General features: G+C 43.2%; 3 protein-coding genes across 8 annotated transcripts in view; 1 reads left to right on the top strand and 2 right to left on the bottom strand.

Annotated features, from left to right (window-relative positions):
• The window catches only part of ADCY6 (adenylate cyclase 6), a 78,793-nt gene extending 72,487 nt beyond the window's left edge, over window positions 1-6,306 (bottom strand). For both annotated transcript variants that reach the window (XM_081956079.1, XM_081956080.1), the window contains exon 1: window positions 5,729-6,306. The gene's annotated coding sequence lies outside the window, so the exon portion shown is untranslated. The remainder of the gene's footprint in view (window positions 1-5,728) is intronic.
• A 67,641-nt stretch (window positions 6,307-73,947) lies between these two features.
• CACNB3 (calcium voltage-gated channel auxiliary subunit beta 3) lies at window positions 73,948-126,507 on the top strand. Of its 2 annotated transcripts, none has more exons than XM_081939735.1 (13): window positions 73,948-74,048; window positions 93,589-93,711; window positions 102,488-102,610; window positions 106,602-106,717; window positions 107,083-107,135; window positions 108,250-108,269; window positions 108,744-108,824; window positions 109,286-109,344; window positions 109,579-109,688; window positions 119,196-119,347; window positions 121,199-121,294; window positions 121,800-121,958; window positions 123,191-126,507. In XM_081939735.1, the coding sequence occupies exons 1-13, from the start codon at window positions 74,007-74,009 to the stop codon at window positions 123,503-123,505; spliced, it is 1,449 nt and encodes a 482-aa protein (XP_081795861.1). In that variant the 5' UTR covers window positions 73,948-74,006; the 3' UTR covers window positions 123,506-126,507. The 2 variants fall into 2 exon arrangements, with proteins under 2 accessions (XP_081795861.1, XP_081795860.1); XM_081939734.1 differs by lacking the exon at window positions 73,948-74,048 and adding an exon at window positions 75,503-75,771.
• Window positions 126,508-127,787: 1,280 nt separating this feature from the next.
• DDX23 (DEAD-box helicase 23) lies at window positions 127,788-143,205 on the bottom strand. 4 transcript variants are annotated; one of them, XM_081939732.1, is made up of 17 exons: window positions 143,066-143,205; window positions 141,648-141,856; window positions 141,079-141,189; window positions 139,725-139,821; window positions 139,054-139,119; window positions 138,620-138,758; window positions 138,370-138,503; window positions 137,485-137,597; window positions 136,241-136,384; window positions 135,049-135,274; window positions 134,601-134,746; window positions 133,311-133,488; window positions 132,475-132,717; window positions 131,915-132,066; window positions 130,233-130,341; window positions 129,608-129,782; window positions 127,788-128,709 (listed from the first exon to the last, which is right to left on the bottom strand). In XM_081939732.1, exons 2-17 carry the CDS (start codon window positions 141,854-141,856, stop codon window positions 128,486-128,488), a joined length of 2,466 nt encoding a protein of 821 aa, XP_081795858.1. In that variant the 5' UTR covers window positions 143,066-143,205; the 3' UTR covers window positions 127,788-128,485. The 4 variants fall into 4 exon arrangements, with proteins under 4 accessions (XP_081795858.1, XP_081795857.1, XP_081795856.1 ...); XM_081939731.1 differs by having other exon boundaries at window positions 143,033-143,166; XM_081939730.1 differs by lacking the exon at window positions 143,066-143,205 and adding an exon at window positions 142,887-143,026.
• Window positions 143,206-144,179: the final 974 nt, after the last annotated feature.

Genomic DNA, 144,179 nt, shown 5'->3' with positions numbered 1-144,179 from the left:
GGGAAACAAGGTAAACAGGGTCCTTGAATTATAACCATTCGTTTAATGACCATTCGAAGTTACAGCAGCACTGAAAAAAAGTGACTCATGGCCACTTTTCACATTTATGACCACTGCAGCATTCCCATGGCCATGCGATCAAAATTCAGATACTTGGCAACTGGCATGTACAGTGGGGCAAAAAAGTATTTAGTCAGCCACCAATTGTGCAAGTTCTCCCACTTAAAAAGATGAGAGAGGCCTATAATTGGCATCATAGGTAGACCTCAACTATGAGAGACAAAATGTAAAAAAAACCCCAAACAATCACATTGGTTGATTTGAAAAGAATTTATTTGCAAATTATGGTGGAAAATAAGTATTTGGTCAATATCAAAAGTTCCTCTCAATACTGTGTTATATATCCTTTGTTGGCAATGACGGAGGTCAAACGTTTCCTGTAAGTCTTCACAAGGTTGGCACACACTGTTGCTGGTATGTTGGCCCATTCTTCCATGCAGATCTCCTTTAGAGCAGTGATGTTTTGGGGCTGCCACTGGGCAACACGGACTTTCAACTCCCTCCAAAGGTTTTCTATGGGGTTGAGATCTGGAGACTGGCTAGGCCTCTCCAGGACCTTGAAATGCTTCTTACGAAGCCACTCCTTCATTGCCCGGATGGTATGTTTGGGACCATTGTCATGTTGAAAGACCCAGCCACGTTTCATCTTCAATGCCCTTGCTGATGGAAGGAGGTTTGCACCCAAAATCTCACGATACATGGCCCCATTCATTCTGTCCTGTACATGGATCAGTCGTCCTGGTCCCTTTGCAGAGAAACTGCCCCAAAGCATGATGTTGCCACCCCCATGCTTCACAGTAGGTATGGTGTTCTTTGGATGCAACTCAGCATTCTCTCTCCTCCAAACATGACGAGTTGTGTTTCTACCAAACAGTTGTATTTTGGTTTCATCTGACCATATGACATTCTCCCAATCCTCTTCTGGATCATCCAAATGCTCTCTAGCAAACTTCAGATGGGCCCGGACATGTACTGGCTTAAGCAGGGGGACATGTCTGGCACTGCAGGATCTGAGTCCCTGGCGGCGTAGTGTGTTACTGATGGTAGCCTTTGTTACGTTGGTCCCAGCTTTTTGCTGGTCATTCACTAGGTCCCCCCATGTGGTCCTGGGATTTTTGCTCACCATTCTTGTGATCATTTTGACCCCACGGGGTGAGATCTTGCATGGAGCCCCAGATCAAGGGAGATTATCAGTGGTCTTTTATGTGTTCCATTTTCTAATTACTGCTCCCACAGTTGATTTGTTCACACCAAGCTGCTTGCCTATTGCAGATTCAGTCTTCCCAGCCTGGTGCAGGTCTACAATTTTGTTTCTGGTGTCCTTCGACAGCTCTTTGGTCTTCACCATAGTGGAGTTTGGAGTGTGACTGTTTGAGGTTGTGGACAGGTGTCTTTTATACTGATAACAATTTCAAACAGTTGCCGTTGATACAGGTAATGAGTGCAGGACAGAGGAGCCTCTTAAAGAAGAAGGTACAGGTCTGTGAGAGCCAGAAATCTTGCTTGTTTGTAGGTGACCAAATACTTATTTTCCACCATAATTTGCAAATAAATTCTTTCCAAATCAGCCAATGTGATTGATTGGTTTTTTTTTTAACATTTTGTCTCTCATAGTTGAGGTCTACCTATGATGCCAATTACAGGCCTCTCTCATCTTTTTAAGTGGGAGAACTTGCACAATTGGCGGCTGACTAAATACTTTTTTGCCCCACTGTATTTACAGTTGTCCTGGGGTCATCTGATCATCATTCTCAAATGGCTTCCAACAAGCAAAGTCAACGTAGGAAGACAGTTTCCCTTAGCAACCACACAAAATGCACTTAAAACTGCAGTGATTTGCTTAACAACTGCTGCAAAAAACATGGTAAATTGGGCCATAACTCACTTAACAACTGCCTTGCTTATTAATGGAAACTTTGGGCTCCATTGTAGCTCTAAGTCAAGGACTGCCTGTAGTGCACACAACAGGTTTTTTTAATATCTAGGGTGATGCCATCTTAAATTTAAGGTCCCATTTCTTCTTAGGGACACAGTGGCTCAGTGGCTCAGACGCTGAGCTTGTTGGTCAGAAAGGTTGGCAGTTCGGCAGTTTGAATCCCTAGCGCCGCGTAACAGAGTGAGCTCCCGTTACTCGTCCCAGCTTCTGCCAACCTAGCAGTTCAAAAGCATGTAAAAAATGCAAGTAGAAAAATAGGAACCACCTTTGGTAGGAAGGTAACAGCGTTCCGTGCGCCTTCGGCGTTTAGTCCTGCCGGCCACGTGACCACAGATATGTCTTCAGACAGCACTGGCTCTTTGGCTTTGAAATGGAGATGAGCACTGCCCCCTAGAGTCAGGAACAACTAGCACATGTGTGTGAGGGAACCTTTACGTTTACCTTCTTCTAAAGCCATAACAGGCAAGAAGCTCTAAAAAAAAGGGGCTGTCCAACCTACATGCTTTCACTTTCTCTCACAGAAACTAATGATCATTTATTCCCATTGAAAAAGAGGAGGATGAGCGTGCAGCCAATTGTCAGCCCTGCCCAGTCAACAGATGAACTGGTCTTCAATGAATGTAATCACAGAGAAACAAATTTACTAATACCTGGAATAAATCTCCTGTTCCAAAAAGGCAAACTTTCTCCCCCTAACATATTGTGCTAGAAGATATCACTAAACCTATTGTAGCTTTCTTTAACCTGGCTACTGTGGGTGTCACCTCCTCAAATTTTCAACAAGGGCTGTTATCTGGGAATTCTGGGAATTGAGATCCGTAAAACGGAAATATTTCCTGGCTGGGAAGGTTAGTTGTGATATAAAAACAGTCTGTATAATCCAGAAGATACCAAGGCTCTTCCCTATCTCATCTCCTTCACTTGCTAGTTCATCTGATCTTTGCAACAGACAACAGCAACCAGAGGTGAAAGGATCCTTATAATTACAGCTCTACCAATATTCAAATCCTTATCCCCAGGGTTCTCAAGCTATAGATTGGGATGCCCAGGAAGACACAAGCAATGTTTCCAAGGCAGAACTGGAACACCAGACAAAGGTCACTCCAGCTTTGTCTCAAAAAGCTCAAGCAAGAATAAAACCCGATCATATTTTGATCCATCCAAACTGTCCCAAATCACAGCTGCTTTGTCCTTCTCAGGGTTATAAGGCAGGATTTCAGAAGGCCTGGATTAGCACCTTAACCCAATAACTCAAGTCTCCCTATGTTGTGCCCATGTTCTTCTCTAGCGTTTATCCCAGCGTGTGATCCAATGAATTTTGAACTTCTGCCTTCGTGTGAAGGGAAAAGCATCTCCCAACATTGTCCCTTTCGCCAGCCTAAACTTGCAATTCAGCATGAAACCAAACTGGGATAGTTTTCTCCTTTCAAACTCTATTTGTCTTGACTGTCAGCCAAAACCAGAGCTGGTTTTAGCTTTGGCTTCTTCAGAGAATGATTCCAATACCATTCAACAGAACTGTTGTCTCCATCTATTCTGGGAGATGGGGACAGTGTTATGATAGCACCCTTCTATCACAGGCACTTGGGAAACACATCAAAATACAGTCCCTCTTCCTGTCCCCTCTGAACTCAGGCAGAATAACCCCATCCTAGTCCATCAGGACTCTGGCCAAGTCATCTACACTGTGAGACACAGCAGCCGAGCGAGACACAAGTACAGCTTCGTGGCAGGCTAGAGATATAGGCCAGGGGGTGCTGTGCAGAATAAAGTGGCAGATGCAAGCTTTTGGGAGAGAGAGAAAAAGGCCACAACTAAAGAACACTAAAATAGCACATCTCAGAATTCAGTTTTCCCAGCAAGAGTATGTCACTCCCCCAAATGCAGGGGGAAAAAATCAAACGATACAATAAGAATACCAACAGTGATAGAACTGCAACAGTAGCTGGATGGGCCTAGTAGTGTTAGTGTTAGTGTTAGTGTTAGTGTTAGTGTTAGTGTGTGTGTGTGTGTGTGTGTGTGTGAGAGAGAGAGAGAGAGAGAGAGAGAGAGAGAGATATTTTGTTGATTGATTTAGCAATTATGTTGTCCTCAACTTACAACAGTTCGTTTAGTGACCGTTCAAAGATACAACGGCACTGAAAAAAGTGACTTATGACCATTTTTCACACTTATGACCATTCCCATGGTCATGTGATTTACACTCTGATATTTGACAACTGACTCACAATTGTTGACAGCTGCAGTGTCCCAGGATTTGTGATCCCCCTTTGTTACTAATTTAACAACTGCAGTGATTCAATTAACCAATATGGCAAGAAAAGTCATAAAATGAGGCGAAACTCATTTACACTTCTCACTCAGCAACATACATTTCGGGCTCAGGTGTGGCCATAGGTTTTGAGGTTACTGTAACCTGTACAGTATTGGATGATGGGCTTGGGTGGGTCGGCCCATTCTCCCCTGGACTGCCAAGCTAATTTTGGGCCCATCTATTTCACAGGGTTGTCCTTGTGGGGGAGACACACATATAGCTTCACTCTTTTGAGCTCTGAGAGAAAAGTCAGGATACATATAAACCACCCTAGACACTGTGTGTGTGTGTGTGTGTGTGTGTGTGTGTGTGAGAGAGAGAGAGAGAGAGAGAGAGAGAGAGAGAGAGTGAGTATATGCCAGGCCTGTGAGCAAGTTCCCCAAAGCCCAAGGAGTGCAGGTTACAGGTCAACATTCTTTCTCTCCTACCCCTCCGGTGGTGGTCCTCCTCCTCCTGTCTGGCTGCTTGCAATATTGCATAGGGGAGAAAGCTCCACATTGCAGGATCTTTTCCTTCACTCATCCCCCTCCCCCCTCTTTGTAGGAGGCATGTGCAGAACAGAAAAGAACACATGAGTAGGGTGAAAAAGGTCATGGAAAGCCCACCTGTTCCTCCTCACCCCTCTAGACCCAAGTTACATAGCTTACCCTCATTTTTTTTGGCCCCTTTACTGAGGCATCCCAGAAAAACCAATATGGGAGGCGGGGGAGGGGGGGACGAGACCAAAAAAGCGACGATCTCCGGTCTGACAGTCCAGGCCATACATTTCAGACACGTGCAGGACTCCCCCCCCCTCCGCCCCCCCTTCTAATGCAATGAATTCGAATTCTTAGGCCTTTTTCGCCTGTAAACATCCGAAGCAAAAGAGAACGGGGGCTTATTCCACGTCGGTATATTTGATACAACCCTGTCAAGCCCATTCAATCGGGGCGGGGTGCTTGCAAGCCAGGGAACTTTCCCGGCGCTGAGCAACTCCGGCGCCTTACAGAGGGGCCTGGAGCCCGTGTGTACCGGACAGGTGCGTCCTCACGCCCCTTTCCTCGCAATCTCCGCAGCTGCCGGCCTGCCGTGCGCCCCAACGGAGACGCTTCTCTCTAGCCAAGGCTCCCCCAACCAATTCGTACCCCGCCGCCGCCCCCCAGAGCCGAGGGAGAGACGGCCTAAGGACTGCCCGGCTCCTCTTCCCGTCCTTTCTCTCTCATCCTTCTCAAGATTAGGCTTTGGCCAAAAGGCCCGGCCTCTCCAAAGCCGCCTGTGTCCCGTCGTCCCCCGCCCCCCCCCCGCCCCCGATTCGGCTCCAAGGCTCCAGAGGCGTAAGGCGGGCGCCTCTCGGTCAACTCGTTCGGCTCCTCCTTGCGCGCTCGGCAGCCGCAGTTGCGCCCCGTTCCACCTCCCCGCCGTTCGTTCCCTCAATTCACCTCGCAACGCCCGAGCGGTTTCGGTGGAAAAGCTGGGCCGCCTTCCTCTCGGGCCAACAGGGATAAAAGCGGGAGCCGTTCTCCCCCTGCGCTCGGCAGCTCTCGTCTCCCAGCTCCTTCGCTCGGTGTTTTTTACGGCTTGTCCCCTGCTTGCCGCCGCCGTCTCTTCTCCATTCCTGCCTGCTCGCTCTGGGCCCGTCCCCTCCCTCCCGCGTTGTCCAGGGTAAACGCCCTCTAGCCCGGATCCACAAGGCTCGCCCCACTCTGTGTGCGCTCTCGACCGGGGATCGCCAAGCGGGAGGCCTTAAAGGCACAAGATCCCTTTTGCCTGCTTCTCTCCCCCCTCCCCTCCCCCGTCGCGTTGGGATGCGGGGGCAGTTGTGGAGGGAGGGAGGGGGGAGACGCCAAGGTGCAGAGGAGAACCGTGATTCTTGGCAGGGAACGCGCTTGGCAACGGAGTCAGAAGAGGCTGTCCAACGCAGGCAGGGGCACCTGCTGCAACCAGGCTGAAGGACGGAGGGGAAGCGGGCACCCGTTCGCCCGGTGGCTTTTTAGCTCGCTCCTCCGCGGTGGGTGATTGATATTCGTCGCCTTAGAAGCCTGCCCTCAACCTGGTTTTCCGGGGATATCAAACAACCTACCGCCCGGGTGAAAAAAATAACCTCGTGTCTGTTATAATTACAGATCAAGTGCTTCCCCAATGGGGCCTCTTTCCTGCGGTTGCATTTTTCCAGTATAAAGGAGGTATGCGCCCCAAATTAAGCGATTCCCCCCAAAAAATAATGTCAGTTAGTCACATGGGGAGGAGCTCAGCTTTGTGTTTTTGCTCTGTGGCCACTTGTTGATTTTTCTCCCCTTTCCTAAACTCTGAATAAGCTTGCTCTTCCCCCCACCCCATGTACCATAGGCTACACCAAAATAACAGGTAGCCCTAGTTCTAACTCTCTGATAAGGTATTGAGGAACAGTTGGCCAGTGGTGTATTAACTATTAAGCAGACTAAGCACTGCTTAGGGCACAGGGCACCAGGCCCAAGGAGACACCACAAAGTTGAGAAAGAAAAAAAACCCAATTAAGATTTGTATAGTACATACAAAGGAGGGGGGCACCAAGATTTGTCAGTGCTTAGGGCACCAGCGACCCTTCATCCTCCACTGCAGTTGACCTTGGGAAAGAGGCCAATGGATTAAGAAATGCCCTGCTGGCAAGCATTAGTATCGGCTGAGGAGACCCAAGTTAGGTTTATTGACAGTTTGTCCTCCTCCTGGAGGAAAAGGAGCTGCTTTCTCTCAGCTGTCACACAGAAAGCAGAGGGGTGGTGGTGGCTGAACACTAACTATTACTATTTAATCCCTCTCTTAATTTGTGCTTGTAAGGAAAAAGGGGAAGGTAAATCCTCTAGGCTTCCCAAGAGGGGAGGCTAGATGATTAACTTGAAGGAAGCCCCAATGGGGATTTGGGAAGAGGCCGCAGAGACTGGTGTAGTCTTTTAAAGGCATGTCTGAGAGAGCCTTCTGCTGTTGCAGCTGCAAACATGCCTTGCTGCATGGTGGCTAAGCATAGCCCACAGACCCATCACCCTTCTGGTTTCCAGACTGGCTGGCTATGGAATAATGCCAACAAATCTCCTTAACAGAGCAACTTACTAAAGCACTCTTTGGGAGTGATTATCCCAGATACAAAAGGTCTGTGCTCTTCCCCTGGGCCTTCTTGATTTGCTTCTCCCCAGGCAAGAAACATGGGGAAGGGGGTGCTAATGAATTAATTGATTCCAGTGTCTTTGTCCTTGGGTTCCATTGCATCATATTTGGTGTCCTGGGGATTTGGGGATATCATGTGGTAGTTTTAACCCTTCCTGAACTGGAAGCCAGAACGTTACTAAATCCTCAAAGAGCAGATTTCTTTTTCTTTCTTTCTTTGTGAAGGTTTCTACCAGTAAGAATGCCAAATTCTTCTTTTACCTGCCATGTTCCTTTCTAATCATTTCTGAAAAATAATGCCATAAATTATCAACTTGGCTTGGTACAGTATTTGCGAAAGGCAAATTCCTACTTGTTCTAGATTTGAGGAGTAAAAGGTAAAATATTTTAGTATTTCTAGAACCTTGGGACTTCTCAGAGGTGTTACAAAAATTTACTTTTATCCACTTCTTTCCTCTTGCTTTCCTCAGCTCATGGCTACAGGTAACAGATACACAGGTTGAAATTTACATATTTTGAAATTTTGAATCCCTTGGTGTTGAATATCCACAATCCATTTTTATTTAAAATGTTGTAATCACTAACAACTAAGTACATAATGTTGTCCTAAGTTTGGAAAAACTCCACTGGAGTAAGAGAGGTCTCTCTAGAATAAGAGTATGATTCTGCTGTGAGTTAATTTGTTTTTATGTGTGGGGATAGTGTGGTTTCTATATTATTATTTTGATTGGTGGCATAGTCAACTATCTGTTTAAATTGGATTTGGCATTTGTCATCTACGTATCTCAAGGCAGATATTGTCTGATGGAGTTAAAGGTATCATCATAAGATATACCTTTTTCCAAGGAAAGCAGCCTTTTGAAATTTATCATAGTAATTTGGTCAATGCTGATGGCATTCAAGTGGTGTTTCAGAGGTTTTGGAGTTGCATCTAAGAAGCCTATTAACTATTGGTAGATTTCTTTTGCCATTTTACTGCTACCCTAACCCCATCCAGACTTTTTGTCTTTCTTATCAATAATCTGGGTGTTATGTGACAAGTGATCATCTGTTTGAATTCTAAAGTCCCGCTAGCTTCTTTATTTCCTATTGTCTATTTTGTGGTCCCTCCAGTTCTTGCTTGCAGGCAAGTGGTATTCCTTACAAATATTCCAGTGCTCCTTTGTTGATACTTTGTCATATGCCATTGTTTGTCTGTGCGATCTTCTTGCAGCAGTTAACTAGGTGGCCCACTGTTTCTTCAGCTTCTTTGCAAAGGTGGCGTTTACTTTCAGTTGCTATCTTTCCAATTCTGGTTTTGTATGTTCTTAAAGTTTGGTCTTGTGCAGCCAGAGTTAGTCTGTCTTTCTCTTTCTTAACCATTGCCAGGTCTTTATTGTTATCTGCTTTGCCTGGGTTGTTTGTTTGTTTGTGTGTTTGTTTTTTTGGTAGTGGTCTTTAAATCATTGTTGACTCCTGGCAACCACTGTGTTTCCCCAAAAATAAGACAGGGACTTATTTTCTTTTGACCCCCGAAATAAGCGCTTGGCCTTATTTTTGCAGAAGTCTTATTATTTTTGAGGTGCAGGAGACGGCAAGTGTAGTCACCTCATGGTTGATGCTGTATTACAATATTTTCAGGGAGGGCTTATTTTCAGGGGGAGGGCTTATTTTTAGCCCAATTGGGCTTATTATCCAGGGAGGTCTTATTTTCGGGGAAACAGGGTACCTTGACAATTCCCTGCAGTTATCTTGGCAAGATTTTGCAGAAGTGGTTTGTCATTGCCTCCTTCCCAGGACTGAAAGGAGGGACTGTCCAAACTTACCCATCTGGCTTTACTGCCTAAGGTAGAATTAGAACTCACAGCTGGGTTTCTAGCCTTCAACCTGAACCACTCCCCAAAACTAGATTTCGTCACTATGTATAAGGGCTCTTAAACAAAATATTGCACAGAAGAAGAATGTGTCAAATACTTCATTCATTTTCAAGATGCATATCCTTTCTTTTCTAAGAATTCAAGACACCTTGGAATAAAATATAATGAAAGCCATTATGTAAAATCATTAGAAAAGAAACAATAGACCAGAACAAGGTGGGTAGGGGACACAAAGAATTGCAGTTTAAATAACTATTAATCATATTCATACTGGAATATAAGGAGCAAATAAGCAAACCAAAAGGAAATTAAAAATAGCCTGGAACACTCAGCCTTGTGTAATCTAAATGTTTTGGTATTAACAGAATTCCTCCAAAGTATGAACAAGGCTGGCTGGGAATTATGGATGTTATAGTCCAGTGATGGCTATCCTTTTTGTCGCCAACTGCTGAAAGTGCATGCGCACACACCCATAATGCAATGTGCATGCGATATGTCCCACGCGCCCTGCTCCTCCATGCATGCGTTCAACCCTCCATATGCCCCCTGTGCATGCATGCAGCCCCCAACCTCCGCACATGCATGCATGACCCCCTCGCATGCGCCCTGCCATGCATCCATGTGCGTCTCCTCACATGTGCAGCAGAGACCCCAAAACCAGCTGGCTGGTGGGAGGCATGTGCGCATGCACAGTGGAACTGAGGTGGGATGACGGCTCATGTGCTCGCAGGGAGGGCTCTTGTGTGCCACCTGTGCCATGCGTGCCATGGGTTCGCCATCACGATTATAGTCCAAAGATTCCTGGAAGGGTGCCTGTTAGGGCTAGCTGTTCCTGGGTATCAAAATAAGGAAAGACCAGGCCAAAGGCCATCCTCAGTAGCAAGGTTTCTAATAATCAGGAAAGGCTTGAGGAAAAGATTTCCTCAAAAGTAGAGTTCAGCCCCCAGGCACAGCCATTGAAAATATAATACGAGCACTACACACACGGTGCTTGATAACATGACATCAGTCCCGGTCTCTGAGTTTAACAATTAAACAATTTTAAGCAAAGGAGAAAATATCTGGAGGAGGAATGGAGATAAAAGTAGAGATAAGTTGGTAGCGATGTGCACATTTTATTTCATATTTAAACCGATTTGTCTTTTCCAAAAGGGCACCAAAGTTGCTTTTTAAATATATATTTTTAGTTCAGAAGCGTTGTAACTGCTATAAGGATACATGTATGGAATGAACAGCAGCAATAGAGATGCTACCCAGAACTATTTCATTGACTTTGACTTTTTCTTTTAAAAGATGTTTATATAAGAGGCAAATGGGTAAAGTGATTTGCCTCTTCCTACTCTTCTACCCCAGGATGTTCTCTTTCAGCCCAGCTTAACGCAGTCATTTCTGTGTGGGCAAGTGTTCTCATTCTTTTTGATGAGAAGAAATTGCTTTAAAAAGAAAAAGGAAAAAAAAAAGAAAAACAGCCAGCAGCATCTAACCAGCTGTGAATGTAGTGGTGTCTGTGGCAGGAATGTTATGGTGTCAAATGGTGAATGCAGCTGGGTAATCAAAGCACCAAATCTTTTTATTTTATGTTGCATGCCAGTTACATCTGCTATTTGATATTGCTGACCCCTCTCCTCCTCCCCATGCTTTTTTAGATCATCTTAGAGAAACTGAAGTTAGATTAGTGAATACTTTGATAAGCGGTCAAGACATCTCAGGGCTATAAGCTCAACTAACTGTAATAAGTTGAAAAAACATCCTCAAAAATAGAGCCACTTCATTAAGACTGTCATAAGATTGCATGGACTTGTCCACTCAAACACTTGTAATCGAGCTTGACTCAAGGGAATCTTTAACAGAGTTGTGTCTATGTATGAATAGAACATCCAAAAGAGACAAAACATTGCATTGTCTTGCAGTGATACAGTCACTAATAGTCTTTGCCCCATTTATGAAGTGATGTTGAAGATGTTGAGATCCCACCCCTGATCTGATTTATGTCTGGCTCAGCTATGGTGTATGTTGAAGGGCACTTGAAGTGATTCTCCCATCAAGATGCCACTGTTTTGGGAACCCTTTTGTCACCCCATCCCCCAGACTCCAAGTCCAATGTAGCAAACTGAACTACATCCTCTTTCTTCAGCAGATTCCAGCCCCATATTTGAAATGCTACCACGATACCAATTAGTGGTTTTAAGCAATGGTACCCTGCTCTGTAGCAACATTCAGTTGACAAATGGAGAAATTGCCAAAGAAATGCCAACAGCGTGTACTTCAAGTATGGACAGGAGGAGGGCACTAAATGAAAACCATTTATTAATTCACTGATTGGTCAGCTAGGGAGCATTAATTGACTTACGGTCTGCTCAGTAATTTGAGCTTGCAACAATTATGAGAACTTGGTGCAACCTTCAGATGGGCTTCTGAGGAACTGGGGAACTGAATAACATGATGTGAAAGTACCTTACAGATTTAAGGGGAGCATGCTGTAATTATCTGAGGAACTTCAACCCATCTGAAAGGAAAAAGGGAAATCATGGGAGTGAGAACCTTAAATTTCAAGAGAGGCTTATTACTAGGCAGAGCTCCAAGTTTGTTTCCTAGGGGTTAGTTTTCACTCACTGGTACTGTTGACTCATGGAAAAACAATCAGGACAATCTTCTATCAGTGAACTGGGAAGCTTATTACCTTAATCTGAATTTTTAAAAAAAACTTTTTCCAATACAACAGAGAGTAACGGGGAGTAATAGTTCTCAGCATGAGGAGAGAAGTCTTTTAAGATATAAGTAGAAAGGTTTGAAGATACAACACAGCAGATTTATACCCAGCTAATGTAGCTCTTGGGTGAAACTAATTTATGGAATATGTACACCATCATGCATCTTTTATGTAATGGCTATGCATTGATGTACTCTTACTCAGACACAACATCTGCCCTGGAGGCCAATGTGTTTGTTGTCCCAGTGTCTGCATGGTGGCAACTGTGCTGCTAATACTAGTTCACTGTACACTCCTAATTGTGCCGTTCATGCCACACTGGAACAAGCAGGGTGGCAGATTATTTATAAAAATGCAGACCAGCTACTAATAGTGTGAGAAACAACATAGTTTGCCTTATTCTGGGCCATTTTCTCACTGTTGGGCACAAGAGGGTTCTTGGACATCTTACAAGTCAGCAGTTAATTCCTACTCAAATAGGTGATATCCTGCTCTCTGACTTGAATACTTTTCTTCTTAATCCTAGCTGAATTATGGTAGATATCCTTAAAGCCATTTTTAGAAGCAAACTGGACAATATTATTTAATTTGAGCCATGTGCAGAAAGCTTAGAGCTTTCCACGAAGCTTAAATTGGGGTGACATCCGGTCAAGATATGGTAATATAGTTAGATATTGATATTCTCTTGCATTCCCTACCAATAATTTCATCTTGGTAACTAAGAGTACTTCATTACTATAAGAGCCAAAAAACCAGAGGTTCCTTTTTTTAAAATTTTGATTACTGTACTGGAGTGGCTCATTTTACTGCCACCCAAGAAAGTTCTACCATTACCTTTCGCCACTCATGCCACAGTGTCAGCAGCTACGAAGACATGTGTGATAGCTGTTCTACTCAGGAAGGTGATACATAAAAAATATTAAAGATTCTGTTGCGGTTGTAATACTAAAGAAAGATTTAGCAGTTGTTTTTTCTAGAAACCCTATTATGGGAAACAACAACTGGCTTTGCCAAAGCTAAATTTACTCAGGGCTCATCTTGTCCTAGATTTTTGTTTTGTTTTGGTTTTGGTAAAGCTGATAAATGTTGGTTGCTCATTCTGAAGTTCCTTAGATTTGCCGTTAAGGAGGAAATTTTATCGAAGGCCTGAGCTGCGAGAGGAATTTAATGAGAAGGTTAAAAGTCTCATATTATACTTTCCTCCAATTACTGCAAGTACATTCAACAGCACAGAAAAATGTTCAGTATTATGGCTGTGCCGTCGTTGGACATACACTTCCAGAAAGGTGTTTCAAAGCATGCAGAGGCAGGGAGGTAGCCCCCATCTGCAATCCTTCCCCCCAGAAATCTTCATCATGATGTGGATGATTGAAAACGGCTTCTCTTGATAAATTCCTGGTGAAGGAGGAGGATAAAAACATTCCTCATGTTTTGATATGATATTAACTTGGATCCAGGCTGCTAAAATTCATTATCTCTGGCTCTCAACTGGCTGTTACAGTGTATCTCTATGTCCTTCATTACAAACAAGATTACAAACAGCAGTTTTCTGTTCTGTATTCCCCTCCCCTCCCTTTTCCGTTCTTTCTTTTTTTTCCTTCGTAGGCCTGCGTATTTAAAATCTAAATAAATAAACTTAAAATCATAAAATTGATCTACATTTAAGATTTATGTATTTTAGTACATTATCACAACATTGGTTCACATCACTTTAAAGAATAATAATCACTCTTTGGTTCATATATTTTTGTAGGATGTAGCAAGGATACATTGCATAACATTTTAAACTTTTGTTAGGGTTTATGGAACAGACTTTTAATTTGATTATAGTATTTTAATCGTTATTTTTCACCTTTGAATATGGTCAGTTATTATATTAGCATTCCCATATGCAAACACTGCTTTAGCTATATTATTTTCTTTCGTTCTTTAATATCTATATACTGTATATTGTTTTGTAGTAACTGAACATCTAAAGTTACACAACACACAACATAGGCACAATTTCAATTTCATACTATAGTATGCTTCTGCTGCTTTAGGAGCTCCATGGAGTATTCCTTTTCAGCTTTATCCAATTAACAAATTAAAAACTTTAAATTGGTTCTTAAATACAGTATATCTTTTCTGCTATCTAGTAAGAAGATGAAATAAAAAGTAGTTGAGGTTTTTTAAAAAACAACAGGGACTTGGTTTATCTCTCACTGTTATAAGACACCATCAAAAGATTTATGCTCCTATAAAAAGAAGCAACAACTGGCTAAATTTAAATTCATAGAGGAAAATAATGAACTTGGGATTCAGAATTCAGCTTCTTTTTGACCTTGAATATTATTTTGCCCCACTGAATTCATAATAAGAGGTCCATGTTCGTGCTTAGAATAGTTTGACCACCTGCACCAAATAGTGTAAATAGAAAATGCTGAGTTCAGATACAAGTTTTGCACTTTTTCCCATAAGCAACTTACATTGTGGGGGCAATCTCATTTTAAAAAAAAAGAACACCTGCACTTAAGAGTAGAAAGTAGAAAATGCGGAGCCCCAGATACAACTTAGACTCTTTTTCTAATAATCAATTTGCTTTGTGGGATGAACTCACTTTGAAAATAGTAGATATGTTTATATTTGTACTTTATCTGTTGTTTATTGTGGACTGTACACCGCCCCGAGTCCCTTTTTGGGAGAGGGGGCGGTTTAGAAATGTGAATAAATAATAATAATAATAAATAATAATAATGTTTTGGAGTCAATTAATCTTCTCACAATATTATTAGTTTCTTCAGCTCTGGCATTTGTTCATTCAGCTCATTTAGACCAGATGATTTTTTCCTCTTCCTCCCTCCCTCCCTCTCTCCCTCCCTTCCTTCCTTCCTCATGAAAGAAGGATTTTCAAATAATATGCTCAATTTTGATGGGGAAATTCTATTTATAAGTTCTCACCGCTCTTTTAAATCTTACCATGGTGGTTAATACTATACTTAGTATTCTGATAACTAGTTTGCTGTTATAAAATAAAGAGAGCATGAAGTTTAATTTTCTGTATCTGCATATACAAATTGTCTGGATTCACAGCTCTTGCTCAGGTCCAGCAGCTGTGACCCAGAAAACCTTTGTACAACCCCACCAGGTGTGCCAATTAAGATCTAGAGGCCCTGCTCACAATCATTCCGGCATTCATCATCTCTCCTTAGGGCGATTGTAAAACATCCTATATGGGTCAGATCTTGGAGATTACATGTAGGCTATAGTTGGTCCAGAATGCAGCAGCCAGAGTAGTTAGGGAGGGGTGCATCTCATTTTGCCTGGAGAATCAAATTGCTACTGGAGCTCCACTGGCTTCTGGATGCAATTCAAGGTGCTGGTTGCCATTTTGAAAAGCCTCTATGGTTCATGTCCTATTGTCAGCAGTGTCTCTGCCCATCCAATAAGATCTGAAAGGGAGAGTTTTAAAGGAATTAATAGCCATTAAACAGGCCCTTTTGGTAACTGTCCCCCAGGATTTGATGACCACCAAGCTTGGTGGATGGTAGAAAGCCATCAAGACCTACCCATTCCAGGAAACCTTGAGGGACTGATATGAAATGAACACAATGTACTGTACTTGATGGTTTGCATGATTACTTCTTATGTTATTTCCCAGTGAAGTATGATTTGAATTTTACTGTCATTACATTTTGTTATTGTATTGGTTTAATATGTTAACTGGAGTTTTCACTGCTAATTCTCAGTAGAGTTTGAAACAGCATATATGCCTGGGTGAATAATAAATACCCTGTCCTTACTGTGTAGTAGCAAATATTGGGGTGGAGGAATGAAAGATTTGCAACGGAAAACTGATAGAGTTGGGTCCTGTCTTCTGCTGATTCTGAGCATATTTACTATGGAGATTCCACCACAATACTCCGTCATCATTTGTAGAAAAAATGGGATTAAAAACCTCAGGAATATAAGCTAAAAATGGAAAATCCAAAGCAAATATACTGGAAGAGAGTTATAGCAAGCAACTTCCACGTTACTAAGAAAACTACATGAATGTGCCCATGAATTTACCACTTCAGCAAAACTCAAAAGGAGAATTTGCCTTTTTCATGGAAACTTCACTCTTTAAGCAATCAGGATCTACTTTCCATACAATTTCCTCCCCTGATTTGGGACCTGTTCCACAGCTTCAGTTCTGACCGGTTGTCCAGCCCCATTGTACCCCATTATGGAGCTGCTATAGCAGCAGATCCTCCCTACGGAGTACTGCTTCTCACTATTAAGCAAGGAAATCACAGCCCTGCAGAGCTTGCTGGTTCAGAATTCAGACTTCTGCAGGGTTAATTATTACAATGGCTTTTTTTTTTTTTTTGCTGCAAGATTCCAGAACAGCGATAAGGAGAAGCTGCCAAAAGATCTTTGGGGACTTGATGTTTATTAACTGAGTGCCACCATTGGCCATGAAACAAGCTGAACCAACTCTATTGTGTTGTAGGGAGACCGAGGGTGGGAAAATAGGGTGGGAGACTTATCCAAGGTCAGAGTGATTTATCAGGCAAGACAGGAATGGAATGAGTGCCAGAAGTAGCATATTTTCAAAGATTGTACCTTTTTACCACCAGAACATCGCATTTAGTAGAACATTTCTGAATGTCACAATGCCTGAGCTGACACCATAAGTATGTTTTAATTGGTCTCTCCCTCACCCAGCCTCATAGCAGCCCATAATTTTTGGCTTCCAACTATTTGTACTTCTTAGTAGTTTAGATTCTTCTGACATGGAATTCTCCATGCTGAGATGGAGCCCTATTATCTGGAGTTAAATGACTGTGTCACATAAGCCGGGCAGCGTAGCTGTGGAGTCATTCCTCCCTTCTGCTTGCAGCTCTACAACGCAGTGGAGCTACAGAATAAGAAAACAAGCGTGAGCTGATGCAGTCTTTGAGGCTCATATCTGCGCCACAGCGACGTAAACTAGGAGCTTAGCAGCCCTTCATCCTTTCTGTGGAAACTTAGAAACTAGTTCTGTGATGGGGAACAATGCAGTTCATTTCAAATATAGATAAAGATCTGACAGGGGAAAAAAATTATCCATAGAAAAGAGAAGTTAGCCATTCTGATACACTTGACAAGTATGATCAGAGTGTGCAGTGAGATTGTGTGTGTGCACAAGAAGGGTTGGACCAAGTCCAAGAGAAGGCAATCCTAAACTTTCCTCTTCCTTCTGAATGAAACAAAGAGTGTTAAAGTCCTTACAATATACAAAGTTTTTAACATTTTAGGAAAGTGCAAATCTTCAGAAAAACAAAAGACTTGATCCACAGGTTCCGTAATCTGTGATTGATAATAATGTGCTATATGCATGAAAACTGGCGGTCTTTCCCTCAGAAATCACATTACAGAAGAAAAGTTAACTTGTGATGCTCAGACAGTGGTGGGATTCAGCCAGTTCGCACCACTTCAGGAGAACTGGTTGTTAGGTTTTTGAGCAGCTTGGTGAACTGGCTGTTGAAAGAAATCATTAGGGCAGAGTACCGGTTGTTAAAATTATTTGAATCCCACCACTGGATGCTCCCTACCACAAACATCAGCATGGCCAGCAAAGCCATTCTGCAATATTTAGAGATTCACAATTCCTCCACAGAGGAGCTTGCTACCGAGCTCAGGACTACCTCAAACTGAGGCTGAATCAAATGCTCAAATATGCCCTACCACTGCTCCACAGGTTGCTTTGATGTGGGGCTTTTCAAGCGGTCCTGCTTAATGTTGCTTCAGAAAACTCTGGAATATTAAAAGGGCAGCTCAGCCCCAGGAAGTGTGTGCATGTGTGTGCGTAATATCGGTAAGATTATGATGCTGCCCAGGGATTCAAAGAAAGTTCAGATCAAGGGCAAAACAACTGCTGGGATTAGGATTAGAGCATTTTCTCTAGAAGACAAAGGGAAAGAAACTTCTCCCCATCTAGTGCCCCCTAGAAGTGTCAGTACTGCAACTCCCAGAATAGCCCGGGGTGTGTGGTAATAGTTGAAAAGCACCTGGTGCTTTTAAACTATTTTTGGTGAATTAAACCTTAGTGACTTTTTGGAAAATAAAGGCTTCCTCCCAAAGGAAAATGGTTCAGGAAGGGCTGGTCCCAGGGAAGATAGGCTGTGCCCCTCACAAAAGGAACAAAGAGTGAATGTGCAGGCAAAACACAAGGAAAGACTGCTGGCCTTGTAAAAGTCCCAGGGGCAAATTGGCTAACAGCTGTAGGAAGAAAACACAAAAAATTGAACCAGATGGCTCTTCAGTCTGATCCAGCAAGAAACTTTTTATGTCCTTAAATTGTAAAGCCTGCTGTTTCAAGACGTTGGAAAGAATGGAAGAAGCTCCAATGGTTTATAATCTTCCCCAGCTTCCCTAACATTAATCCAGATTTATTTTTATTATAATGCAGATTTTATCCTAGCAGTTACCTCTAAGACTAACAACAACTATCCGATTTAAAGTTCCCTACCTATGCTGGTGCCTCCCAGGGAGTACTAGTCTCACCTATCGGTCTCTAAAGGAGCAGAGAAATGAGAGCCAATGTAGTGTAGTAGTGAAGGCATCAGGCTAGAAACTAGGTGAGTTCCAGTCCTGTTTTGGGCATGAACTCAGGCCAAACTTGGGCCAGTCACTTAGTCTCGGGGCCAAGGAACAATGATGCAAGGGCAAACTACTTCTGAAAAACCTTGCCAGGAAAACTGCAGGGACTTGTCCAGGCAATATCCAAAATTCCAACACGATTGAACAGAAGGAAAAGAAAGAATGGAGAAGTGAGAGGCAAAACGGCTGTCCTGAGAAAGTCTCCTATCTTTAATTATCCCAGAGACCCTGCTTTCTTGTTATGTACACTGGGGCTCCAAATGTATACAAAGATACTTGCTGCAGCTGCTTTCCTCAAGACATCTCCAAAGCCCCGGGAAGAAGCACCAAGAAAAACTGAAGAGTTTAATGAAACGAAAGATGTTTAAAATGGAGAAAAACATGTGGGTTGCTGCCGGCGTTACTGTCGGTTCGGTGTGCGCAAAAAAATTGTGCGCGCACGCTCACTTTGCTTGCACACCTGCCAGTCGCCGAGTGCACATTTGCACATACATAGGTCTGCACATGTGCAAAATGTTAAAAAATGAAAAAAAAATTGTGCAATGAAAATCGTCCTGTGCATGTGCAGAACCAAAAATCAAGATGGCGCCGCTGTAGGAGAAACGGTTCAGGGGCATGGCAGGCCTGGGTCGCTGCCAGTTCCAGGGACCGTGGTTGCCAAACTACTACCGGTTCAGCTGAACCGGTCCGGACTGGTAGGAACCCACCACGAGTAAAAGTGTCGGTCCCTGCTGATTTCTCTGCTCAGTTCTCCTGAGCCCTAAAAGCAAATCTTCGGCTCATCTTTCCAACCTAGAGCAGTAAAAGGATTGTTTCAAGGCCAGTAGTAAAAGTAAGCTGTGACTCCCTCTTTCCATGAAAAAGAGCAGAAGCCAGACAGAGTGACTACTTTCCCAATCCATCCACTCTGCTGTCTTCCAAGCTTCAAGTGGCAGCAGGAAATGGCTGCCTCAAACAAAGGCCCATTTACAAATCCCTGTCCCCAAAGGTTTCAGCCAGAGACCGTGCCACCCCAAACATTCCAGGCCTAGCCTCCCTGGGTGAATCGAGGAGGCATGGGAGGGGGAAGAGACCAAGAGGAAGAAAATCTCAGGCTACCAGGAGTTTCAGCATCCATCTCCTTTTTTGCCTTTAGAACTTCTTTTCTGTGAAAATATCTACAGACTCCTCACATCCTGGACATAAAATTGTTTCAATTTCTACCGTCAAAACGCTATAGGGCACTGCACACCAAGACAACTAGACACAAGGAGAGTTCCCCCCCACACACCAATGCCATCACTCTGCTAAACAACTAATCCCCACAACACTGTCAAATTATCTACTTAGACTGTATTACTATTATTCTTCTCTTCCTTCCTAGAACCTATCTCTTCCCACTTAAGACTATAACCATGTTGCTTGTATCTTCACAATTTATATTATTTCCTTTGTTTCCTAGTATAATTTGATTGCTTATTAGTAACCTATGACTATCACTAAGTATTGTATCTTATGATTCTTGATTAATGTATTCTGTTTTATTTTTCTTTATGTACACTGAGAGCATATGCACAAAGACAAATTCCTTGTGTGTCCAATCACACTTGGCCAATAAAGAATTCTTTTCTATTCTATTTGTTTCTATTCTATTCTATTCTATTCTATTCTATTCTATTCTAATATGCCTGACAGCTCTGGTGGAAAAGACTGATACTCGTCTCCCTCCCTTGTAGCTTAGGTCAGTTTGTGGAAATCAAGCCCCGAGCAAGAACAGAAAGAGCCAGTAAGAAACAAGAGGAACACACCAGCTGGTTCCAACGTAAGGAGGGGGGGGGGGCAAAGAGTTACTTGGAACCCACTGTCCCCTAACAAGTCTGATGAGCATTTGAGCCTGCTTTAATACATCTGCAATGCTATAATGGTAGTGGGGGTGGGGGTGGGGGTGGGGGAAAGAAGATAAAAGTAGGTTTATCGGAGCGGGAGCATTCAGCCAAATGTCTGCCATGCTTATGAATGGTTGCTTGTGCTGCCTGAACAGAAGCATGCCTGTTCAGAAGGGAGATGTGCTGTAGCATTTTGTTGCAGTTCCCTCGTTTGTTCGGAAAAGTTGGCATTTCAAATATATGGTTCCCAGATTGTTCCCCTGTCTTTGGAAGCGACATAATGAGTTCCCCCTTCAGAATAGGTTCAATTTTAGAAAGAGCCATCATCGTCCGGCTCCCTTTCAGAGAGCGAAGCCCGCTTTCGTTTCGGCCAGGTTCGTCTCTTAACCACAGCGCCTCCTATGGGCAAGAAATAAACCGGAGTCACGTGCAGTTCCCTACTAAGCGGCGTTTCCCACGCTACTTCTCTTTCTGGGAAAGTAGAGACCGAAATAGCTGCGGAACTTCTCTCCAGGGAAGATGTGTGACTCCTATGCGGACTCCGGCTGCAACCTCAAGCTCGCCCGAGGGAGTCACTCTATTTAGTCCCACCGAGACTTACTTGATGAGAGCGGGGGGTGGGGGAGGAGGGGTCGGGAAGAGAGAGGAAAGGAACGCTGGGAGTTGCAAGGTTCCAGGTTTCTCATTGCCTAGCAACCAGCCGCTTCCCTGCTCGGCCGAAGGTCCATTGATCCAAATTTGCCGTGGCAACCATTAGATGCAAAGTAGTGGATAAGACAATGGGTGTGGAGGAGAGAGGACAAGAAGTGCCCCAGGTGGGGAGAGGGAGAAAAATGGTGATGTAGTTCTTGTGAAATTTGGAGGCATCCATGGAGCACCCATTCAACTCTGCTAAATATTCCTGGGAGGCCAGAACAAAAATGTCAATAGGAAGTGACCGGGTTTTTTACACATTTAATAATATTTAGTAATATGTACAAGTATACATCCGGACTGTGTTGTTTCTCTCTCCCTCGTATATGTGGGTATATGCATGATTTTGTATTTATTTATTTTGTCATATTTATGTGGTGTATATTGGAGGTGGTGACCTTTTCAGAGCTGTGTGCAGCGAAATTTCATTTTAATGTATGCCAATTAGTATACATTCAAAGTGACAATAAAGTTATGCTATTCTATTTTATTCTGATATATCCCATCTTTTTTCCAGGGAGCAAAAGACAGCATGCAAAATTATTCACAGATGGCCACTATTTTATCTTCACAGCAATCCTGTGGAGTAGGTTCAGTTGTGGGGAGGTCCAAGACAATGCCATCCTGTGGATTATTATATCTGGTCTGTGAGATGAACTTAACTTCTCACAGTCATAATCGGATCCAGTTCTAATCCATAATTGCCAAGGGTGGGCTGCTGGGGGTTCGCAGGGGTTCGGGAGAACCTTTAGCTAAGATTCTGTGCAGTTTGGAGAACCCCCAAATCCCACTCCTGGCTGGCCCCGCCTACCCCTCCCCTCCCAGGAGTCTCCACGCGGCCCGTTTTGGATGCAGGTAAGTGCAGGGCACTCACAGAAGCTTGGGGAGGGGGAAAAACAGGCCTACCAGTAGTTTGGGATGCCCGGGTACCCGTTTCTGGCCTCCGGAGCCTGGGGAGGCCGTTTTCGCCCTCCTGGAGGCACAAGGAAAGCCTCCAGAGCCTGGGGAGGGCAACAACGCCCCCCCCACCGTGGTTCAGGAGACCAACTAAGCCATGCTCACCATGGCCATGCCCACCCAGCAACCAGGCAGAGAGCCCCTTGCTAAAAAATTTGAAGTCCACCCCTGTGAATTCTGTTGTGTGCGGGAAATGCTTGCAGGGACCAGATGAGGGGTCAGGGGGGAGATGGGGTGTTGCAGCATCTCCGTAGTTGGTCATAAAGACAAATAAATGAGGCAGTGCTGCAGTTATGACATTGGACCAGGTCGTGAGTAGCTTTTGGGGGGATCTGTTGTGACTTGAAATGGCCATTAAGCGACCAATTGTCAGTCGAGGGATACCTATATAAGGTTTTAACTGATGTTTGGGTTATTACCCTGCTTACTCTATCCCAGCAGCCCTTCATCAATGTGGCACAACCCATATCCATCGGATCTGCCACACTGGGGAAGCTTTCAACAAATGCCGAATTTTTTTTTAAGGATCATTCTTTACAAACCTATCCTCAAATATCCTTTCCCAGGTAACCTTTATGGTTAAGACATTCCTGAATGCCTCCTAGGAAAACCCAGGATATTTCAAAGCCTCTGGAATACATTAGAGCACATTCCCCATCTTTTTTTTGCAGGCATTTCCATCTGACCTTATATGTTGAGCTTCACTATTGGCTGTTGTGAATGTAAATGTATCCTAGCACATGTTCCAGTCTCTCCTGTGATATCACTTCTATGCAGTCATTTAAAATCCCCTCATGCTCCTGTTTCCTCATTTACATTTTGGATATACCTGGAGTCATTGCTGGAGAACAAACCTCCTCCTCATACTAACACAAACACACACACCAGACACACGGGCAGAACCCACTGCAGCAATCTGTGTCATTGCAGAGCTTCACTGCATATTGTTTCCAAAGGGCTGAAAGTCAAAAGCAGCCCTGCGACTGGGTTCCTCCTATATCCACCTCTGCTGATTTCCACTTTTTAAAGATGTCCACTGCATTCATAGTTGCTCCTGAAACTATTAAACACGGAGATAGCAGGCAGGACTTCTACTTCTCATATATCCTCTTATCAAAATGGGAAATCTGAAGGTTATGGAGGCCTGAGTGACCTTGCAGACAGTATTCCTGTAGAATGGAAGGTGTGAAAAGAAGAAAGTACATGAGTGCCTTAAGTGGGTGTATAGTACACGCCTCACATATATACACACATACGACCATGTTGTCGTGGCCTGCCAGCGGCCAGGGGAACTGGCAGCAGATTCGGACAGTGAGGAGGTTGGGGAGGAAGATGGGCCAGTCCTGGAATCTGGGGAAGGCTCTGAGGAGGGCTCTGTGTCGGAGGCAGAGAGGGGGCCAGGGCCGTATGCCAGTTATCAGCTGCCTTCAGAGTCAGACATCAGTGAGGCAGACAAACAGCTGGAGCCTGTTCCCAGTGTGCGTATGCGCAGAGTTGCCAAATGAACAGCTAAAGAACAGAGGTTGGCTTGGGAGTAAGGCCACAGGTGGACAATGAATGGCCCCTCCCAGAGAAAATAAAAGAAGAGCAAAAGGGGAGCGGAGTTTGCAGGAGGCAATTGGTTCGCTTAATTGGTTTGTGACTTTCTGAGACTCCTTGCCAAGTTTTGCAGATATCGGCCTGGCAGCTCTCCAAGCCAGATAAGGTCTGTGACTGTAAATCCTCCCTTGAAAGACTTTGCTGGATGTGAATGAGAAGAATTCACAGCAAATTAATAAAAGGAGTTTTTGTTTTTGACAAGGAGTTTGTTTCATGCTCTTGGGAAGCCTCGGTCAGAACACATATCATGCTCGACGTCCACATGGATGAAGGGGAATTATAGAAATAGGAGTCTAAGGCTTTAGCAGATACGCTGTGTTGGTGGCAAAAGCAGGCTTGGAAAATATCCCCGCGGCTGCAGCACAACAATGGCCAACCTCCTGGGAACCCCTGTGGCAGGGAGCAAGTGGGAATACCAAGAGCAGAGCAAGAGTTTGAGGGAAACATGAAGGAGTCCCAGCTCACCATTTTCGTTGCTTCCCTTCACACATTAAAACATTGCTTCCCTGTACTAAGAATAAGTTGAGAACAAGTAGAATATCAAACAGGTCAGGCAGGAAGGCGAGATTGGTGGGGCAGCAATGGACGGGCAGAAGGGGGTAGCAACTTCAGCAGGTACGCAGCAGTGCTGATCCCTGAGGCCAGCCCTGAACACGGCTTTGCTCAAATGTATAGTCAGGCTTGGCAGATTACATGGGAATTGGTCAGAGGAGAAGGGTAGAAGTGTAACGCTCTTCTCGTCATGAACCCTAACTACAATCCAGTGGTGGGTTTCCGCCGGTTCGCACCTGCTCGGGAGAACCGGATGGTGAAAGTTACCGATCCGGTGAGAGGAGGTTCGACCGGTGGACCCGGAAGTAACTTCCGGAACGCCTGCCCCGCCCTGTCGCTTGCTCGGTCCCGCCCCCCCGCCCGTCTCCCAAAGTTCTTTCCCCAACGTGTGATAGCTTTCTACTGGATTCCCCTCTGTCTTGCCTCCTCCGATCTCCCAGGGTTCTTTCCCCAGCGTGTGGTAGCTTTCTATTGGATTCCTCTCTGTCCTGCCTTCTCCGATCTCCCTAATTTCAGCTCTTAATCTTCCAATTGTCTATTTTTGGGAGGTTTTCCCCTCTCTCCCCCCCCCACCCTTCATAGGAGTCCCAAAAATTTTTGCCACATGGCTTGGGGGGGGTGGTGGTCATGTGACTGAGTATGCATGAGTGATGTCAAGCTGGCCATACCCACCCGGTCACATGACTGCCAAGCCATGGCCACAAAATAGGCCACACCCACAGAATAGGTTCTAAAAAAAATTGAAACCCACCACGGCTACAATCTATATACTGTCTGAATGGGAAACCAAATCCTGGCCATAGTTAGTGAAGGGTAGAACTTCATAACTCTTTCCACCTGAGTTTTATTCCTGGATAGATCTAGAAATCTAAGGCAGGGCAGAACCAGGATGAATTCTTCTGGCACCAGACAAAATAGTTGTGGAATTGAAAACCGGTGCTCTGGAAATCCTAGTCTTTGCTGCTCAGTTTGTCCATGCTCAGGAGCTACTGGGTGGTAAGCCTCCTGTCTTTCACCTCCATTCCTTTGCAGCGTTCGATTGCTGAATATGGTTTGCTTTACTATGATCTGCATACTCATTACGTGCCCTATCCAGAAATACACCTAAGGGAGATTCTGAATACACTGGTTAGATTACTAATTCTTTGTTTTAAAAACAGTGTACATTTCTGAGTGTTTGGATGTGTGGGTGCGGCTGTCTGTTTGCAAGCGGATTTGTGCATTTACAAATCACATACCAGAATGGATCACATGCAAGGCATAGCTTACAGGCCTCCTTTTTTTGACACTGCCCAGTCCAGATATTGGTTTGCAAATGTTGGATGGCATTTCTAGGACAATGTTGTATATGCCGTAGACATCTCTTTTCCTGTAACATTTTCAGCACGGGGGTCTACAACTTGTAATGTAGCAATCTGTGGCAAAGCCCATTTTGACCAAAACTGAGTGACCTTCAGCCAGCTACATCTCCTCTAAGGCAGGAGAATGTGAAGTATATACAGGTAGTCCTCAACTTATGATCACAATCAAGCCAAAAATTTATGCTGCTAAGCGAGACATTTGCTAAGTGACTTTTGCCCCATTTTACAACCTTTCTTGCCACAGTTGTTAAGTGAATCATGGCAGCTGTTAAATTAGTTACATGTTTGTTAAGTGAATCTTTTTTACCCATTTTCAGAAGGTCAAAAGGATATCACATGACCCTGGTACACTGCAACCGTCATAAATGTGGATCAGTGGCCAACTATCTGAATTTTGATCCCCTGACCACGGGGATGCTGCAATGACGGTAAGTGTGAAAAATGGTCATAAGTCACTTTTTCCAGTGATGATGTAACTTTGAATGGTTGCTAAATGAACTGTTGTAAGTCGAGGACTCTCAGTGTACAACTCTGAGCATTTTAAGCAAAAGGTAGAATAGATATCCCTTTCACTCTTATTTGCCAAGTAAGGATTCTGATATTTTACATTGGGCACCTCAGTTGTGTCTTTAAAGTTGCTCAATGTAGGTCTTTACAGATGTTCCATTTGCAACTTTCCATATGTTTAAGGTGGACTTGGAGACCCCCCCTTAGTGGGTCTGACCCAGAGGTGGATTGCTGCATGCACAGAAGTGTCACGAGCATGCACAAGAGCACACCCGAACTGGTAGTGTATTGGTCACCCAGTTGCCAGAAAACTTTTCACAGTTCACTTGAGTTGAAACAGTAACTTCATTCCTGAGGACCCCCCTCCCCCCGCTTAATTGCATGATGCTGTTTGTTGCCAAGTGAAATTCTTTCCATAGTGTGTATCATTGCACTGTGGAAACAATCAGCCCTAACCGATCTTGATCCCCCAAAGGACATGTGGTTGATTATGTACCACACAGTCCTTCGTTTATTCCTAGCAATGACATAAGATAGATTTTCTCTGTGGTGATCTACTTCTAACCTGGTCTTTCGAGGGACACAGTGGCTCAGTGGCTTAAGACGCTGAGAGTGACGATCAGAAAGGTCGGCAGTTCGGCGGTTCGAATCCCTAGCACTGCATAACGGAGTGAGCTCCCGTTACTTGTCCCAGCTTCTGCCAACCTAGCAGTTTGAAAGCACGTAAAAAATGCAGGTAGAAAAAATAGGAACCACCTTTGGTGGGAAAGTAACAACGTTCCGTGTGCCTTTGGCATTTAGTCATGCCGGAGACATGACCACGGAGACATCTTCAGACAGCACTGGCTCTTCGGCTTTGAAACGGAGATGAGCACCGCCCCCTAGAGTCGGGAATGACTAGCACATATGTGCAAGGGGAACCTTTACCTTTACTAACCTGGTCTTTGAGGTTCCCCCAATGATGCACCTATTGCCACTGTACAGTTTATTTAGCGCATGGCAAATACATGGACTTATAGTAGTTCAAATGTTAATATCCAGTCCACCCACTCATTCAAGGACAGGATGGTCTGTGTTGAAAACAATCAGATATTGGGCCGATGTAAGCTCTTGATGGACATTCGGACACAATGTGATGTATATTTTGTCGAAGAGCGCCACAGTCACACTGAAGGGTAGAGAGAAGACTCCACTTAAACAATGAGTCCTGGCAGATACCATGTTGGGTACAGAACCTGTTCAGAGCTGACCAATGCTGGAGAGGAATGTCAAAACCTGGCACCTTTTGTGTAGGGACACCTACATAACTGCCTATATCTGGGCATTCAGCAGCCCATTTGGCTTTCCACAGTGTGTTAATGTCAAAGTTGTTAGACAGCTGTTGAGCGAGTGCCAGAGAGGGCTTCCTGGATTTAAGCCTGCTAATTGATAGATGAGAAAGATTAGCGTGCACAGGAAGAAGTGGGTTTCTCGTAATTTTGTTGTACTCCTTCACTATACGGTTAATCCTCGACTTACAGTCATTCGTTTAGTGACTGTCTGGAGTTACAACGGCACTGAAAAAAAGTGACTTACGACTGGTTTTCACATTTTCCCTGAAGCATTCCCATGGCCACATGATTAAAATTTGGACACTTGGCAACTGGCATGTACTTAATGACAGTTCAGCTGTCTCGGGGTCATGTGTTCACCATTTGTGACCTTTCGCAACTGGCTTCCAACAAGCAAAGACAATGGGAGAGGCCAGGTATGTTTCACGACCGCATCATTCACTTTAACCACTGCAGTGATTCGCTTAACGGTTGCAAAAAAAAAAAGGTTGTAAAGTACGTCAAAACTTACTTAACGACGGCCTTGCTTAGCAACAGAAATGTTGGGCTCAATTGTGGTCATAAGTCAAGCACTACCTGCAGTTCATCCGAACTTCTACTGGCCATCCTATTCTGTTTCCTTCCACTTTCCCAACAACAGGGCCTTTTCATGAGAACTGTATCTTTGCATAACTTGTCCGAAGGACGATATCGTATTACAGGGATGCCATAAAACAGCTAAGGATTTCTACATTTTCTGTGGACTGGAAATTTGTTTTGGCAAATGCAAACATGACTGAAGTGGCTCTCCATTCCTCATCACTCTTGAAGCCTCACGAAGCTTCCGCATCATCATAACCATTATATGCTACCAGTAGACAAGGAGTTAGAGATGTTTACATTAGATTTGAAATACATTCATTATGTTTCTTATAAGCTAGCAGAGCTGTCAGATCTGAAACATTTCTCTGGTTTGAATGATGAACTCCCTGAATCATCAACTTGGGAGGCTCAGAGAAAACGCTGGGCAACAACCAGAGACAAACGTGTGCTTAAACATCTCTGTGGCTCTTGACAATCTGTGCTTTCAGCAGGGGACAACAATGCAGTACACTAGTGACTGATTCAAGTACAGGTAGTCCTTGACTTACGACCACAATTGAGCCCGAATTTTTTGGTTGCTGAGCGAGACAAGTGTTAAATGAGTTTTGCTCCATTTTACGACCTGTCTTGCCAGAGTTGTTGAGTGAATCATTGCAGTTGTAAAGTTAGTTACATGTTTGTTAAGTGGATGTGGGCTCCCCACTGACTTAGCTTGTCAGAAGGTCTCAAAAGGAGATCACATGACCCTGGGACACTGCAACTGTCACAAACAGGAGTCGGTTGCCAAGTGTCTGAATTTTGATCACATGACCATGGGGATGCTGCAATGGTTGTAAGTGTGAAAAATGGTCATAAGTCACTTTTTTCACTGCAGTTGTAATTTCAAACAATCACTACATGAATTGTTGTAAGTTGAGGAGTACCTGTAGAGGATGAGACAAAATGTAAGGGAAATTTCATACTGACCCCCCAAAAAAGTATTTTCTAAAAATTTAGCTTCATATGGTGGATAATAGAATAGAATAGAATAACAGAGTTGGGAGGGACCTTGGAGGTCTTCTAGTCCAACCCCCTGCCTAGGCAGGAAACCCTATACCATTCCAGACAAATGACTATCCAACATCTTCTTAAAGACTTCCAGTGTTGGGGCATTCACAACTTCCGGAGGCAAGCTGTTCCACTGATTAATTGTTCTCACTGTCAGGAAATTTCTCCTCAGTTCTAAGTTGCTTCTCTCCTTGATTAGTTTCCACCCATTGCTTCTTGTCCTGCCCTCAGGTGCTTTGGAGAATAGCTTGACTCCCTCTTCTTTGTGGCAACCCCTGAGATACTGGAACACTGCTATCATGTCACCCCTGATTGTTGGGAAAAATGACTGTTGGAGAAAAAATTATTATCGGCGAAAAAATAGATAGCTGTTTCGAAGGGCTAGCTGATTATAAGGCTAGTGTTTGCACAACAGAAGAAAAGAAAAGAAAAAAGAAAAGAAGAAAATCTAATGAGCCATCTTGCCAATTCATCCTTGTTATGCTTGGCTCGAAAATTTTGCCTCCTGATGTCATCCAAACTCAGCTGCCTCCGATTGGGGTTACTGTAAACCTGATCATACAGGAAATAACTTTTTTAGTCTGGGAAGAGGTGACTGGGTACTTATGTACTTTTCTTTATTAATTTATCTATTATATTTCTATGTTGCCACAATAATATGCCTCAGCAGTTCATGAAAGGAAATACAAACTATCCGCAGTAGGAGTATAGAACTGAGGGTCTCCAACCTTGGCAACTTTAAGCCTGGAGGACTTCAACTCCCAGAATTCCCCAGCCAGCTTTGCTTTGGAATTCTGGGAGTTGAAGTCCTCCACGCTCAAAGTTGCCAAGGTTGGAGACCCCTGGTATAGAAGGTCCACATTACAGTAAGTTTCTGTAGTAATTACAGATAATTTTATTGCTCTATTTTTTGCCATCTCTGTCTCCTGAGCAATAAGATGGTTTTCATTTCCACAAAACATATTACATTGCCTAAAAGGGCTCCCTGTGTAATCCATCCAGTTTAGGTTTGAAATGATCTGCACACCTGCCTGTTTTTGCAGGGTTTCTGCTGTGTAGCTGCCACCTAGAGTCAATAGTATCAACTCACCTGATACATTTAGTTAGGCCAGCCACAAAGTCTTTCTGAAAGCGAGGAAGTGAGACAAAGATGTGTTTCACGTGGGATGAAAGTTTACATGAGTAGCCAGCCGTCTTCCTGATTCAAATGTGTACCTGTGTGTTGTATGTTGTTTACTTGGCTCATCCCCTTTATTCAATTCTGGTACTGATCAAACTTCTTGAAAGTCTTCTCTGCAGAGAATGAGATAGCTGGATTCTGAAAAGTTCTCTTAGAAGAAAGGAAAGGAAATGTCCAAGCATACAACACATGTCTTCTCTGAAGGTGGAGGTTATAGAACCACAGTCAGCCATGCTGCTGACTAGGGAATTATGGGAGTTGAAGTCCACACGACTTAAAAGTTGCCAAGGTTGAGAAACACTAAACTAGTTTGCAATGGATCTCGGTGCTTTCCAAGAAAGGAATTCCTTCCATTATCACTATAGGCAAGCTGGATCTAACACCTGTACTTGAAAGCATGGTTGCTGACTGCCCAGAAAGAAAGAAAGAAATATGTTATTAGCTATTCTCCCATTGTGAACAGATTGCACAGAAGAAGTTGATAGGATGACCCTTTCTACTAATAATGTAAACTGATTGTTTTAAAAAATGGGGGGTCTCTGTACATATAATAAGTTGGCAGCCCCATAGTACGGTGCTAATATAAATATGGGCCCCCAGCAAAATATCGATTGGGACCTGTGTCACATTTTTATATTTACCCAGCATTTGCTTATCCTCCAGTACTGATACCTTTAGAGATTGCTGAAGAACTACATATTTCCATATGTGATTGTTAAAACTCATACTGTTTTCAGTATTTCATTTCAGGAAGCAGAAATGAGTTCAAAATTATGAGCAGATATTTCTGTGGAATGAAGCTTGTTGCCAAGCTACCCGGCTATTATACTTGATAGAACACCTACCTCCTGACAGTGCCTTAAGCAGGTATGTGAGGCAAGCAAGCAAGTCCAATGTGTATAGGCTGGTAGTTCAAAATGAAGCTGTGAAGAAATACAGGGAGGTATAAAGATACCTTGTGAGGGTAGAGATATGTCCGGTGCCATCCCACTTGATTTGCTTCACAAAACATACAGAGTCAAAAACAAACAAACTGCTACCATGTTTCCCCCAAAATAAGACAGGGCCCTATTTTCTTTTGACCCCCGAAATAAGCACTTGGCCTTATTTATGGGTGGTCTTATTATTTTTGAGGTGCAGGAGGCGGCAAGCGTGGTCACCTCACGGCTGCTGCTGTATTTTCAGGGAGGGTTTATTTTCGGGGGGAGGGCTTATTTTAGTGCATGAGCTCAAAAGCCCGATTGGGTTTATAATCCAGGAGGTCTTATGTTCGAGGAAACAGGGTATGACTTCCTACAATAGCAGAATATTGAGAATAGCTCCACCCGTTTGAGGCTTGGCAATGGTTCTAGTCAGTAGCTATTCTGGTGGATATCATCTTATTAATGTTTCCCCTGGGAATTCAAGCTGGCATGTGGGGAGATCCCAGGATAGCTTCCAGGATAGGAAGTTTGTGAGATAGATTGGACTGAGAGAGAATAACCAACTCCGTGATTGAGACAAATTTGGATCTCTCTAGTCCTAGGCCAGTACCTTAAACACTGTCCTACAGTAAATTATCACGGTCTCATCATCCACTATTATTTAGGACTAGTAGTATTTCCATAGTTTCTATGGAGATTCTGAGTCATCCAGGTCATAATTTTCTCAAAGGTGCTTTTTTTTTCTTTTTAAAAAGGCAATTGGGCTGTTTTTTCCTGGAGGAAGAAGAAAACATTTCACTTCTCATCCAAGAAGCTCCATCGGTTGTGATGGGGTGTGTGTAAAGTTAGGCACTGCATGGTAGGGGAATGGAAAGATTGGTTTTGAATGGAGGGTGATGGCGGGGTGTGTGGAATTGAAGTAATGTATTTCTTTGCAGTCATCTGGTTGTTAGCAATGTCCCTGAGAGCTCTTGAGGTGAGGCCACTCTCTATCCAACATGGGGACTTTCATTTCAGGGTCACCTGAATCAAGATGCAATTGGTTGTGGAATCTTCTTGGAAGTGCTGCAAGAGCTGCGTTGTAGACAGGAAATAAGTGATGTCTTATTCCTCCCCCTCTATTGAGTGAGGGTTGCTCATTGTTAACATAAGTGGCCTCTCTTACCTCTCTTTCAAACCAATGATCCTCTCTATCCAACATGGGGACTTTGCTCTCTTCAAAAAGAGTGACCTTTTGTCTTTCAAATGCAGATGGACTGCGGGGTCTTGTCCTGATGGCTTTGATTTCCTATGCTGTGCCATGCACTGGTGAAATGGTTGTTGGGTTTGTACCAACTTTGTTTTGTTTCACCATAGTAATACAGGATTGGAAGAGGGGAATTACATACTTGTCTAGATTTGTTAGTTTCCTAAATGCATTTGCCCGTTGTATAAAAGAAAATACTTTTGCAGAGCCCTTGGCCCTGGTCGAAATCAGCAGGATGATGGACAGGGTGTCATGATGCAAATCCCATTCTTTTCAAAAGAGAGGGGCTTATATAATGGCATTTCATTATTTTGGTAGACCCAGCAAAGCTGTTAAGTTTCTAATAGTTACCAAACTCAGCCTTCGTGGACCATAGCCTACGGGAGGGGTGTCAAACTTGCGAGCCAGATGCGTCACACACTGGCCATGCCCACCCCTGGTTTAGCCAAGGGGGTGGGAGTTGCAATACATTACATGATGAAAAACTTCCTGACAGTTAGAACAATTAATCAGTGGAACAGAAGTTGCCTCCAGAAGTTGTGAATGCCCCAACACTGGAAGTCTTTAAGAAGATGTTGGATAGCTATTTGTCTGAAACGGTATAGGGTTTCCTGCCTAGGCAGGGGGTTGGACTAGAAGACCTCCAAGGTCCCTTCCAACTCTACTATTGTATTGATGATGCCGTGATGACACAAATTTGACACCCCTGGCCTAGGACCATATGCTTTGTAAACTTCCAAAATCTGGAGATCCAAAGTTTAGGAAAAAACCCCTTTGTGCCTATAAAATGTAGATATTGGCCAATGCTGATGTTAATGTTCATGCCAAATTTTCCATCTAATGTTCCCCAAATTTGCTAGGTGACAACTCCAGCATGATTAGGTGATATAGCCTAATTCCAAGCGTTAGTAAATAAATGTCACCTTGGCTGCTCCAGTGCCTACTGTTGTTGCTGGCTTCTTTCCTTTCTTCTGATGGTTGTTAATTCCATGAAGTCATCACATGGCAGATAAGGTTACAGATTGCACAACTGGTGGTTCAAGGACACGCCTTTGTGCCAGTGAAGAAAGTCTCAGGAGCCAGGAGCTTAAAATCAACCCTTTAGAGGCCTTCCTTGTAAAATGATGCTGGCCATTCTCCTGTTCACAACAGCCATTTTATCCCCTGTAATCTTGTGACAAAAAGGATGGTAACTTGTTCAGAAATGCCTTTTGTGATCTTGTGGCTTTAATAATTATTAGCAAGTAAGGTTTTTTTTTGGCTGCTTTTATTTAACTGTTTAACCATCATCTTTACCCATAACTTTTTTTTTTGTTTAAACTCTTTGTATACCACTATTTTGGCTAAGTTACAAAGCCTATGGATTGTCATTAATTAAATAACACACAAACAATGACTTAACATGTCTGTAAACCATGCCACACATTTCCACCCATCTTGTACCTGCATAAAACTGCAATTTCAAAATCACAGCAGCAGACTCCTTTCCTTCCCATTGGTCTGCTCTACCAAAAGGTGAGGAAAAGAAATTCATGATTAATTGAATTTAGCCCAATTTTCTGGATTCCCAGAATATGCTAAACCATGAAACTCATCACACAGGCTGGTCTTCTCGGGTTAAAACAATGTTTCTCAACCACAACAACTTTTAAGACATATCAACTCCAATTCCCAGAATATATTTTTTAATTTTATTTTTTACCTCACCTGTTATTTTTTTATAAATAACTCAAGGTGGTTAACTCACCTAATACTCTTCTCCTATTTTCTCCACAACAACAGTCCTGTGAGGTAGGTTGGGTTGAGAAAGGGTGACTGGCCAAAAATCACCCAGCTGGCATGTTTATGTTCATACTTATACCCAGGACTGGGTTGCTATGGGTTTGCCTGGGTTCAGGAGAACCCGTAGCTAATGTTACGGGCGGTTTGAAGAACCTCCAAATCCCACCCCTGGCTGACTCCTCCCACCCCGCCCCTCCCAGGAGTCTCCACGCGGCTCATTTTGGATGCGACATAAGTGCAGGGCCTGTGCTGAGGCTCGGGGAGGGGGAAAATGGGCCTGCTGGAAGTTTCCAGCCTTTGGAGTGTCTCTGGAGCCTGGAGGAGGACGTTTTCGGCATCCCAGAGGCTCAAGGGAAGCCTCCGGAGCCTGGGGAAGGCAAAAACACCCTCTCCTGCCATGGTGCAGGAGGCTGACTAGGCCATGCCCACTATGGCCACGCCCACCCAGAGAACCCGTTGCTGAAATTTTTGAAGCCCACCCCTGCTTATCCTGCTATCTTGTACATGTTTGACAAACAAACAAACAAACAAACAAACAAACAAAATTCTGGGAGTTGGAGTCCACATGTCTTTCAAGTCTGTGGGGTTGAGAAACACCGAGGCTAAAATATGGTTGATCAGCTTAAGTGTTTCATGTAAACATTGTGTTCCAAAGCCTATGCCTTAAGAGAGGCTGTCATGGAAACATTTCTAGGAAGTTCTGGAACCTGAAGGGCAACATTAGGATAGCTGCTGCTCTGTTGCCAGTCTGTGGATAGTTCGAATACTATTAGAGGAGTAGAATCGCCACCTGTAGGCAAACATATCATTTGCCTTTTATCAATACTGTGATAAAAAATGGCCATCCCCACTACAGTGTTTTTCCATGATGAAAAACATAATATTTGCTGGACATTTGCATGAAATACCACTGTTAACCTCTTTTAAAAACGAGTGGCTTCCCAGGTTAGGTAAGGGCTAAAGTGGCAGCCCATGGCCATATCTGATTGCTCTTAAAAAAAGCTAAGCAGGGTCAGATCTTAGTGCTTGGCTAGGACTCAGTGGTGAAATTCTTTTTTTTTTTTACTACCGGTTCTGTGTGTGTGGCTTGGTGGGCATTGCAGGGGAAGGATACTGCAAAGTCCCCATTTCCTCCCCACTCCTGGGGGAAGGATACTGCAAAATCTCCATTCCCACCCCACTCTGAGGCCAACCACAGATGGTATTTGCCAGTTCTCCAAACTACTCAAAATGTCTGCTACAGTTCTCCAGAACCCATCAGAACCTGCTGAATTTCATCCTTGCCAGGACTCCACTAAGAGATCCTAAAGTGGGAGTGTCCTGCAGAGGTGGTATTCAGCCAATTGTGACAGGCTCTGGAGAACCGGTAGTGGAAATTTTGAGTAGTTTGGAGAACCGGCAAATACCCCCGCTGCCTCCTAGCCTCCCAGCCAATCTTCTTTTGTTGCCCTGAACAGGAGAACGGAGCTGGAAAGCAGGTTAGAGGGGTTGGGAGGGAATGGGAATTTTGCAGTATCCTTTCCTAGCCATGCCCACCAAGCCACACCCACAAATTCACACCACGCCCACAAAGCCACATCCACAGAACCGGTAGTAAAAAAAAATTGAATCTCACCACTGGTGTCCTAGCATGGCAACCTTGGCAGGACTGATGGAGGAATTCTGGAAGTTGAAGTTCACAGATCTTAAAGTTGCCAAAGTTGGACACTCCTGTCCTAGAGCTATCATAGAAACTGGGAAGTCAAAGTTCATCTTGGGAGAAGACAACAAGAATGCAATTAAATGTTCTGTTGCCAAGAAATTACATCGACAGGTCAATGTAGCCATTTAGGAACTGAGCCTGACTAGATGGAAGCATGACCTATTTAAGGTTGATGCTTGGCTTACCACCAGTTCCTGCCTTTCAAGGAACTGTTCCATCTTTCAGATTTTAAAAAAATGTCTTTCTTTTTTAAGGCAAATTATAATACTGTACTATAATTTGTATTCTTCCCCACCAACTTCCTTATTGGAATGTATCATTGAATTAATTTGAGCAACTTTAACTAGTATGGTTTGAAATGTTATCCACTTCTGCTATTCTTTTAAAAACGCCGTTTCAGTACCATTATTTTGGCTTGTCAAGTAATTCATACAAAGTATCACTGGAATAATTGGGGCAATCAGTCACCATAATTAAATTCCCATTAATTTCAATTAAGTTTAGTCTGGAATCCCACAAACAGCCTGCTTGGAAAAACAAAGCAATCTACAGTTATATGACATAAATTCAATTCAATGCAGTGTAATGTAATAAAATAAATACTTTTATGTGCTGACACATAAGTTACAGTCTTAAAATAGTCCTCACTTTGCAGCGTCTCAGGTAGCAAACCCAGTTTACTCCTACAGCTTAGACACAGGATGAGTTGGCAGTGAAATATTTGCCTTTCATATACATCTAACGTGGCAGCTCTACCTGGTGGCTTCTCTCTGCATTGAGCCAAGCCGGCACAAGATTTAGCAGACTCCCTCAATAGGATGGAGTGATTTGTCAGAGGATGCTGACCAAAGGAAGGAAATTATTTGAATACAAGGTTTCTGTTCTAGATTAAGAGAAAGATTGAGCTATTCATCTCCTATTTTGATTTAGTCTTTATCAACAGGAACTTAGATATTCTACCAGCATCTTGCAGAAAGCAGAAAGAAGTGATAAAAACACAAAATCGACAAAAAAAACCCCATACATTTTACCAGAAAATGAAGATAAGTCAAGCTAGAAAAGTCACTACAATCATAAGCATAATCAAACATTCTGAATCCTTTGGTGATGTCCATTTTGCTCTACAAATTAATGGAGACCTAACCCTGACCCTAGGTTGCTTTCTCCACAAGGGGACATTCCCATGTATTTTATCAGGAAATGTAGATAAAGCAGGCTCGAAAAGTCAATGCCCTCTTAAGCATAATCAAAGACCCCAAATCTGTTGGCGATGTCCATTTTGCCCAATATGCAGACTAATCCTAACCCTAGATGTATTTTACTATCAATAGTAAAATCCTATGTATTTTACTAGGAAACATAGATAATGCTGACTTGAAAAGTCGGAACCCTCCTAAACATAATCAAGGACCCTGAATCTGTTGGCAATGTCTATTTTTACTCTCTGAATTCATGGAGAACTAACCCTAACCCTAACCCTAGGTGTATTTTACCGCCAATGAAGGGGTGGGTTCCGGAAGTCACTACTGACGGTTCGCTCGTGGGTGCACCGTGGGTGCGCGTGCTTGATGTGCGCTGCGCATGCATACACAGTGCAATAAAAATTGTTCTGTGCATGTGCAGAACCAAAAAACAAGATCGCAGCGCCTACGGCACCACCCGGAGAACCAGCTCGGGGGTGTGGCAGACCTGGGTCACTGCCGGTTTCAGCAACCCAGGCTGTCAAATCACTACCAGTTTGTCCAAACCGGTCCAAACCGGTAGGAACCCACCATTGCACCAATGGGAATTTTCCATGTATTTTAACAGGAAATGTAGATAAGGCTGACTCGATAATTTGGTGTCATCCTAAACAAAATTAAGCACTCTGAATCCTTTGGCCATATCCATTTTTCTCTCTGAATTCATGGACACCAAATCCTAACAGTGGGTATATTCACGCACGAATGGGATTTCCCCATGTATTTTACCAGGATCAGGATGAGCTGAAAAGTCGGCATACTCCTAAGCAAAATCAAGGACCCCAAATCCATTGGCGATGTCCATTTTGCACTCCAAATTCATGGAGAACTAACCCAAACCCTAGATGCATTTTATCACCAATTGGAATTTCCATTGTATTTTACCAGGAAACCAAGATAAGACTGACTGGTATAATACCTGGGAAAATTCCCACGGGAGAAAATAAACCTAGAGTTTCCATTGGCATTGACATTGCCAACAAATTTGGAGAGTTTGATCATGTTTAATAAAGTGCGAACTTTGCGATTAAGCCTTTTCTACATTTCCTAGTAGAAAAGGTGGGGAAATATGGGAAATATGGGGATATCATATTGGTGGGAAAATGCATCTAGGGTTAGAGTTCTTCATGAATGCAAAGAGCACAATGGACATTGCTAATGGATATAGTATAATATATATTAAATTCATAGATTTTCTGGATAAACATTTAAACTGAACAGCAGGGACAGAGAATTAATTGATACAGAACATTCCCATCCCCAGCAATCTAAAACTCATAGGGTTATCAGTGCATGTAACATAGATGTTTGTGCAGGTAAGATTATCACTCCTGCTGTCAAGCAAAACCAAGCATTTAATAGTGAGTGCCATACCATGTGCATGAATCATACAAGTGGCAAGGAAATAGGGGCAGTCAGGCATAACACAGGTTATGTAGACAGTAAACACAAGGTCAATCAAAATGGACTCAAATGTCTATACACCAATGCACAGAGTATGAGGAATAAACAGGGCGAATTAGAAATTCAAGTAAATGAGGGCAGATACGATATTGTTGCCATTACAGAAACTTGGTCGGATGAAACCCACAAATGGAACATACAGCTAGAAGGATTTAAATTATTTAAAAGAAATAGACCAAATAAAGAGGAGGTGGAGTTGCATTATATATAAGAAATAACAACATCTCTACACAAATAGAGCACAACAATGATGAGAACTATCTTGAATGCATTTGGGTCAATATTAAAGGTTGGGGGGGGTGGAAATGACATTGGAAATGACAGGCCACCCAACCAAGCAGAGGAAGTAGATTAACTTTTTGCTAGTCAGCTAACTAAGGTACGTAGGAAGCACACCACAATAGTAATGGGGGATTTTAACTACCCCAACATCAACTGGGAAACAAACTCTGCACCAAGTGGAAGATCCAACAGGTTCCTAACGAACCTAGCAGACAACTTTGTTTCCCAAAAAGTAGAGAAGGGAACAAGGGGATCGGACATATTAGACTTAATTCTCACTAACCGAGAGGAAATGATAGAAGGTGTTGAAGCCACAGGAACCCTGGAGGCAATATTGCAATTCAACATTATGCAAACACAAGTAGTAGAACAAAGTCAAACTAGAGTCTTGGATTTTAAGAGAGCTAATTTCAATAAACTTAGAGACATCTTGGGAAGAATTCCATGGATGAGAATCCTCAAGGGGAAAACAACTCAAGAAGCTTGGGAAATTTTGAAAAATGAGATTACAAAAGCTCAATCTAGCACAATACAAATAAAGAAGAAAAATAACAGCTCCCAAAAGAAACCAGCATGGCTGCATAAAGAACTCTCTGACAAATTGAAAGACAAAAAAGTTAAGTATAAAAAGTGGAAAGAGGGGGACATAACTTAGGCAGAATATCAGCAAATAGCCCAAGTCTGTAAAGATGAAGTAAGGAAAGCTAAGGCTCACAATGAAGAAAGGCTTGCCACAAAAGTAAAAAATAACAAAAAAGCTTCTTCCAACATGTTAAAAACAAGAAAAAGGTTAAGGAAACAATTGGTGCATTGCTGGGAGAAAGTGGCAAGAAGGTGACAAGCAACAGGGAGAAAGCAGAACTAATTAACTCGTTTTTTGTATCCGTCTTTACACAAAGGGATAAAACAGTCCAACCTATCAAAAACAGCACCACAAAAATCAGATTAGGAACACAAATTGAAATAGGGAAGAAAATGGTGAGTGAGCACCTGTCTACCCTAGATGAGTTCAAATCACCAGGACCGGATGGATTACACCCCAGGGTTCTGAAGGAACTGGCAGATGAGATCTCAGAACCACTGAACTATATCTTTCAGAGATCCTGGAGCACCGGGGAACTGCCAGAGGACTGGAAAAGAGCTGATGTGGTTCTCATCTTCAAAAAAGGGGAAAAAATAGATCCAGGAAACTACAGACCTATCAGCCTGACCTCAATACCAGGAAAGATTCTGGAAAGGATAATCAAACAACGAATTAGCAAACACCTAGAAGTAAATAAAGTAATAGCTAAAAGCCAACATGGGTTTGTCAAAAACAGATCACGCCAGACTAATCTTATTGCATTCTTTGACAAAGTGACAAAATTAGTGGAATAGAGGAATGCCGTCGATATAGTTTACTTGGACTTCAGTAAGGCATTTGATAAGGTAGACCATAACCAGTGGTGGGTTTCTACCGGTTCGCACCGGCTCGGAAGAACCGGTTGGTGAAATTTACCAATCCGGTGAGAGGAGGTTTGACCGGTGGACCCAGAAGTAACTTCTGGAATGCCTGCCCCGGTCCTGTCGCTCACTCGCCCTGGCCGTCCCGTCGCAGCTTGATCGCTTCCCCTCCCATCTGCACTAAACTAGCCCAGCCCTGGAGTCCAGCCAATCAGTGAGCAGACTGGAAGCAACCAGTGTGGCACCAGAGTTACTCGTTCCCGAGCAGCTGTCGCATTGTGCTTGCTGATCGGTCCTCCCTTCGCTTCGCTTCGCCTTCCAGTAGCTTGTTGCTTCCCTCAGGTAAGCAACTTAGCGCAAGGGCGGGGCGGGAGGCTAGCTTACGCCAGCTCGTGGCTTTCGCGAGGGAAGGCCTTCCAGGGCTTGCCTTGTGAAAGCTGCGAGCTGGCGTACGCCGCATGGCCAAAAGTGGGTGGGTGGCGGCGGGGGCAGCGGCAGGCTAGCTTTCATGAGGGAAGGCCTTTAGGCCTTGCCTTGCGAAAGCCGTGAGCTGGCATACGCTGCGTAGCCGAAAGGTGCTGGCTGGCGCTGGCGCCAGTGCCGGCGGCTTTTGCACACGGCCGAAAGCGGGTGGGCGGCAGCAGCGGTGGTGGGCTAGCTTTCGCGAGGAGGCCTTCTCAGGCCTTGCGTCATGAATGTCACAAGCTGGCGTATGTCATGCGGCCGAAAGTAGGTGGGTGGCGGCGGCAGCAGGCTAGCTTTCGTGGCTTTTGTTAGGCAAGGCCTAAAGGCGAAAGCCGCGAGCTGGCGTACGCCACACGGCCGAAAGCGGGTGGGCGGCGGCGGTGGCAGCAGGTTAGCTGAGAAGACCTTTAGGCCTTCTCCTGCGAAAGCCGCGAGCTGGTGTATGCCATGCAGCCGAAAGCCCCCCGCTCCCCCTCTCCAGCCTGGCCTGGCTGGCTAAGCCTGCCAGTCAGCATGACTAGCTAACCGACAACCCTTGTTCCTTCAGTCCGGTAAGTTTACCTGTCCCGCTGCCTCATTGCCTGCCTGCTCCCTGCTGCATCCATCGCATCGGAGAGCTGCTGATTCTGCCTGCTGGTAAGTGACCCGTTTTTTTCTTTTATTCTTTCAATATTTTTTAAAAGAATATTTTATTTATTGTGCATAGAATTTTTTAAAATCATTTTAGTTAAAAGTATAGAATATTTTTAAATGGTTTACTTCAATTTATTGTGTGTGGATTCTTTTTTAAAATTGTTTTAGACTATTTAAAAAAAGATTCTATCCAAAATAAATTAAAATAAACCATTTTTAAAAATTCTATACTCAATATTTTAAAATGTATTGTCTATAGAATTTTTTAAAATTGTTTTACTTAAATGTATTGAGTATAGAATATTTTAAAATGGTTTACTTCAATTTATTGTTTGTAGAATACCTCGAAATGGTTACAGTATAAATTATTGCTGGTAGAATATCTTGAAATGGTCACAGTATAAATTATTGCTGGTAGAATACCTTGAAATGGTTACAGTATAAATTATTGTGTGCGGAATACTTAACAATGGTTTTTAAGGATCTTTTTATTTATAGAATATCTTTTTTTAAAATTATTTTTAGGGAATTTTTATTTTTTAATTGTTTATAAAATATATTTATTACAAGTAATGTTATTCCTTTTTGCAAATGTTTTCTTTGTGATGCAATATGTTGCTTTTAAATGTTCAGACCAGGTTTATATGTCTCAAAGTGGCTGCTTTTCTATGGGCAGGTCAGGTTGGTGCCAGGCAATTTTGCCAGATTTTGTGTGTTTCTGTATGATACCTGTTTGTTTAGGTAATTCTGAGGTGGTTGCTGGTTCTGTGAGCTTCCTGGCACTGTCCTTTATAATTTCCCATAATGACCTGATGGTTTTTATTCCAGTGGCTTTGTCTTTCCTGTCCTTAGGTTTAGGGAAAAAACTGGTTTCATCTGCAGTCTTTTGGGGGGAAATTGTTATTTTTTGGTGTTTTCCTGGCCCTGTCATAGTTTGTGTGTGTGTGTGTGTAATGTCCTGCAGTTATCTACACATTAATAATGATCAAGTACTAATAATATTTCCTTATACATTTTAGTGACCTTTCCTTTCCTTATATAATTGGTGTTTTCCTTCATACTTTTGGATTTCTAATTTCTGTTTCTGTTAGTTAACAATTGCTAAAACAAATCCCATGTGAAAAAGTATTCAAAGCCTTCTTGATTTTAATTGTCAATTTATTTATTCCTGCACATTGTAATATTTATTCATTTTCATATCTCTGTTTTTCCACTGTTGTGCAAACACAATTCCAGCAGCTGCTAACATGTGTAAAATTAAATATATATTGTACTCCCTTTCAAATAGCCAACAAAATATTTCTGGCTTTAATTCCATATCTTGCTTTACCATTGCGTCTAACCACTAACTTCTGAATAGCTACTTGGTCTGTCCTAAGTACTGAACCTAATTCATATATTCCTGTTTTTTGGAACTGAGAATTAAATTTCAGAAACAGGAAATCTGTATTGCTCTGGGAATCTGCCTATGACATTCATTCTTGAACTAACTTCTTGGATGAAAGACTATATCTTTCCTGTTTGTTTATATCTTTCCTGTTTCTCATCCTTCCTGAAAAGACTGTACATTGTTGGTTGAAAGCAGAGGTCCCTTCTGTTACCTGTAGTCCTCAGCTTACAACCACAATTGAGTCCAGTATTGTTTTATTTCTTTTGCAGTTAGTATTATTTATTTTTGTACTTATTTTAATCTTATTGTAGTTCATCCATTGGGGCAAAGAAGCAACTTAGAACTGAGGAGAAACTTCGTGACAGTTAGAACACTTAATCCATGGAACAGCTTGCCTCCAGAAGTTGTGAATGCCCCAACACTGGAAGTCTTTAAGAAGAAGTTAGATAGCCATTTGTCTGGAATGGTATAGGGTTTCCTGCCTAGGCAGGGGGTTGGACTAGAAGACCTCCAAGGTCCCTTCCAACTCTGCTATTGTATATAGAGCAGTGGTGGGCTTCACTTACATGTATTTTTCCTGGAAAGGTAACAAAGCCTGACTGAAAAAGTCATTGCTGCCCTAAGCATAACAATGTACTGCAAATTCATTGGCGACATTGTTTTTCCTCTCTGACTTCATGGACACACAACCCTAACCTTAAGTGGATTAACATTCCAATGGGATATTTCCATCTATTTTACCTGGAAAGGTAGAAAAGCCTGACTGAAAAAATCATCGGGCTCCTAAGCATACCAATGTGCTCCAAATTCATTGGCAACATAGATTTTCCTCTACGAGTTCATGGGGACGTAACCCTAACCCTAAGTGCATTTCCCCTCCAATGGGATTTTGCCATGGATTTTACCTGGAAAGGTAGAAAAGCCTGACTGAAAAAGTCTGCGGCCTCCTAAATATACCTACATATGTGCTTCCTTTATGAGTTCAAGGGAACGTAACCCTAACCTAAGTGGGTTTTCACTCCAATGGAGTTTTTCCATGCATTGTTTCTGGAACAGGCACAGAAGCAGCAATGATCTGGGGCAATCCCTGCAGCCTGGAACAGCTGATTGGGGGTATTCCGGAAGCCGATCTACCCACCAATCAGCTGCTCAGGCTGAATCAGGCTGCAATAGTGTGCTGAAGCTGACCTGGCTGTTTGTTATTTGCTGCAAGGACGTTAGCCATTTGAATACCGATTGATGCTGGTAGGCAGAGGCAGAATTTATTTTTCTTGTTTTCATCTCCAAAAACTAAGGTGTGTCTTATACTCCGGAGTGTCTTATACTCCAAAAAATATGGTAACTTAATTCTCCAGGGCCCTATAAACAGCATTCTAACTATTAGTTAATGGTCTGGTCAAAATTTTATGTATTACCAATGAGGTAGCCTTGAGGACTTACTGGTGAAATAAAAGTTAACTGGTAGAAAGCAGGTGTTGTCTTTCTCTTCCAAAATACAACAATGAGGATCCAGCTATATAGACTATTCTGACAGCAGTAATTCAGAAGCTTCTAGAAGCCACTCTAATGACAATGAATTGTACATCCTTTGAAACTAATACAATAGGAATTTACAAAAGTCATCATGAAGTTGTCAAGGATCAACATCACTAGACTAATTTTATCTATTTTTTTTATTCAGTAACTTCTCTAATACCTGGTGAGAATGCTACAGACGTAATATATCTTTATTTTAGTAAAATATTACCTTCTGATTATAAGGCAAGCTAAAGTTGTGCCACATGTTAGGACAATTCAATGGATATGTAGTTGGTTCCAAATGTATACAAAGAATGCTTTGCCAATGATTGTGGATGAAGCTCGCACGCAAGATCAAATAGGACCACATGCTTCACTTCTGGGGCCTCTGCTCCACAATATTAATCTCTTACTGTAAGTGAAGAGATAGAGGAAAATAACATTTGCAAATGTTATAACATGGATGACATTATTAATATCTTAGCAGAAAGAATTATAGTTCCAAAACATATTGATAGGTTAAGAAAACTACCTGAAGGTGAAATAAAATGTAACCAAAAGAAATGTAAAATTTTCCCTGAGGCTAAATTTTTTAAATATACACTACAGGTGGAGCATAGCTTGCTTACTAACACTACTTGTAAAAAAAAAATGCTTGGAAAAGTATTTGATTGTAAATTGCATATGCATCAACAGTGTGATAGGGATTTAAAAAAAAGGAAATGCAAGTATCAATTGCATCAATGGAAGAATAATTTCCAAAGCCAAAAATTAATATTTCCACTTTAATCCTCTTAACTTTTCGATCCTAATTTGGGACATCACGTTTTAAGAACAAGAATGGTAAAGAGGATGATCAGTCCTAAATAGAGGTGTTGGTGGGTGCTTTAGGCTTGAGAAGACCGAAAGGGAGGATGGCAGCAATCGTCAAATACCTTTAAGGAAGTTACACACAAGAGATCAAGATATGTTTTGTGGTGTTCCATAAAGCAAGACATGGAGTAATAGATTTGTGTTATGAAACATAACAACACTAACAAATTCTAAATAGAATAGAATAGAATAAAATAGAATAGAATAGAATTCTTTATTGGCCAAGTGGGATTGGACATACAAGGAATTTGTCTTTAGTGCAAATGCTCTCAGGAGCATTATGTGCTACATAAGGAGAATAAAATACATTCATCAAGAATAAAAAGATACAATACTTAGTGATAGTCAAGGTTACTAATAAGGCATCAGATTGTACTAGGAAACAAATAAAAACAATATAAATTGAAAGATACAAGCAACATGGTTATAGTCATAAGTGGGGAGAGGTAGATACTAGAAAGGAAGAGATGAATAATAGTAATACATTCTTAGTAAATTATTGACAGTGTTGTGGGAATTAGTTGTTAAGCAGAGTGATGGCATTTGGGGGGAAACTGTCCTTGTGTCTAGTTGTTCAGGTGTTCAAAGCTCTATAACTTGGTTTTGAGGGTAGAAGTTGAAACAATTTATGTCCAGGATTTTTATGTCCAGGATTTTTATGTCCAGGATGTGAGGGGTCTGTAGATATTTTCACAGCCCTCTTTTTGACTTGTGCAGTATACAGATCCTCAGTGGAAGGTAGATTGGTAGCAATTGTTTTTTCTGCAGTTCTAATTATCCATTGAAGACCCAAACCAGACAGTTATGGAGGTGCAGATGACAGACTCAATAATTCCTCCGTAGAACTGAATCAGCAGCTCCTTGGGCAGTTTGAGCTTTCTGAGTTGGCGCAGAAAGAACATTCTTTGTTGTGCTTTTTTGATGACGTTTTGATGTTAGATGTTTATTTTAAGTCTTGAGATATGACAGAACCCAGAAACTTGAAGGTCCCTACTGTTGATAGTGGGCTGTCTAGTATTGCAAGAGACGGCAGTATAGGAGGATGCTAGAAAAAAAACCTTCTGAACTGTAGAATACTTTGATCATGGAATCGGCTACTCAGAAAGCTCAGAAATGCTGCCTGTCACTGTATGAGCAGCGGCTACACCATTTATCTGTCTAGGGGGAGGCTTTCATGTAGTTTTTCTGCACTGAGCAAAGAGTTGGGCTCTGATACCCTTTCAAATGCAGCGCTTCCAACTTCTAAATGTGCCATTTTACCACACAGGGGCGCCAGTCTCTCTCTCTCTCTCTCTCTCTCTCTTGTTCCTGAATTAAAAAGGCATGGGAGAGTCTTTCGAACATTCCAGATTTTACCATCAACTTCCCCGACTGTAGGCTGTTCAGATTTGTGGTCTAGAACTCGCAATATATCCAGGTAACACAACCAATGAGAGATTGAGCTCAGGGTGACAGTTGTTGGGGTCTGCATATCTAGAGGTAGTTGCCACAGCCCTGCAGGAATTTGCTCTAAGCTGCCCTTAGAACAATTTTATTGTATATTCCGAACAAAGCCGGATGGCAGGGTTTAATTGATGTTCAATTTGGCTATTTTGGAGGCATTGTAGAAAACGGGGGGGAGGGGGGAATCCTGTGCTAAAATCATCTTTTGAATGTTGTTCTTGCCAGCATTTTAAGCCTCAGAAATCTCATTGGCAATGGGAGGAACTGACTGTAGCAATCAGCTAGGGAGCGGCCTTTATCCAATTCTTATATACTCAGCTGTATCCACAGAAGGTGATGTCAAAACACCTGAGACGGTGAACATAACATTGTGATGCAAGCCAGAGGTAGAGCATGTATCACAATACCGCATCCAGTTTTGTGGCCACTGCATTGCAAAAAATATGTTGAGACTTTGGGAAAAAGTGCAAAGAAGAGCAAGTAAGATGATTAAAGGCCTGGAGACTAAAACATATGAAGAACAGTTGCAGGAACTGGATGTGGCCAGTCTAAAGAAAAGAAGGATTAGGGGTGACATGATAGCAATATTCCAGTATTCGAGGGGATGCCACAAAGAATCAGAATGGAAGGGACGTTGGATGTCTTCTACTTCAGCCCCCCTGCTCAAGCGAGAGACCCGATACCATTTCAGACTAATGCCCGTCCAGTGTCTTTTCTTAAAAATCTCCAGGGGTGAACCACCCACAATGCTTGAAGGCAAGCTGTTCCACTGTTTAATTGTCCTCACTGTTAGGAAGTTTCTCCTTAGCACCAGCAGGCAAGAGAAGAAGCAATGGACGTAAACTAATCAAGGAGAGAAGCAGCCTGGAATTGAGGAGAAATTTCCTGTCAGTGAGATCCATTAACCAGTGGAACAGCTTGCCTTCAGAAGGTGTGGGTGCGCCATCGCTGGAGGTTTTTAAGAAGAAACTGGATAGCCATGTGTCTGAAATGATATAGGGTCTCCTTGAGAAGGAGGATGGACTAGAAGACCTCCAAGGTCCCTTCCAACTCTATTCTGAATCAATATCATAACTACCATCTGCTTGTTTTGATCCCCATCTGGGGATGAAAAGTGGGATGACAGTGCAGAAGAAAGAAGGAAGGAAGGAAGGAAGGAAGGAAGGAAGGAAGGAAGAAAAAGAAAGAAAGAAAGAAAGAAAGAAAGAAAGAAAGAAAGAAAGAAAGAAAGAAAAGAAAGAAAGATCAAAATTCAATCATAAACTAGGGGAAAATATATCTGAAATAACTATAAATTATTAAAAACATTTCATTGGGAAAACACTACAGCACAGTGAAAAAATGGGACTATGATTAAAAATAAAAAAGATCAAGCTGATGACAACAGATACAGCAACCAATCATAGAATTGACAGTGAAGGCAAATGACATGCTGGATAGCTTTTACAAGTAGTCCTCGACTTACGACCACAATTGAGCCCAAAGTTTCTGTGGCTAAGCAATTCAGTTGTTAAGCATGTTTGCTTCATTTTACAACTTTTCCTGCCACAGTTGGTAAATGAATCACTGCAGTTATTAAGTTAATAACACGGTTGTTAAGTGCATTTGGTTTCTCCACTGGCTTTGCTTGTCAGAAGGTTGCAAAAGATGATCACATGACCCCGGGACACTGCAACCGTCATAAATATGAATCAGTTGCCAAGGATCTAAGAAATTTTGATCCTGTGACCCTTGGGATGCTACAATGGTTGTAAGTGTAAAAAATGGTCACGAGTCCTTTTTCAGTGTCGTCGTAACGTCAAATGGTTACTAAATGAACTGTTGCAAGTCAAAGACTACCTGTACTTGTCAGCTATCAACAATAAAGGAACCACTCGTTCTGCTACTGTTTGAAGTTAGGGCAGCCACTTATGACCAATCCTCAGATTTGCAGCCGTTACAGGTCTCTGACTGTGATTTGGGGGCTCAGCGAGTGTCTCAGAGTTACAATGTTGTGACATCCTGCAATCACTTGATTATCAGTTGTGATTGCCACTGTCATCTTCTGACAAGCAAAATGAATGGGGAAGCCTGAACTGGGACTGTCAGAACTACCATCACAAGTGGATGTGGTCACATGCTATCACGTTTTATGGTTGCATTGCTTAACAACAAAGTTCCAATTATTGTTAGTAAGCGAGGACTAGTGGAAATGAAGGCCTTAGAAGAAATGAACAGAGGCTGTGCTTGTTTACATCTAGAAAACACAATTCTGCAGGCAGTGGTTTTTTTCTATGATAATCAACGGAAAATTGGACTTTGAAGAAGCAGGATAGAAAGAATACAGTATGGCTTCATAACCATAATGGAATTGACCCATTACAGTCTTAAACCATGATGGTTGTAAAGCAAGTGACCCCACATGACCGCTACAATGTAAAAAAGATGTTGGAACTCTAGAAAGAGTGCAGAGAAGAGCAACAAGAATAATTAGGGGACTGGAGGCTAAAACATATGAAGAACGGTTGCAGGAACTGGGTATGTTTAGCTTAAGAGAAAGAAGGACTAGGGGAGACATGATAGCAGTGTTCCAATATCTCAGGGGTTGCCACAAAGAAGAGGGAGTCAAACTATTCTCCAAGGCACCTGAGGGTAGAACAAGAAGCAATGGGTGGAAACTAATCAAGGAGAGAAGCAACATAGGAGAAATTTCCTGTCAGTTAGAACAATTAATCAGTGGAACAACTTGCCTCCAGAAGTTGTGAATGCCCCAACAATGAAAGTCTTTAAGAAGATGTTGGATAGCCATTTGTCTGAAACAGTATAGGGTTTCCTGCCTAAGCAGAGGGTTGGACTAGAAGACCTCCAAGGTCCTTTCCAACTCTGTTATTTTATTTTATTTTATTTTATTCTATTCATTCTATTCTATTCTATTCTATTCTATTGTATTCTATCCTATTCTATTCTATTCTATTCTTGTTCAACTGTGCTCAATAACAGAACCAATTGTTCGCTGTGGGCTGGTTTGCCCCGAACTGGAAGTAAATGCTGGTTTGCAGCAAAAACCTCATAAAATGTGGTCATTTGAACATGAGATGCTGCAAACGGACACAATAAATGGGAGCCAGTTGCCGAGCATGCACAATGTGGTCATGATTACGGGGAGGGAAGCCATTGGAACTTTGTAACCTGATGATAAGTAACTCATGGGAAGTCCGTCGTCACTGAGAACTAGCTGTATTGAAGCTTTTTAACTTTGGTATTGGAGAAGACTCCTGACTTCTACCATGGACAGAGCAAAGCAATCCAGAGGTCTCATTCAAGCTACAAATACAGCTAGTCCTCGACTTAACAACCGTTTATCTAGTGACCGCTCAAAGTTACCACACCACTGAAAAAAGTGACATGACTGTTTTTCACACTTGTGATTGTTGAATCCACAGTCACATGATCAGAATTCAAACATTGGGCAACTGGCTCATGTTTATGACGTTTGCTGCAGAGTCCCGGGATCATGTGATCACCTTCTGACAAGCAAAGTCAATGGGAAAGCCAGATCCACTTAACAACTGATTCACTTAACAGTGGCAAGTGCTAAAACGGGGCAAAGCTCAGTTAACAGCTGTCTCGCTTAGCAACAGAAATGTTGGGCTCGGTTGCAGTTGTAAGTGGAGGACTACCTATAATCAGGCTCAGATAATCATATTTTGGGCACAATGTGCAAATAGCCGTTTCCCTCAAAAAATTAATTGGATACTGAAAGCTCAGTCAGTTTGGCCTATTTTGCTTCTTTTTTGTGGCACCTCTTCTTTTTTGGAATGTGTGTCCTAGTGTGCCACCAAAAGCTGAGGGCATCCTCAGCAGACAACAGATTGTGAATCCTTGCCATAGAGAAGTTTGGATTGATGACAACTTGCCAAGAAGCAGCTGCCCTAGAGAGAAGGAAGCAGTGTTTCAGCTATTTTCTCTCATATACTCAGCTCGATAAAGCAGATGCTAAAAACTAGTTGATTTGACACTCCTACAGTACAATCTTTAGGAAAGTGATGGAGTCAATCCAATATTATAATCTCTGCTTTGTGTGTGGCAGTAGCTGATATCATGCTATTTTGATTTAGTCCCTGAAGGCTTGTTTTGATTTAGTCCCTGAAGGCTTTAGTCCCTGAAGGCTTTAGTCCCTTTTTTTTCATGGTATTCTATCCAACATTGTTTTTTATTCTTTCTTTCACACACACATCCACATACATCTACACAGACCAAGAAAGCTGTTGTTAATGTATTTATTTACTTACTTACTTATTTGATTTTTATCTCATCTTTATAGGTAACTCAAGATGGCAAGCATACCTCTTACTCCTTCCTCACTTATTTTCCCACAACAGCAACCCTGTGAGATGAGTTGGGCTGAAAGAGAGGGACTGGCCCAAAATCACCCAGCAGAAATGTCGGCAGTTCCACGGTTTGAATCCCTAGCACAGTATAATGGAGTGAGCTCCCATTACTTGTCCCAGCTTCTGCCAACCTAGCAGTTCAAAAGCAAGTAAAAAATGCAGGTAGAAAAATAGGAACAACCTTTGGTGAGAAAGTAACAGTGTTCCATGCACCTTTGGCATTTAGTCATGCCGGACACATGACCACGGAGACGTCTTCGGACAGCGCTGGCTCTTCGGCTTAGAAACAGAGATAAGCACCGCCCCCAAGAGTCAAGAATGACTAGCACATATGTGCGATGGGAACCTTTACCTTATCTAGTTTTTAGCTTGATGACTAATGTAATGCAATACAATGCAATGCAATGTAAATATACATATACATATATTACACAGACACACAAATATAAACATGAAAATATAAAAAAGAATTAAGAAAAAGGTAAAAGGTAAAAAGCACAAGAAGCAGTACAGCTAGAAAAAGAAATGTTATAGAAAGAAGCAACTTCCAGTCTTCTTTAGAGCAGATAAAAATAGACTTGCCTCACTCTGTAAGATTATATCAACGTTTTTAATATAATTTTTATTGAAGAAATTTTTAACAAGATAAAAGCAAATATTAGAAAATAAATTATAGTAAGTATATAGTAAGAAAGAAGAAAAAAGAGATATGTATGTATGTATGTATGTATGTATGTATGTATGTATGTATTTGTGTTACAACCCCTGGTATGACTAAATATGGGAGGAAGGTCACTACTCCCTCTTTCTGTCCTTCGGCTTATCACAGAAGACCATGTAGGCAGAAAACCATATTTTTATTTTTAATGTTGCCTTTTTATATTTGTGTTATATTTGTACTGATAAATAAATAATAGATCTATACTAGTCTCCCTTTATTTATTTATCAGTACAAATATAACACACACACACACACACACACACACATATATATATATATATATTTGTTTTCGTAGATTTTCACGGGTGTAGGTATGCTGGTTTTGTTGTATTCGGGTCTTTTCCCGTGTAAGGTTCCCGTGTAACCTTACATGGGAAAAGACCCGAATACAACAAAACCAGCATATATATATATATATATATATATATATATATATATATATATATATATATATATATATATGCATTTATATTTTACCCTCTTTTTCTAAAGGTTACATCACAATTTCTTTCTTCTACAAGTCACCTTTTCTAATAGTCAAATCTCTAAAGTTCATTTCCCCCCATTTTTTCAGAAAAAAGTCTATAAGGGGTTTCAAGGCACTGAAAAGTTTTCTTGTTGAGATTATCATTCTGTTTTTCTTGAAGTTCTCTAGAATTGAAAATTTTATAACACTTCTAATTCCCACTCCCACCCAGTGTGGCATTTAGCCAGTTAGCACCTATTCAGGAGAACCAGTTGTTAACTTTCTAAGCAGTTCGGAGAGCTGGTTGTTGGAAGAAATCTCCTCCCCTCCCCCCACCTTTACAAGGCTAATCCTGTAAGGAAGGCAGGAAGGAAACATTCTGGTGTTGTTTCTAGCCTAATCTTTATTGCCCTGCTTACAGACACTGCCTCTCCGGTTAACCCTTATTACATTGTAACAGCTAAGGCGAAGCGCCTATCAATGTGTGACGTTGAGCTGGCCATGCCCATCCAGTCACATGACCACTGAGCCATGCCTACCCAGCTGGTCATTAGAGCAGAGAACCAGTTGTTAAATTATTTGAATCCCACCACTGCCCTCACCCCATTGTATCATGGCTTGGGGAACTCATCCTGTAAGGTAATTTGATTCCAAAGATGGTAATGACCATATTTATATTAGGAACTGCTTCTTTTCTTATAAGTTATATAATGTTCAAAAAATCTATGGCAATATTTCCCTGAGCTATTTTGATATCGTGGAAGATATGGAGAAGATTTCTGGCAGACACCAGCTAGGTATTTCTGATCCTGGACAGAGTGAATATGTGCCTTGTATGTTTCTGCTTCTTTCTAAAAAGTTTCTTACCCTCGTGTTGGGATTGGTTTTTTTTTTAATATTTTAGTTGGGTTTTTTATGTTCAATTAATAGTAGCAAAACAATAAACATTTTTTTGAAAATGAAGGAAGGTTTCCTTTTGGGATGCTTTTATTGGCCGTTACTCAGAATGACATGAATTGAGGAAAGTACACACAGATGGTCCTATGTTGATCTGGTTAACTGAAAACATTTAAGGATGAACATTTGTTGAGTGCATCTATACAGAAAAAACAAACATCCCCACATTTCTGGATATTTTTGGCACTTCTACTGAGATAGACTTGGAGAATGTATCTTAGGATGCTTGCTTGTACTTCGCAAGCCACCCTGTTATTTTCAGGATTATTTCTCTCTCTCTCTCTCTCTATATATATATATAGAGAGAGAGAGAGAGAGAGAGCCTGGATGGTTTTCTGTGATGAGCCGAAAGGACAGAAAGAGGGAGGAGTGAGCTCCCTCCCATATTAGGTCATACCAGGGGTTGTAACACAAACACACACATAGATAGATAGATAGATAGATAGATAGATAGATAGATAGATAGATAGATAGATAGATGATATAGATATAGATATAGATATAGATATAGATATAGATATAGATATAGATATAGATATAGATATAGATATAGATATATAGATATATAGATATATAGATATATAGATATATAGATATATAGATATATAGATATATAGATATAGATATAGATCTATATATGTTTTCGTAGATTTTCACGGGTGTAGGTATGCTGGTTTTGTTGTATTCGGGTCTTTTCCTGTGTAAGATTGAGATTGACAATCTCAATCTTACACGGGAAAAGACCCAAATACAACAAAACCAGCATGTATGTATGTATGTATGTATGTATGTATGTATGTATGTATGTATATATGTGTGTGTGTGTGTGTTTTATTTTTAAACAAACAAAAGCAAACATACATATAACATAAAAATATCATCAATTACATATGTGTTTAGCATGTTGTTTGGTCACAAACATTTGTGCATCACCACTTTCAATTTGTGTATAAAATCAGCAATTATCAACCCAATATACATGAGTACATTGTTATGATTTACATTGTAAATCATATATTCAATTTACTCTTATAATTCCTTTATTTTAGACATGTATTCTAAGAATTAAATTCATATGTATGACAACTGTCTGTTACATCATTATAAATCTATTTAATAATAACATATCTTTATAGTATCACCTGTCTTATTCTGGTATTTCTTGCAGTATATATATAAAAAAGGTTCACCAACATTTTATATAGGATTATTTCTTGAAGGCAATCTCCTAGGCCTTTCTTGAGGAAATGTTCCAGGCAGCCTCCTTTTATCATTCTTCTCTAGACTAAGAGTGGCAGACAATAAGTTAAGATAAGATATAAGATAGATGATAGAAGATAGAAGAAATAAGATATAGAATGGGATGGGATGGAATGGGATAGGATTAGTGGTGGGTTTCACATTTTGTTACCACTGGTTGGCCCAAACCTGCTCGCTCGCTTTGCATGCGTGCCCCTTCCATGCATGTGCCTGTTCTTCCATGCATGCCCTTTGCTCGCATGTGCATCTTCCGCGCATGCACCCGGCCTCAAAAGCGTGCCTAAATAGGATGGCATAGAGCTAGGGTGGGTGGACAGGCCCACCCGTGATTTCTGCTACCAGTTTGGGTGAAACAGTCCAAACCAGCTGAATACCACCTCTGGATACGATAAGGTAACCTTTATGGTCACTCTTTTTCTGTGGACACACTGGCACACATTAAAAATGAAATTTTGATGCTCGCTCTCAAAAGAAAATAAGTGTATACCCATACACAGACATGCACACACCATAAACATATACTCTCTCTCTTTCTCTACACACACACACACACACGCACACACACATATATACATACACACACACACACACACGTGTATATATACATATCTATGTTAATCACAGTCATGTGATCCCAATCCAGGCACTCAGCAACCAACCCCCGTTTCTGACTATTTCAATGTCTCACAATCACACATTGTGGCCTTCCCTGCCTCCTTCAACAAGCAAAGTCAATGGTGAAGTTGGCAGAAAGTCAGAACTCGTGGACATGTGATGGCCTTATTTAATGACCACAGTGATTCACTTAATAACGGTAAGCAGGGTTTGCCAGAGTTGCCATTGCTAAGTAGCATGCTTATATCACATCACACTTTACAACTGTGTCCCTTAGCAATGGAAATTCCAGTCCTTTGCTAAGTGAGGATCACCTATGTAGAGAGCTGTCAGCCCTTCACTGATTCCAGGAATGTTCTTTGTTGTTGCAAGATGGAATAAAAGAATTTTGAAAACAATTCAATTCTGCTCACAGTTGCCAAACTAGACATTGGTAATATATATTCCTATATGTATTGATGGATTAAATAAATAATGTCACTTTAGTTCACATATTCTAAGCAGATAATAACACCTCTATTTATACCCCTAGTAAATGAAAACATTAAAACATGCAAACATATAATTCAAATACAATTCCCAAATAATCTGTTCTAATATTTGCCACAAAGAAGAGAGGGTAAAACTAGCATCTGAAGGCAGAACAAGGAGCAATGGGTAGAAACTAATCAAGGAGAGGAACAACCTAGAACTAAGGAGAAATTTCCTAAGAGTGAGAACAATTAATCAGTGGAATGAACTTGCATTCAGAAGTTTCACAACTTCTCAAGGTGTGCTTCAACATTGGAGGTTTTCAAGAAGAGATTGGACGAGCATCTGTCTGAAATGATACAGGGTTTCCTGCTTGAGCAGGAGGTTGGACTAGTAGACCTCCAGGGTCCCTTCCAGCCTGTTCTGTTCTGTTCTGTTCTGTTCTGTTCTGTTCTATTCTATTCTATTCTATTCTATTCTATTCTATTCTAATTCTAATTCTAATTCTAATTCTTATTCTATTCTCCAGGTATCGTTGGATGAGCTTCATAGCTCTCATGTAAAGGTTGCTCCTTGCAAATTTAACATTCTGAGGTCACCTAGAAAGGCATTGATTTTTTTTTAAAGCATGTGATTGAAAGATCCTGCAAATTCAGGGGTTCCTCAGATCAAATTGCCTTGTTTTCTAAAGGGGAGAAAAAAACTTATCCTTCCCTAGCAGACAGCTCCTATGCTTAAAGGCTACCGTATAGCACTTAGGAGATGTGATCACAATAAGAAGCAAAAGGAGGGGGCAGCTTTCTCCAATCCCCCTCCGCATCAATTGCCCCCGAGGGTGGGTCAGGGGAAAGGCAGCCTTTCCACTGTGCCTTCAGCTCCATCTGAGATGCTCCCTTTGACAGCAAACTGTGTTGCCTTCTAATTGCTGTGAGAAGCTTGGAGAGCCAATTTTTTGGCTGAAAAGGAGGCTAAAAATATCACAAAGAAAAGAGACAAGAACCCCTCCCAGACTGGGAAGGGGGGAGGTACCTTTGTACTGTGCATACTGTTCCCTTCTCTTGAGCCCTGGATTCATGCCTGATGATAGGATACAGGGCCTTTCAGCTGCCATGGTGAGCTACTGAAGTGGTAGGGTTCTTCTTCTTCTTCTTCTTCTTCTTCTTCTTCTTCTTCTTCTTCTTCTTCTTCTTCTTCTTCTTCTTCTTCTTCTTCCTCTTCCCCTTCTCCTCCTCCTCCTCCTCCTTCTTCTATCATTCGTGGGAGGGCAGAAAGCTGCAGATTGTAGTCCAACCCATATCCTCCCATTTTCTAGCATTTCAAATATGGGTACCAACTTGGGTGCTAACAAAGCATTAATAGCCCGGCTGAGTAGGGTTGTCAATTGTTTGGTGTATAAAAGTGCCCTCTACAGAATTTGACAGGTATTCTTGCTATGGACCTTGACATGGAGTCCCAGTGCTTGGAGGGAGATTCAGAGGAGGAAGCCGCTCAGAAAATTCCCTCATTGCCTTCTCTACAGCAATAGCATAGCATTTAGACTTACGTACCACTTCATAATGCTTTTACAGCCCTCTCTAAGCAGTTTACAGAGTCAGCCTATTGCCCCCAACTATTTGGGTCCTCATTTTATGCACCTCAGAAAGATGGAGTCAACCTTGAGCCTGGTGAGATTCGAACTGCCAAATTGCAAGCAGCCGGCAGAAGTAGCCTGCAGTACTGCACTCTAACCACTGTGCCACAGCAGCTCATAGCTAAAGGATACTCTCTTTGTGACCTCCTTATGACCATTCTTAGGTAATGGTCTTTCTCTGCTGCTGTGTTCCGCCCATTTTTACATTGGTGAAAGACTAATGTCGTGAAACTGACTGTTCTCTGTGCCAGTCCTGATCTTGCCTCTATGGCCCTTGTTGCAAATCACTGCAGCCCCCATGATTCCCCCCCCCCTGATTACAGAGGTAATCCGTGACAAACACCAACAGATTTTATGAATATTGAGACTATGTGTGGGCAACACTGGAATACAGGGAATGTTTCTGGCCTCCGGAGCCAAGAGAGGCCGTTTTTGCCCTCCCGGAGGCTTGAAGAAAGCATTTGGAGTCTGGGGAAGGCGAAAACTCCCCCCCCCCAGGCGGGGATGGTTGTGTGCGCATGCACGGGGGATTGTGGTGGTAGAGCGTGCATGTGCAGATGGGTGGGGCATATTGCATTGTGGGTGTGGGGCTCACACATGCGCACTATCACACAGGTATGCACATTTTTGGCACGCGAGGACAAAAACATTCACCATCATTGGACTAGATCAGTGGTGGGCAACCTTTTTTTTCAACTGAGCCAAATCTCGCCAAAACCACGATTGAAATTTACTTTGAGAGCCACATTTTTAAAACCGAAAATACATAGGATGGTATACTGTTTTTAGTTTCAGTAAGTTTTTATTGAGAATATTCTGCATGCAAGTATCCACATAGGTCGGGAGGATACAAATAACACAACTAATAAAACAAAAACTTTAGAACGATATTATTTATCGATAACGTTAAATTCCGTAAAATTTGCCTTAAAATGTAGAGAAAATTACATCCTGACATTGACTGACAAAGTCACAACCACTAATGTGAACATTGGCCTTGCATTTCCTTGGATAGTTTGAGTAAGTCAGGTTTGTATGTTGTTGTTTTTAATTTCATCTCTCTCTCCCACTTTCTTTCTTTCTTTCTTTTTCTTTCTCTCTCTCTCTCTGGCTCTTTGTCTCTCTCTCCCTCCCTCCCCCATCTCTGTCACTCTGTGTGTGTGTGTGTCTGTCTGTCTCTCACTCACTCTGTGTGTGTGTGTGTCTGTCTCTGTCTCTCCCTCTGTCTCTCTCCCCTCCCTTCCTCTCTCTCTGTCACTCTGTGTATGTGGGTGTGTCTGTCTCTCACTCATTCACTTAATCACTCACTCTGTGTGTGTCTCTCTCTCTGTCTGTCTATCTTTCTCTCCCTCCCTCCCCCTCTCTGTCTCTCTCTGTCTGTGTGTGTGTGTGTGTGTCTGTCTGTCTGTCAGTCTCTCTCTGATTCCCTCCCTCACTCCCTCTCTCTGTTCCTCTCTCTGTCTGTCTGTCTCACTCACACACACACACACACACACACACACTGTGGTCACCTTGTTGAGTGTTCCAATCACATTTGAAACACTCAACAACTGGCCTGCATTTATGGTATTTTGCAGCATTCTGCAGTCATAGGACCAAAATTGGTTGTCACTCGCCCGGGCTTTTGCAGAAGCTTCCCTCCGAAGCCCGAGAGGAGGGAGGGGAGCGGGCACCCGGCACACAGAAGAGCCGCATTAAAGGGTGTAAAGAGCCGCATGTGGCTCCCGAGCCGCGGGTTGCCCACCACTGGACTAGATGATCGTTGCAGATCCTTCCTGTATTATAAGTGTATAAATTATGTTCCTTTCCTTAGAACAGACTAACTCAAATGATTTTGCTCCTCTTATGTCGAGAAACATTTCCCAAGCTCTTTATTTACTCCTGCATCTTGTATATGGATGAGATGGAGGACAGGGGTTATTATGTATCTTCCTTGTTATCTCCTGGCAACAGCTGCTTTCCACCTCTTCTGAAGGGAGTGGGCTTTTGTCTCCTCCAGCAGATTAGAAAATCATAGAGAAGGCTTTAACCCTGGGAAAGATGGAAAGAAAGGCGAGGAAGACCAACACGAGGTAGGCGGGCTGATCTACAGCTGTGGCAGGTACTCCATCGCAAGATTTGAAGGAACAGCTGGGGGCAGGTTATTCTGGAAAAAAATAAGAGTTGATACCAACTTGATGGCACATAACCACTGAGAAAAATGCAGAGGCATGGCCTCTATATCCCTGAAAGTAAAGTGGAAGCATCTGAATATGTTTCTTATCAAGCTAGCTTGGAGCCCCATGAAGTTTGTTACCAAATCACCACCTCTGCAGTTGATCTGGAGACCCAAGTTAGAGAGAGTGCTGAATGGCAGAAGCAAAAACATCCCCTTTCTCTCTCTTGTTTTGTTCTGCTCTGCTTCTGCCGCCTGACTCTTTGCTTGTGTCCACCCCCAGCATTTCTGGATCCACCTGGATTCTTCTCAGCAGTACTCAATAATTCATATGCTGTTTGGAGCTGTTTGCAAGCTGTCCTTAATTTTTCAGATGATCTTGGTTTGAGGAGCGGCCTCTCCCAGCTTGTCTCTTCCCGTAGCCCCATTTGCCCTGTGGCAACAATGCAGACAATTCCGAATAACGCAAAGAGAGAAAAGGAGCTCTCAAGCCTTGTGTACTAAGTCGCTCCATTTTGTAACAAGTAAGCGTTTATCACCATTCATTTTAGCCTTTTGATTATGGTTGGTTTCTTCTTCTGGGAAAACCCAAAGTCTTCTTTATTGTGTGAATACACTGAGACAGCTCTGGGGGGCTTGCAAGTTTTCCTTTGGCCCAGTCTACATGCAAAAAAGTACTGAAAAATAGTAATAGCAATAGCACTTATATACCGCTTCACGGTGCTTTACAACCCTCTCTTAAGTGGTTTACACTGTAAACTTTACAGAGTCAGCATAATGTCCTCAGCAATCTGTGTCCTCATTTTACCGACTTTGGAAAGCTGAGACAACCTTGAGCCAGTGAGGATCAAACTCCTGCCTCTGTGGGCAGAATTAGCCTGCAATACTGCATTCTAACCACTGTGCCACCCCACCACCATAGCGGAAGCACACACTAACTACTTTCCAAACTATTCTTTTTCAAAAACAAATATTTATTTTACAAAACTTGTATCCCACCGGATTCCATCGATCCTGGGTTGTATGAAAACTCATATATCTTATTACTTATCTATTTGAAATCTCTTTCTGGTTGTTAGATCACTAACTGTCCCCTTTCAGAGAATATAAAGGCAGAGGGTCTTTCTACGCTATATAATTGAATCATATAGGATTACATTAAATTTACCAGATTACGTTTACCAGATTAACACCAGATGAGCAAAGAAAATACACTGACCTTGACAGATTCAGATGTAGCAATCTCTTTCAGTCTTGTATCCTCCTGGTGTGCTGGAACGGTGATTCCCAGAATTCTGAGCTATAATAGCTATTGACCGGGAAATCTGGGAGCTGCAGTCTTTAACACCCCCTTGAACTAGCATTCTCACACTTCCCAAGGAAGAAAAATGGCAACGCAAACAAGAAGTGAAGTACATTCCTATACATGTATAATTAAAAGAAGACTCTGTGTTGCTCAGTGAAGTTTGTTCAAATAAGTACCATATTTTTTGGACTATAAAACGCACCGGAGTATAAGACACACCATGATTTTTTTAAAAAAACGTTTTTGCACTCTGCAGGCCTCCCAAACCCTCTGCACACCTTGTTTTTTGCAAAAGAAAAGGGGGGGAGCATGCAGAGCTTTGGGAGGCTTGTAGAGTGATCCTGAGGGCTGCGGGAGACGGACAAAAACGAGCAAAAACGGGCAACGTTTCACTCATGTTTGCCCTCCCCAGCCCCCAGGAACACTTTGCAAGCCTCCCAAACCCTCTGCACATCCATTTTTGCCACGGGAGTGGGGTTTCGGGAGGCCAAAAATGCTGCATTCAGTGTATAAGACACACCCAGATTTTCACCCTCTTTTTTGGGGGGGGGGAAAGGTGCATCTTATACTCCGAAAAATATGGTAGGTATAAAATTTAGACAATTAAATAACACTGAATTTAGTGGCTTACTTTCAAGATTCAGGGTTTTTTTGTTTTGTTTTTGGTAAAGTTCTCTTTCACCTAGATGTAATCTGAAGTAAAACCTGTCCACTTTCCAGCTTCTTTGCGAGGAGGAAACTTAATTTGTAGTAATTTCTATTTGCTAGATCACAATCATACTAGGGCTGTAATGTAGCATGAGGGAACGGGACTTTTAAGATAAATGTAGAAAAAGAAATTTCAGCAAGTGTTTGACAAAATACTCTTTCCAGAATTCAAATTGGATTTGCACACTGCGCAAAATCATAGTTTGCTTAACCAAGGGTCTTGCAAAACCATAGTTACAAACACACCAAGCCATTGTTTGTAAATCACAGTGTCTGGGTCAGTGGTGGGAATCAACTGATTTAACAACTGGTTCTTCCTAATGCCTGGGTGGGTGTGGTTTGGTGAGGGTCATGTGACTGAGTGGGCATGTCCAACTCGATGTTACTCACGGCAAAGTGGAGGTGGGTGGGCGGGCCAAAGTAGCAGTGGTGATGGCTGGAGCCTTAGACTTACCTTTGTGCAGCAACAGCAATGGTGATTCTCCGATGCCATCTCTTGGTGGGACTTGCTGCCCGACAGTCAGGGTTTTTAAAAAAGAATTTTGCAGCAGAAAACAGTGGGCAGATAATCTCAGTCTTTGTTGGTGCAGCTGGGCACAACTCTTGAGAAGGAATGGAAAGTTTCCCTTCGACCTTCAATTGAGGTTCGGATCGCCAGCCCTCCTTGCAGCATATCTCTTGATAAGAAATAAAACCCGATAACATGTTCTAATGAAAAACAAACTTTAATATGAAAATAAAATAAATGAACAAAACCTTACTATCTAAATTCTTACATTCTGGCAAGAGCTCTGTTACCCACCTCCTTGGCAGGCAAACAGAAGATCAGAAGTCTCTTTCTGGAATGTGTGTGAGCAGGCGCAGTACATCATTTGCTGATAAGGCCTATGACCTGCGCAGTATATCTTCAGCACGGCTAACAAACAATGCAGTGACAACTCTGCCCCGAGACAATGGCCTGCATCCACCAACTCTTTGCTGGAGCAAACAGCCTGTAGCTACTGCCTCTTTGCTGGTGCGAATGGCATGCTGCTGGTGCCTCTTTGCCGGAATGAACAGCCTGCTGCCGCCGCCTTTTTGCCGGTGGTTCAAGAAGGAAGGCTCACCAGGCGGCAGGGAGCTGGGCTGCGTGGGAGGCCAGGGCAAAGGCAGGCAAGTGGGATGGGCTGCGTGGCCCGCGTGGTCGAGGCAAGTGAGCTAGTGAGCAAGGGAGTCAGAGAGCTATGCTGCGGCCAAGACGAGTTAAGGAGTGTTGGGACTCCTGGGAGGGACGGGGCCAGCCAGTGGTGGAATTAGCCGGTTGTCCAAACTGTGCAAAAGGTTAACAACCAGTTCGCCTGAACCAGTATGAAATGGCTGAATCTGGTCTCGGCTCATGCAACTGCTAAGAGCCAACACACAGTAGGGTTTAGTCATGCAGGGATGTGAAAATGGTGGCCGGTGGGCCGGATGCCTCATGCAAAGGCAACACTCACCCCAGCTCCACGAAGGGGAAGAACGTCGCAATACGTCATGTGACTGCGATGTGAGGCTGCAAGTATGACACCCGTGGTTTAGTGTGATATTCAAACCCAGTGTACTGCTCTGCCAGCTATAGGAGCCTACTCCATTTTTGTAGGACTACACTTCCAGCTCCAATCCAGTAGCATTACACCACTGAAGTATGTTCAATATAACAGTATGCCCTTCCATAAAAGTTTTGGGATAGAGAGGAAGACAGAGGGGACTGGATATCAACATGGAAGATACAAGGGTTGGTTTTGCTAAGTACATGATGGTGCTAAGCAGGACTTTGTGGCATCTGTAAAAGCTTCTGAGAGTCAGCAGGAAGCATGCAGGCTTGATAGCGCTGCCTGGATCTGTTGCGCTATTTTTATATCTAGCAAATGCTTTGTCAGAGGACAGCATCCGGACATACTGAGCCTTTTGAAATACCAGCTGGCAACGTGACAAGATGGTCAATGGCTCCCAGAACAGTTAGAGCAAAAAAAAAAAAGGGGGGGGGGGTTGTACCTATGCCAGACCTCCAATTTAGGGTCACGGTAAAAAGTCTGTTTTCTAAGAATCCTTGCATTCAGTAATAGGAAAACAGCCCTTCCTCTCCCTCCCAAGTCTTACAGAGTTGTCTTAAACTGAGTCACAGCCTGGATCTACATTGTTATATCTCCTTCTCAAAATAAGCTCCAATTATTTCTAGGGGAACAACAAAAAGACTTTTTACGTCACCTAATTTTTGATGCTTTTTGAAATTTCCGGTTGTAACTTGGCTTAGCTTTGATGTTCTGAATCAATTCATTTACTCTCTATTTTTGAGATATTTTATTTTCCAGAAGACCCAGAACAGTGATGGCTAACCTTTTTTCTAAAAGTGTGCCAAAACTGTGTGTCCGTGTGCTATCGTGCATGCGTGCCCATCCACCTGCGCATGAACGAGCGACCCCCCCCACTGCACATGCGTCAGCGACCCCCATGGGCGTAGGGGGAGTTTCACCCTCCCCAGGCTCCTGAGGCTTTCCTGAAGCCTGGGGAAGGCAAAAATGGCCTCCCCTGGCCCTCTAGAAGGCTGAAAATCAGCTGGCTGGCACATGCATGCGTGTTGGAGCTGAGGGCTACCAAGGGCTGCTGTGCTGGCAAATATGGCTATGTATGCCACCTGTGGCACCTATGTGTTCTATAGGTTCACCATCACGGACCTAGAAGGACTTTCTAGGTTAGTGATGGAGAACCTTATGACATTGTGTCAAAGGTGACACGCCGCAAGGCTTTGGAGTACACGCCAGCGTTCACCAATGCTCGAGAACAACTATTCTTAAAAGCACAACTCCAAAAATGAGCTTGTCTTAGGATTTTAAAAAGCAGACTTTTTATAGAAAAAAAATCCTTCAGTTAAGTTGGTGACTTCATGAACTCCACCAAGTAGTTTTCTTATCAGCAGTAGAAAAATGATTTAGCATTGTAACTTTGTTGTTTGTATCCTTACGATTTACTGCATTTTTCAGAGTATAAGACGCACCCTTTTCTCTCAAAAAAGAGGCTGAAAATCTGGGTGCGTCTTATACACTGAATACAGCATTTTTTGCCTCTTGAAACCCCGCCCCTTCACCAAAATGGACATGCATAGCTTTTAGGAGGCTTCCAGAGTGCTCCTGGGGGCTGGGGAGGGCAGAAATGAGCAAACAAAATCCCATTTTTGCTAAGTTTTGCCCCCCCCCAGCCCCCAGGAGCACACTATAAGTCTCCTAAAGGCTACTCATGCCCTTTTTTTGAAAAAAAAAACAGGCCCATTTTCACAAAAAATGGGCCATTTTTGGGAGGTTTGCAGTATTAAAACTTTTTTTAAAAATTTGCCTCTTCAAAACCTTGGTGCGTCTTAAACTCTGGTGCATCTTATACTCTGAAAAAATATGGTATATTGATTGTTTCCGAATATGATTTGATTGCTTATTTGTACCCTATGACTATCATTAAGTGTTGTACCTTACGATTCGTGATGAATGTATCTTTTCTTTTAGGTACACTGAGAGCATATGCACCAAAGACAAATTCCTTGTGTGTCCAATCACACTTGACCAATAAAGAATTCTATTCTATTCTATTCTAGACCCTAAGACTTAGGATGTTAGGAAAATAAACCCAGTGCCAGAAAGATGAAATTCCTTCTTTTCCCTGGTTTGTTTCCAAACTAAGAATTTTAATAAAATCATCAGATGATCAGTGGAGGTCAATGATATCATATTATTTTTACCCAAAGTTGTCAAGTTGATCAGTGGAGGTCAAAGGTGTTATTTTTATTCACCCAAAGATGTCAAATTGTTTTGAGTAGGTGACTGCGAAGGAATACTACTTCTCCACCTCCTCTTTTATAGATCTTAAAGATTTAGCCAATCATGATCAATGGAATGGAATGCATTAGCTTATTGTTTCCTTATCTTAGAAGGAAAGCAGATGCTTCTTTATTTAGTTAAGCAATTGTCTCCTTATCTAGAGCTAAAATATATGTTTTTCTATGCATACATTATACGACTTTCTTTATATGAGTTTTGCTACATCATGTTTATTTCATTTATACAGTTGGAGCCAGCTTTTACAGAATTTAAACTTTTTGTAAACATATCAGAAAAACATTCCAGCACTAGGCTTTCATGTGGAAGAGCCTGTGAACTGGAACATCTGTGTCATTGCCCAGTCTTTCTCCTGAAAAAAAGACAGCATCTTCAAAAAGAAATCCTATTATCACATCTTTGTCAACCAACTATGGCCCTCTCACCAAGAAGACAGGACCATCACTAAAATTATAGTTTGATAAAAGGTGTATCCATACAGTAAGAAGAATTCAGGACATTTTTTTTAAAGGTTTGCTAGTAGCCCATTTTGTGGGCAGAAACTGGGACAAGTAATGGGAGTTCACTCTGTTACGTGGCGCTAGGGATTCAAACCTAAAAAAATAATAGAAAAATAGGGGGCACCTTTGGTGGGATGGTAACACCATTCCGTGCACCTTCGGCATTTAGTCATGCTGACCACATGGCCACAGAGACGTCCTTGGACAGTGCTGGCTCTTCGGCTTTGAAATGGAGATGAGCACTGCCCCCTAGAGTCAGGAACGAATAGCACATATGTGTGGGGGGAACCTTTTACCTCCTAGTAGCCCATTTTACAAAAGGTTCACAGCTTTACTCTTGAACAAGGTTAAGATTAAACTGCTCCAAAAGTGTGCGTTCACATGCACGCACATGTGCCCGCATGCACCCACAGATACATGCACACATGTACGATTTGCATGCTGATGCCACTGCAGAAAAATCACACGACGAGGAACAAAATGGGGAAATACCTTCTACCCTCCTTAAAAAGGTCTCTGCTGCTCAAACACAATATTTGCTCATAGAGCTAATGGGCAGAAACAATGGGAGAATGTTATTTGGCTCAGAGGTTATTTTTGTTAAGGATTCTTTTGCCAGCTATCAATTCTGAGTGCCAACATCCAGCCATCTCTAAATTGAAGTGGGGAAACAGAAGAGAAAAGTTGGTGCTTGGTCCTCCCCCCCAAAATGTTAAAAGTGGGAGAAGGCTTTGGCAGCCCCACATCCTTCCCCTCTCCTCCCTTCTTGTTCCCCCTTCTTTCTTCAGACAACAAAGAGGCTTCTTTCGTCCCCAGGGTATTCTTGGCGTCTGAGAACATCCATTAACAGGCATTCTGGTCTCCCCCACCACTCCTCTGGTCCTTCAAGGGGAGTGTTTCCTTATTTATGAAGCCACTCTGAAGCAGCCAAATGGAAGGATTCCCCAGTATATAGATACTCCCACTCCTACCTCCCCCCACCTTCCAAGTTGAGTGCCTGCTTACAAGGGGAAGGAGGGGGGGGAGCTGATCTTGCAAAAGCATTTCAGAGAAATGCTCCTCAAGCTTTTATTTCTTCAGGGCAGCAATCCTCTGCAATGCCGGAGGAGGGGCAAGGGAGAAGAGGTGTAAATAGGGAAAGATGAAAACTACTCTGTGTGGGAGGCATGGCCTCAACCCCTGTTGTCAAGGCAGGGGTGGATGTGGGTGTGGGAATCTCTTTCTTGCGCTACAGTTTCCAGGGCAGGAGGCAAGTCTGCAAACAGATCTTGGGCTTTTGGAATTAAATCTGTTTTCAGCGGGATACTGAAAGATGCTAATCAGGGGACCGGGCTCAAAAAGGATGGTCCAAGTGGGGGATGAAGTCAATGAACTACCGAACCCCATGACCTATAAATTAGCCTTGAATCCATTTATGCATTTCAAGAGATCAGGGATCCCAACGCCACTAAAACTGAACAGCAGTTGAATAAATGTCCCTCAATGGCAACCAATGAATGTACCTTTCTTAGAAAGGAGTGTTGGAAGAAAATGTCCTTCTGGGTTCAGTTCCAAGTGAGGAAAAAGACACCAGAAATATGGTGGCTGTTTGGAAAGATGGTTTTAATGATGGACAGGATCTCATGCCTCAAAGATGTTGGGTGAAGAATAAAAAAAGGGAAGAGATGCTGAGGGCGCCTGGGTTTTATGCCCCCTCTGGGCTTTTGAATTTGAGCTTGTGTTCTGATTGGCTGTCAGACTCCCAGGGGTCCATGCAGGGGCAACTCTGTAGGCTGTCCTGAGTCCCAAGCTTGGTTGACTCTTGCTGGGTGATGATGTAATGAAAGGGCTTATTAATGAGCAATTCCTCCTATGGCTCTGCCTGAAGGAGGTAGATCTTGTTATGTAGAATGGACTGGCCCAGGCCTTAATGGCTCATTGACAAAGGGGTGTGAGAGAGTGTTCTGCCTCCCTTTGATGGGAAATATTCTGCCCTTTTAATATTTCCTAAAATATTTTATTTTTCTAGGAGAGGGGTGGGGTGCTAACTTCCTACAGGAGAAATAGCCTCCGAGTTCTGATTTGCTTGGGTTTGTTAGTTGGGATCACGACATTTATTTTGTCTCAAGGTAGATCATTGCCTACTGCACACTGCCTAAACAAAGATTTTCATTGCCCAATGAAGAACAGTGTTCATGTTCACATAACACGTTAACTCACATTGAACTAATCTACTCTTTGCAGAAATAAGCCAATTTTCTGGGTTTACATCAGGGGTGGGTTCCTGCCAGTTCTAACCTCTTCTATAGAAGAGGTTCCACAAATCTACAGTGCTGTTTAGAACCGGTTCCAGCTCCCCCCCCCGCCCGTCCGCACATCATCAAGGTGAAGAGAGAGAGGAGGAATTCTGGGAGTTGAAGTCCACAAGTCTTAAAGCTGTCAAGTTTGAACACCCCTGGGTTTTTTTTCTAAAGGGTTAGGGGTGCAAGGGTCTTGTAATTTGATAGCTTTAAGACTTGCGCGCTTCAATGCCAGAGTTCCTGAGCCAACATTTTGGTTGCTAAGCAAGAGCGTTGTTAAGTGAGTTTCACCACATTTTACAAGCTGGCCACGCCCACCCAGTCACATGACCGGCAAGTCACTCCCACCTGGTCACATGGCTGGCAAGCCACTCCCACCCCGGTCACATGGCCAGCAAGCCACTCCCACAAAGCAGGCCACACCTACAGAAGAGGTTCTAAAAAAATTTGAAACCCACCACTGGTTCACATACTATCATAAACTAGTCACATGGGCAAATGAGTTTGCTCAACCCATTAAGCTAAAATGTGGTTGGCTAATTTACAGTTCCATGTGTGGTACGTATAGAGCCAGTGTGCAGTCCAAGAAGTTTCTTCGGTTCTCCAGAACTGAAGAAGCTTCTTCGATAAGAAGCAAAACATTTTCAGAGATAAAACCAAGAAAGTCCATTGTCTTTTGAAAAAAAAAAGAGGTATCTTTGGGGCAAACATAACCTGTGTGACTGACAATCTCCACAGACATTCAGGCCAGCGTGTAGGTTCTCCTTCAATTGCAACAGTGCAATATAGTTTTTTTTAAATATCAAATGTTTGAATGACCAAGTATCGGGACCTAGGAAAGGGAATCTGCAGACAGAAGCAAATCAGCAATTGGCAGGAGTCCTATGGACTTGGAAAAAACTGAGTCCATGAATAAAAAATGAAAGAGAAAAACTCACTCAGGTTAACTTCTAATGACTACATCCATATCACTCTCTTGGCAACAATACAGATATGGTTTATCATTGTCTTCTTCCACAATGCTTCCTGCTCCTTTCAACTCGCCAGAATGTTGAAAGAAAAGTATGCAAAAGGAATCAGGGTTCTGTCTATCTGTGTCTGCCTGTCCATCTATCAGCAGGATAATTCTGAAAATCAAACAGAATGGTTCAGATGATTCTGAAAGTGGGCCAGGTCTAGCTGGGGGCTATAGTGGAAAACATTCCAGAAAAAAAAGTTCTCTAATCCATCCTATAGGAGCAGCAGTTGGGCAGTGACTTGGAATGTTGTTGATTGCTCTGTTCTAAGCCCTCTCACGTCAATCCTGATCTTGAGTCACATAGTGACCCACACAAATAAAACACAACAGGAGGTCAGAAACACACACGCACCACATACATGCAAAAGAAAAGCTTTTTTTAAAAAGGTTGGTAAAAGAGTTGGAAAGAATATCTGTATGTTTTTGCTGCTTTATTGACTCCCCACTCTAGCCTAGAGTTTCCTTATCATCTCTCATCTAAATACAAACCATAGTTAAAGGTAAAGGTTCCCCTCGCACATAGGTGTTAGTTGTTCCCGACTCTAGGGGGTGGTGCTCATCTCCGTTACAAAGCTGAAGAGCCAGTGCTGTCCGAAGAAGTCTCTGTGGCCATGTGGCTGCATAACTAAACACCGAAGGCACACGGAAGGCTGTTACCTTCCCACCAAAGGTGTTCTCTATTTTTTCGACTTGCATTTTTACGTGCTTTTGAACTGCTAGATTGGCAGAAGCTGGGACAAGTAAAGGGAGCTCACTCCGTTACACGGTACTAGAGATTCGAACCGCCAACCTGCCAACCTTTCTGATCGACAAGCTCAGCGTCTTAGCCACTGACCCATGGTGTCCCTATAAATATATGGTTTACTATAAAGTAAACCATAGTTACTACTTAGTCAACACAACTGAACTTTTGACATTGCCTAGGTATTTTATTTTATCTCAGAAGAACTGTTAAATTTTTGTATGGGGAGAAAATTCACTGGGGCTGAAAAAAAGAGAGGAAACCACGGGGTTTTCTGAGCCAAAGAATTTGTGAAAGTGACTCATGAAGCAGATAAAGAAGGCAAGCGCCTGAAGCAGGTGGAGGCAAACAGCTGAGAAATTACCGAAAAGAGGAAAACAAGCTCGGGTCCTTCCAATTCTCCTTTTTGGCAATGAGTCAGGTTTGAGGGACAAAATGTGGTGCTGAGCATAGGTCAGTGTGAAGATAGCACTTGTTAGGAACACTTTATATCATTTCCCAGTATCATGAAGGAGAGACACCTTTTGCTTCAAGGTGTTTCCAACTAGTGCTACATTCTCACATCCTCCTACACATCACATTTTGCCCCTCAAATCTGGCTTGCTGCATAAACCAGCTAAATATTCTTTTGGTCTGATCTCACCAGCTGGACACTGCTTGGTTTTGGGTTTTGACTCCTACAAGAGTGGAAAGAAAACAAGAAAAAGCAGGAGAGTGTTTTCAGTAAAGGGGAATGAAAAACATAAGACAAGGCATTTGCACATAGATATGTAATAGCAATAGCACTTACATACCGCTTCACAGTGCTTTTACAGCCCTCTCTAAGCAGTTTACAGAGTCAGCCTATTGCCCCCAACCATCTGGGTCCTCATTTTACCCACCTCGGAAGAATGGAAAGATGAGTCAACCTTGAGCCTGGTAAGAGTTGAACTGCAGCTAAAATGCTTCTAAGATTCAGGATGCAAGATTGCGGTTGCAAAATTGGCGATAGGCTCCACACATTTGGAAGAATCCAATAATCCCACATAGATTGCACATACCACCAGCTGCCCAAAAATGTTTTGCTGCTTAAGATTCAAGCCAAGTCTCAGAAGGTCAACCAGATTTGCTGCATGGAAGCTGCCATCGGAGGCAGAGGTCTCACAGTCTGATGGTCACATCTGGAATTCTGAGATCATGTTGTGGATGACAAGAGCATCTGGGGCAACAGTAAAAATAAAAAGAAGAAGAGTTTACACCGTCTCCAATAGATTGTGTGGTTGCATCCACCATCTCACCTTTCAGATTTTCTTGCAGGTTTCTCTCATAAAAAAAAATTGCCCTGATGAATTCTGTATTCACACAATGGCTGCCAGGAAGAATGTGGCTGACTGAAACATTAGTTTACTGGAAGACAGGCAGGCAGGATTACTTCCAGCAACCCCTTTCTAGCTCTCAGAGATGCTCTTGGCATCTCTTATCTTATGCTGCCCCTCCCTCCATGTGTTACTTGATTCTTGGTGACTAAATATTATCCCACTGAAGGTGACCATATCCTATTTTGCCCATTGTGGACAGGATGGAGAGAAGATACATTCCAGCAAACTGAGGAAAGCAGAGACAGGTCAAAAGATCTTGACTGCTTGCCTGATAGGTTTGCCATTTTCAGTACTTGCTGTTAAAAATAGCAATTTTCAAAATCAAAGAGATCCTTTCAAAAGATTCTATCTCTTCTTGGGCTTAATTCCAGTCCAAAGACCAATTGCTCCACTGCGTCATCCTTCCCAGCAGCCACTCTGGTCAGCCCAAAGATCCAGGAAACAAGTTGCAGAGAAAACAAACACCCCTCTTCGGGGAACTATTCCTTCCAGAAGCCATAATCCTGAAGAGTCTTTCTTCCAGCTTTCTTAGAAGTCTCAGAATTGTCACTGAATAGCATGGATAAATCTGTAATGTTGGGTGCTAAAAGAGGATGCATAGCTGATTTTGCAATGACACATGGGGTCCTCTAAGAGCCTATCAGCTAACGAGATATTTCTGCATGGTGTCATAAGGCAAAGAGTAGCAGTAGAAAGCAAATCTGAGAATTAGAAAGGATTTGCTGGGGGGGGGGGAATAAATCCTGCCTGTTTGTCTTCTAGTAAATAGGTGTTTGCAGCTGGCCATTTTCCTCCTGGCAACCAGGTACAAATTTGCTAGTGGCCCTGATTTTTGGAAACTGCACACTTCCCGTTGCAGAAGATGTGAGCTGGGCTTCACATCTGCCTTATGAAGTAGGTTGGATTCATGAGGAAGTTGGAGATGGAAGGGCAGCAATCTGTGCTGTTTTCCTCCAGCAAAGATGCAGCCACTTCTGCATCTCTCCACATCCAGCATCTTCCTGCTCAATGAGGCAATGTGCCATGGTCTCTTGGGCTGGGTGGGAAATGAGGAGGAGGACTGGAAGGAATTAATCCAGAGCCTGGGTTGGGGCTGGGGTGGTGGAACCGCAAAACCCCAGAGAATCGAATTCAAGAGAGGCAGAGTGAACTGGGCCCCAGAGGTAATTGGCAGATTCAAGCAGGCAGATGGCTTTGGCTACCATTGTGGCTCACAGCTTCTTCAGCAGCAGAGAACCCAAACAGATGCTCTGCCTTTCCAGTCTGTTTGCCAGGACAACACCCAACGCTTTATGTATTGCAAATGCCCTTTGACGAATAAAGTTGTTACATACTGACAGCCAGTGTGGTAGTTTCCCACACCGTGGGACGGGAACGATACTCAAATGTGATTGGTCAAGAGGTCTGACAGCTCCCTATAAAAGGGGTGCTGCCAGACAGAGGCTTTGCTGGATTGTACATAATTGTCACTTAATAAAGAGCTGTTGTTGCTGAAGCCTGAGTCTTGCCTCTTCCATTCACCCACTGCCACGCAGGATGTGTACAGTTGTAGCCCAAAATATCCAAACGACAGAAGGTCACAACAGTTGTTTTGCACCCTCCCTTCTTTCCTATCAAATTGTGCTAGGATAGTGACAAAGCTAAATGCTTCCTTATTTTGCTCCCCCCCCCCCCAAGGCAACAGTATAGTGTCTTTGCTTGCCTTCCACTTAGATTCACTTGTGTCACATCTGCTGCTCTCTCAAGAGAGCCAGGGATATGATGCCTCCTATTCTTGTCCATCTTTCTCAAATCTAGCTGTTCAAGTGCCAAAAATCCCACCTGGTTTCAGAACCAGCTTCTGAGATAGGCCAACCAAAGGGAGCAGGAGGCTGGCAAAAAGGAGGCTGAAGGGGAATGGATACTGAAGATCTGAAGGGGAGAATTATAAAGGGACATTTCTGAGTGAATCACTTTACTGGGCCAAAGCAGGATTCAGAAAAAAAAACATCATCACTTCCGGGGGGGGGGGGGGAGAGAAACCCTCTGGTAGGTCCAAGTACCTAAAAATGCATTTATCTGACTTAACATGAGAGGCTTTCCCCCCATTTCCTGTTGTGTGGAGATGCTTAGCAGTCATCCAGTGGACGTACCCTCTGCATTTAACTTTCAGTAACTGCCACTTTATTTGATCCCCGCCTAAGATTTTTCTGGATCCCTGAAAATCGGTTACCCGAGTTGGTTGAGCTCCGGGGATCCCAGACCAAACACGAAAGCCTGAGAACATGCGGCGGGGATGGGAGCGAGGGCGGGTGGCTGGCTGGAGTGTGTGTGTTGGGGGAATGGATGGATGGATGGAAGGAAGGAAGGAGGGTGGGTGGGTGAGCCGCTTGGGCTGCCACAATCTTGCCCTCCCTCCCGCTATCTCTGCTGGATGAGCATCCGAGAAGAAGCCGCCCGAAGAGTCCACCGCAGCTGCAGCTTCTCTTGACGGTCCCGGCTGAGCCGTCTGTGAAGACGGAGTGGGTGGAGGGTGGGTAGCGGAGACGGCGGGAAAAGGCGCGGGTCGCCGCCGCCGTCGCCTCGCGAAGTGAGCTCAACGGGTTCGGCTGGGCGCACCCTCTCCCCCTCCCCCGGAGTAATGTGATTATTTAGCGCTTGGCACGTCCCCCGTCCGTCCGTCCGTCCCCCCCTCGTTATCCGAGCGGCGCGTAACGGGAGGAGGGGGAAGCGAAAAGGGGCGGAGAGGGATGCGCGGCGGCGGCGGCGGCGCGCGCGGCGCTGGATCTGGAGAGCGAGAGAGAAGAAGGCGAGGGCGAGGAAGGCGCTTGGGAGCGGCGCGGCGTGGAAAGCAGCGGGGGCGGGGGGCGCCTCCCTCCCTCCTTCCTTCCTTCCCAGCTGGCACCGCACTCCGGGCCTCGCCGGCCGGCCGGCTCCCTCCCCGTCTGTCTATGTCTTTTTCTGACTCCAGCGCTACCTTCCTGCTCAACGAGGTAACTTAACAGACACCGCGCAGCCGCCGACGCCGCCGTTACCATCGCCTATCACCACGCTGTACTCAACCCCTCTTACCTTCTTCTCTTCCTCCTCCTCCTCTTCCTCCCTGTCTGGCTCCCTGCTCTGTTTTCTCCTCCTGCTGCTAAGCACCAGGACGGGCGCGGGCGGTCCTGCCTAAGCCCTCTTCCCCCAGATTCCCCGCCGCCCTGAATGCAACTCCTGGCGGAACCGGAGCCCTTGCCTGGCGGAATGATGGGCAGGAGACGTCTGGGAGCAGGAGAAGAGGGACTGGGTTTTTTTCCCCTTCTCCCCCTCTCTTTTCGATCATGGTTCCCCTTCCCGGCATTCCGATGATGTGTGTTTGGTTTTAAAAAAAAAAAAAAATCTCAGCGGGGAATAGGGTGAAAACTCCTGTTAGAAGACAGTGTGAAGAGACGCTGAGATCGGATCTCGTTTTTTTTGCAAAAGCTGGTGTTAACCTCTCCTTCGCCAAATATATTGGACGGCTCTACAACTTTGGATGGGAAATGGGCGTGGGGCGGAGATTTAGGTTGTGCCAGCAGCTCTGGCACTGAAGTCAAAAGAGGCAGATGGAACCAGCGCCTGGGGGATTGCAGGGGGAAAATCCCCATCTGGCCCATTCCCTGCCCAAGTCCTACCCTCCCCTCTTTGCCCCTGCCAGCCGTGTTCATTTCTGTCAGCCCAATGCAGGTGGGTAGGCATCGTCTATCCCAGAGTTGGTAGGGTCAAGACATAGGTAAAGGTGGAAATCTGGTTGGATCCTGCATGTGCAATTGTTCATGCAGAGTTGAAGATCTCGGCGAAAGTAAAATGGGTTATAGTCTTCCACGATTTGGTGATGTCCATAAGTGTTGGACTGTAGCTCCCATCCTCTAGGGAATGGTAAAAGTTGTCCAATGCAGTGAGGGAGAAGAAGTAGATTGGTGAAGTAGGAATCAAGGCACCTGTCCAAGGATGCCTCTCAAGATTGTCAAAGGTTACAGAAAAGGCTGTGTTGGCATGAAGACTAGGAATGTGGTGAGCAGCCCACCTTGCATTATTGTAGCAGGTAACCCCATGAGAGGTCCCCACCCACCCACAGGTTGGATGTCTCAGTATGCTTTCCTGCATCTCTCTGGTAAATTGTCTGGTACCCACTTAACTCTTGGGAAGCAGTCAAACGGGGGGATGCATTTGCTGGAAAGTGTGGTTACACTTCTCCTCCCATCCGGTGGGATTGTTCCACACTTCCAAGAACCCTCTTCATGGCCAGCTCTTTCCTTGTTGTGTCCTGCTGCCTCATGCCCCCTGGCACCCCAGCCCTACATCTTCCGGTGTTGCTATAAGGAAGTGTGGATAGAGCTGCACTGTCCAGATGCCACTGCCTGCCTCGCCTCCCTCCTTACTTGCCTGTCTCTGTGCCTGCCCCCAAGGGAGGGCTGGTGGGTGGGCGCTATTGTTTTTGCTGTTGCTGCTCAGCTGAGAATGAGAGCATCCAGGGTGGGGGAATCAGATCGATAGCAGGCTGAGTTGCTTTGCCACTGTGTGCCAGCCACCTGCTGCCCCTAACCCAACTAGGGCAGGGGGCACAGCTGTAGACCTCTGTCCATCTGGAAGAGCTCCTATCTTTCTTCCCTCTCGGCTTGGCTTCCTCAACAATTCTTTCCTTCCCCCATGTATGACGACTCCTATCTCCATGGATTCGAAGACTCTGAAGTGGTAAGTCGACAGGCTGAGAGAAAGGGTCTATTTTAAGCTGGGAGACGCCCACTTAAAAGAACTTGGCCTCTTCCTAGTTGGTTGCAGAGGGGTGAGGATCTCTGGGGTCTATTGAAAAGGTCTGTTGGAAAGTTGGGACTAAGGAACCTCGGGGGGGTGCCATGGTTTGCCACAAGTTCATCGCACGGTTGCTGGGGATTGGGTTAAATGGGCATCTGGGAGGAGGAGCAGTATTTCCTTATTTACTGGGACCATCTTGACTGGCTTCCCAAATCAAGAGACAATATTTCGTAATGGAGAGATCGGTAGTAAAGAATCCCTAAGAAATAGACGGGGACTGAAGGGATTGCATTGTTTGGTTGGACTAAGACTGGTAGATAGTTTTGGTCTGGAAGTCTTCCTCAAGGAGCAGAAGAGAAATGCTGTGGGTAGATGAGCCATTTGGACGTGGTCCAGTCCTGGAGATTCTAGTGCATTAACAGCTCTCTCCAAACAGCTCCATCTTTTGGCTGGTGAGCCTAACGTATGTGCTCTAGCCCATTCAGAAGGGTGGCGGGCATTGAACAGATGTGTTGTGTTCCTATCTGGACATGTTCTACATCCCACCTTTGTGAAGGAAGTGCTTTCTGCCTTTCTAAAGCTGGGAGCAGAAAGGGTAGTGTAGTCCATATAAATAGGCAGCCCAGTTGAAGTTCTTTTATACTGTTTTGGGGAAACATCAGTTGCTCCCAAAGTGGCTCCCTTAAGATAATCCCTTTCTGAAAGAGAGAGAGAGAGCTTGAGAAATAGCTTCAGAAATCCTGGGTGGGAGTGCGCGAGTGATAGATATGGTTAAGAAGAGAGATTATTTGGGAATAACAATAGGAGGGAGAGAGCATGCGATGCCCAAGGAAGTCTCCACCGATATGCCAGTTCAGCAGTAGCGATCACCGGGGGGGGGGGGGAGCCCTGGGGGTTTGGGGTTTCCTGCAAGGGGGGGTGGGCAGAGTTGTTCTTATCATCTCCAGACTTGGGGCTTCCTGCCTTCTAGGTTGGGGTCAGGCAGCCACAGTAGGCGCATCTGCTTTGCTTTCAGATGTGTGGGTGGGAGCCAGTGGGGGAGGTGGATGATCAGATGGCACGACGGAACTGGGTCGTGGGGGGCTGTGGCATTTCCCAAAGGCTCTGCTTGAGCTGGAGGGATGGGAGAGATGCATTGCCCGTTCAAAGGGTGAGTTGTGATTTTCTCCCCCCACCCTCACCTTCCGTTTTTAAGGCGCCTTATCAAAATCAAAAACTGTCTCTGAAGATTCTACTGAGTTATTATTCCCCTTCTTCCCCTTGATTATGATCTATCTCAAGAAAATGAGAGAAAGGGAAGTGGGTCTTTTTCTTTAGATAGAAACTGGGCAGATGATGCAAGGTCAAAAGCCAATTGAGGGTCATCACCTTTTCCTTCTCTATAAGTAGCGTGGTTTCTGTCAGATATTTTGGGGTGCAATTATAAATTCTAAGTAATAAGATCATGAATCAAGGATCATGGGAACTATAGTAAAAAATTTTTTTGAGAGGCATCATATTATTAGAGAAAAGTATTCCTAAATGCTAATATCAGGTTTCTAAATTCAGAGAAAATTGGCATTCTGTTTATTCTTTTTATAAACTTGTTGATTGTTTAAGTTTTGTTATTCAATTTATGATTATTGAGTATAGTGTTTATATACCACTCAAATAACATTTAGATTTTTGCTGAGCTTGGTTGTTTCCTTGCAGATATTTCGTTACCCAAACTTCATAACATCATCTGTGCTAGTGTTACCTAGTTAGCTACGTAATTGTTACCTAGTTTGGATAATGAAATACCTGCACGTAAATGCCTGTGGAGATTCTCAGTCATCCAGGTCATGGTTGTCCCAAAGATGGTTTTTCAAAAGGCAACTGGATTTTCTTTTATTTTCCTTGAAGATATTTGACTTCAGAACCGTTGAAGAAGCTTCTTGGATGAGAAGCGAAATGTGAAAAAAAAAACCACCTTTGTGGCTGCAAGAAAACAAGCAAGCTCAGAGAGCAGCAGGGACCCCTCATTTCAACCCTAAGCTACAAATATTCTCCTTTATTTAGAGTTTCCTTCAAAACACGAAGGCAGACTATATGATTTTCCTCTACTCCTTTGATCTTCTTGCAGAATCCCAACCTTGCAGAGCAAATTAGGCTGAGAAACAATGACTGGACCCAGAAAACCTTTCGGGCCCTATGACTGGATTGGTGGTCCAGTGGGAGTTTTCCGTAATAGACCCATGTTCTTATCTTGCCTTCCATCATTCCTGGTGGCTCTGATGGTTGGGAGTACAGAGAGTTAAAACCTGGGCAATCTGGAAGATCCTTAATTTGTGAAGGTTTCTGGATCCACTACACTACCAAAATGTGTACTGTGTACTTGTTTGAGGGGTTAAGCCAGAAACAGGACAAACAGCCTTGATGATAAATTGAATTTGAGTGCCTTGGATCACAATCACAGCCGTTCCTCCTGTCATTTTGAATTCACCAAGTGTAATGGGAAATTAAATAAAATAGCTGGTACAGGAGCAAACGATGGGCCAGGTTCATGACTCTGGATATGAATACTTTGAAGATGGTTTCTTGTCTTCCTGTGTTTGTCTTCTCCTGTCCAATTACAATTGCTCAGGAAAAAAAAATACATTAAAAAAGAGCCCAGTCCTGCCTTCTGAGTTTCTACTCCTCATCGTAATCCATAATCCCTCATTTGTAGTATTTGCTTTTAGTATTCTCTGGGGAAAGCAGGTGGTTGGCTGTCATTTGCATTTGCTTTCAAAATAAGGAATCTTCCTTATATTATAATATAAATAAAATATCTATCTTATTGTATTTGGGTCTTTTCCCATGTAAGATTGACAATCTCAATAGAAGTCTCACTTGCCATCCTCAGGCTGGTGTTTTTGGCTTAAAGCGTGGCCAGAGCTGCAGTCTTCATTTTATTTATTTATATATATATATATAAATAAAAAATAAAAATAAAAAATAAAATGGCATAAAATGGTGCTATATATATAGCCATTTTATGCCATTTTATTTATATATATATAGCTTCTGTATATATATAAATAAAATGAGTGACAGTGAATCTAAGGATTGTCAAGACAGTGGAGATCAGAATAAAGCTCAGCTAAGTGGCAAGATAAAAGGAGAGAGAAAGAGTTTGTATCTCTTTGACAGCCTGCCTTTTAAGCTCTTTTGCCCACATTAAGTGTCTTCTTAGGTTGCCCGTAGCTGCAGCTGTGACAGCACAAATGGAACCAGAGATAACCCCTCTCTCCCATTACTACATAGGTATAGCTATTAAGGATTTTAGATTGGGGGCTTTTAAACCTACGGGCACCTCTAGAAGTAGAAAACCTTAATTCTAATTTTGAGCACAGGCCTTTCAGGATGCTGAAGAACTATGTTTCCAGAAACAGGAAAGAGTGAGCTTCTGACCATGGTAGCTGTGGAGGCCCTGAGAATTATCCCAGCCACCCAACATTATAAGTATGGACTGGAGGCTAAAACATTTAAAGAATACTTGCTGGAATTGGGTATGTCTAGTTCAATGGAAAGAAGGGCTAGGAGGAGACATGATAGCAGTGTTCCAATGTCTAAGGGGCTACCACAAAGAAAAGGGGGGGTCAACCTATTCTCCAAAGCACCTGAAGGCAGGACAAGAAGTAATGGGTGGAAACTAATCAAGGAGAGAAGCAACCTAGAACTAAGGAGAAATTTCCTGACAGTTAGAACAATTAATCAGTGGAACAACTTGCCTCCAGAAGTTGTGAATGCTCCAACACTGGAAGTTTTTAAGAAGACACTGGACAACCATTTGCCTGAAATGGTATAAGGTCTCCTGCCTAAGGAGGTGGTTGGACTAGAAGACCTCTAAGGTCCCTCCCAACTCTGTTATTCTGTTATGTCAGGACCATGCTGTTAAGTTCCAATTAATTATTGGTCATGCCTGTACCCAAGAATCTAGTCAATTAAGATCAGTACTAAATTGGAGCTAGATAAGAGTTAATGAAATTCAAGAGAGTCTGGACTTTGACCACTTGTGGGAATGTAAGGACTTCAGGCTGATTCCTCTCTTAGTCTCTCTTCAGGCTCCACCTATCCTGCTACAGAGCACATCTAAAGCAGTGGGACTTCAGCACAAAGGACTTGATTTCTGACAGCTTCAACACAAATTTGGTTTTAAAGAATTATTTTCGACTCATCATCTTTTCTCGTTCCTCTGCTGTGCGTGTGAAAAGGTTGGCAGGTTATTCCCATTAAGGTTTTGTTCGCAACAAAGAAGGTTGGGTAAAACTCCAAGAGATGCTTTCACACAACACGCTTCATTAGCCTTAAACCTTGGTTGTTTTTGCGTATAATTAAGATGCATATTTTAATGCATTGTACTAAGGGGTTTAATGCATTGTGCAAAGCAAAAAGAAGATGGATTCAATAATGAGCGTAAATACCTTGTGTGAACCACAGTCTTTTTAAATTTTTCACACTCTCCATATGCCCAAATGACAGAATATCCAGTGGGGATGAAAAATATATTTTTTTTTGGGGGGGGGGGAAACCCAGTTCTGGATCTTCATCACACTGCATTTGCACAGAGATTGAGCAGACACTTCTGAAAAAAAGGAAAAAGCATACCGACAGAGAAGGAAGAGGGGTCAGAGGAAACGGGAGCACTCTAGTGTGCCCTATAGTATTCCAAAATAGGCTTTTATCAAGCTTTTGCAAAACATGGTGGGCAAAAGCATTTTGTTGCTGAAGGAGAGCAGAAAATATTTTCCTGACACAACCAGCTTCTTTGGACCTGAAGCATAAATGCCCTTTGGGAGGGACGGGGGGAATACAAATACCGTATGATCACCAGAATATATATCCCATCACTGTACTAAGGTAAACTGCCTGTCTTCATGCTATTCGGCTGCCCTGACATATGATAAATTTCTGATCATCTTTAAATAAACAAATGCAGCTTTGGAGGCTGTTAGCCTGGAGTGGAGGAAAGTAGCTTTCTCCCTACCAGCTGTTTTGGCGGAGCTCAAAATCACTGCAACCCCGAAGGAAGAAAGCTGCTTTTGTGTAAAAGGGAAAGAGAAACAACATCTGTCAGGAGCTTTGTGTTCCGTTCATGTGCATGTAATGGGTGGTTTGCAGCTCACACGGCACTGCTTTTTACTCCCACCCTGGGAGATGGGGTGGCTCTTGCGATCTTGAAATAGTCTGCAAATGTTTTCATTTAACAGAGTATTGGGAGCAGCATTTGCGAAGGACTGTTGGGTTGTCCGTCCAGGAATCTGAAGTTTGAGGTCAGCTTGGTTTGCAATTGTGACATGTCGGAGAACCAGAAACTAAACACTTGTTTGAAGGTCTGTGTATCGCAAAGCATACTGAGCTAAGGCAGATGGAACAGAAGAGACAGGGAAGCGGGTCATAATTTCTTTTGGATGGAGCTGGCATCCATTCACTTTGCCACTTTTCTGCTTTCTTTTCGCTGAATGGGGAAAGGCTGAGCTTACAGCTTTGGTTGCTGCTGGGATGATAAGATTTATTAATCTCAATTTTCAACGTCTCTCATTCCGTCTTTACATATTGGAGTCAGCCTGGTTTTCAGAATGTTTCAAGAGAGCACTAAGCTTCAAGATGTTTCATGCTTCCCAGTTCTTACCATCAGGGATCTTCAGCTAACTCCTTTGCCCCTTCCCATCTTTTTCCTTGTCTTTGAACAAATCCTGCACGGATTCCCTTTGCCGGTTCTTCAGATGTTGACTGCAATTCTCCCTTGTGCCCCTACATTTGAACATAAAACCCTTCTTCTTCTAAGGCCAGCTTTGGAGCTCCAACCATTGCAAATGTCAAAACAGCACCAGACATGCACAAGTGGGAAATACCAGCCTAATAGGGAGTAGAGGAATGGGGAATTGAGCATGCTCAGTTGCTGCAGAATGCCAACTAACTCTTGAGGGAAGGAAAATAGAAAACTCAAGAGGGAATAGCTGGAATCTTCACGTATAGCATGCTGCACCATCACATTTTGTTGTACGTAGTTTTTGGTTCCTGGTTCCCTTTTACACAAAACTCAGGATGGTAATAGAAAGGATGCTCTAACAGTTGCTCAATTTCAGGGGAGTTTAAGTTGCTACATTCTGTGTCTAAGACACTTTCCCCACTGAGTACCTTATTGTTGACTCAGCCCTTGCTTTATCAACACAAGGTGTTGCAATGATAGGGGTCATCAGTTCTATTGTGGGTTAGGGTTAGAAGTGTACGGTCTTCATGGCTGAGTAGGAGGAGATGCAATATTTTGAGGCCAATGATGACTGATGATTAGGCAACTGCCCTCTTTCCTAAGATACAAGGAATCTACTAATGACAGCTCAGTGAGTACTGTTTGTCTATTCCCCCCAAGGGGAGAGCAGTTTGATAAAGTTTGTAAAACATGACTCTATGTCTATGGGATTAAGTTATTTTCTGAAACGGGGAGATTTATCAATAAGATTTATTTATCAATATGTCCAGGGTAGACAGATTTGAGGTTTCTGTTTGTTTGTTTGTAGTGGGATCTTGGATTGCCCCAAACAGAGCAAATAGTGGCTTGATAAAGCCAAGTTTTGCAGAAAAAGTATTTATGAGTGCATGTTCTGCTCAGCCCTATTTTATTTGACAGGGAATTGCCTTAAATTGGCAGGTGCTATGCAGCAGAGGGAGGATGGATGGATGGATGGATTGAAAAGTTTGAGGATTTCATGCACACACATACCTTCTGCACCTCAGCAAGCAAGCCCTTTCTTGACATGAATTGAGAAAACTTTCTCAAGGGTTTGGTTTCAGGTAATATAAATCTATATTGCACTTAGACTTTAATGGGGCATGGTCAAACAAAAAAATGTTTCCCGGTTACACCAAAAAGAAACTAGTTCTTTGTCCTGCTTGACCAGCTCTGTGGGATTCTTGCAAAGATTCATACATTTAGTTACAGGGATGTGTCCCTTGTGTAGCAGCCTCAAACTAACAGCATTACCTCTCATCTACTCTCCAAGCAACATCTTCATTACAGTACTTTTCCATCTAAACCTAGGTTTGATTCTTTTGCAGCGAGAAGCTAGTGTGTGTCATTCACTCAGTCACGACCCTGGCATTGGAGCCTGCCCTTCCAAGGTGGCTTGCACTGTTGCTGGGAGTGTCTTCCTTCCCCTCCCTTGAGGAAGCTGCCATGCCCACAGTTAAAAAAAAAGTGGGGGGAGCAATGGCTGGCATTCAGTGCTGTACTGAACAGTTTTACGCCAAGTTGGGTATAAGAAGGGAGGGGTGAGATTATTGCTTCATGGGAGAAAGAAAGAGAGAACGAGAGAGGGGAAACTTCACCCTTCTTCTTCACTTTCCCTGCTTTATTTCTCTAAAGTGCATGTCTGAAGGCTCACATTTTTGATGCAGTGTCCCATAAATGCATTTTTTCAATTCTTGAGGAAAGATAAGATAATCGTCTGGCAGAAACTGTGAGATAGTACCAAGAATAAGTGCATAGTCTTGCTGCTATTGGTTTGTTCCAGATCTTAATCTGTGAAAACATAAATGGCAGAAACATAATACAAATGTAAATCTCCTTAATTTATTAAGCCCCCACACTCTACTGCTTAAAAGAGCCATGAAGACCTGGCCATTCAGCTGATTCTTCAACAAGAGAAAGTGAATCTCTCATTTCATTGAGCTTGCCATCTTTTTACATTTTTTAAATGTTTTATTGTAATGTCTTTGATTGTTGTGAGCCTCTTAGAATCTTTGAGAGTTGGGCAGCTGATAAATTTAATTATTTATTTATTAATGAACCAAGTCATCCCTACTAAAGCACAGGTGATCCTATTGTTGCCTGTGGCCCCTCATACAGTCATCTAATACACAGGTGTCAAATTTGGCAATAGCATGGTCAGATATTGGCATGATTATCTTGGTCCATTTTCCAGGGTATGGGATGGTTTTAAGGATTGGGAAGAGCATAGAAGTCATCCCAGAAACAAAGCTCCCATCTGTAACCTCCCTCCCAAATTTTCAGCCACATTTTTCCAATCATGCTAGATCAGGGGTCAGCAACCCGTGGCTCTGGAGCTGCATGTGGCTCTTTCATCCCTCTGTTGTGGCTCCCTGTTGCCGGTCGATGCCACAATTTTGAAAGGATCTTCCGGTTGGGTGGGGGAGCGGGTTTTCCAGTCAGCTCCACAATTGACAGGGCTTTCAGTTAGGAGAGGTAGAGGAAAAAGGACCCCATGCTAGGAGGAGACTGGTCAGCTCCAGAATTGAACGGGGGGCTTCCAGTTAGGACCTTTGTAGCTCTCGGTGTTTTCTTTTCTGTTGGAAATGGGTCCCAATGGCTCTTTGAGTGTTTTAAAGTTGCCGGCCCTTGTACTAGATGGACTCTTATGGCATTTGGTTGACTGACTAACTAATTGACTTCGAAGACTCCTCTCTCACAAGATTCGGGGTGGTTCACAATCCAAAAAGCGGTACTTTTATAACTCACAAATATAAATCAAAATTATAGTCAAAATACTATACCAGAAAGGGGTGTGGTTCAGATGGCTCATGCCAGAAGGTATGCTAACTTTCTGGGAGGACACGAGAGTTAGAATTAATACAACTATGGAGGCGGAGGCCTTCATGGAAAAAAATAAAATCCTCCTAGATAAACCTGATGACATTACACCGGATATACAGGACACGGGAGGTGCCGGAGCTCTGCTGGAGGGGGGAGAAGAGGCAACATCGAGAAAACTCAGATCACAAAAATGAACTAGAAAATCTGTTAGATATAAAATGATTGAAATTGTTTGAAGATAAAAGTTTATATGCTGACAAAATATTACTAAATAGTAACAACTTAATATATTAATAAATGAAAGGTATGAGAATGGGGGGGAGGGCCATTTCCTACATAATGTAACTGTCAAAATTTGTAACCTCACCCACTATCCCTTTCCCTGATTATTTTCTTTAAAAAACCAATAAAATTCTGTTTAAAAAAAAATATAGTCAAAATGCAATGCCATTAAAATGAAATATAAAAAAGGTAACCCAACAGAAAAGTAGCTTCACAAATAGCCACTCAAACATCAGACACCTAGTGAAACAAGATCAATTTCACCACCTTCCTAAAAATCAAACATGTGGGAGCTTTTTAGATCTTTTTTTTAAAGAATTTTATTGGTTTTTAAACATTTTTGGGGAAAGGTAAGAGGGTACATAGAAAATTTTGGCAGCTCCCATGCTAGTGGTAGAAATCCCTCCAAATCTCACAATTTTTACAATATTAAAAACAACGTATAAAAGATAGGCAAAAAACAGAATCTTATTCTACATTGTATCAATCATGTCTTCAATCATCTTTTCCGTTGTCACTTTCTAGTATATCAACAATTGCAAATATTTCAAATACTTTTATTTTTGTGACCTGAGCCTTTTCGATATTGCTCCTTCCTCCCTGTCCCCAGGTGGAGCCACAGCCCCCCCTCCTTCATATCTTGTACCTTGTTACCCTTTTCACTACCTTCCCTATGTTCGTCCTCTAGGAGAGAAAAGTGTTTTTAATGAAGGCTTCAGCCTCCTGCACTGTATTAATTCTAATTCTATTTCCCTCCCCAAAAATCAACATTCCCTCTGGCAATAACCATCTAAACCAAACTCCTTTATTGTATAATTTCTTTGATAAGGAGGAATACTTCCTCCTTATTTCTCTTATTTTTTTCGGAATTTGCTTAAGAATGGTGATTTCTTCATCTTTATATTTTAGTGGTCCCTCCCTTTCGGCCCCTAGCACCTCATCCCTTGTGGTCCTCCTGAGAAATTTAACATGTACCTCCCTTGGAACATTATGACTTCTAGCATATGCTGAATTAATCCTGTAAACCAGATCCATATCCCATCACAATTGTTCTTTATTTATCTTAATGTATTCTGCTAAAATTGTACTCATAATATCCTTAAGGTCTTCATTTTCTGTCTCTGGTAGGTTCTGGAATCTGAGAAAAAGGAACATTCTTTCAAATTCTATTTTTGCCATAAAGTTTTCCAAATCTACATTTCCCTTCCAGACTGCTTAACCTCCTCCCCCAGTTCAGCCGCCCCCTCCTCCAACACCACAATTCTCTGTTTGTTTTCTGAAATATGATGTTGAACACCTCTGAGTTCATCTTTAAGATCTGTCACCTCTTTTTTCAACTTATTTTGACCCCTCATTCTTTCTTGAAACATTTGGGTAACAGATAGTTCTTTTGAGCTCTCTCCAGACCCTTCTTCTTGTAACAATGAAGTAATTTTCCTTTGCTGCATGCTTGGACTGGAGGTGGCAGACGCAGGAGCCAAAAATGACTTGCCCGTTGGTGGTTTCTTAGGCCCCATTTGTCTGAGTTCAGAGATGGTATAAGTCTTTTACAAAGAAAATGGCATCAGCAGAGTGCGCAGCTGTGCCGTTCCAAGGAGGCAGGCATATCCAAAAGGGAAAAGTTAATTCTCCTTCACAGTTCCAAGGCACTGAGGCACACCAGAAAGGGGAAAGTCAAATAATCAAAGTCCAGGAAGACCACGTAACAGGAGAGGTCCAGGTTTTCCTCAGAGTGGGTAATAAAACAATACCAGAGGGATTTTTTCCCCGAAGGTAGTTTCAAAAGGCAGACTTCATTTGTAAGTGCAAAAACAAAGACGGGAGGGGGCCATCTTGGCTCTTCCTTTCACAGGGAGAAAAGCGGAGATCTCCATAAAGTTTTTTTAAAAGAACAGCTCAGCAATCATCTCTTGCAATTGTGATAGCAATCTTTCTCACATAGCTAGTTCAAGTGACGAGTCAGCCTTTATTCTCTCTCCATTCCAATAGAGAGAGAGCTAATTCGAATGCCGCTTAATCCGACGGGGGTGGTGGTAAAGAGAAGAAACACCCCCCTCTAATCTTCAGTTTCAAATAAGTTGAACACAAACTTGCAATAGTCTGCTGCTTATCCTTTAACGACGATTAAGGAGATCAGGATGGTTCCCCCACCACCAGCATTCAGCTGCTCTTCCTTGGATTAATTCCTTCCTCCCGGAGCCCATTCGGCGAAAGGGTGGACAGCCCGAAGCTGTACCATGCCCCCCCTCTGCTCCCCGGCTCCTGGACCGAGGCTGAAAAACACCCCTGCTGGCTGCCGCCGAGTCCAGGGGGTTCCAGCGATCCGCCTCCAAGGCCCCCTGTGCTTCTTACGGAGCCCACCAAGGAGACGAGTGGCGGACAGTGCGTCCGTCGCCTGCAGGAACTGGAAGTGATGACCTTTTTAGATCTTTTCTAGCAACTCATTCTGTAACCAAGGGATAAACCTTAAGAAGGACCATATGTAAGAACCCAACTCTTCCTTTCTCATACTACTTGAAGCATCCATTCCTAGATAGAACGTCCAAGGTTCAGGGTATATTTTGTTGAAAGAAAATAGGCTTCCAAAGAATAAAGGGGAACCAAACCATGCAGGGTTGGCAATAGCACTTGAATCATACCTGGGAATCTATCAGCAGTCCATTCAGCACCCTCCAGCAGGAAGACCACCTTCAACTAAAGTTTCCAAGCAGTCTTCAAAAACAGAGTTGAGAGCAAATGTTTTGAGACTTAAAAGTGATGAAAGCACAAGTCATTGTTGCTATGGAGCATTCTTGCTCCAAAAAGAGGTGGAATCGGTACACCAGCCAAGGCTCTGCAAAGGCTGCTCTGGCCAAAGCCTCCACCAGCTGATCAAGGAGCTAGAGAAGAACCTCCCAAGTTGCAACACGTCTCATTTGAAGAAGTTTGATTCTGTCCAGAGGTAGCAATGGAGTCAAAGTATTTCTGCCCCAACAGTACCTCCCTCTTGCTAGAATTCTGTTTTCGCTTGGTCAAGTTTTTAATTGTTCGTTAGATTTAGATTTCTCTTTTTATATAAGAGGTCAAGGCAACACACATAGTACTCATCCTCTTTTTCTTCACAACAACACTCTGAGGTAGGGTGGGCAAAGACAGTGAGTGACTGGCCTCACACTTTGGCCTCCACATATGAAATGTAATTTTAGATTCCTAGCAAAGGAAATGTCCTGTGGTTAAGTCATGGTAGAAAAGAGAGCTTCATTATCACAGCACAGAATTTACCACAACAATGCTTTATTTTGCAGGACCCAATATGGGTTGATCAATGTGACCAGAGATTTAGTCTTCTGAGCTTTCGGATTCATGCTGGAGCCCATCATCGGGGAACTTCTCTCTCTCCTGAATGTGCATTCCAGTAGAAGGATGTTCCCTGAGGATGAGCTCCAGCATAGCACTAGCAATAGCACTTAGACTTATATACCGCTTCACAGTGCTTTACAGCCCTCTCTAAGTGGTTTTCAGAGTCAGCCTATTGCCCCCAACAATCTGAGTCCTCATTTTACCCACCTCAGAAGGATGGAAGGCTGAGTCAACCTTGAGCCGGTGAGAATTGAACTGCCGAACTGCAGCTAGCAGTCAGCAGAAGTAGCCTGCAGTACTGCACTCTAACCACTGGCCACCTCAGCTCTAGGCATGAGACCAAAAGCTCAGAGATCAAACCCCTGGTCCCCATCATGCAACATTATCCTGGGACATATATATATATATATATATGCTTTCATTCATACTTTATTTTCCCTCAAACAATAAGTGCTGGCGTCTGTCCTCTTGGCAATAGGGTTTGTTTTAACATTTGCAAATCACATGTTTTCTTTTCTCAACTTCTTTTGAAACTTGGAGTTCCTTACCAAGACCTGGAATTGTCTAGCAATTTGTACCAGTAGCTTACTGTTTTTGTCACTCTCTGGTTACTGCAGTATGGTTGAGGCTGCTGAGAGACATGGAGTCCTGCAATAACTGGAAGGCCCCAAGTTCCTTACTTTTTTTTAAAGTACATCCATTAAACCAGAATGTATTTCCAAAACAGATGTTCCATTTACAGCCCAGTTCATTATTGAAATAAATTATATCCTTTAAGATGCTTTGAGTATTTTAAAGTGGCCCTATAAATTATTACTACTACTTTTCAAATGCTTTGAATATTTTAAATATGCCATATGCATTGCTTATTAATGTTGTCAGGTAGAATTTTGGGATGCTTTTTCTTGGTGGCCTCACCGTTGATGTTTGCTATCTCAACTTCTTCTACTGAAAAAGCACTCCTGACTTTCAAGATCAGCAAATGCTCCTTAAATCTGATACCCCTGATAAGTGGCATATTTTTTAAAAAAATAATCTGTCCAAATGGGTCCTTGGCATTTTTGTTGGTTTAACATACATGTACATGGCACATGTCAAAATTTTATTTGTAAATGCCTGTTGACTCTTCCTGTAAGAAAGGAAAACTCCACAAAAAAGAAAACACCCTGAGAAGGACAAGGAAACTGAAGGGTCTTGAGAAATAAAGTTGTTGTAAGTAGCATATGGTGTTACGTGGATTAATGTGGGACCTAGAATCTGGGGCTTGGCCAAAGGATGGGTTAGGGACAAATAGGTTTTGAGGAGGATATTGCAGGCAGAGAATGCTTTCATAACACCCAAATGCTATAGTGTGGTGGAAAGGTTAGCTGTTTGATCACAGGAACATAATTGTTGGCAAATTAATAAAATAATGGACAGAATTTAGCATCGAACTTGTCAATAGAAAGCTGACAGCCCGGGTTCAAGACCTGAGCTCCATGTATCAGGATGACTTCAGCTCCTAATACTTGCCCCAGCTCCTGTCCGTCTAGCAGTTCGAAAACATGCAAATGCAAGTAAATAAACAGGTACCACTTTGATGGGAAGGTAATGGCATTCTCTGCACCTCTACATATAGTCATGCTGGCCACATGACCATGGAAGGTTCGCTTCCATGCTGGCTGCCTCGGCTAAGAAACGGAAATAAACACTGTGCCATAAACTGACAGAGAAGCCTTTATCTAGCAGATCGTTTAAGTGTTCAAAGGGCTTCATCCAGATCCTTTCCATAACAGCCATAGAGGGTAAGCCTTTGTTATTGCCTACTGATTGCACATCAAAAGGATGGAGGGCACTGTAGATTCAGTCTTTGGGACATGTTGAATTAGGAGGTGCAGAGACAAAGAATGACCTTGGCTTTCTAAAAAGGAATTTTATTTTGCTACACAGCATTTAACTCCGTACAAGCCCCCCTCCCATTTTCCCACAATAGAAACGGCATAGTGGAATAATAGAAAGTGTGGCAGGCCGAAGATCCAAAAGGAATATGGCTGCAGGCCTGACAATAGAATAGGACAGATATGGGATCCTACTGGTTAAACAACCAGTTTGCTAAGCGTGCGCTTTGCGTGTGCAGTTTACAGAGAAATCACCTTCCACATTACTGCTGAAGAGGAAAACAGTTGAGGTGTGGCATTCCACTCTGCTGCGTCTATCAACTGGGCTTCAGAAAAGGGAATATATAGGTGAGTATAGTGCAGTGGCAGGCGGGTCCAGATGAAAGTCAGAGCGAACCGATTCGCTCCCAGGTGATAGTTGGAGCTACTGATTCACCTGTACCTGTCTGAACCAGTAGAACCCCACCACTGGAAATAGGAGCAAAGCTGCAGCAATTCCTATACTATTCCAGTGGTTGTATGCAATGTTATACCACAACACAAATTACCGTGACTTTATATTTCTACCTTTCTCAGTCTTATTTTGCCTTCAGCGTTGTTTGCATTGACATCTGAGACAATTGCAGGCTTTCCATTCAAGGCAGCCAGAGTGAATGTGAGTGCAAATGGGTGTGATTATAGCCACTTCACAAACACAACTATGTCAGTTGCACCTCGCTGCTTTATTACGGGGTAGGAGTCAGTCTGTTCTCACCCAAGAGCCAATCTGAGTCTGAGTGAATGGTCAGGGAGGGCTGAGGAGATACCTGCAACAAATGGGACAAAATAATCAAATAGGCAGGGCTGTCTCATTGCAGGCATATCACATATAAGCCCTGATTGGAAACATATTCATTGGAAGCATAGGAAAAGATAGTACAAGTAGCCCAGAGGTGGTTTTCAGCAGGTTCTAACCAGTTCTGGAGAATCAGTAGAGGAAATTTTGAGTAGTTCGGAGAACCGGTAAATACCACCTCTGATTGGCCCTGCCCCCATCTATTCTCTGCCTCCCGAATCCCAGCTGATCGGGAAGGAATGGGGATTTTGCACTAACCTTCCCCTGGAGTGGGAAGGGAATGGAGATTTTACAGTATCCTCCCCCTGCCACGCCCACCAAGCCACGCCCACCAAGCCACACTCACAGAACCAGTAGTAAAAGAATTTGACTCCCACCACTGAAGTAGCCCTTGACCTATGACCACAATTGAGCCCAAAATTTCTGTTGCTAAACAAGACAATTGTTAAATTGATTTTGCCCCATTTTATGACCTTTCTTGCCACAGTTGTTAAGTGAATCACTGCAGTTGTTAAATGACTAACACGGTTGTTAAGTGAATCTGGCTTCCCTATTGACTATGCTTGTCTGAAGATTGCAAAAAATAACCACGGGATCCCAGGACATCATAAATGTGATTCAGTTGCCATCATAAGTAACCGTCATAAATATGAGTCAATTACCAAGTGTCTGAATTTTGTTCATATGACCACAGGGATACTGCAACGGTTGTGAGTGTGGAAAATGGGCATAAGTCACTTTTTTCAATGCCATTGTAACTTCAAATGGTCATGAATTGTTGTAACTCAAGGACTACCAGTGGTAAATAAATCCCAGAGGAGGGGCCACCAGTGCTTTCTATACTATAGAAGATGGAATTTTTTTTGACAATGTTTAGTATGAAAAGAAGCTTGTTTTAAATTTTACAAAAGTATCTTTTTAAATCTGTGAATGAAACTTTGAGGAATGGCTGCATTCATTCTATATACATTTAACCTTGTTGCTGACTTAACCAGTTTTCTGCGTTTGTACAATATACCAAAGCACAAACTAATGAAATAAGCTGGGTTTCCAAAAATAATATTTCCCAAAAATTCCCACATCAAATGAAGCAAAGTTAACTAAGTAAGCTTAACATATTGTGGAAAAACACTTGCTAGTCCTGGTTAAACGTAGAGATTTCAGATTTCAACATTTTAATAGACCATTTTCACCACTTGTTGGTATTCAAATGACAAATGGTAACCTCATAACTCCACCCCAGAATATTATAACCTAATCAAAACCCAAATCCTTCATGTATCCAGTAGCCTCTAAGATTTGGCATTAGGAACTGCAGCTCAAATCTCAGTGGGGATGTAGGGTTCTAAGACCCTTGGTTCAGTGATGGGATTAAAATAATTTAACAACTGGTTCTCGGCCCTAATGACCAGCTGGGTAGGCGGGGCTCAGTGGCCATGTGACCGTTTGGGTGTGGCCAACTCAACATCACTCACGTTGATGGGCGTTTCTCCTTAGCTGTTACAATGTAATAAGGGTTAACCGGAGAGGCAGCTTCTGTAAGCAGGGCAATAAAGATTAGGCTAGAAACAACACCAGAATGTTTCCTTCCTGCCTTCCTTACAAGATTAGCCCTGTAAAGTGGAAAACAACAAACAAAAAGAGATTTCTTCCAACAACCGGTTCTCCAAACTGCTTAGAAAATTAACAAACTGTTCTCGCGAATAGGTGTGAACTGGCTGAATCCCGCCACTGCCTTGGTTCTTGTAGTTAGTAATGCAGGTTTGAGACTAATTTCAAAGTGTAAAATATCTCCGTAGCTGAGATCTCCACTCCAGCTGTGTTACTGAATAGTGTAATGGCATGTGGGAATATCTTTGGGTGATAGGATGGAGAGGCACAGACTGGACAACCTAGTATGAAAAATAGAGAATGAAGCACAGTACAGGAAACATTTCAAAAGGGACTCTCTCTCGTTTTCCAGAGAGTAAAAGGAAAGAAGGGGAAAATACATTTAGTCTTGCAATAATCTGCTGATGTAACGTTATAATAAAGACAGAGCTAACGCTTCTGGTTGTTCTTCTTGTCCGGGCTAACTCATTGGGCTAACAGGTAGAAAGCCCAAAGAGCCAGTGTGAATTCTAATCTCCAGTCCCCAAAATAGCACTTAGATTTATGTACTGCTTCACAGTGCTTAAAAAGTCGGCATATTGCCCCCAACAATCTGGCTCCTTATTTTGCTGACCTCAGAAGGATGGAAGGCTGAGTCAACTTTGAGCTGATCAGGATCGAACTCCTGGCAGTCAACAGAATTAATCTGCAATCCTGCATTCTAACCACTGCGCCACCACGGCTCTTAATATATAAATAATAAATAAATAAATAAATAAATAAAGTGTGTGTGTGTATGTGTATATATATGTGTGTGTGTGTTGTATTTGTACTGATAAATAAATAAAGGGAGACTAGTGTGTATATATGTATGTATGTATGTATGTATGTATGTATGTATATGTATATGTATTTGTGTGTGTGTGTGTGTATGTATATATATATATATATATATATATATATATATATATATATATATATATATATGTATGTATTTGTGTTACAACCCCTGGTATGCCTAAATACATACCTATTTCCCTGGCGCAACTGATAAGGAAGTGAGCCCGTGGCTTAATGGCTAAAACTCCTGCCTAAGATATAATACAGCCCGGGTTCAAATCCCAGTAAGGGTATGGCTAGCTGATGAGAGCTAATTAGCTCGAAATAGATCTATACTAGTCTCCCTTTATATATTTATCAGTAAAAATATAACACACACACACACACAGACATATATATATATATATATAAAATATATATTCTTGCATTTACCCCAGGGCTCTGCTGATTCCTACACTAGCCGCCCATCGTTGGATTCCGACGTGTCGCTAGAGGAGGAACGTGAAGGGGTGAAGCGCGAAGTGGAGAACCAGGCTCAGCAGCAGCTTGAAAAAGCCAAGGTAATGGAGGGAATGGGCATAATCTTGGTTTTTCTCAGGATAGATAGAGGGTTGCATCAGGTAAGAATGATTGCCCCCGTAACAGTGCAAGTTAGTATACTGCAGTCCAGTTTTTTTATTGTTCAGTTGCTCTGCTCCAATTACGAAATTCCCCAGCTGGTTAAAACACTTGTCATCTTTCTCTGTTTTCCCACTCTTTCTGCCTTATTTTTCCTTCAAGCCACAGTGGATCAGCTAAACAGAGGAAGTTGTAACAGCTACAGAGTAGAATGTTACTGGCAATGCGAAAAGCTGCTGTTTGCACAGATTAATTCCTAGTAGCCCTAATGAATCTGAATTACAATTTGATTGAAAGAAAAATATCATAAGCAGTAGAGCTGTGAGATCATGTGACAACTATGAAGAGAAGCTGTAGGTGTTATATTCGCAATAACGAGTCTGAGGCGACTGTCAGTCCAACAGGTTTATTCGAATAACAACTAGCTGACAGGAACACAACGCGGGCCGTCTGACAGCTATTTATACTTGCAGCTGTCAGACGGCTTAACCAATGAGAACTCGACAATTCTCCCGCCGGCTGGAGCCGCGCCTAGGCCAATCAGAGGGCTTCCCTGAACGCCCTCTGCTGGCCAAGCTCGGCAGAACTCAACACCCCTTTCCCCCGGATAGCGCATGCGTAATCGTCCAGATAGCCTGGGCGTCTGCGCACGCGCTGGGAACGCCTAAGCGAAGATGGCGCATCGTCCGAGGTGGAAGGAGTGTCCGCTCCGCCCCTATGACGAATAGCTGGAGGAACGGCTTCGGCGGGTCCAACCCCATGGAATGGATTCAACTGAACAGGTGAGTGAACCAGCGCACCGGGAGGGCGATGCGCGGAATCGGAGACAGGGTTTTGAACAGAGTCGGGCCGGCAGGCGGCGTTGGCAGGGCCTGGTTGTGGCAGTCCGCGGTTTGCGTGCGTTGGATCTTCTGCCGGTCGCCTCCGCAACAAGTCTAAATGCCGCCGCCAAGATCTCCCATCGTGGAGGAGGACCCTGTAAGAACAGGGCCCTGTTACTTCGGTGACTCTTCCCGGTACCCACTTGGGCTCCCCTGCGAAATTTCGGGCGAAAACCTCCTCCCCCACCAGAAAAGCCCTTGGGGGGGTAGAGGGGGTGAAGGGAGGAATGGAAAAAAGAGGATTAAGACGGTCTAAGGTAGAGCGGAGGCGGCGGCCCATGAGTAATTCAGAGGGAGCTTTGCCCGTGGAGGAGCAAGGGGTGGTGTGTTGGGAACGAAGATATGTATGAATGCGCTCGGGCCATGGAAGGGCGGACATGCGGGCAAACGCATCCTTAGCCGAGCGTACGGCCCGTTCCGCCAGGCCATTGCTGGCAGGGTGATGTGGAGAAACGGGGGCATGGCGTATGCCGAGCGAGGTTAGGAAGGCGAGAAATTCAGAGGAAGAGAATTGGGGCCCGTTATCCGAAACGATGACATCGGGCAGGCCGTGAGTAGTGAAAAGAGCATTGAGAACGCGGATAGTGGACTTGGAGGTGGTGCTGGTCATTGGGAAGAGTTCGACCCATTTTGACCAGGCATCCACAATGAGTAGAAATGAGTGACCATCAAGGGGACCCATGAAGTCGATGTGCAACCGACTCCATGGGCCCATAGGTGGCTCCCATTCGCGGGGCGGCGAGGTAGGAGGGGCTGCCTGGACACCCTGGCAGGCCGAGCAGCGCTGGACATAGGAAGTGATGTCTGCATCCATGGACGGCCACCAGACATAGCCGCGGCCAAGAGCCTTCATGCGGACTATGCCGGGGTGGCCGTCATGGAGACGAGACAGCACTACGCTGCGCAGGGAGGAAGGAATGACCACGCGGGAGCCCCAAAGGAGGCAATCCTGCATGATGGAGAGCTCCAAACGTCGGCGGAAGAAAGGCAGTAAGAGTGGGTCATGAGAGCAGGCTGCCCATCCTCGAGATACGGCGGCCATAGTGCGTAGCAGTAACGGATCAGTGCGGGACGCCTGAGCTATGTCCGTGACGGACACAGGCAGGGTGAGATCAGAAATGAGGGAGATAGAGTGTGTCGGGGCCGGATCTTCCAATGGAAGAGGCAAGGGGCAGCGGCTCAAGGCGTCCGCATGGGCAATGTGCCCGCCGGGCTTATAGGAAAGGGAGTATGAGTACGCGGAGAGAAATTCTAGCCAGCGGGACATGCGAGGTGACAGGATTGGGGGAGTTGGGCGGTCCCCGGCAATGATGCCAAGAAGGGGCTTATGGTCAGTAACTAGGGCGAAAGGGCGTCCATAGAGATAATGGTGAAAACGTTTTACCCCCGCAACGGCAGCCAGCGCCTCCTTATCAAGCTGGCTGTAATTTCGCTCAGCCTTTGATAAGGTGCGGGAGTAAAACGCTATTGGGCGTTCTGAGCCATCAGCGTAGGCATGGCTGAGGACAGCGCCCACCCCAAAGGGGGAGGCGTCACAAACCAAGGTGAGTGGGAGAGCCTCATCGTATTGGGCAAGGACTGGGGGTGAGGTGAGGGAGCGTTTGACAGCCGCGAGGGCGTGTGCCTCGCGGCTTGTCCAACTCCACGGAGTTGTGGAGTCGAGAAGGCGGTGGAGGGGTTCAGCCAAGGAGGCTTTGTGGGGAATAAAAGAGGCGTAGAAATTTAGAAGACCGAGGAAGGCTTGCAATTCGGTCTTATTGGTAGGGGCGGGGGCCGACAAGATTGCCTCTAATTTAGATGGGTCGGGGTGGATGCCTTCGGCATCGATGCGGTAACCTAGGAAGGTTACGGCCGGAACCCCCAGTTTGCACTTTGTGGCTTTTAAATGTAGTCCAGCAGTGCGAAAGCGCTGCAGGACGGTGCGCAGCGTTTTGACGAGCTCCGCAACGTTGGGGGCTGCGATCAAAACATCATCGAAGTACGGCGTGACCCCGGGAATGGCATGGAGCAAGCGCTCCATTAACCCTTGAAAGATCCCCGGGGCCACACTGACTCCGAACTGCAGGCGCCGACATTTGAATGCCCCGCGGTGAGTTACAATTGTCTGCGCAAGCGCGGTGGTGTCGTCCACGGGCAGCTGCTGGTACGCCTGCGCGAGATCCAGCTTAGCGAAAATGCGCCCTTTGCCCAGTGAATGCAGAACATGCTGGACAACGGGCACAGGGTAGGGATGCGATTGGAGGGCTTTGTTCAAAGTTGACTTAAAGTCCGCGCAGATCCTTATGGATCCATCGGACTTTAAGGGTACAACGATGGGAGTCTCCCATGGGGAGAAATCCACTGGCTCAAGGATGCCCTGACTGATGAGCTTATCTAGCTCAGCATCGACTTTTTGTTTAAGGGCCAGCGGCAATCGGCGGGCTTTTAGGCGGATTGGAGCAATTGAAGGGTCTAGATTTAGAGAAATGGGGGAGCCGGTATAGCAGCCGAGGGAGGGGTGGAAAACATCAGCAAATTCAGTAAGGAGAGAAGAAATGGAGTCAGAGGGGGGCATAGGCGAAGGAGAAAGGGAATGAACCCCAGCGATAGAAAGACCTAGCGCCCTAAACCAGTCAAGCCCCAGCAAAGAAGATAGTGGGTTTTTTACAATGAGCAGTGGCAGAATGGCATGTCGGGAGCCGTATGTGATGTTAAAAGTCCCGCAGCCAAGCAAGTCAATGGGGTTGCCTTGGTAATCCCGGAGTCGGCAGTCAGGGGGACCCAGGGAGGAACGGTGGACTGATGGTAGTAATGAATGGAAGGTGGCCCATGACATGATGGATCGCGCTGATCCCGTGTCAACCTCCATGGAGGTAGGAACCCCCTCAATGAATACGGGGAGGTGCAGCTTACCTCGGCCCTCCGCAGAGGAAGAGGCCGAGTCTACCAGCCATTCTGGGAAAGCTGCGTTGGGGTCGCCAACGGTGAGGGAGTTTTGACGTCGGGCAGGCATACGAGCAGTAGCGCGTGGCGGCTGTTGTGAAGGGTGCCGGTCAGTAGGTGCAGAACGGCAAACGGCGGCAAGGTGGCCTTTTCTGCCGCATTGGTGGCAGAGAGCGGCTCTAAATCGGCATTGGGAGCGTTGGTGGCGGCCGCCACAACTGAGGCAGGAACGTGCATCTCTGGTTGATAGTGACTGCAGGCGGTCGATGGCGTGATCCACGTCAGTTCGGAACGAGGAAGCTGTAGGTGAGGAAGCTGTAGATGGAGCATAGGTGGAGGCATTAGCCGCGTAGGAAGAGGTTGGCAGGTAGGCAGATGGAGGTAGATGGCTGAGGTGGCTGAAATCCGGCGTGGATTGGTCAGCCATTTCGTAAGCCCTGGCGTCGTCGACTGCAATTTTTAGGGTGAGCTCAGGGCGAGCCAGGATCCGTCTATGCAGTTTAACGTCGCGGAGGCCGTAAATAAATTGTTCTAGCAGAGCATCGTCGAGATCGCTGAATTCGCAATGTATAGCCTCCGCACGGAGGGCTGCAATATACTGGGCGATGGTTTGGCCGTCCTTTTGAATGCAGCGACGGAAGTACTGGCGGCGGGCAAAACGAGATGGAGCGGGCTCGTAATGGTGTTTGAGACGGAGGATTAGCTCATCCCACGGCAGTGCGTGGGCAGGATCCGGGGAAGCGAGAGCCCGGGCTGTGGCAAACATTTCCGGCCCGCAGTAATTCAAGAAGATTCCTCTTTTCCGTTCCATAGAGAGGCTAGTGAGGTCGTGGGCTATGAGGAAGCACTCAAATCGTTCGAGAAAGGCTTCCCATGCCTCAGCCTCAGGCCGGAACGGGGAAAAAACGGCGTTGGAAGCCATTGGTGGCACCGTGTGAGGGTCCGTGTTGTCGCCCGTCCTCGTCGCCAGTGTTATATTCGCAATAACGAGTCTGAGGCGACTGTCAGTCCAACAGGTTTATTCGAATAACAACTAGCTGACAGGAACACAACGCGGGCCGTCTGACAGCTATTTATACTTGCAGCTGTCAGACGGCTTAACCAATGAGAACTCGACAATTCTCCCGCCGGCTGGAGCCGCGCCTAGGCCAATCAGAGGGCTTCCCTGAACGCCCTCTGCTGGCCAAGCTCGGCAGAACTCAACAGTAGGATTTCAGAAAAAGACAGCATCTTTAAAGAGTATGGCAGGTGCTATATTTATACTCATTTTTGGAACAAAATCTGAATTACTCCAGAGAGTTGAGAAAGAGAGGAGAAAAGCAACTACTAATACTGATCGCTTTGAAGTTACTTATGCAGCCCCACAAAAGGCACCATCCTTGTCCAAAAGTTGATATAATCAGGTTTGAGAGAACTTTTTAAGATTTTCAAAAGTACAAATTGTCTTGTGGAGAGGCTATATTATGACTATAGCAAAGATGTCAGATTATAGACTCATGGTCCACAACCCCATGAGTGAGAGAAGGTTCTTTGTGTCTCATACACCTCCAGCCCTTCCTTTTGCTAAGTACTGTATGGAAGGTGGTTTGAACTTTTTAAAACATGGGAGAAAATGTCGAGTTAAAGAGGCTGGCATGGTAAGACACAAGGTTCCAGTCTCCTGCAATTTGTAATTAATATTTGGAAACACAGATCCACTTGCTTCAGTTGTATAGGGGTAGGGTCTGTGAGTAGTTTGTCGGTACTCTTGTTGACACCGGTCACTTCTAGCCCCAGGGCTTCGAACCAGTCAAGCTCCAGGAGGCTCTGCAGGTTTCCGCTGACCACCGTCACTGGGAATTGGCCGCTGAAATTGTTGAAGTTCATCCAGAAGGTGCCCTGGCCCATGATGGGGACTCGGTTCCCCTGGTAATCGCGAAGGCAGATGTCAGGGGCGTGTAGATGCTGTTTCTTCAGGCTAGGGATAGCCTGCTTTAATGTAGACCATGGCATGATGGTTAATAATGACCCCTTGTCGATCTCCATCTCACATGGAGAGTTGTCAATGCGGACTGTGACCTTCAGCTTCTTTATCCAAGGCAATTTGCAGAGTGAGGTCAGACGTGGCAAGTAACCTCCTCTGTAAATTAATGTCCCTCACACCGCATGTTATGTGGTCAAGAATGAGTTCGTCTAGATCTCGGAACTCGCAGTACGCTGCGGCCTTTCGTAGTGCCACAGCGTACTCATTGATTGATTCGCCTTCCCGCTGGTTGCGAATGTTAAATTCATGCCAGCGAACGTCCTTAGACGGCTTGGGAGTGTAGTGGGTCCTCAGAGTCTGTTGGAGCGCGGACCAAGCAACCGATTGTAGTGACATTGGTTCTGACAGGTCTTTTGGCAGTCTTGAACACTTCCCATCCACAGTAACCGAGGAACATGTTCTTCTTGCGGCCTTCAGAAAGGCCTATGAGGTCGTTGGCCTCAAGGAAGCATTCAAACCGTAGCATATATGAGTCCCAGTGCTCGGTGACTGGGTCATATGGAGTCAGTGGGGCGTGCATGGCCATTTTGTGTCCTGAGGGTGTTTTGAGTTTGCTGCTCAAAAATGGCTGCTCAAAGCCACAATGAGCTCCGGGCTGGATGTACTTACTGGATTGCTATGCTCTTTTTGGTTCGCCTAGTTGCTTTCCAATCCCACCTTCATCGCCAGTGTTAGATCAGGTAATGGATAGGCAGACACAGGCTAACGGTAACAACTGCTCTTTATTAAATGCAACAAGTGAGAACAATCCAGCGAAGGTTGAGTCTGACAGCAGCCCTTTTATAGGGAGCTGTCAGACCCTTCGACCAATGAGATTAAACCTCTGTTCCCGCCGGAATAGAGGACCTTGGTGGAAACCACTATAGTTGAAGCTAGTATGTAACAGGAACTACCTTTGATAGGAAGGTAACGATGTTCTGTGTGCCTTCAGCGTTTAGTCATGTCGGCCACATGACCACAGAGATGTCTTCGGACAGTGCTGACTCTTCGGCTTTGAAACGGAGATGAGCACCGCCCCCTAAAGTCGGGCACATATGTGTGAGGGGAACCTTTACCTTACCTTTACCTATAACAAAGTAATGTTTTTTTTATTATTAATATTATTATTATTATTATTTCTGTTTCTCTTTAGTATGTTGGGCTAGGTCTTATTTTCTTTAATTTGGTGCACCAGTTGTTGAATTTCAGTTTCTTTCATATTTCAAACTATGTACATAAAAACATGTTTTCTTTAGAATATTTTTGTGGTTTGTAGTAATAATTATAAATCTTTGCAAGTATTACTGAGATCTGGGTAGCTCTGTATTTATGTTCTTTTATATGGAAGGTTTGCATTTTGGTACTTAAAGTTTGGGTTTTTTTAAAAAAAAGATCTTGAAATAAAGTTTCATTTTGTTTATCTCCAGTGAGATTTGTCCATCTTTCAGGACACAGTTGAGGGGTGGGGAAAAGAAGCGATGAATTTTCTGGTCATCATGCCACATGGCCAGGAGGTGGCGCTATAGAAATTATTTCAACATTTGCCTTTTTAATTATTAGAAAGGCATCAGAGAATGTGAAAACTTCATTTCTAATGCCTGCTGGGTTTAGAGATTGTGAATATTAGGTGAAGTGCCCTCTGTGACAGCTGAGCGTCCGAGCTACTATGACAAAACTGGAGGTAGGAGCAAGATGTGAAGGACCAGGAAGCTTGTAGGAGAAGAATTTTGGAACCTCAAGCTTTCTTCCCTGCAGGCCTCAGCATTTACTAGAAGGGAAAAATACTAAAAAGGAAACGCTTTCCTTTTTCTATTCAGGTTTCCATTGATCCATTCCACTCCTCTTCCCACTTTTATTTTTTCCCCATCAACATTCAGCCAGCATTCCATATGCCCTGCCTTGTTTGCTTGCTTGTTTGCAATGGAAAGGGTTGACATAAAGCAGTTTAAAGCATGGTCTGGGGACAGGAAGAGGATGATGGAGCTTTGGAATGGCTGAAACATGCTCCTTCAGGAGTGACACAGAGATGGGCAACCCGGAAACTTATCTTACCACACTTTAGGAATATATTAGAAAAAATATAATCCATGTACCCATCTCATTAAAGAAAGGCAGTGGAAACTGAAGAGGTCCTATGCTTAGGCCCCTGTGACAAAAAAGTGAATCCTGCTTAGATGTAGGTAATCTCAAACCAGTGTTGTGCCAAAAGGATCAACCAAGGCTGAGTGGTGTCTTCCTTGGAAGGCATGGCCCAGCTTTCTTGTTTGTGAATCTCTATAACTCAGGGATGTCAAACTCAAAGCCCGGGGGCTGGCTCCAGCCCCGCGGGGTGCTTAGATCTGTCCCGTGGAGCTGCCCTGGAAACAGCGAAGGACCGGCCTGCGGTGCCTCTGCCAATGAAAACAGAGCTCTGTTTTCATCACTGGCAGAGGGTTGCAGGAGCCCATCACAGCCAAAAAAAGGAGCTCGAGAGGCCTCCCGAGCTCCTTTTTTGCTAACAGAGGGTTGCAGGAGCCTGCTGCAGCTGAAAACAGCCCTCAAGGGCTGCCTTCAGCCCTCCTGAGCTCTGTTGTTGCTGGCAGAGGGTTGCAGGAGGCTGTTGCAGCCAAAAACAGAGCTTCGGAGTCCGTTTTCACCGGCAGAGTGCTCGGGCCGCCACAGGCACCCCCAACATGAATGACGTCGAGCTGGCCACGCCCAGCCCAGCCGCCGAAGGCCAAACACAACCCTGACGCAGCCCTCAATGAAATTGAGTTTGACACCCCTGCTATAACTGTTCTTGGGTCTTCTTTGAGCCAATCAAGGTGACAGAAATAGGAGAAAGAAGAGGACAGACATTTTATCTAAGATGTCATTTTAGATTGGGAGTGACTGGCACCGATCATTCCATCTTTGATTTCTTCTGCTCCTCAGAACAAACCAGTTGCATTTGCTGTCCGTACTAATGTCAGCTACTGTGGCGCATTGGATGAAGAATGTCCTGTGCAGGGATCTGCCATCAACTTTGAAGCCAAAGACTTCTTGCATATTAAAGAGGTGGGCACTGGATAGCAACCTGCGTTTGGATTTATGAGAGATTGCTGCTGCTAGGGGTAGGAGTAGGAAGGGGATGGTTTACGGGTAGTCCTCGATTTATGACCACAATTGAGACCAGAATTTCTGTTCTAAGCAAGGCAGTTGTTAAGTGAGTCACATACTTGATTTTACAACTGTTTTTGCCATAGTTGTTAAGCAAATCACTGCTAAGTGAATCATTCAGTTGTTTGGCTAGTCTGGCTTCCTCCTTTGACTTTGCTTGTCAGAGGTCAACTTGGAAGGTTGGAAATAGTGAATACATAATTCCGGGATGCTGCAACCATTGTAAATATAAGCTGGTGCCAAGCACCTGTGTTTTAATCATGTAATTGTGTGGATGCTGCAACGGGCATAAGTGCGAGAACTAGTTGCAAGTCCCTTTTTTTCAGGGCCATTGTAACTTTGAATGGTCACTAAATGAATTGTTGTAAGTTGAGGACTATCTGTACAGTGTGGTGAGATTAGACCAGTGTTTCTCAACCTTGGCAGCTTTTAGAGCGTGGACTTCAACTCCCAGAATTCTGATTTGAAAGTCGCCTCTCAAAAAAATGTTCTCAATCCTCCCACATAGGAATGGAGTTTAGTTTTTCAAATCGAAATGGGCATTTAGATAGGAGGCTCCTAAGGCTCCAAGCAAAACTGTCCGCAGGATCTCAAACTTTCACCAGAAGGATGAAAGCTGCATCATGCTGTTCTGATGCAAGCACAACCCATCTCGTACGGGTATGCGATGTATCTGTACATGTACATAAGAGATGGAGCTTATGTTGTGACACTGCAGATGACTTTCCTCACTCTTCTCCGTATGCCAATGTTCCCTGTGGATGTCTCTGAGTCCAGGTTAGGTAGCGAAATTATACAACCCAGAAATAGACAAAAGTTGAAGTACTTGTATATTATTGCCAAGAAAACAACATAGATGTATTGATGGAGATCCCAGGAGCTGACTCACTTTATTTTTGAAAAGCCTAGAACTGTCTCTCAACCTTGGCAATTTTGAGATGTGTGGCCTTCAAGTGCTAGAATTCTCCAGCCAGAAAGCTTGGGTGGATTCCATAAGCAAGCTGGCTGGGGAATTCTGGAAGTTGGTCCAGATAACTTAAAGTTGCTGAGAAACACTGCCCTAGAAAATATGGATTGGGTTGCAATATGTAACATGATTTCAAAATCTTAATTAAAGTTCAGGTAGTGCTTGATTTACAACTGTTGCAAAAGGTACTGTATAGCCTGTAAGGCATTTCTGGCTGTCATAAAATGTCAGAGAGAGAGAGAGAGAGAGAGAGATGGAGAAAGGTATGTATTTTGGGAGCTTGGCAACTGTTTTACATTTATGATGGGTTGCAGCACCCCACAGTCGAATGACTACAGTTTGCAATATTTGCTCGTCAGTTTCTGGAAATTCTGGTCCCAATTGTGGTTGTAAATAAGTTATAAATGTGAACATATTTATTCCTGTAATTTATGTGCTGCTCAGTTTTAAAAAGGCTTCCGTTTGATTGCAATAATAATAGGAAAAGAATAAAAGAAAGTATAATAATAACTCCACTCCAATAACAGCAATACATTTTCCATTTCCATTCCATTCCAGGGAGAAGATCAGTTCTTGCTATTAGCTTTGCAAAGATTTTCTGGAAGAAACAAGTCATAGTGGCTTTTTTTGACTGCCAACAGGGCTGGGGCGGACTGCTTGTTAAACAATTCCCTATTTAACTGGCTATTTCATCCAAACCCAATACAGGTTGAAGAAGAGAAGGAGGAAAAAGTACAGTGTTTTCCCCAAAATAAGACAGGGTCTTATTTTCTTTTGACCCCTGAAATAAGCGCTTGGCCTTATTTTCGGGGAGGTCTTTATTATTTTTGAGGTGCAGGATGTGACAAGTGTAGTCACCTCATGGCTGCTGCTGTGTTGCAATATTTTGGGGGAGGGCTTATTTTGGGGGAGGGCTTATTTTAGCACATGCGCTCAAAAGCCCGATTGGGCTTATTATCAGGGGAGGTCTTATTTTTGGGGAACCAGTTAGTTATTCAGGAAAGAGAATTAGAAGGCATGACACCCAGGTGCCACACTGTTCACACATTGATATGTTTGTAAAAACAAACAAACTTTTTTTAAAACATGAAAGGGAAGTGGGGGAAAGAGAAGAAATAAAAGTCAGGCTTTTAAGAGCCCTAAAAATGTAAATTGGGTATAGTTTAATTTAGGCCTAGCATCTCATTCCTTGGTTTTTGTACCCAGAAGATCAACTGTTTAATTTTAAAACAATTTTCATTCCAGGGATGTAGCTTCCCAGTATTAGAGGAACAGATGCTTATCTATAATGGCTACCCACCAAATGCTATGTTTAATGTATTAGTACTCATACTAAAATATATATAATTAGGGGGAAAAAAGCACTTTCAAAGTTCTGCTCTGATCCAAATAGCTTTAGAAGACAAGACAGGGATATATGTGGGCAGACAGACCCTATCCCCTCTTTTTTTTTCTTTAACCGAAAAGTTGAGTTCACTATCTGACTTGCACATGACTTTCTTAGCCAAGAGAAAGGTTCACACATCAGTCTAAACCTTAAACCATGTTCTGCAAACCACAAAGGCCCAAACAAAATAAATAACCTTATGATTGTGTGTGATTCATGATTTTAGCCCAGTGTTTCCCAACATTGGCAATTTATTTATTTTTTAATTAAACAAATTTATATAGCAACCAAATGATGTGTAAGATGGCTCTGGGTGACTTACAACATTTTTTTAAAAAAAAAATCCATAATATAATAAAACCATTAAAAAAGCACTCTCCCACTCCCCATGGCAACCACAATACAATCAGATTAACCACTTGATCAACTCTGTTTCCAATTGTAGTCGTTAGGCCTGCTGACAAAGCCATGTCTTTAGGGCCTTTCAGAAAAACAGCAGGATTGCTGGCTCAACTGCACCTGAGCACAATGAAGTTCCGTAAAGAAGGGGACATCACCAAGAAGGCCCTTTTTTTGTGGTCCCACCAGATCACAATTCCTAATTGATGTGACCCATAACATGCCCTGCCTTCCTGTCCTGGTGGGAAGAGGTAATGGGGAGAGGTGTTGCTTCAAATAACCTGGCTGGAACTGTGGTGGTGCATTGCTTAGGAATGCAGTATTGCAGGCAAACTCTGCCCACAGCCACTAGTTCAATCCTGACTTGCTCAAGGATGACTCAGCCTTCTATCCTTCCAAAAGTCGGTAAAATGAGGATCCAGATTGTTGGGGGGAAATACATTGACTCCATAAACCAAACAGAGAGTGCTATGGAGCACTATGGGGTGGTATGTAAATCTAAGTGCTATTGCTATTTAAAGGTGATAACCAGCACCGTGAATTATACCTAAAATTTTACATGCAATGCCTTGGGGGGGCGGGGGGGACCTTCAATCCCTTGAATTTTCCACAATGGTTGTGTTGTTAAGCCCACACATTTGGAAGCTATATAGGTTAAAAACATTAGTCTAGCTTAGTGATGGTGAACCTTTTTGTTGTTGGGTGCCAAAAATGTGAGGGCGTGCATGCGATTGGTGCTTGTGCGTGCTCACACCCATAATGCAAAGCATGGCCCCACCCACACGCTCTTCCCCCCCCCCCCCCATGCACCGCACTGCTCGCCTCCAAGCTGACCTTGGTATTTCCTCTGGGGGCCTGTTGGGCCCGGTTTTTGCCTTCCCCAAACTCCGGAGGCTTTCCTGAAGGCTGGGGAGGGCAAAAACGGTGTCCCCTGGCCCTCCCGAAGGCCGAAAATCAGCTGGCCAGTGTGCGCATGTGTGCTGGAGCTGACGGCTCATGTGCCAGCAGATATGGCTCCACGTGCCACCTGTGACACGTGTGCCATAGGTCGCCATCATGGGTCTAGCTTATCTGCATAACAGTGAAGATTAAATTGGAGATCAAGCTTATGGCTTTTCCTGTGATATTTTCCTCAGAAATACAGCAATGACTGGTGGATCGGGCGGCTAGTGAAGGAGGGGGGAGACATCGCCTTCATCCCCAGCCCACAGAGGCTGGAGGCCATACGGCTGAAACAGGAGCAGAAAGCCAGGTGAGATGGGAGAAGTATATAGAGTGTTTAGTTCCGACAACAGAAGAAGATATAAAAAGTGTCTCTGGTCATAAATTTGGGAGTGGGTCATGTTTCCTTCCCACACTAAAGCTCTTGGCTAACCAGCTGAGCCTCCAATGTAAAGAAGTCTATGTGTGTGCAAATTTTTAAGTTACTTTGATGCTTCTTTTAAGGGCAACTTCAATGGAAAATAATTTGGAAGGTCAACAGTCATGTCAATATTTATTAATAAAATGGATCTTGGGAGGGATGTGTCATATTACAGTCAATGGATTCTGAATCTGTAAACACACAACACAATCCTAGGGTCTTACCATATATTTGCTTTCCTCTCCTACCATTAGGCAATCTGGGAATCTTGCCGCCAGCAACAGGCGATCGCCTCCCCCATCATTAGGTAAAGACATAAGTAGAATTAACTTTTACATATATCTGCTGATTTTTTTTATTTTGCTTTTTTTTTAACTTGAGAAAAGGTGTGTGTCGAATATCATGCTGCATATCATTATTTCAAAAAGTCCCAACAGGTCAGAGTTGGAACTGATCCGCCTTGCATGTTTCACCTGTGCATAGGAAATGGGGTGGTGATGAAAAAAGAGGGAACAGCTACTAAAGGAAGGAGGGTTCACCAGATGTGAGATGAATGTTGCCTGGATTCTCAGCAAGAAATGTGTGGTGTGAAGTTGGTAACACCTTTTAGGAGTAAGGCAGATGCTAAATGAAATCTTCAGTAGCTAAGAGCCTTTTTCCATAATTAGCAGGAAAAAAAAAACCAAAAATTCGGTAGCAGCTAATTTAAATAGTGTGGAAAAAGGGATATCTTAGTCATTAGATTTTGCTTACCTTAGCGTGTCTCAGAAATAGCATTTTCAGTGAAGTTCTAAGTGCAAACAATGACTTCCAATCCTGTAGGTTGAATACAGATAGTCCTTGATTTACAATAGTTCATTTAGTGATCATTCAAAGTTACAAGAGCATTGAAAAAAGAGACTTATGACCATTTTTCATGCTTATGACCATTGCAACATCCTCATGGTCACATGATCAAAGTTCAGATGCTTGGCAAAGTGACTCATATTTATGACGGTTGCAGTTTCCTGGAGTCATGTAAATCACCTTTTGCAAATGTCTGACAAGCAAAGTCACTGGGGATGTCAGTTTCACTTAACAACCACGTTACTAATTTAAAAAAACCTGCAGTGATTCACTTTACAATCTTGGCAAGAAAATGGAGCAAAACCCACTTAACAAATGTCTCGCTTAACGACAGAAATTTGGGGCTCGATTGTGGTTGTAAGTCAAGGACTACCTGTAGGTGTGTGTACATGTCCTGCTGCCTTTGGGAAATAATGTCAAGTATTTTCTGGGAGAAGCTTCCTTCTCCTGTTGCAATTCCAGGAGATCAAATCTCCATCCCTACAGAACTCCAGTCCTTCCCAAAGCTTTTCTCTTGCTAGTTCATGACTGTTGACAACCCTGTATCTCTTTTTTCCTCTCTCTCTTCTAACAAGCTAAGCAGAAGCAAAAGCAGGTAAGGCCTTAATGCTGGGGTTCCTTTCTTGGATGCTACTCCCTTTCTCCTCCAGACAGCTCCCAAGAAAAAGGCAGGATGACTTCTGAGGCTGTCTTGAGCAGGTTGGACGCTAGGAGAAATCTGAGAACCCAGCTTCCTGGAGTCAAAATAACTGTTCAGCAATGGTGGGGTTTCCTGTATCACAGGACTTTCAAAAGGCAGATTGGGGCTGGAGTCTACTTATCTTACAGAGAACCTGAAGCCTCCTCAACTGGGGTGTGATATTATAGCAAAAGGAAAACGAAATGGATCCCGGGGGGGAAGTGGGGGTGATCCTGATGTTTGAGTCATATGTGTAAAGTATTTGGTGAAATGTGAGGCTGGGAGAAACCCCTCTCTACCTTTACCACTTCCCCCTTTTTCTCCTTATGATTTAGCTGCAGAATATGGGGGAAGCCACTTCCTGTGACACACTGCCTTTTTTTTTTACAGACAGAGCACATCCCTCCATATGATGTGGTTCCTTCCATGCGGCCGGTGGTGCTGGTGGGCCCCTCACTGAAAGGATACGAGGTATGGGGATGGGCAAGGGGATGAAATTCACTCCTATGTTCTGTCCTAAACCCACATCAGATGTCCTAGTACTGCAGTGGTGGGTTACGACCAGCACACAACGGTACGGGCGTAGCAGTGCCTGCTGGGAGCACCAGGTAGCGTTCCAGTACGGTGCTCTGGAGGGCCCACGTGCTCCTTACCTGTATTTGAGCTGTTCGGGGCTTACGCGCACGTGCACAGAGCGTATGGTGCCCGTGTGATGCTCCACCAAATAGCTGGGGCATTGCAGAGGCATTGCAGAGCATCGCGGGTGGTGCTGCGTACATGCTGTGCACATTTGTGTGGTGGCCACCTGGCCCCGTTGCACCGTACTGGTTGCAACGCTATCCGGAACCCAACACTGTAGTACTGGCTGTGGTTTTCAGCTAATTAGTGTCTTCGCTCACCTCCCAACTCACCTGTCCTTCTCTTTCCTCCAGGTGACAGACATGATGCAGAAAGCTCTTTTTGATTTCTTAAAGCACAGATTTGATGGCAGGTGAGGCATTAAAAACAAACAAACAAACACTTTCTCTCCCTTCTCTCTAACCTCCCGCCCACCATCGCCTAAGGCTGAGGGGCGGAATTATGGCCCTTTCTGACCTGTGGACTTCAACTCCCAGAATTCCTGAGCCAGCCATTCTAGGAGTTGACGTTCACAAGTCTTCAAGAAAGGGCCATCATTCCTCACCCCTGTCCTAAGGGCATTTAGCAGAGCCATCCTATCTTTCAGAATCTCCATCACACGTGTTACAGCAGACCTGTCCCTGGCCAAGCGCTCGGTGCTCAACAATCCTGGGAAACGGGCCATCATTGAGAGATCTACAACCCGGTCTAGTATCGGTGAGTCCTAAATAATTGGGGTCATTTCCAGAAGAACCTCAGTTTGGAGAGCGTCTCTGCCACCTAGAAGCTTGATATCTTCAGGGATCGACATCATCTTTTTAAAATTGGGCTTACTATTGCTTTATAAACACTGTACAGAGATTTGGAACCTGGAATCAGCAGTGAAATAGGTCTGGAAAATGATATCTTATAAAAAATATAGGCAAGCAATATTCTTCTTTTCTAAATTATTTTTGGGTTCAGCTTCAGAGTTGTATAATCCACCTGAGACCTTATTAAAGAAATTCCAAACTGGAGCTGTTTAAAAGTGGCAATGTGTTTATGAAAAATTAGCAACAGTACTCCAGAACTAGTTTTATAAGCATCACACCTTGAAAGGCAAGGAAAATCCTCCTTTTCCATTTTTATTGTTGCTGCAACTATTTCATTGGTTAGTTGTGCAGAACCAGGGTAACACTTTCAAATCTCCTGGGCAGAGACCTGTCCTTCTCTTCTTCTCCTTTCGTATATCTCTTGTTGCTCAGGCAACTATTCCTAAAATGATATTTCCCATCTCATTCTTGTCATTTCAGCACAGGCATTTATGCAATTGAATGGTTTATACAAACCATTTTCCGCAGGTTTCAGGAAAGGCATGGAGGAACCATTTCATATCGTCTGTAATGTAAAGTGTATTTATTGGAGTTTAAAGGCACATAGACCAAAATAGGCATGAGTGGGAGGAAATGGGGGTATTGCTAAGTGAGTATAAATAGAGGAAGAGGAGGGAGAGAAGATTCAGGGGAAAGGCCATTACTAAAATATTGTAATTTGAATCATCAATAGGGGTTTAAGACCAAATGACATTGCAACACCTAATTTTAAACAATGAGCCATGCATGTTGTTGTGGGGAATGATAATGTCATTTGAGCTTTTGAATTGTGCAAATTTTTCCTACTCTGCTAACTATTCCAAATAAAATAAATCTCAAAGCTGCCTCTATTCATGAAAATCTAACAGTTCAGCAAGAATTGTTAGTTATTGACAAGAACCCTCATGAAAAAATATTAGCATGTGCTAGCCATTAATATTTTAACATCATTACTCACACACACCCCAGTACATATATACTGTGGAGCAGTGACGTGCGGTGAGGTTTATGGCTGGTGAGGCTGGTGACGTCATCAGTGCGAGCCGCGGTCCCCTTCATGTTGACTCAGGAAGGCGGAGAATGGGACCACATGTGCAGGAGGCTGAAGCTGCCTCAGCCTCCTGCACTCGTGGTCCCATTCCCCTCCTTCCTGACTTCTGAGTCAACATGAAGGGGACCGCGGCTCGCGCTGCGGTCCCCTTCATGTTGACTCAGGAAGGCGGGGAATGGGACCACGTGTGTAGGAGGGAGGCTGAGGCTAGAGGAGCCTCCTGCACACGTGGTCCCATTCCCGGACCATGTGTGCAGAAGGCTCCTCAGCGCCTTTTCCCTTTCCCCCCCTTTTTTTATTTTCATGATGAGAGCGGTGAGGCTCTGCCTCCCCTGCCTGCACGTCCCTGCTGTGGAGACCCTTCTCTGTGTGAGGTACCCTGTTGGTGGTATTTTTGCAAAATACAGGAGGCTGCAAGTAATTAATATTGTGTTGCATTTGTTATGATGAAAACAAGAGGATGAGGCCCATGCTAATACATAGCAAACAAAATATAGGTGAAGTAGTGTCACAAGTCACATATTTTACAACCTGGGGCACTGCAGTTGAAGGTTCAAATTGCGGCAGTGTCTTTGTAACTCTAAAGACTGTTTGTCCTCTCTTGGCATGGTGATCTGTGCAGAAATTAAGTTTAAAATTGGCAATAATTCATTTTTTAAAAATTTTGCATTTTGAACATTGGAAATAGCTTTTAGCTTTTGAAGCGCATGACCTTAGAAATGCACCCAAAAGAACTACTTTAAAAGCAATCTGTGGGTAAAGTGAAAGATTGATGGAAAGGCTATCTGGAGGATAAATGGGAATATATACCACGGCTCTGGTGAATGACTCAGGTGTCATAGTAAGGGAATAAAACATTTGTAGACACTAATACCTTTTTAAAGATACAGCTACTCAGCCAGATTAAGGCAAGTTACAGTACTAGTATTATTTCTTATTAAATGTATGTGTGATCTAAAAACTCCTGCAATTTTTCCATGCCTCTTCATGGAATCAAACAACCTGTTCTAATATTTCTTGCTGATATCCATGAAGTTTCAAATGTGGTGGGTGCGAGCAGCCCATAGACCTATAGGCCAAATGCAGATCTTTTGAGGGTGCACTCAAACTGCAAAATTATATTGATGGGATTTTTAGCTTAAGTTTGAAAAAGGAGAAGGGATGAATAGGCTTATAATAGCTTTTCCCTGCTCTTTGCTGATGGCTCCACTGCCGTATCTTCTGTAGCGCTTCCAAACTGGAGGGGAAAGTATGCAAACTTTTAGTTATAAAATGGTTATGCTTCCCCAATATATGGGCATGAATTTCCACTGGATGAAATAGAAGGCAGTGACATGGCTACGAGTCAGAAAAGTTGGGAAATTGTAGAGATTTTACTTTCATTTGACATCGTGTAGCAAACATGGATCAGAGAAACTCACCTGATCTCTCTTAAACAGCTGTCTAATCATTCTCCTTGAATATACTTCCTAGCTCAAATTTCTCAATTTTCTGCTGTAGTCAACGTATTGTATTTATATTCCTTTTATGTTCCATCAGTGCAGATTGTGGTATTTCAAAAGCACTTTCTATGCATTTCCTCAAGCACTGACTCAAGAATAGTGATACTCCCAAATTCCATCAACAAAGCCGCCTATGCATTCTTATTCAAAAATAAGTCCTACTGGGTATTTTTTGCACTATAAGACACACCTGACCATAAGATGCAGGTAGGTTGAGAGGAGGAAAACAAGAAAAAAAGAAGAATATGGAGCGACGTCTCACTATGAATATGGAGCGTCAAATATGAAGCAGCATGTATGAGGGCAGGAGGCAAAGCCTGAGAGGACCATGGATAGGTGTCTTCTCATGTGCCAGCTCTGCCTACTGACTGCGGAAAAGAGACAAAAGAGGCGGGGTTCAGCACTGTAAAAGGACCCCGCCGCAGCAGCCCAGGTGCTATTCACCATATTTGCTCCATACAATGCACAGACATTTCCATGCATTTTTTTTGGGAGGGGGGAGGGGGGTGGGGAGTGTGTCTTTTGGAGCGAAAAATATGGTAACTCTGAAATGCGCACAAAATCAACCTCTGGAAATATCCAACAACATCCTTTAAACCAGGGGCTGAAACTTTATGAGTTGTTTCAGCACTTTACCTAGTTGAGCTGCTTGCTAACACTGGGACAAAGTAACCTGCTGTTGTATGAATATTCTGCATTCAAAAAGTTTCAGCTTGTTTGTTTTGCTGTAACCTTGGCAATCACTGTATTATATGGGCCGCCATTTATAGTACTGTAATCCCCAAATTGCAAATTAGCTGTTTACAAAAAATTGGTTGGTTACCTCTTCCTACTTTACCAGTTTTGGAAAAATTAATAAGTAGAAAGTTTTTAGGTGTGCATGTGCGTGTGTGCGTGTCGATTCCAAAAATTACTTAAAAGATAAGCCTATTTTTTAGAATCAAAAAATGATATTATTTTCAGGCAGTAGTGCTCAAAGTACAGATCTTTTTAGGGAGTCCACAAAGTTAAATCAATAAATATTTTAAACGTTCTCAATTTTAATTTCTAACACAGTAAATATTGATACATATAACCAACATAAATCAAAGTTCTTTAGGGTCCTCAATAGGTTTTAAGAATGGAAAGGGCTCCGGTGACCAAAATATTTGAGAAATGCTGTTGTAACATTAGCCTTGGTAGATGGCAACATCTGTCTGATCTTTCTTGGTTCAGAAACTATTTTTAGCATTAGGATTCTTTGCACAGTCAGCCAGATGTTCAGACTGGATTTGGCATTTTGGTCTGCCTATCGAGTCCTTTCCAAGGACCCGGGATAGGCAGATATGGATGTTTGATGATGTTACAGATATTGTCACAGGATAGAAGCAGTTCCAAGTAAGGCTGCCTTCTGCAATTGACTGGTGATGAATTTGCATTCAAGTGGTGCTCCAGTTATTTTGGGATTGCACTATTACAGGTAGTCCTCAAATTATGACCACAATAGGCTCCAAAATTTCTGTTGCTAAGGGAGACAGCTGTTAAGTGAATTTTGCTCCATTTTACGACATTTCTTGACACAGTTGATAAGCGATTCACAAAGGGTGATCACATGAGCCCCCAGACTCTGCAACCATCATAAATACAAACTAGTTGCCATATATCTGAATTTTGATCATGTGACCCTGAGGATGCGGCAAAGGTCATAAGCGTGAAAAATGGTCATAAGTCACTTTTTTCAGTGCCGTTGTAACTTCGAATGGTCATTAACTGAACTGTGGTAAGTCGAGGACTACCTGTACTATTGGTACTACCTTTCCTTTCTTTTGCCATAGTTACTCTACTTCTCTTTGCAGACCTTTGTATTACTATCATCATTATTATCAATATTAGTGCATCAGTACTAGTATCGGTATTAATACATCAGTATGAGGATCAGTATTAGGATGGGAGATCAGCAGAGAATCTCAGTGCTGTAGATGGAGACTGGGAAACTGAAAAACATCCCAGAAAAAGGAATGTCAAACTCATCCCTTGCTATTGCCAAGGAAACTCCAAGGATATGTCCATGTCATCAGCAGGAGTTAAGCTTCACCTGACAGCATCTTTTAAATGTAGATTGAAGGCACTTCCTATACAACAACTCTTCCCTGTTGCTGCATTCTGTACCATTGTGTGTTCATCCCCTTGCCTGCTTTCTGGGGATGGGAAATGGCTTTTCATGTTGACCAATAAAGAAAAAGGGGGGGGGGGAAATACTGGTATTCCATCCAATGCCCCATCTCCTCAGTTCGTTCCCCTCCTCCCCCTCCTCTGAGGAGAAAATGCAGGGAAACAGCAAAGCCACTTTCCCAAGAATTCTTGAAAGGGGTCAGAAGAAGAAACCACAATTCCTTTCAGGTAAATGAAGGCAAATCTCAGGAGACAGAATGAAAAAGAGAAAAAGGAAGAAACTTTCTCCTTCAGAGCTCGGGAGGAGATACCGCAAAATGTTTCTCAAAGCATTTCCCCTGGAGAAAGAGGCAAACAATTTCAGCCTCTGAAGCGCCCCCACCCCCCCTATGGTCCCAGAAGCCCTATGGAGAGGCAGTGAGTTGGCACAAGAATCTCTGATTGGCACTTCCTCGGTGTATGGAAATGGCTCAAGATAAAATTAAACTCATTGATCAGTTGTGAACTATTTTAGGAAAGCATCCATTCTATAACTAAATTCCGCTCTCTGGATAAAATATATGTTTGTTGTAATGTCCTTAATTTCACTTGGGTTAGTTCTCAAGAATCAGAGAGGAAAAACCTTGGCTGTCACTTGAAATGGTTCTTTCCTGTCTTGAGCTTTTCTCCCAAAAGTTAACTCAATTTTCTGCTTAAATCTTCCTTCTGATTGAGAAAGAGGAGGCAAATCAAGACATCATTGTTACCTTCTCTGAAAGTGACTTCTACTGACTCTTGCCCACAAGTTCTTCTGTGGAACTACCCCCAGAAGACTTCCTTCTGGGGTAACTCTTGCAGCTTTTACTCTGGTAGGTCGCAGTTAGTTTTCAGCCTTTTTCCTATACTTCGTTAGATACTATCTCTGCAGACATGCTACTCCATGTGTAAACCCAGAATGGTTTAGAACAGGGGTCGGCAATCTTAAACACTCAAAGAGCCATTTCAACCAGTCTCCCACAGAAAAGAAAACACCGGGAGCCACAAAACCCCTTTTGACATCTAAAATGAAGATAGCACTGCTTATATATATATATTTACCTTTATGCTATGTATAAAAAAGCTATAGTGTGTTGCATTTATGGAATCAATGAACTGCTACAGAGAAAACGGATTTCTATTTCTGCGTGCAACAAAAACATTTTGAACTCAACAGGGGAAAAAAAATGGGTTGAAAACCTCAATAAATCGCGTGCCAGTGGGTATCGCACATTGGCAGTTGTGACGCATATTTTGAGCGACAGGGAGCCTCAGCAGAGGGATGAAAGAGCCACATGAGGCTCCAGAGCCGCAGGTTGCAGATCCTTGGTTTAGAGTTATCCCTTTCAAAACAGGTAGTCCTTGACCTACGACCACAATTGAGCCCAAAAGCTAAACAAGACAGTTTTTGAAAGAGTTTTAGCTTACGACCTTTCTTGTCCAAGTTGATAAATGAGTTCTGTGCTGTCAAGTTAGTAACATGATTGTTGAGTGATTTTGGCTTCCCCATTGACTTTGCTTGTCAGAAGGTTGCAAAAAGTGGTTATGTGTCTCCGGGGTCAGTTGTCATAAATACCTGCCAGTTGCCAAGTGTCTAGATTTTGACCATGTGACAATGGGGGATGCTGCAATAGTCATTAGTGGGAAAAATGATCATACACCAGTTTTTTAAGCGCCGTTGAAACTTGGAACTGTCACTAAATGAAGGGTTGCAAGTCATATAAGTGCTACCTGTACTGTTCTTGATAGGCTCCTTCTCCACAAAGGCACATGAAGACTGGATTTGCTAAACATGAATTTATTGAATAAATAAATTGTTGAATAAATAAAATTCATTCAATGCACTAAGCAATTATCAACAGTTCCCGGATTTAGATATCACATTAGGCCTAGCCCAAACAATACAATACAATACAATACAATACAATACAATACAATACAATACAATACAATACAATACAATACAATACAATACAATAGTAGAGTTGGAAGGGACCTTGGAGGTCTTATAGTCCAACCCCCTGCCTAGGCAGGAAACCTCATACCGTTTCAGACAAATGGTTATCCAACATCTTCTTAAAGACTTCCAGTGTTGGGGCATTCACAACTTCTGGAGGCGAGCTGTTCCACTGATTAATTGTTCCAACTGTCAGGAAATTTCTCCTCAGTTCAAAGTTGCTTCTCTCCTTGATTAGTTTCCACCCATTGCTTCTTATTCTACCCTCAGGTGCCTTGGAGTATAGTTTGATTCCCTCTTCTTTGTGGCAACCCCAGAGATATTGAACATTGCTATCATGTCTCCCCTAGTCCTTCTTTCTATTAAACTAGACATACCCAGTTCCTGCAACCGTTCTTCATATGCTTTAGCCTCCAGTCCCCTAATCATCTTTGTTGCTCTTCTCTGCACTCTTTCTAGAGTCTCCACATCTTTTCTACATCGTGGCGACCAAAACTGGATGCAGTATTCCAAGTGTGGCCTTACCAAGGCATTATAAAGTGGTATTAACACCTCATGTGATCTTGATTCTATCCCTCTGTTTATGCAGCCTAGAAAAAAAACCACATTATAACTTAGTCTGATGTGTGAACTCACTCACTCACTTATAGTTTTATAATTCCTGCCCGTTTGGTGAGTGGCCTCTGTCTTGGAATCAGTTCAAATTGATTGTAAATTCTTAACTGACTTATTTAAGGAGGAATTTTGATTGGGTTTAATTTATAACCTTTAAAGTTGCAATTGTGAGCTACTAGGAAGCAGCAGCACCAGTAATGGAATTTGGCAAATGGTCAGCAACAGGCCTCCATCATAAAGTGTCTTATTGGTAATCCTACCTGCCTCTCCCAGATAATATTATCATATTAGTCAAAATAAATTTATGAGCCATGTCCCATACTTTAATCAGCTTTTACCTCAGAATTGGTAAGTGATTAAAAATTCATATTATGTGCCTTTAACATTTCCGTGTGACTCAGAGATATTCATTAGATTCATCTGATATTAGTTTTAAATGGGAATTTAAGCTCCTGACAATCCTGATCATAAAGTCAATTTTTCACAAAAGGAGAGGGGGAAAACGATGGGAAGGGTAGACAGAAAAGAAAGCAAACTTGAATACAAATTCTTAGCCACAAGGTTCTTATTCTGACTTGGTGGATCCAAACGGCTTAAGAGCTGAACGTGGCTGTTTTATCGGCAGAGAAATGGGCGAGACCTGCTTCCTCTCTCAGTCTCCGCAAGGGGAGGTAGAGTAAAAAACTGGGATTCTGGGGTTAGCACTTAGCACTAGCAATAGCACTTAGACATATACCACTTTACAGGACTTTACAGCCCTCTCTAAGCAGTTTTACAGAGTCAACCTATTGCCCTCAACAATTTGGGCCTTCATTTTACCCACCTCGGAAGGATGGAAGGTTGAGTCAACCTTGAGCTGGTGAGGATCGAACTGTTGAACTGCTAGCAACTGGCAGTCAGCAGAAGTAGCCTGCAGTACTGCACTCTAACCACTGTGCCACCACGACTCTTGTCAGTTTGGAGATCAGAGAAGTTCATCATCAAACTGGAAGAGAATAGGAAGCATGAGGGGTCCTTCTCCCTTTGCCCCGAAATACAAGGCGGGTGACTATGGGGAGTATGAAGGAGAACCCCCCAGATTAGAAGGGTGCCCAAAACCAGCTCTAACCATCGCAGAAGCCATGTGCATGAGAGGGAGAGGTTAACATTCCATCAGGACAGGACAAGGGAGCGAATAATCTTTGGACAGAGATCTGTTGACCAAGCCCCCCTGGCGCTGAGTACTCACTGCCTGTGTAGCTGCTCCGGGATCAATAATGCTGCCTGAGTGGGCATCATGACTGGCAGGACAGCAGGCTAGAACCCATGGGAGCCGATTTGGTGCACACCAGGGAGGGAGGGAGGGGATGGTTAATGTACAAGCAGAGAGCAAAGCCTGATGGGCTGATTTCCCATTAAAGCCAAGGGAAGAGGCTTCCGCTTTATGTCACCTCAGCATGGCAGCTTTTGTGACTGCAAGTGGGTGTCCCTCTTTGGGACTTCTCCTAGGGAAGATGGTTTCCCAGTGTGTAGTAAAAGCCTTGTCTTTTACTACAGGAGGAGGAAGAGGAAGGGAATCATTGGAGGTGAGAAACGCACGAGATACAAGTTGTCCTTGACTTACAACCATTTGTTCACCATGTGTTCAACGTTAACAATAACAGCAGCACTCAAAATAGTGACTTACAATCAATCCTTGCTCTTACGATTATTGCAGCTTTCCCATGATTTGGACGCTTGGCAACTGGCATGTATTTACAATGGCTGCGGTGTCCCGGGATCACGTGATCACCATTTGCAATCTTCCCAGCAGGCTTCTGACAAGCGGAGTCAGTGGGAGAAGCCAAATTCATTTAACAACCCTGATATTCACTTAACAACTGCAGTGATTTGCTTAACAACCCTGGCGGAAAAAATTGCAAAATCGGCAAGACTCGCTTATAACAACGGTGTTGCCGAGTAGTGGAAACTCAAGCCCCAGTTGTAGTCATAAATCAAGGATTAACTGTATCTGAGATTTACAGAGGAAAAGAAGCTGAGAAAATGGCATTTCCTCTTGGGGAGAAGGATGTCCAACTCACGGTCCTTCTGTTGCTTTTACAGCTGAAGTCCAGAGCGAGATTGAGCGGATCTTTGAATTGGCCAAGTCCTTGCAACTGGTAGTGCTGGATGCAGACACCATCAACCACCCAGCCCAGCTGGCCAAAACCTCTCTGGCTCCCATCGTTGTCTATGTCAAAGTTTCTTCCCCAAAGGTGAGCTGGGAATACGGGGATTACACCCAGCTGGCAGCTTTGCTCCCACCCAACACCAGTCTTCCCAGGGTTGCTTCCTGCTGCCTCCTTGTGGTGTGTTCCCTGGTGATTCTCCCAGATTACAAAGATCTAAGCCTTATTTAATAACCTTTACAACAGCCCTCGCAACAGGGGAACAAAACAGTTGCTATCCAAATAAAGTTAGCAAGTCAGAACAATCAGAGAGAGTGGGGGGGGGGGGGAGGGAGGGAGGATACCCCTATCCCACTCCTTTCTTTGCCTTCCTAAACAAATTCCATTCTTCTCTCTGGGTTTAGCTGCATTTCTGAAGCTTATTAAAGGACCATCTTATCTATGTCTTTGTCTAGAGACACCCCTCCCAAGCCTTCTGTGAATTTTGCCTTCCATTCTTCCATTCTCTGCTTTAAAAGACAAGATTCCAGGTGCATGTTCCATAGCAGATGGTGATGGAAAAATACAGCGCAGTCTTCAGGATTTTATGCTAAAGCTGCTTGTAGCAGGGTGACCCGGATTGCCCTGCCATTTTCTTTTTAAGGACATTTGATTGGAAATGGTTGTTTTCCAGATGAGAGAAGAGGCAGAGCGATGCCAGCCTTGATCTCTGAGTGAACAGCCAGATAGTCCCAAAGTTGCTTCTTCTTTTTTATTTTTAGAAAGTCCAGCTGCCTTTTGGAAAAAGCACCTTTGGGACTACTAGTCACTAATGTTGTTAAAAGCACCTTTGTCACAATGATGACCTGGATGATTGAGAATCTCCATAGACATGGGCCTGATAGGAGGGTGGGCTAGAAAGCTACCCTATCAGAAGAAGGAGCCACATCAATCAAGAGAACCCTCTGCCTTCCTTAGGAAGCCCATGTTCATTTCCAATAAGGCCATTCAACCTTTGGCTGACTATGGGCTACTTGTCGTAATTAGGAGCAGTTGCATCTACCCTGTTTCCCTTAAAATCAGACCTCCCCAGATAATAAGCCCAATCGGGCTTTTGAGCACATGCACTAAAATAAGCCCTCCTCCCAAAATAAGCCCTTCCCGAACGTATTGCAACGCAGCATCAGCCATGAGGTGACTACACTCGCCGCCTCCTGCACCTCAAAAACAATTAAGATCTCCCAGAAAATAAGGCCAAGCGCTTATTTCGTGGGTCAAAAGAAAATAAGACCCTGTCTTATTTTCGGGAAAACACAGTACAATACACGAGGGAATGATTCAAAGGGGTATGGACAAGAGTTTTGCTTGAGAAACAGACTTTGGAGATGTGTCTTTGTTTTTCAAGTTATTTTAGCCAAAACATATTGGCTGTGTGCCTGTTTTCACACGTCTCCTGCCTCAGAATAGCTGAAAATTGTCACACCAATATTCATATTTGTACAGAGGGACATTTGATCTTCTGTGGACCAAGGAAAAGGGGCTAAGGGCCACATTGGAGTTAGGCTGTTAGCAGCAGAGCTCAGCAGATCTGTAATTTTCTCGGTTGGCCAAGGCTGAGAAAAGGAATGGAATGTTTTTGAATGAATGTTCCTAGCTGGAAAGCCAAAATTCATTCCTCGGCAACTGTCTTACTTATGTACAGCAATAGCTCTAGATGAGTTCTTCCCAATGGAGGCACCTGCCAGATGTTGGGGTTAAGGAATCCCAAGTTAAGCAAGCCAAGACCATTCTTGAGAGTTAATTAACCTACTTTAATTAACCCACGGACTTTTGAGTAAGGGTGTTCCAGATGTATTCTAATTCTTAACCCAAATCTGTTACTAAGACATGACAGTAGCTCTAGATTTTGTATGGCGACTTTGAACTCTTTGCCTGTATCTTCTCCTTTTTCTGTGGAAGGTGTTGCAACGCCTTATTAAATCCAGAGGGAAATCACAGGTGAAGCATCTCAATGTGCAAATGATGGCTGCTGACAAGCTTGTCCAGTGTCCTCCGGTGAGTCTTTTATGCATGATGTTTTTGATTCATCTCCCATCTCTTCCTTGTCCTGGCTCTGCTTGGGTCCACTTTGGTGGCATGAGTGAAATAAATTTCTCAGGCTGCCCTTCTCTACTGATACCCTGCTCCTTTCTTAAAGAGACTGATATAAAGTTACATTCTAGAATCAGTTTGTTTTTGGACATGCACAGATTTTTTTCCCCACAAACCCAGGGGTGAGCTGCTACGGGTTTGTCCCGGTTCGGGAGAACCTGTAGCTAACGTTTATGGCCAGTTTGGAGAACTTCCAAATCCTACCCCTGACTGCAGGGGAGGGCAGCCATCAGAACTTCACCACCGGGTTGTAAGTACCTTTTGGGTGGGGGTCTGTTGCTTTTTAAACAGTTGCTAAGTGACTGGTCTTAAGTTGAGGACTAGCTGTACAGCAAGGACAGATTGCAGTGCAGTATGTAAGTCTTGCTCCGTCCTCTTCTTTTTTATCTTTGCTTTTGTTCTCCCCAAGGAACTCTTTGATGTGATCCTAGATGAGAACCAGCTGGAGGATGCTTGTGAACATCTGTCTGAGTATTTGGAGGTATACTGGCGAGCAACCCACCACCCTGCACAAGGCCTTGGGAGCCAAAACCTCCTGACTCCTTCCACTGCCATTCCTGGCCTGCAGGTATAACAAATTGCCTTCTTGCCCCAACTGAAGACTCTCTAGTACAACATCCAGTTTCTAGCAGTGACTGTGACAGATGTTTTGAAGCTCATTGGGGTACTCCAAAAGCAGTAGGCTACCCTTGTTATCTCCAACCATTGGGAATTGCTATTACGTTGCTCCCAAACTAACCCTCAAATTCGGCAGTAAACCTTGGCCCCACCAGGTATTGGATTCCAGATGCCACTAGCCATTGCCAATATTACCAGTGGTCATTCTTTGTGCCCAAAAATATTTTGACTGGCAGAGGTTTTCTGTCTTTGAGTTATTCTCTTAGAGAATCTTCAATAGCTGCACCTCATTCCAAAAAGCTAACTTTGGGTGAAGATGAAGAGACCAATATACAGGTTGTTATTGACTTATGAGCGCATTTGGGACCAAAACTTCTGTTGCTAAACAAGGTGATTGTTAAATGAATCCGGACCAATTTTGTAACCTCTTTTTGCTTCAGTTGTTAAACAAATCACTGTCGTTAAGTGAATCACATGGTTGTTAAGAGAATCTGGCTTCCTCCAGATGTTGGAAGTTGGCTAGGAATCTTGCAAATGGTGCTAGTATTTTGATCATGGGGACACTGCAATGGTTGTAAGTGCGAGGATCAGTTATACGTCACTTTTTAAAGCCCAATTGTAACCATGTAGAGTCACTAAATGAATGCTTGTAAATCAAAGACTACCTAAACAGCTAAAGAAAACCAACAACAAACAGCCTCATTTAACTCATGAAGAAATATAAGAAAATTTATTCTGTTTCTTCTAGCTGATTGATTTGATTAAAACTTTGATTAATTAGTAGTGAAGCAAAGGAATCAGTCCTAATCCATTTCTTGATCATAAATACTGTAATTGGAAACAGAATATATGAACCTATCCTGTGCAAATCAATACATTGCAGGGCACTAGTAGAACTTATTTCTGCTCCATTTCCAAGGTTTCAATATTTTTGGTGAAAGTATAAGTGCAATGAACAGAGCCAGCATGGAATTCAAGAATTCTGAGAGTCCAGGTCCACAGGTCATAAAGGGGCCATCGTTCCCCACCCCTGCTGCAGATGGATTGGGGATCCTAAATCTAGTCATATGGAAGCTCTTGGATGGAGCAAATTAAGGGCTGAATTCCAACCTGTCATGTTGGGAGAGCACCAAGGCAGCAGAAGGCTTGCTAACAACTTCCTTCTGCCCTTCCTTCCCGCAGAGCCAGGCCCCGATGGGCGAGCATGAGAGTGAGCGCTCCCCGGTGGAGCACGACAGCTTGATGCAATCTGACGAAGTGAGCGACGCCTCGCGCAAGACATGGACGGCGTCCTCTCAGTGCAGCTCCCGGCACCTGGAGGATGAATACTCCGACGCCTACACTGACCTGTACCAGCCTCACCGCAACCACAACAGTGGCCTCCGCAGCACCAACGGCCATGACTCGCAGGACCGTCTTCTGGAGCGCGACTCTGAGCACAATCACAATGACAGGAACTGGCAACGCAACCGGCCCTGGGCCAAAGATAGTTATTGAAACTTCCTAGCCAGGCCTCCAGGGACACAAGACACGGCTGCTGCTGTCTTTGCCATCTCCCAAACTGAGTTAATTGCCTGATCTCAAGCCTTTGTCTGTTTCCCTTTGTAGCTAACCCCCCACAGAGTGCAGGCCCTGCCCCAATACACAGGTGCTATCTAGGGAAGCCCAGACATAGCCATGGCTGCCTAAAAGAGGCTGGGTGATTTGTCTGGCCCTCCTTCACTTTGCATTACGTAGGCCATGATAGTATCTTGCAGGGTAAACTTCACATCCTTCACCTCACATTCTGTTTTGGGAGGGGTGTGGAGCCTAGGAGCTTGATTGGGCTTCTGCATCTCAGAGGAATAAATTTTTTCCATGAGAGAAGCTGGCTGTAGCTCCATTTTTAACTGAGCAGGAGATCAGAGCCGAAGATTACATGGGAGAAAGTATGACAGGCATGTAGAGACCTTAGGATGAGTTTACTTCTTCCAAGCGAGAGACCCAGAGCCTCACTTTTTGCCTTGCTATAAGGTTTAGACCTGTGTGCACATGTCCCAAGATCTGTCCGGAAATTGAGATTGGTGTGTAGATAAACCAAGATTGCTAATTAAGAGTGATACACTCTAGAAATTGATATGAATGCTGGTTCAGTTACAGGGCATCATCTTCACAGCATTGGCAACCGTTTTTGTGCAAATGCTTTGGTGAACCATGTGCAATAAATCAGCAGGTGAAACTGAGCCACACTATTTCAGCCTGCACAGAAAAAGTAACACATCAGGAAGAAGGTAGAACTAAAATGCTCCCTGACATTTGAATGTTCTGCATTAGGGGAGATTTTAGTTTCGTTTAAAGTCGAGATGATGAAAGACCATTCCACTATGGCCGGGTCACCCAAGAGATTATTGATAAATTATCTGCTGCTAATTTGGATATAATCCAAGAATCACAAGGCCAAAAAAATAATAATCTGTGTGGCGGTGGTATTCAAGACTATCACTGAGAGGGCTACACAGCTTCCATCTTCTGTTGCCCTTGCAATTATTGATAGATGGGTAGGTCCAGATACAAAAAGAAAAAAAAATGCTTCAGATTTACCCAAGATTTTCGTAGTTTTCATATTCTTTTATGTAATTCCTATGGCCTTGAAGCAAGTTATTGATTCTAAGGAAGCCGAGATGCAAACTGTACTAACACATGTAATAAAGCCTCAAGGATCATTTGGTAGAGTAGCCCCAAAGTATTCTATGTTCAATATATCCCAGACAACTGGCTGCCTTTTCTAGACAGAGTTTTAGACCCAAAGGGTGGGGGTGGGGTGGGGGAATCTTCGGCAGAGAAAGTAATTTTGCACAAAAATAATAGCCAGTGGAGAAGGGTTTAATTAGGCCTTTCTAACTCTTGCTGGCCTTCTATTCCATCCCCAATAGAGTGAAATCCTTGAAACCCTTATTTCCTCGGAACCCCAACCCCAACGCTCAGCCTTGTTCCTCTTGCTCTGCTAGGCCATCTCCTGCACAGTCACTTCTGTTCGAGGACTAGTGGGAAGACATTTTTAAAGCCGCAGTATGAGATGCTTGAATCTGTATCCTCCTCACTTGTTCCAAAATTCCTTGCTAATTGCATGCAACCTTGATCTTCCACATGCCACTTGTGTTGCGGGAAGTGGAAGGAAGATGAGGTGCCGAGTGTATCGGTGGGCCCTGCTCTTTCATGGTGACTCCTACCCTCAGCACTTTGGGGCTTCCATCTTGTGGAAGTGGCCCAGGGCTATACCCATCCTACTTCCTGCTTTTTTCTAATGCGCAAACCTTGCTCTTCCATTCCCCTATTCCATTCTCGGGGCAGTGGGTGGCAGCCCCTTCCTTTCAAATAGCACGTACAGCTACCAGAAAAATCAGCCTGTAAATATTGCCCACTAGCATTGGGAGTTGTGTTGAGTGTCTGTCGTACCCCTGGATGGTCCAGAGCCAAAGGGGAAATGCTCTTCCCTCTTTTTGTGGCTTAGGTGGTTTGAGGACGGGGAAATGTTTCTATCCCTGCGGTAGTGGTTGTTTGATGGGCTGCTGCAACAGCTTTGTTACTCTTCTTTTGTAGAGAGCACTTATTTCCCCCACAACTTGTAAGCCCTTTGAAACAACAAGCATTTGCTATTTATAACATGTGGCTGAGTGGTTGTTATTTTGAGTACAGCTGCAAGGACATTGGAACGGAGGGTTTGAAGGACAAAACACAAGGTGGTGTTTTGGTTGGTGTTCATGGCACCATTCCCTGAGGCAACACTAAACTCAGGGTGATTCTTGAGCCAAACGTTGGGATGAACAGATATCCCCATGACTTGAGTGTTCAGAATTGATCTATCACAATTTTCAGTCGGCTCCAGAGTTACTCTCTTCTGGGGTAGGAGTAAGGCTTGGACTCCTCTAACTTGTAGACCTTAGGCTACAATTCTCAGAGTTCCTTGGGGAAAATCAATGGCAATTACATGGGATACATAAGCCACACATTAACAGTATAATTAATTGTCTCAAGAGTTCAGGCATAAGCAGCTTTCATGTTAAAGTGGCAAAGGTTGAAATACGGTAGCCAGTTGAAACAAGTACTGGTTAGTTCAAATGGCATTTGAGCAGGTAGGTCAATGAATGGGCAGCCATTGTCAAGCTCTTGATGGGTTTACCCATCAATTGCATTCAACCTAGGAAAGTTGCAGATTGAGTGGCATTTAACCTTCCCTCAGATAACAACCGAAACACTGAAATTGCCTTTTAATTAAAATGTCAGATGTCTGTCTATTAACCAATACTCACGTACGTGTGCAATGTACACCATATAGGTAGCATTTCTGCTTGCTCCCTATGCATCAATTCTAACTTTCAGATACAGTAGAACAAACCTAGCCTGGCACCCACTTTTCCCTAGCTGTCTGTCAGAGGTCATCTTCTGAAGGGCTGCACGTTTCCATTCACAAAATGCATTTTGACGAGTCTCACTTTGAACATTACTGTTTTGAGGAGTGGGTACCTATAGAATGGCTCACTATTTTTGGCTTTCGAGAAATGTTTTTAAAAGCTATGGTCTGGAAATCTATCTTGTTGCAGTTCAAGGTAGTCTGAAAAGCCATATTTTTACAGGAATTCCGACTGAAAATTTGGTTAATTTTTTTTTGGGGGGGGGTATGAATATGAATTGCCTTTAAAGCAGGTATCTCTAACCTTGGAAACTTGGGGTAGCCTTAAAGTTGCCAAGGTTGGAGACCTCTGCTTTAAAGTACAAACCTAAACAACCAATCAGTTGCAACAAGATAAGCTCATTTTAGACTGCACTGTTGCTTAACAAATATCTCCCCTTTGCATCATCCTATTCTAGTTCTAGTCCCACCATAGCCAGGGAAGCCCATGGGGTGCCCGTGGGAAAGTCATTGTGTCCCAACCCAACCCACCTCACAGGGTTGTTTCGGGGAAAACAGGAGGAAAGGTGTGTTGAAAATGTTTGTCGTTTTGAGTTATTTGTAAAAATAATAAAGATGGGAATATAATTAACTAAATAAATAAATATATTGGGGATGAAAATTGAGAAACATCATGTTCATAAGCATAGACATTTATGTATCAGGTTGTGCAATTTTGCACAGTTTGAGATTCAGTGCAAGAAGCTTTTTCCAGAAGTTTCTCAAGCTTGTGCTATTGAGTTGATGAACAGCCAGGAATATCACCTTAAGAGTATGAAACTGCACATAAACAGGAGACTCTATAGTAGCACTAATACAATTTATGGCACAGTTGAAAACCTTCACCCTCAAACTGCGGGTATAATATTAACACTAGTTTATTGTAATAATGCGACATTTTGTAAACAAAAGAGAACCCAAACATTTGTCTCAACTGCTGGCGCTTTTTCCTGAGACTTTTGAAACTGATGTCAAACGTAGCTATTTTGGTCAAAGGAATTTTTTCCCTCCCAAATTCAATTTGCAACTTACCTCAGAAGAAAACTATAGCAAACTACTGCAGAGGAAATTATTGACTTTTCAGGAAACAAGGCCTTTCCTTGATTTCTCCAGACTTCTCAATTTAAGTATTATTTTGCTACAAGCAGTGCCGCTGTTTCTCATTCACATATAACATAAAACAGCACAGCATTAAGCAACCAACCAATTCTTAGTTCTAATTGGTAGTCCTTTTAGCAGAACCGCTTCATTCCAAAAGAACAACAGCAGTACAGCTATGGCAGCAGTATCATAGGTCTTTACAACGTACATATTTCTACTTGTGAAAAACCAAGAATAAACAGGCAGAACAATGTTTCATATGGATTTATAGTAATTTTTTTCAGGTCATTGAAAAAAAGTCTCTTTCTGTACATTACCTGCCCTTTTTAAGGGGGGGGGCAGTCTAGAGAAAACAAAAACACAATTGCATTGAAGCATTAACATAAGATTAGAAATGGGGCGAAATCCTCACTAGAGCAGGAAAAGAGTCTAGAGAAGTGATCACAAACAGAATTCCCCTCTTCATTGGGCCAAGCTCAAAAAGTCCTTGTCTGATTTATGGAGAAGATGGCAAATGTAGAAATCGATAACTGGAAACCCCCCCCCCCCTTCAAATATGTTTGGAAATATCAAATCAGAAAGTCAAGATTGCTAGCCATTCTCAACCACCACAAGAAAAAGAAATACAAGTTTTATATAGACAACATCTTCCAGAAGAAGAACATTAAAAGGATCTGTGGAGATCAGGATTTGAAAGATGACACCTTATTCTCTTGGAGAAATGTTCCCATTGTTCAGTCTTCAATTCAATGCAGGGTTATCATATAGAGAGGGTGAAGTGTATTTACATTCACAGAAAATGAGAAAATGAAACTTCACTGTTAAAGACTAGAACAGCCACTATGCTTTTACCCTGTGTCATTGCCTAGGCCTCAAATGGAGGTCAAAGGGTGGCCTGCTTATAATACAAGGGGGTGGGGAGGGCTGTTTGTAGGCTAACTACACACTTAGGCAAAGATAGTCTCCTCCCGACGCTTCTTAGTGAGGATGGTTCCTGGTTTGTGTTGGGCATCTGGATGGTTGGCCAGTTCTGGGGGACACGAAGACACTGGACTCTCAAGGATAGCTTGCTTAAGGTCATAGAAGACAGCAGAGTCCTCTTTGGTGACAAAAGAAATAGCAACGCCACTTTTCCCAGCTCGTCCTGTTCGGCCAATGCGGTGGATATAATCTGCAACAAAGAAGGAATTGAATTGTCAAGGCACAGGCACTGCTGGTACATCAGATGCAATTTGGAATCCTAGCACAGAGTTCCCCAACCTTTCCGGCCTTGCGGGCAGGTGGTGGGGATGGGAGGTGAGGTGATGGTTCTGTGCGAGCGGCTGGCAAGTGTTGTTACATGTGTTATGTCTGTTTTGGTGTTATGTCTGCCTTGCATGCAGCTTTATTTTTTTCTAGCATTCATCTCCATTGTTTTGTGATGCATTTCCTGCATCTCTAGGATTTACCTCTCTCTCTCTCTCTCTCTCTCTCCCCCCTCCTTCTCTCTCAGCTTGTATAGCGTTTTTAACTGCATGTGTGCATGTGCTCGCCCACTGCTCGCTGTGGGGACGTGCATGTGCGTGTTTGCCTACCATTTGCACAACTTGGTTGCAAACACAGCCCAGAGATTGGAGACCTCTGACCTACAGGACTCTGGAGAACTGTATGGCTATCCCTTAAGAATAGCGTAACGTTTAAGAGAGCAATAAGCAACGGATAGAGCATTTCAAGGCTCAGAGTACTTTCCATATGTTATTTCAACAATCCTGGGACTAGCCTGTAAGACAAGGTGCCGAGTAGTTCTGCTTTGTAAGAAGGCAACTGGAAGAAGATCTAAATTACATATTTTGTGGCATATTTATTTTGCCACAATTTGCCATCAGCAATCTGTTGCTAGGAGAATCCACATCTCTATGAGATTAGCTGAGGACATATCCTCTAATATTCCACTCCCCCTGCTTAACTGGTATTCACACATGCTCACAAACACTAGTTCTTGCAAATTTCCAAATTCAGAGAAAAGAACTATCGAACATTCCACAGCTGGGGCAACTCAAAAGGAAAGGACAAATAAAAGGATAGCTCACCTTCTATGTTTTTAGCCATATCGTAATTCACCACCATGGACACATCATGAATGTCAATACCACGACCGGCTACATCTGTGGCCACCAAAATGTCCTTGGCACCGGCCTTCAAATTGGAGAGGGCAAATTCACGCTGCTCCTGACCTTTCCCACCATGAAGGGTGCAAGCATTGTACTGTAGAGACAAGGAGAACGATATATTAAGAAAAGTCCAACTGTTGTAGCAGGGGTGGTGCTGAAGAGAAGTGAGCAGGAACAAATATTGATTATTTCAAAGGCACAGATATATTTGAAAGGGGGGTGCAGCAGAATTAGCTCTACCAATTTTCATACAATTCTGGCGGTATCTTGCAAGTTACTTTATGCATAAAAATAATTGGCAGTCAGCAGAGACAGTCCTCTTCTAGGAACAAAGTTCCCAGATGAATACATTTTACAAGCTACTTGCTCAACAGTGGACTCCAAGAGAATATTGGAGAGAGAACTACACATTGTCCAAAAGATAAGGAGAGATTCCATTCTGGGAGCCTGGATGCCGCAAAAAATGGCCCCTGGTTAACCCTAACAAGCCTTGATCTCAACAAACATTTGCAATTCTGTAACTCTAAATAGGATCGTGACTCACCCCCATTTTCTCCAAAGATTTGGCCAATACATCACAGCCCTTCTTCTGATTGACAAAGATGATAATAGGCGGATCAAAGCCTTGCTCCAAAATAGCCAACAGTTTCTTTCTGTGTAAGTGAAAGGGGAGAAATGGTAAGGAATAAACAGGAAGTAAGGATCTTTCAGTGGAGACTGGAAAGTTATTACATTTTAAACCAAAATGTCCTGCTGCATTCTAGCTTTCTGCTCTAGTACTACATGTACATCACAGTATGCTGAAGCCTTTTTCATCCCTGGGCCACCATTTCAGGAATAGTTTAATGCCCTGTCATGCAAGAACACCACAGACATAACCCTGCCTTGGAATCTGCCCACATCGTTCATTTCAAATAGAGACAAGAAAAGCAGACAAGAAGAAAAACCCCAAGGCAATTAACGACAAAGTACTCGCCTGTTGCTACGTGTTACTTCATCAAAACATTTTAATTTGTAACGGGGAGATTTTTGTCTAAAACACCAGAGCAATGCATGCCAGGTAAGCGAAGGATAAGCAGCACGGGGCAGCTCTCCAATGAACGAGAAAGATGCATTTCTGCCCCCCCTAAGAGGGGCAGGGCATGGGGACTTTCACTCAAGAAGGTATAGTGCTCATGGGCATGTTTACTGTTGAAGCAGAGATCAGTGGGTGTCCTCTGAACCAGCCCCAGAGGAAGTAAATCAATTTTAAAAAACATTGTAAGTAGACTTGACTAGTAAATTGCAGTAAGTGTCCAAACTAATTAGCTTTCTATTGACTAAATATATAAATTGTAAGTGTATGAGTAAACCAAATTATCCATATCGATAATACTCTCTTAACAAACATTTGAATTAAAGATGGCTTCAGAAAGAGTGCCTTAGGGCTTGTAAAGCACTTCTCACTATTGCAAAATATTGTGCACACCCGCCCCTTGCAGTCATGTGATGACGAGCTCAAGGCTCACCAATCTATTCGCATTTATGATTAGTTGCCAAGCACCCCATGATCAAGGGATCACCATCTGCTATCTTTTCTGCCAGCTTCCCCAGAAAATCAATGGCAAGGGAGGTTGCAAGCAGAGGGAAGGAAGGGATGGCAGGTACTGAGCTGAAATCCTAAAGATTTCATCTCCGTTCCGGTAGCTCACTGAAGAATTTCCCTGCCATGCACAAACTGAAATCCTTTGGCAGGCTGCAGGAATGTTGGAGAGCGCAAGGGCTGCTTGCTGGGAGGATTTCATCATCACGTGGAGCTGAAATCCTTTGGCAGGCAGCTCTTTTTGCACCATTCATTAAATGACCCAGGAGACTGCTTAATGACCAAAACTGGGGAGTGCCAGGATTGCAATAATTGAACAAAGCAGTCATGTAGACGTCTCGCTTAACAATCATTTTGCTCAATGACTGAGATTATGGCCCCAATTGTGGTTATTAAGCAAGGCCTAGTTGTAAAAGTTCTTAAACTGCATTACAGGTAGTCCTTGCTTAAGTAGTTCTTAAGTTCTTAAAATAGGAAATCAAATTTAGTTTAATAAAGGGTGGCAGAAATGAATGTTGGATATATTTCAATTTTTCCCTAAGTCTCATCATTTTCTTAGAAGAAAAAAAGAAAGAAACAGAACAAAATTTCTGGAAAATTTATATCTCAAGTTCCCGTCCTTCACCTCCCATCCTAATATTTACCTCTTCTCTGATTCCGACGTGAGAAAGACCTTTTGCTCCACACGCTCATGTGGCTTGCCAGCTGAGCCAATGTAAACCACAGCTGGCCGGCGCAAGTAACTGCGTGCCAGACGTTCCACGGCAGGTGGCATGGTTGCTGTGAACATCACAGTCTATCATGGAAGCAGACAGACAAAGAGAGAAAGAAATAATACGCACGAAGATTCTTACTTGGTTCTGCTTATTCCACAGAACAAAAACCTTTTCTTAAAAAAACCCCCACCTTTGAGCTCTTTTTTCCCTATTGAGAGTCTTTTTCCTTTCTACGAAGACATTTGAATTCTCAAGTGAACCAAAAGTCCAGAGCATCGTAACATGCAATTACAATCCCCCCCCACCCCATAATTGCCATGACCATTCAACTCCCAGCCAGAAGAAAACTCATTTTAATCTCTCATTTACATCTGAAAGCTGATCATGTGAGATTTAGAGGCGGAATTCTGGGTCAAACAATAGAACTCAGTTTAAACTGCTTTAAAAAATACCCAGAGCTGATAACAAGACATTCAAGTGCCACCAACCTGTCGGTATTTATGCTTGCCGGATTCAAAGTTAGCCAGCATCTTTTCTGGGTCCTCAGCCTCATCAGTATCTGGTTTCTGGTTAGTAACAGGCATGTGCTCCAGAATCTTTTGCACATCAGGTTCAAAACCCATGTCAATCATACGGTCGGCCTCATCCAATACCACATAGGTGCAACGGCTCAGCACCAGGTAGCGATTCTCCAACACATCAATCAATCGGCCAGGTGTGGCAATCACAATCTGGAATTCAGAGGGAGAAAGGTACTTATGTCTACCCTGACACTCAAGGCCAAAATCAATCCTTCCCTTCTCTCCTCCAGCAACTTCTGGAAGCAACATACTTCTGAGAGTTTGGTTTGGTCGGCAACCTTGAACACTCAAAGAGCCACAAAGGTCCTAACCGGAAGCCCCCCGTTCAATTCTGGAGCTGACCAGAAGTCCGGTTTCCCCATCATAGTCTCCTCCTAGCGCTGCATTCTTTTTCCTCTACCTGTCCTAACCGAAAGCCCTATCAATTGTGGAGCTGACCCTTCCATAGAGTCTCTTCCTGGCATGCCCTGCCTCCCATCCCCCAACAGGAAGCTCCTCTCAAAATTGTGGTGCTGATTGGCGACAGGGAGCCACATCAGAGGGATGAAAGAGCCACATGCAGCCCCAGAGCCATGGGTTGCTGACCCCTGAGTTAGGACATTGAGCCAGGCTGGGGAGTGAAGGGAATACCGTATTAAACTATGCATAGTTGCCATTTATCTTTTATAGGGTGCACTTTTCCAATCTACAAGGCAAGCACTTGTGACCAGAAAATGTGATGAATTTTATGACTGCAAGCGCACCTCGCAACCCATGCGGAGGCGGAAGCCTTGGTCCTCACGTGAGATGCCACCGATAACAGCCACAGTGCGGATGCCCAGGGGCTTTCCAAACTTAATGGTTTCTTCCTCAATTTGCTGAGCCAACTCACGAGTGGGAGCTAAGATGATAGCATAGGGACCTTGATCGGATTCCTCGATCCTGCAACGGAGAAAAAGGGGCAAGCTGAATGGTAATGTACAATTGAACTGTGAAAATGTACGTTTTTTTTTAACACAATGTCTTTGCAATCTAGATCCAGCGGAATCATCTTGAAACATATTAAAAACACATTTCTTGTCCTGTCCACTCCTACTTTAACAAAGGATTTCCTAGGGTACTGGATTATCAAATTTAATGGGCTCCCACTGGACCAGATTATTTCTAATCTGCTGTATCTAGTGGCAATTGTTGGATGTAGTCATGCAGTTTTTTACGTAGATTAATTCCAATGTCCAATTAGGGCTTCTTCCAAATGTACAGAAATCTACATATCCAGATGGTGTCCAGTTGGTGAACCATATAAAACAGGAACTCTAATAAGATCACTGCAGTGAAGGGGAGGGGGGGAAGGAGTAGGGGATTATTTATGAACTGCAATCTGGTTTATATCTAACATGCCTTGTTTGTGAGCTTCCCCAAAGCATCTTGCTGATTTCTACTGGCAACCTTAATGCTGGATTAGATTTTATCTTTTGACTGACCAAATCTTAACTTCTACATCAAATTGCGACTGTAGTCCTGCTCCTGCACATTCTATCCCCATAATGGAGAACCTATGGCACATGTGCCACCTGTGGCACATGGAGCCCTATTTGGTGGCACGCCAGCTGTCGGCTCCAGTGTGCATGCACATACCAGCCAGCTGATTTTTCACTCTTCCAGAGGGCCTGGGGAGGCCGTTTTTCGCCCTCCCCAAGCTTCAGGAAAGCCTTCGGAGGTTTTTTGGCACACCGTAAGAAAAAGGTTCACCATCACTTATCTACCCTATAATCTGAGAAGAGTCACTTAATTGTGGAGAAAGCTTTATTCCTACATAAAACATTTTTACAGCACTGAATCCCTTAGTGCAATTCTCTATTTTGCCACAACACAGAGCTAAAAATTCAAGGAAATGATTTGAGTTTTCCTAGAATGGCCAATAGAACATTGTTTAATGTCAGTAGTTGATGTACAGGACAACTATCAACCCCTTAATATTTACTGTGTGCCCAATCTCCAACCTCCTCCAGTGATTTTTCTCCTCCTTTAGAAAGATGTCCCAACTGTCTCACCTATCAATCTTAGGCAGAGTGGTGATCCAAACCAGAAGTGGAATAAGGAAGGCAGCTGTTTTACCACTACCAGTCTCTGCTACACCAATGATATCACGATTCTGCAAACCAATAGGGATGGCTTGACGCTGGATAGGAGTAGGTTCCTGGGCAAAACAAGAAAGAGTTGTCAAAATACATTTGACCTTTTTAGAAGAAATCATTCAAGTTCAAGGCATCCTCAACAGAATCCAGGAAATGCAATGTTCGATTGTGCCTGTCATTGGCACCACCACTATCATCCTACTTCTGAATTAAGTGCCTTGGATTCAATGTCCATCTGCAGTGGCAAGGCTAAACTACTGAAAACTGACAGTAAATAATATCCTATGCAGATTCTAGTTTTAAATTAACATCATTACAATAAACAAAGAGCCCCATCAGCCTCACAAACCAAACAGTCTCTCACCTTATAGCCACATTTGTCAATAACCTCCAAGATGTGAGGAGGCAATGAGGAGTCTTTCCAGGAACGAATGGGATTTGGAATCTTGCCTCCCTTGGTGGTGATGCTGTAATCTTCGCGGAAGATACGCCAGTCCCTGTCCGTCATTTCTTCAAGTTTCTTTTGAGACCAGTGCCGGTCGTCCCATCGCTGCTTAGCCTCCTTTTTACGTAGCTTGCGCAAACGTGCCCTGGCAAGAGAGGATGTTGAATCAAGAAATCAGGCAAGAAGGGAACATTTATCCAAGAAAAATACAAAATTACTTATGGAGAAAACTTTCTTTAGTTAGGGTTATTCCCAGAACTATAGGATTTTATTGCCGATACAGCATACAATATAGAATAACAACAGAATAACAGAGTTGGAAGGGACCTTGGAGGTCTTCTAGTCCAACCACCTGCTCAGGCAAGAAACCCTATACCACTTCAGACAAATGGTTAGCCAACATCTTCTTAAAAACCTCCAGTGTTGGGGCATTCACAACTTCTGGAGGCAAGCTGTTCCACTGATTAATTGTTCTAACTGTCAGGAAATATCTCCTTAGTTCTAGATTGCTTCTTTCCTTGATTAGTTTCCACCCATTGCTTCTTGTTCTACCCTTGGGTGCCTTGGAGAATAGTTTGACTGGCTCTTCTTTGTGGCAGCCCCTGAGATATTGGAACACTGCTATTATGTCACCCCGAGTCCTTCTTTTCATTAAACTAGATATATCCAATTCCAGCAACCAACCAATTCCAGCAACCAACCAATTCCAGCAACCAACCAATTCCAGCAGTATATGACAAAATTCATAACATTACCATTATCAAGTTTCTCTAAGCTTCTTATATGAATTGGAGGTGTTGGGATGTGTGTGTTGCGGTTGTTGTTGTTTTTTTGTAAAACTGTGGCAGAAAAAGAAAAGCTGTTTGATCTTCTTAATTCTCTCCCTTAGCCCAAGTTCTATTTTTTTTTAATACTAAGTAACTTCATCACCACTTATTGCTACCGTAATATTTGGGGAAATGTTGGACTATAGTGCATTTACCACCTCCATTTGAACACCAGGATCCAATGAAAGTGCTGAAGCATAAGCCATTATCACTCATACAGAGAGGATTCTTGTCTTCATCCTTTCAATTCCCAACATCTTTCGCCAACCCAGCATGAAACCTACTCTTCTTGCTCCTTCTCTTCCAGTGTTCGCCGCTTCTCCATCAGGTCTCCATAGAAACGTGACTGTTCCCGCTTCTGCTGTTTCAAGTCAATGCCAGCAATGAAACCACGCCCCAACAGCTGAACCTGGTGTCGCTCCTTGTACCTGTCGAAGAATATATCAACAAGCCGTCATGCGTCTTAACGTGTAAGCTCTTACTCTTTTTAGAAGTTTTTGGAAAGTTGGAACCCTCTAATTTGAAGTTTTGGTTAAACTGTGGAACAAAATTGCATCCCTGAGCTACACAAAACGTATAGGCAGTTTCAATGATGGAAAATGCTCTCTTTTGGTGGCCACTGCCTTCTATGCACGTGTTGTACAAATGCCAATTTGCTACTTGAATCTCTACCAAACTATCTTACAATAGCACTTAGCAATAACACTTATATACTGCTTCATAGTGCTTTTACCTCCCTCTCTAAGCGGTTTACAGAGTCAACCTATTGCCCCCAACAATCTGGATCCTCACTTTACCCACCTCGGAAGGATGGAAGGCGGAGTCAACCTTGAGCCGGTGAGATTTGAACTGCCGAACTGCAGCTAGCAGTCAGCTGAAGTAGCCTGCAGTACTGCACTCTAACTACTGTGCCACCTCGGCTCTCTAACTTTGTGCTGTTTCTTCTGCATACTAAATATTTATCCAGGCTGCATGCATATTTTGAGTGCCAGCTGGGCAGAGCCAAGTGGGTTGAGTGAGGTAACATCTTGCACTTCAACCTCCAATTCTTTTGAGCTTGTCAAATCTGACAACATGGCTGGTTCTACTATAGAAGCTCTGCCACCTTTTGTTTATGTGTATGCTCCTCCTGGCTTCTTTGGGTACCTGGGAGAGACATGTGCATCTGGGCTTGGGAACGAGATTAACAATCAAATGCAAGTGGCCTGTGGGCTCAAGTAGACAAATAAAGCAATTTTGCACCGACTACTTAACTTGCACAATTTATATCAATGGGAAATTCTAAATATTTGCGAACCACCTAATAAATCCTTAAGACTTTCTTATTCATCCCTTCCTCACAGAGGGTAAGACTGTCCTTGTTCTTTTGCATCACACCCAAATGCTTTTCCACGTTCTCTTCATTGCATTCTTCCCAGAAGAAAGAAAGCAGGTACAAACACTTCTCCACTCAAGAGCTGAGCTGAGGCCAATCTGTATTATGAAGCAGCATGCTACATACTGAAGCTCTCCTTGAAGAATTACTCACAAAGGATTGTAGTCAATGGAAGTATCTTCTGAAGCATCCCACTCAAAGACAAATTTGCGGTCGTTCAAATGTCGAGTGCGCCTCCGCTTCTTGATCCCACCCAAATATCGCTCCTGGCAGGGATGAAACATTTTAACATTCCATTTTGATCCTTTCCTATTTTCTCTATAAATAATATAGCTAACAGGATCAAACAATTTCTGTTTTGTATGCTTCCAATAGATGATGGTTGGAAATGAGAGCATAATAAACCTGAATAAGGACACCTAGTGGCAGAATATTTATGGAGGTTCTGTCACCTAGGTCAGTTGTCCCAAAGGTGCTTTTTAAAAGGCAACTGGCCTTTGTTTTTTCCTTGAAGAGGTTTTGTTCCTGAATGGTGTGGAATGGAGAGATTTATATGCAATCCTTCCATTCCCCACCATTTAGTCACAACTGAAGAAGTTTCTTGGATGAGAAGCCAAACATCTTCAAGGAAAAAAAAGAAAAAAGAAAGTTCAGTTGTCTTTGAAAAGCATCTTTGGGACACCTAGTGGCAGTGTGCAAAACTGAGATTTCCTGATTCACAATTCAAACCGTTTATCAATCAGTTTTACTCATCTAGAGATCATCTTTAAGCTGTGTTTATCTTGGACTCATATACAGTACATATAAGAAGAAGGGATTTTAGAAGCCAAAAGTCAGGAAACATTTTAACATTCCATGCCTATCCTATTTTCTCTATAAATAATATAGCTAACAGGATCAAACAATTTCTGTTTTGTATGCTTCCAATAGGTGATGGTTGGAAAGAACTGCTCAGAACCAATTGAATTTAAAGATGTTCTACTGAACCCTATTCCCTTTTGAACAACGGCTGCAATCGCCCAAGTTGGCAAGCATTACTTTGATGGCATGCAGCTCCTTGGTCTTGTCTTTCTCCTCCCGGATTTTTTGCCGTCCTTCCTCGTCTTCATTGCCATTGGTCTCTCGTTCCATGCGCTCCCTGCGCTCACGCCTCTCTCTCTCCTGAGGGTCTTCTGCAAGTAAGGCAAATAATAAGATTTTCAAAAAATTAATACAGTATCAGAGAAACGAATTCCAAGCATATAACGCATTGAGGAATTATCCAACACCCAAGGGGAAAAAAATATACCTAGCATTTTTCTTCCCATTTCTTGGAATTGCTTTCTCTTTTTTCTCTCGTCTTCCAGGAACCGCTGTCGTTCCTCCACTTCCTGCTGCCGACGCTTTATGGCCTCAGCCTCCCGCTCTGCCTTAGAAAGGAACTTGGGCTGCAACGAATCACAAGCAAAGAAATGAATGCAAAGAAACATCCTTTTGTTGAAGAAAAAAACAAACACCACGAAATAAGATTGAGACACATCTAGACTGCTACCATCTGTTTTTTTCTAAGTTGGTGCTCTTTAGGAATGCAACTCCCCACCCCCATCATTTTCCCTGATGTAAATATCACATCAGACAAGTCTGCAGTAGACTGCTAGAATCCAATATGTCTTCCAATAGGCCTTCCAAAAGTTAATTGATATCTGGAAGCAGAGAAAGTGGAGAGATGCTCCTTGGACTAACCTTAGCTTCAGCCTCTTCTTCAGCTTTCTTCTTGGCCAGCAGCTCCTCCAGAGAAAGTGGCTGAGCCTGTGAACAATACAGGCACTCATTAAAGTACCGAGAAAGATCACTAAAAAGAGATCCCACTATTATAAAAGCTAAGTGGATCTGGACAGGACAAGAGAAGCCCACAAAATTGAGAAAAGAAAAATTTGAAAACCATAGGTAGCCCTCGACTTTGAACAGTTCATTTATTGACCGTCAAAAGTTACAATGGCACTGAAAAAAGTAACTTATGACTGTTTTCACACTTATGACCGTTGCAGCATCCCCAAAAATCAGATGCTTGGCAACTGGTTCATATTTATGATGGCTGCAGTGACCTGGGATCACCTTTACGAGTTTCTGACAAGCAAAATCAATGGGGAAGCCAGATTGACCTAACAATCATGTTATTAACAACTGCAGTGATTCACTTAACAACTGTGGCAAGAAAGGTCATAAAATGGGGTGTATTGAAAATTCTCTTAACAACCATTTCACTTAGCAACATGAATTTTGGTCTGAATTGCGATCGTAAGTTGAGGACTACCTATATATTCTTTTTAAGCAGATCATCGAAAAGAATTATTCTAACATCAGAATGCATACTTGACCATTATTCTGAACGATCAAGAAGATGCATGCAGTACCTTTTCCTTCTTGGACAGCGAATCATCATCTTCATCTTTGCGAGAGTCTCTATCTTTCCTTGATTTGGAATCTTTGTTCCGACTTGGGGAAGTGCTCCTGAAGCAGAGAGAGAAAAGAATCAAGAGAGAAGCAACTTTGCTCCGCTGCAGTCAGAATCCATACATTTTGTCTGGCACTGATAAAACAAAAAATATGTGAATTTTAGGCCTCTCTCTGCCTTGGGAAGAATATCATTCTGTTTCTGATATCACAGAGCACAAGACTGATCCCCTCCAAAGCTAGGATTCTTAAGTAATCCAAAATTACTGCCATAATTCAAAACCAAATCAGCAATTCCAACTGCATTGAGAAATTTTCAGAGATATTTTAAAAATAATAACATAAATGTCTTTCACTTTCTCTCAATATTGGAAACTGGAAATAATTACTGCAGGTTCAGAAATTGGGTTTTGAAGACATTCACTATATCTTAAAAACCAGGTATAATAGAACAATCAGGCCCATGCTTCTCTCTAGCTATCAGCGCTAGGCTTTCTTTTTGACACTGGACTTCAAAAAACATTGAAGAAAAGTAATAAAGTAAATCACAAGGCCCTTTCTCAAACTGAAAAAAAAGTCTTGAAAACTCGTGTGTGTGTGTGTGTGTGTGTGTGTGTTTTCTCTCTCTTTCTCTCTCCCTCCCTCTCTCTCCATATAACTTGTAAAATATAATCTCAATTTCCAAATATTCCAAATGCTCATCTACTAGAAAATATCAAGAATGAAAATATGTTTAGTCCTTTCCCAAAGCTGCAGTTGGAGAGTTTATTACTTATCTTTATTGGAGGGTTTAGAGACCCTCACAAAATTGGAAAGAATTTAACACCATGTCAGTAAATGAAGCATATAGCAAACAAAATTATGTGACCAAACTATTAAAATATACTCCACAGATTTCCTAAGTGTATTTATCAATTACGACTTCACTTTAAATGCAAACCTTGGGCCAAGACAAGAAAAATGCATTTCAGTGTCCTATGCAAAATATATGTACTCAAAGACCAGTACTGGTATTTTTTTAAAAAAAATAATTCAGCAAGAAACATTGGTCCACTTAACAGTTGATTTCTGAATAGTGAGGAGCCAGCAACAAATTTTCTACTTCTATCATTATAGCTGGAATACAATTTTAGCTAGTGTTGTCTCTTAAATCTTGAATGAAATATATTTGATTTCTTAATTCTTGTAAACCAGTGATGGTTATCTCTAGGCTTCTCAATATTGTTGCATCACACTAAGCATCCCTCTAGAATTACTGCAACGAGATTCTTGGAAGCAGCTTCTTTCTTTCTGTCAAAGAAAGAAATGTTTTACCTGGATCGTTTTCGGTCTTTGTCTCTTCGATGCCCATCTTTATCACGATCTCGATCTTTCTTATTGCGTTCTCGTTCTTTGTCTCTTTCCCTCTCTTTATATCGCCGTTCTCTACAAACAAGTGATTTGCAAGAAGAGTGCCTCTAAATACACGTAGCTCCAGAACTTCACAGTCATCTTTACTAACAATCATGGAGTTTATTTACCATTCAAACACATCAAATTCAGAAAACAACCTTCTCTATCATCTTCTCATACCCACCAAACCAACTTCTGCTGAAATATAGTTGTTGAATTTACACAGGAGGAAACAGAAAAACAGAACACAGAAATTGTCAACAAATCTATAATACATGCACACATGATGTCAATTTCTATAATTTGATCGAACTTAATTTGACAATGGACATAAAAGTCACACTTATTTGGCAAATTAAAGTAAAAAAGAAAAAGAAGTAAAAGAAGTAAACTACTTCTTTTACTGTTGTGTTATCATTCAAAATGAATCAAGTCAAATTATCCCAATTATCCCTGAAAAAGCTACTTCTCAATATAATGATGCAAATTACCTCTCAGTTGATTTGGACCTAGATCGGGATCTTGATCGACTACCTCTCCTCCTGTCACGAGAGCGGTGTCGTTTTCTGTCCTTAGCAACAGGTGAGGCTTTTCTATCACGCTCCCGGTCACGTTCTCGTTCTGCTGACCGTGAGCGTCTCCGCTCTTCTTTGATTGGTGAAGACTCTCGCTCTCTCTTTTCAATGGTTTCCCCAGCCATCTAGATTAAGACAATATCAAGACAGCCTTCAACACTGACCAAAAAATAGCCTTAAGAAACCCCAAAGACAAAATCCAGCTAGAAAACCAAGGAGTCTACAAAATACCATGCAAAATCTGCCCTGCAACATACATAGGACAAACGAACAGGAGAATAAATGCATGCATCGCAGAACACAAGAATGCAGTAAGGAAAAAAAAAAAAACTTCCTCCCTTTTCCAGCACCTTAAAGCTACAGGACATTAAATTAATTTTGAAGGAACCAGATTAATCTCCAAAACTGAACACTTCAACAAGAGAATCATTATGGAAGCTATCAAAATAGAGAAACACCCCTACAACATGAATAAACGTGACGATATATCTCGCCTACCAGACATCTGGAAACCAGCCCTGGTCAACAAACGAGCCCCACCCACCACCCAGGCAGTTACAACACAAAACAACAACAGACACACAGCCAGCACCAATTAGCACCAATCTACCAACAACAGCCACACATCCAATCAATCCACTTGCTGAAAGGGGCCAGCACTCCACACACCCCCACCAAGTTTTGTAGAGGGATGGCAGCTCCGATCACACTTTAAGCCCAAAGCACCAGCCTGAAGATGGTGAGTGAGACCTCGCCGAAACGTTGCCAAGACAATCTCAATCTTACAAGGAAAAAGACCCGAATACAACAAGACCAGCATATATACATACAGACACACACACAAATAATTATTTACAGAGTGAGGTTAATGCTACAAATTCAGCATAAATTCGTCTAGCATCAACCTTCTTAGGTTTGTAGGAGTGGGTGGATTAGCCCGTTTTATGAATCGGGCCCATTTCGTTAGCTTATGGTTCCATGTACTCTGCGCATATACCGTAGAAACAAACATTCAATAAACTTCAATAAGCAGCTTGTTAAGCTAAAAAAGTGAAAGGAACCAATGAAGATTTGCGCTCCCTTGATGGCCCTTTCGCTTTTTCTCCTCTTGCAGAAATACTGAAAACAAAAAGAGGGAGACTAATCGGCACTCACTTCCATAGGGCTGCTACTGGCCGCCAATAACAAAGTAATCCTATCCCACATCCCCAATTCTTCCTTTTCCCGATCTTGAAAACCCTCCTCTGCTTGTAGCCTCTAACACCAAAAGTTTCCTGGGGGGAAAAAGAAATCTAATTCACCTGTAACGTTTCTCGCCGTCGGTAAATACTCACAGCGTTTCTATAGCCCCGCCATTTTAGCCAACCTCATTCCTGTCCCCGTAGCCTCTTGCCAGGCAGCATGATGGGAAAGCGAGTCCATCCCAGCCTAATGAGCTATCTTCTGGCACTGCGTTGAAACTACAACTCCTAAGAGGCATCACGAAAAAGGTTAACGTCCCAGCATGCACCACACCAAATCAGCTTTTGAGGTTTGGCGAACTACAGTTCCCAGAAGGCCTTTGTATGAAAAAGGAGGAAGAGACGTGCCCGTAGGGAGATACGTTGTTCCGCGCAGACGCCTGAGCGTTTACTCTCACGGTTGTTGTTTTTTTATTCATGCAGGAGGTGGCTTTTCCGCATGGGAACCGGTGAGGCTGATGAGAATTGACTGGCCGGATGTAGGGCAGTAGAAATTTAGGCGACCGCAATGCGTTATAGAAGGTTTTTTTTCCCTCTAGTAAATCTCCAGATTTTTGCAGGCCAGTTTTGGGAGTCCTAGCTGAACAGGTCACGAAAAAGGAAACCGCTCAACTAGCCTGGATATGTCAATTTACGTTACATTTATACATTTTCTGCCCCTTGGGGAACAATAGTAAACCTGATTATTCGCTTGAAGAACCTTTGAAATATAGAGATTTCTTTTAAGAAATGAGTTTGGAGAAACAAAGAGGTTCAGAAGAGGAAGTACAGTGAAGTTAAGGGGACCTATTGTTTCTGGGTATACGACAAATATAAGGAATGACAGGAAGACAGGGGAATTAGAATCTAAAGAGGAAGCTGAAATATCAACGCTGAGATAACTAGATGCTACTTTGTAACCAAAAGAAAAACGGAATTGATTGGTAAACAAAGCGGATATGGATCAAACTCGTACGAGTTTGATCCATATCCGCTTTGTTTACCAATCAATTCCGTTTTTCTTTTGGTTACAAAGTAGCATCTAGTTATCTCAGCGTTGATATTTCAGCTTCCTCTTTAGATTCTAATTCCCCTGTCTTCCTGTCATTCCTTATATTTGTCGTATACCCAGAAACAATAGGTCCCCTTAACTTCACTGTACTTCCTCTTCTGAACCTCTTTGTTTCTCCAAACTCATTTCTTAAAAGAAATCTCTATATTTCAAAGG

The sequence above is a fragment of the Natrix helvetica genome (genome assembly GCF_964273705.1).
Source record: "Natrix helvetica genome assembly, chromosome: 1".
NCBI lineage: Eukaryota > Metazoa > Chordata > Lepidosauria > Squamata > Natricidae > Natrix > Natrix helvetica.
The sequence above is the reverse complement of the archived record's forward strand: the minus strand, read 5'-3'. Positions and strand labels throughout refer to the sequence as shown.

Excerpts from the sequence above, each read along its gene's own strand:
- CACNB3 (XM_081939734.1), top strand. The coding sequence starts at position 75,727 with ATGTATGACGACTCCTATCTCCATGGATTCGAAGACTCTGAAGTG. Across the intron at positions 109,689-119,195 it reads TACAACCCGGTCTAGTATCG|CTGAAGTCCAGAGCGAGATT; the intron begins GTGAGTCCTAAA and ends TTGCTTTTACAG. Across the intron at positions 121,295-121,799 it reads AGCTTGTCCAGTGTCCTCCG|GAACTCTTTGATGTGATCCT; the intron begins GTGAGTCTTTTA and ends GTTCTCCCCAAG.
- DDX23 (XM_081939730.1), bottom strand. The coding sequence starts at position 142,937 with ATGTGGGATAGGATTACTTTGTTATTGGCGGCCAGTAGCAGCCCTATG. Across the intron at positions 138,759-139,053 it reads AAGAAGAGGCTGAAGCTAAG|CCCAAGTTCCTTTCTAAGGC; the intron begins GTTAGTCCAAGG and ends GATTCGTTGCAG. Across the intron at positions 138,504-138,619 it reads AATGGGAAGAAAAATGCTAG|AAGACCCTCAGGAGAGAGAG; the intron begins GTATATTTTTTT and ends CCTTACTTGCAG.